The sequence below is a fragment of the Pleurodeles waltl genome, chromosome 7, assembly GCF_031143425.1.
Source record: "Pleurodeles waltl isolate 20211129_DDA chromosome 7, aPleWal1.hap1.20221129, whole genome shotgun sequence".
NCBI classification, from domain to species: domain Eukaryota; kingdom Metazoa; phylum Chordata; class Amphibia; order Caudata; family Salamandridae; genus Pleurodeles; species Pleurodeles waltl.
In genome coordinates, this window is record NC_090446.1 from 594,487,773 (window position 1) to 594,631,951 (window position 144,179).

The window sequence follows — 144,179 nt, forward strand, 5'->3', positions numbered from 1 at the left end:
AGTGCCTGTTCGGAACACAAATGTATGTTCCTGATCTAGATGGTCCTGGTGTGGAGGCGGCAGAAACGCCCTTTGACATAAATGATTGTGTCACTGTTTTGCAGGATTTACAACAATTCCGTGAAGATAACTCTTCTGCAAGTGCTGCCTCCTCTGGAATTAAGGATGAGCCAGTAACACCTACTGGTTGGATACCCAGGATTGGGGATCTAGTCCGTGAAAAGGTCGCAGTAAAGAAAGAATTTGGTCCTTCTTATCGAGCACCTGTCCCGGTGTTGGGGGTGAGCGGCACGAGAACTGTGATTTTGCCGCCGCTGCAAGGGGCCAAAGGAAATCGTTTTGTTTCCATTGATAATGTCAAGTTACAACATGTGGCCGATTCTGCACAGCAGACCAAGAGGGACACCCAGTAGTTCCGGCATCCCTCTCACTACTGGGGAAGAAGTCCCGCTGCAGGTGATCAGCACCGACCATGTTTCCTCTCCGAGCTTGGGGAGGGTGGAAGATGATCTTGCGATTGTTCCACAGTCGACGATTGATATCGATTCTTTTTCTCAAGTTGCTGTACGTTCTACTGATGTTTCTGAACATGTGATTTATAGCGTACCTAGGAGAGAACCTCCATCAGCTTCCTTGTTCACTGTTGCACCTTTTGCGAGAACTGCCTCTGGCTGCTTCAATGACGCGGATGCAGCTGTATCCAGGTCTTCGTCTTCGCTGTCTTCAATCCGAGGTCCACGTAAGCTACTAAGTTGGCTTAAACGTACATATTTTGTTGTTCCTTGGAACTATTTGTGGCTTTTTATGGCTGTACTGACTATTTTTTTATGGTTGGGATTTGTGGTTACCTTTTTTCTGGTAATACATGGTCATTTTCTTCCTGATCGATCAGACATTGAGCACGTGGAGACTGTGTTGAGACCACATTTTTCGTCTCATATGGTTCGAAGAGACATATCCAATGTGAACATTTCTGCGATACCAATTCCGGATGGAATTGTGTGGGATAAAGTAATGTTTGAAATATATGGTCCCACTGAATTGATTCAAATACCGTATGTTCTTAAGTTATCAATGAATGATATTGTTATTCCAGGCATTGTTTCTGATGACTGGGATGTGAAGACAGTAGATGCTATGCTAAAAGATTTGCAATGTTATACTGTCTATGACGATGAAGATGCTTACCAATTTAAAGATAATCATGGTGATATGTTTTGCTACACCTATTATGGACACCACTTTATTCACAAAGCGAGTAGCCCTAAGTCCATCTTTCATTATGTACAATGGGAACATTGCTCGACTCCTCCACAAGGGAGTTCGAAAACGTATAATGATATATTTGCATATTTTTCTGGGCATGATCAGCGAAACGCTAAGTCTTACTATTTTAAAGTGACACCGTATTCTAATAAGCAAATTTTGTTGACCGATACTAAATTACTGTATTCTAATTCGTTTGTATCTAAACTTTCGGTCGAAGGATATGAATACTGGTTGAAGACTGTTGACTTGAAAAGTGTTTGGGGTACGAAAAATTGGCAGATGCAAGGCAGAGATACATTATTTCGAGTATGCATTATCCCTGTGCAAATGATTTTCCTCAATGACACAGTACAACAGACTAGTTGTTTGGGCTTGGCGTCGATTAGAGAATTGACTTTGCCTAGAATACCTGTCCCTTCTAAATTAAATAACTGGCAGCACTATGTGAATGCTACTTTTAGTGAATTTACGCATTGGGTCCAGAATGGTACGCTTAACGCTTCATCGTTACATCCGGGCGGGTGGTTATTGTGGCCTGTAGACACTAATCAGTGTCATCAACGTTTTGTTACCTCTTCTGGGGGGTTCAGGACTAGTAGGGCAGACCCTCGTTACATTTCACCAGAACATGCAGATATAACAACTACATACAGTGTGGGGAAACTTTGTCAACAATGGTTGAAGTACTCCACGCTGGGTGCAGTTAAGTCACACCTCAAGTTACTGTCTAATGGTACTGATTTACAAGATTTCTTGTCAGGTCCCAAGGTGCCCCGGAGAAAAAGGTTCTTATACGAAGTGTATAATGAGTTTTGGAAACTTTCCCAGCAGGAGGCTGCAGCCCGGTTAAGACAGATTGATCGAGAAAATCTGCTGCAGACTTTGTCTGTTGTTGATAATGGCATGCATACCCTTTCTGACCGTGTTTACACGATTGACAGCATTGTCTCTTCTGCTATTGACATTATAAAATCAGACATGTCTTCTTTATATCATGGGCAGAGTCAGACACGATCTATCATGCAGCTGGGTTGGACTCTTCAGACCTTGAAGGCGGGTCGCGTTCCATGGCAGCACATTCGTGCCAGAGAGATCTTTATCTCCTTTAATTTAACTCGTCAACAACAATTGATGGCTAAGAAGGAAGCGACGTATGTTATGTTAAATATTGAAAAGTTGGAGAAACTGCATTTTACGGTGGCTGAGATTCCGTCAGCTAAGTGGTTGATTCATGGGGTTATTAATTTGCCTATCTCCACTCTGGAATTTACTTCTTGTTTGAAGCACATTCCGGTGGGTAGATATGAACTATTGGGTGACAGTTACATACACGAGGTGTGGGAGCTTCCTTTTCAGTACAGATGTGTTAATGGTTTGCGGGAAGTTTTTCTTAGCGGTAGCGACTGCGAAACTTCTGTTAGCCATTCCATGGTTTGTAAACAGCTGTCCTTGCACGGAGCGTGTAATGCTTCGATTGCTAACTTAGCTTGTTATCTGAAGGGAGTTCCGGTCCCGGTAATTAAAAACACTTTCCAGGTGCTTTCTAACGGCAGTTACATTGTTCTTAACAGCGAACGCTGCTGTGGCATGCGTGCCGGAATAGTTTACATCGTCGTTGTCAACAAGGCCGTTACATGCTGCGGGAATGTGTTGTTTCCCCCTACTGAATTTAGGGAGGTAGCGGACATCTGGCCTCATATTGCTACTTCCAAGGTTGATTTCGACAAGTTGAGTCGGCTGAAAGCTTTATTGTTTCAAAAGCATGTGGCCCTTACATCTGCTAGCGAGACCTACGCACTTCAAGTGGCAAGGTCATCGGCGGAGATACAGTCCCTTTTGAATACTAACTTTCTGAGTCACTTCGGTGAACTTGTGGGACGTATATTTAATGCATCTAGCACTGCTGGTATTGCTCATTTTTTCAAAGCCGTTGGTGTTGGTTTCGTTCACACCTTCTCTTCCGTATTCGGTTTGATACCTTCGGCTATACACTCTATTTTCAGAAGCATTTTTGGGGGTTTCCCAATTACTTTGGCTTTATTTGCTGGAGTTTTGCTATTGTTGCTATTTTTTCGCAATGGCTGTCCCGCCGCAACGAGATCCTGTATTGCTGCTCCCGTCAGCGCAGCTGTGTCGTGAACGCATGATGCAGCGTTTTGGAGCAACACTCCTGGCTCATTTGGAGTGTGACTGGTCTTTGTCGTTCCGACCGGTTTTGGATTGTGTGCAACCCGTGTTTCGGTGCCTTTGGTGCTCGTTTGAACATGCACTGGCTTTCTGTCTCTCACTGCAGCGCTCTGCAGTGGTTGATCTTGATCTGTTGATGTTCCCGATTAGGGCTCATTCCCAGACTTGTGCACTGCGGTTGCGTTTGCTTCGTGAAGCGGATTATGAGATTCCCTTCCTGGAGGAAGATGGTTTTGTCTCTTTCCGTGGCACTACACGGGGTGCCGCCCTAAATGGTTTTGGGGCTTTGGAACACACCTGCTCCATGGTACTTTGTGGCGTGGATCTTCCGATATTGACATATCTCGAAGTGGAGGAGCTTCTACGTTCTGTTGCTTCTGTTTGACAATTGGATTTTTTTTTCTCTCTCTCCCGACTAAATTGACACTATATTGCAATTCGCTCTATTGTCACATGTTTCCTAAATTTATGACTTTGTTGTCTTCTCATCTTGTCGAAATGTTGGGTTTAAATTTAGGTCATGTTTTTTTTTTTATGTTGTTGGAACCACTTGCTACCGACAAGGGGAGGGTGTAGTGTGGTCAGTTTTACGTATATTTTGCGCATTAGCTTCAGGCCTTAGGCCTCTGTGCACTTTGCCCTAAATATATTTTATTCATTTGCTAACAGCTTAGAGCCTCTGTGCACTTTGCTCTAAATGCTTTCTATTAGGCTTCGTACTGTTATTTTACAGAATAGCCAGTTCTACGGTGTTGTTTTTTATTCATATCACACTGTTTTGCCTACTTCAGCACTGGAGTTCTTCATAACATATTCACTCTGTGCTTTAGTCAAGGATACAGTCTGGTACATTGCCGATAGATGTGGTAGGAGTCTAGACTTGCCATTCCTGCGTAGGAACATTTTGTGATCACGATGACATGTTAGTTATAAAATCACTTCCTTGTCCCAATACATGCAAGAGGGAGATTCCGACCAGGGAACCACAACTAGACACTGACTGCCTCGTTGCAGATGCTGAACCAGATCACAGGCCTTTGCTCAGGTATGAGTGTGTCCGTCTCCCTAGTGATACAGAAAGGCAAGCTGAAAGCTTAACATGCTGTGCTCTAAATAGAACAAGCAGAGGGAGAGTAGAAACGGTTAGGAATTATGATAGCTTTATTTCTATGTTTTACTCTCCTGGTTACTATATCAATCCTACTATGTTGTATTGTTCTGGTTATTGCGGCTCACGCCTTAATATCTAAAATACAGTTGTTTTATTAAAACATTATATAAAACTTATACTGTCTTTGTCATTTGTATATGAGACCATATTGTGAATGAGAGAGTTGGTTTGGATCTGAGTGACCACGACTTCCCTGACAAGTTCCAAAGATGTCATGCGCTCGGCTGCCCAATCATTTCTTCCCCGTGGGAGAAATGAGGCACTGCTAGTTAGCCGGAGCAACAACCGGATTTAGGGTGACAGAGTTCCTTACACGTGGGTCAGACTCAGTCCCCCACACCGTTATTGATCCTGCTGCCTAGAAATCCAGTAGTCTCATTTAGGATAATGAGAGCCCATGCGACACGGCCATCGGCTTACTAAACCAGTGACCCATAATGAATCTTGTTTGGTCACCTGTGAAACGCCAGAAACACATGCTAAGTCTGGAGGGTTCAGAAAAACAATCCCTCCAGAGATGCCAATCTCCTTATTTCATTGGGAGAATCCAATCTCTCCACCTGAGACATAAAAAAGAGAAAAAAAACATCTGAATCTAACCACTCATAAGGGGACTGTCTCAAAAACAGTTCTTTAAAATAGAGCACAATCACTAACCTGTGTTTGGGTCAGGCAGCAGGTACCCCACAAATGTCTCTGGGAAACAAGTCCCTCATTGAGTGTGCTCACTGAGATTTGTAGAGGTCGTTGTCTGTCCCCCTTCACCATGGTCCAAACACCAATTGTAGTGCCAGTGGCCTGTCTCAGCAGTGCCTCCAGGTGTTAACTCCAAATATTATATTGCACTACCATGCAATAAGACAAGATCAGTCATGAGGGGTCTTCGGCATTCTTTATTCAGTTCTACCGCAGCAGAGACCCTCAACTCTGGAGTCAAAGGAGCTAACACACAATACTCACACAGCTCTTATATACATTTCTGATTACACAGAGATACGTGTGAAATTCTGAATCAATGAGTGGATGAGACTTCATACAAATCAGGTATTAACCAAAAGCAGGTGTCAAATAAGAGAAACAATTCCCTATTTGTTTTGTTACCCACACCCTCCTCTGTACTATAGATAAACCAAAACTTGTGAAAAGAACATAAGGTGAGTGGCTCATTTGTCCTTGTCTTGTGGAAAGATCCCTTTTGTATAGTTGAAACAAAGTGTTAAACTTAAACATTTGCACTCTTTCAATATGGTGTTGAAAACCTACCTCCAGCCCATCAAAGGAATGCTGGTTCAGGTTCTCACAGACCAGACCACGACCATATGTTCCACGAAAGCCAGGTGGGGTCCTGCGCAAAGAAGCACTTCATTTCTGGAGCTGTTTGGGATGTTGGGGTATTTTCCTGGTCGTGAGTTAAGTAGTGAGATCTTTGAATGCTTGGGTGGACGAACTCATCCGGTAGCGCCTGGCAGATCATAAATTGCTGTTAATCCCAAGGTTTCACAAGCCATTTTCCAACAATGGGGAGTACTGTGGCTAGATCTTTTCACACTATTGAACATGCAGTGTCAATATGTAAGTGTGCTGGAATTTCCAAGAAGGCTCTCTATCAGAGATGCATTCCAGAAAGATAGGAGAACAGGACTCCTGTCTACTTTTCCACTGGTGCTTCTCCTGCCCTGAATTCTCAAGATGATCAGGAATGTCTGGGCACAAGTCATCTCAATGACTCCGGATTGTGAAGGAGAGTGTGGTACCTGGAACTTCTGGGCATGAGTATTGGTTCAACAATCAGACGACTGCTTTGGGTGAATCTCATGTTGCATCAGTAGGGTACCATCCTGCATCTGAACCTGCGCAATCTGCCCTTCTATGTCTGAATTTTGAGCAGTTGCAGTTGCCTGCATTTGATCTTTCTCCAGAGGTTGTGGATGCCATTGTTGCTGGCAGGCATCCCTCTACAAAGTCTGTCTACACCAAGTGCTGGTTCAACTTTGTCATACGATGTGGCATACGCAATATGGGCCCTTTATGGGCTGAACTATTGGATGTCATGTTTGTTTTATCTCTGGCCCAGCAAGAACTTGCAGTGGGCACCACTGAAAGTTATTTCTCAGACGTTCCAGTGTTGGTACATTGGTTGGACTAACTGTTCTTGTTTAAATCGCTTCTTGTGATGATGTTTCTTAAAGATTTGACTCATTAGTTTCCTCACAAATCATTTGTGATGCCACAGTGGGCTCTCAATCTGTTCCTTGCTTTCTTCATGTGGACTCCTGTTGAAGCAAAGCTCAGCTGTCCTTTGTGCCTCTTGCCTCCGAAGATTGTGTTCCTGGTTGCAGTAACTTCAGCTCGTCAAGAAGGTGAACCTCAAGCTCTCGCACTGCAGCTGTCTTATGCTACCTTTTTCCTAGTGAAATTGGTGTTTAAGACCCGGGCAGCCTTTCTGCCAAAGGTTGTGACCGCTTTTCATGTTGGCTAGTCCATCACTATCCCAACATTATCCGACCCCTCTCACCCCTCAGGGAGGAGAGACTCCATCAGGTGGACGTCAAAAGAGCTCTCAGCTTCAACATCCATTGCACCAGACTGTCCCATGGACAATTAGCTCTTTGTGAGGGCTTTTTGGGACAAAGAAAGGCAGGGAAATGAGGTACAGAAAACAACTCTGTCAAGGCGATAGTCCTCTGCATTGAGATCTGCCACGCACTGGCCAAAAACAACTTCCATCAGGACTGAGGGCCCATTCTACCATATTCAAAGCTACTACCACTGTGTTGGCATGTAGCATGCATGCCCTTAACATCTGTCAGGCTGTGACATGGGCGTTCGTGCACATATTCAGAAAGCATTGCTGCTTTGATAGCCATGTTAGATCGCAAGGGCATTTCACCAGTTTGAGCCTGCATGTTTTTATGCTCTGAGCTGTGCCAAAAAAACACTACCTTGGTAGATATTGCTTTGGTATCGATTCTGATGGTGAGGAATCTGAAATTAGAAGTATCCATCAGAAGAACAAGTTACTTATTTTTGGTAATGATCTTTCTGGTGGATACTCTATCTAACCACAGACTACCTTACTGCCCTCCCACCTCCCTCTGCGGAATGGATTCTTTCTATCTAAAACTATCCCAATCCCGATCTAGAGCGCTGCACACAGGTTACTCTAATTATTATTGTGTTCTGTCCCTGAGGGCGTAGACGCAGTAAAGAAACTGACTTTGGCCCTCAGGAGGTGGCACTTCAATACGGCAGAACAAAGTCAATGCGGAGCTGCACAGTGCCATCTATTGGCCCACGGGCGCAATGGTTTTAAATCTTCTGGATCCAGGATATTTTAGGAGTAAGGATTCTGCAGTTAGAGTATTCATCAGAAAAATCGTTTCTGGAGTAATTTTTTTTAATATGGTTATGTGCAGCAGGGTTTTTTTTCCATACTACTCACATTACATAGAGCCAGCTCATTGTGAGCACTAATTCTTTGCAGGTGTGACAAGATTAGGGATTCGAAAACTAATATTCTGAAGAGTGCTAACAGCCTTGTGAGGCATCGACCTGTTGTTTTCAGACAATATTTTCAGAGCTGTAAGTTGTTAGTGGAGCTAACAAAACAAGACATTGTGCTGTCTGGAAACTGCAGGGCTACGTCCGGTGATATGAGCTAGAAGACAATTCTGCCTCGTACAAGTCAGACTTTTGTAGGAAATTGTTACATTTGCCTGCCTTGCGTGTTCTTTAGCAGGGGCATTTCTAGTGTCCCGGAACATGATATGAGAAGCTGATAACCAGTTACTTCTCCTCTCTCAAAAGAGAATAATCGGAGAAGGTATAAAGAGATGGGAGCATTTGGGAGAGGCAGACACAGAAACTGAAGGTAACATGCCGAACTGCAAATATCCGACTGCACACCAAATGGCTTTGGTGTTCGGGGATGCTTACACGGCTTAGTGTATAAATAATTAGGCGTTGTGATACTTGTTCAGCCAATATAGCAGTCACGAGGCTGAGAAGACACATGTATCTGTTAGGTGGAGACTAGACTCATAGGGACTATAGGGACGTGATGAAATATACTTGGGGTTTTCCTAATGTTTATTTTGTTTTATATTATGAGTGCTGAGATTACTGTAATAATTACCATCATTCTGAGAAAGAAGAGTTATGGTACAAGTAGCTGTTGTTGTAACTACCAACAACTACATCTTTAGGTCCATATTTATACTTTTTTAGCACTGCATTTGCGTCACTTTTTGACGCAAAAGCGGCGCAAACTTACAAAACACTTATATTTTGTAAGATTGCACCACTTTTGCGTCAAAAAGTGACACAAATGAGGTGCAAAAAAAAGTATAAATATGGGCCTTATTGTTTCTAGGGGCTCCTGTGGGGATCCGTATCTTTATGCAATACTCCCTCTGACGATAAGAGCTGCTCCAATAGGGTTATCTGACTCCTAACTCCTTATTTGAATGAGCAAAATTTGTTGTAGTGATGAGTGAGGAACGCCTGCCAGTTCTCCTTTTCTCCAAAGAGGGAACGCTACATATCATTCCTCTTGGGATTTAAGAGATCTACTTAGGTTTGCCACCACCCACCACAAGAAACTAGGATCACAGCAGTACCGGATCTCTAATTATCTTATGGTGGAATATCTACCGCCCCTGCTGTGCTGAGGTCCTGAAATAGTATGAGTTCCAATGGGGCATATGACTATATTATCAGCTGTAAAGGTGCTAGGGAGTTCCTCCCACTCAGTAGTATATAATTTATCCTTCAATATTTCGATATGTTTGTAGTTGTGAAAAGAATGTATAATCTTTCTGTTAAAGTCTTCAACTCTACTTTGGTAACACTCTTTCTATTAGGGATTATCTAGAGATTATCTAGGCACAGAATCCTCACCTTTTCACTATTCCCCAGGCATCAGACTGGATCCAGAAACTTTTCAGCAGTATCTCTGCACAGGAAGGTGGCTCCTTGCAGTGCTGCATGGATGCAGTTGTTCTCTGGAAATCATGCACGGGGCCTATATAGGCACCACTCCTTCGTGCTGATGTCAGTTTCTTTCTGTCCGTGCGCTCAGATGCAGATCTGGAGATCCCTCTCTCTCTCAGAGACATGTACCTCGATTTTCATCTAAATTTATACGATATGCAAGGGATGTCACCCCTCAAAATGGAAGGTTCCAAGGCCTGTAGGGATTGTCGCAAACAGATGTCTGTGACATGCTCCAAGTCCTCAGGTAAGAGTAAAAAACAAAAAAAAGTCAAAGCGGGATTCCTCTCCTTTGTTCCACTTGCATTTGCCTGAATAGGCACGGGGCGACATCACCCTTATTGATCTAGCTTCTGAAGTCGGCAAATTGGTTGTGGAGTTCCAGGGAGTTGGTGAGTTGCTGGTTGATTGCCTTCGCTAGCACCTTAGCTAGATATGGTAGTAGGGAGATAGAGAAGAATTTGCTAAGTTTATTGGGGTCTGCTGATGGTTTCTTGACAAGAGCTGTGACTGCAGCATGCTTCTAGCCCTTAGGGAACGTTGCAGACTTGATGAAGGAGTTGCTGATGTCAGTGAGGAATTTCCAAATCACAGGTCCTCCTAGGTCGTGGATATGGGTTTGTGGGGGCCTCTGGAGTAGATGGTTTTCATGATAGTAGTGTCTTCCTCTGTGAGTGTTATCCAGTTGGCTAACTGTCCAACTAAGTCGTCGGTGTTCAGCTTGCTGATGATGTCCTCAGGGTTTGGTTGTTTTTTTTAAGTTATTAGAGATTTGCTTCAATTTTGCTACTGAGTTGTCTAGATAGGCTGTTTTAGAGTTCCCCAGAGGGGGTGATGGAGTTGGCTCAGGCTTTTGGTTTGGTGAATTTCTTGATAATGGAAAAAAAATCTCTTTGCTGTTGTTGGAGCTGGCTTTAATCTGATTTGTGAGGGATCTCCTGTTGGCGTCTCCTATGAGGTGGTGGTAGTGCCTGAGGGCGATTATGTAGGTTGCTCTTGTCTCAGTGTCGTGATTAGCTATCCATTCCTTTTCCTGCAAACTATGTTTATTATCGTTTTGTTTGAAAGGGGGAGGGGCAATGGGGGTTACGTGCACTGGGGGGGGGGGGGGGAGTGCTCAGCACTCGCCGTAAGAGCCCATGTGTGTTTGGCTTGCCGTCTGGGGCTGGCCAAACACACATGCGCTGTAGGCGTGAGAGAGCCTGCACAGGCTCCCAGCCTGTCTGGGAGCGCCCCGACAGGGTGCTCCCAGCCAATCCTGACGCTGCTTTGGGCAGTGTCAGGATTGGCCGCAGGGCTTTGTGCAGCATCATGATTGGCTGCAGGGCAGGCTGGGAGCCTGTTCCTGTGCAGCCAGAAAGGAAGAGGAGCGGAGTGGAGCATGTTTTAAAAAAAAATAATAATAATTTTAGGTGTTCCCCCCCCCCCCCCCGCACCTCCTCCCTGCCCCGCCCCTTTTGCTGCCCGCGAGACACTACTGGGAGAAAGTACATGTTGACGTTTTCTATTTTGTCTGCCAGTTCATAACGGACTAGATTGACTGATTTGTGACTGAAGTACTGTGGTAAAAAAAACAGGAGGTCTTAAAATGCAAGATGTGTGGTCTCCATCATAGGAGTCTACCTTGTGAACATCTAGAAGTTGAGGGCAGTGTATCTGAAGTGGTAGTCATTCTTCCTGTGATTAAGCCAGGTCCCATACTACTGGAGATGGACCACCCATCCACTCTATATGATCCAAACCAAAAGGGTGGGGCACAATGCAGAGTCCTCTCTCAATCTCAGGATGCACAGAACATATGGCATTAAATCCTGGTGAGGGCCATTCGTATCATGGCAGTTCCAGATGCACCAAACACCAAAGCAGATGAGTTAAGATGTCATTAAGCGACTAGGTAATTACCGACCACTTGTTAGAAGACATCTTAGACTGGGGAAAGCCGAACATAATTCTCTTAGCATCAGGAAACAAAATAAATAAAAGGTTTGCTTATGCCTCCAGATTTCCAAGACCCTGTATCTCAGAAATTCCCTTACAATTACTTGCTTCAAATAATTTTTTTTTGCTTTTCTGCTAGTTCCTCTCTTCCCCAAAGTTATTGTCTGTATCAGCTGGGCAACTCCAAATTATATTTATTGCTAGTGGTGGTATCCAGACCTTCTTCAAATGCCTCTGGTTCAACACAAGATACTTTCTAACAGATTTCCTTGCCAGGGTGTCGGACAGAATTCTTGACCCCAGCTTTCAATCGCTGGACGGACTGCTTTGCTCCAGAGGTTGTGCCAGGTAAACACCTGAAGCTACCTAATAGGTGCATGGCTATCCTGCCAAAGACAAGATGTCCTTCCATGAGATCTTCATATGGATTGAAATGGAAGAGGTTCTGATTATGGTGTGGCAACAAGAAAGTAGACCCGCAGAACATGACAGGAAGAAATGGTACCACCTCACCTTCTTTATCTAGCTAAGTCTGGTATACAGTTTTTCCCTCTGTCAGAGAGCATTTGGCTGCTTCCACGCCTCACCTAAGTCTCCTCATACATCTTTATTCACCATTTGCGCGAGAAAGCGTTATTTAAACAATATGAGGAAGGTATTTTCCCCCAGTTATGAAGGCATCACCTCCTTGGGAATTAAATATTGCTCTTTCAAAACAAATTGGCCCTCCATTTGAATGAATGAACTAGACTGAGTTAAAGCACTTTCTTTCCTTTTACTTCTGCTAGAAGAGTGAGCGAGCTTCAAGCTTTTTAATTACAGAACCTTAGATGTTTTTTTCATTGAAATAAGGTTTTGTTACATATGCATCAATTTTATCTTCCTATGGTGGTTTCAGATTTCAGTATCAACCAAACCATTTCTTTACCGAGCTTTGTGACTGCCACAACTCAAGAGGAGCGGCCTTTGCATGCTCTAGTTGTTATCCAGAGAGCTTTGTTATTTTATCTAGATGAAATGTAAGATATTAGTAAAGCTTAATATGTCTTTGTACATTATGGTGTTAGGATATGTCTGGCTTCTTCTAATCTAACTATTATTAGATGGAGTCTCTTTTACGATTACTTGCTATGGGAAGGCTGATAGAACTCTGGTAAACCTAAAACGCACTGTACAAGGGGTAAGGCAGTCACTGTTCTAAAAAAAATAAGAAATGTCCCCATTTCTGACACTTGTAGCAGAGCTGCAACTTGGCAGTCTGTTCTTACCTTTGCCATTATCGCTTGAAGTCAAATAGCTCAGACTCCTCTTTTTCACTTGTTTGCTTAGGTGTTCAATCTGTGTCCTTAATCATACTTGGCGTTGGGTTAGTATGATATTCTTATCTACACTTTATGAATATTGGATACTACTTCGTGGTAAAGAAGGAACATTTACGTACTTGTAATCCTGGTTGGTCACAAAGGGTATTTTCCCCAAATCCATAAAAGCCCCATCCTTCTCCCTGCATTTCAGTTTTGAACTTGGACTTATAGTTACAGTCTTCCCTGTGCTTCAGAAATAAACTACCTGCCTCCCTGCTGAGCATGATATTTGGAAAACAATAAATGAGCCTAATTTGACATGTTTTTGGATATCATAGTTTTTTAAATGTGCAATCTAACACAAGTGCAAAGATAGTCTACCTTTTATGAATTCAGATAAACTAACCACGGAGACGAACTCAGGTGTAAGTAACTTTCCTTTACAGGGGCTGTAAATCAAATTATTTTCAGATAGATTCCTGAGTGTTGGGTCTGAGTGGCTTGAAGAGCAAGGTTCCATTTCTGATAGATACTTCTACCCACAGTCTCATCTCCTTTTGACTTCCTCCAGGCAAGGTCCTGAATCTTTATAGCCAATTGCTTCCATGAGCTCACTGGCGTCCATATTTTTGGCAAAGAGGTTTATGTAAGTGCCACTCCTGCATGCTGTTGTTAGAACATTTTTTCCACGTCCTTTGCGGATCTGGAGCTTTACTGGCACAGGCATATTGTAGCGCAAAGGGTTACAAAGTGTCGCAATGCATGCATTGCACCACTTTGTAAATATGGCGTGGGCATTTTGGCCTCGTTGGGCTATATTAACGTAAAAAAATGACGCAAATGTAATGCCAGGAGGCGCTAGGGGCTCTTAAATATGCCCCAAATTCTAGAAGGGAGTCCTCTCCCCATTGCTCCCGCTCCGTGGAGACATACACAAAGCATTGGTCACCTGACTGAGCCATTTTAAACTCTGTAACAGGTAGAGGCCTTCAATGAGGTGACTCTGCTGCTTTTTCAGATTGTTCTGGGTTACTCTAGAGTACCTTCGGGCCTTATGGATCTGCTGGGGGCCCCAGCCAGACTTCCACACGCAAGGCCTCCCTGGTGCTGACTGACCCCCACCCCTCATAACTCCATCTTGACCCTGTCAGCACAGCCCAAACCTTCACTTCTTTGCTGCAAACCATCCAGGTTGTGCATGCTTTTGCACTGGCCACAACTCCCAAAGCATCAGTTCCAGATCTGACTCCCATCTTGAATCTAGAGCAGAATTTGGCTAGATCTTGACCCATGCCTCGTCATGAGATCACTTATGAAAAGTAAGGATTCTCCAGCAGTGACTAAGGCAGTCATTATGAACATGGCGGTCTGGGCCTCCATGGTGGCGGTCCAGACCGCCATCTAATGTTCATGGCATGACCGCCACTTTTGTAACTCTGCCACCGCCAGGCTTCCGCCACCAGGCAGCCTGGCGATGGTGGAGTTACATATCCGACAGGGCAGCGCTGCAAGCAGCGCTGGCCAGCGGATAATGAGGCAATTTCTACCAGCCTTTCCCTGGCGGTTTACCCCGCCAGGGAAAGCCTGGTGGAATGTGTGCCTCGGGTCCCTGCACTGCCCATGCACTCGGCAAATTGCCTGTTGTGATGTCTTTTTTGAAAGGGCTTACTTACACTTTCCCTTTAATACGAAGCAGTGGGCCTTAATTTGGTGCTCAACTTTCTGATATTGATGTATCTTGAGCTAATGCAAAAGTATTTGAGACTGCTGAGCTTTTAGACTATATTCTTCATAGCAATCACTTTGACCTTGGCATGGTGTGTTGGTGAACTGCAGACATGGCTAGTACATATGTTGTGTACCACCTTTTATCCAAACAAGGTGGTGCCCTGGACTCTAGCATAGAACGACTCTTGGTGGCCCACCACCCTCGGACCAACCCAACACCCACCACCCACGCACGGAACTTTGGCATCATACTGGACTCGTCTCTTTCCATGACCAAGCAAATGAACGCCATATCATCCTCCTGCTTCAACACCCTTCGCATGCTATGCAAAACTTTCAAACGGATTCCTTTAGAAACAAGAATAACAGTCACCCACGCCCTCATAAGCAGCAGAATGGACTACGGCAACGCCCTCTACGCAGGGACCACAGACAAGCTTAAAAGAAAACTCCAGTGAATCCAGAATGCAGCCGCACGTCTCATCCTCAGCCTTCCTCGCCACGAACACATATCCACCCACCTCAGATCCCTACACTGGCTGCCCATCAACAAAAGGATCATTTTCAAAATCCTTGTCCACGCTCACAAAGCCCTCCACGACACTGGACCGGCCTACCTCAACAAACGAGTCAACTTCCACATACCAACTCGACAGCTCCGCTCCTCCGACCTCATCCTCGCTATAGTCCCCCGCACCCAACGCCCCACCGCTGGCGGCAGATCCTTCTCCTGTAGTGAATCCTAGTTTGTTTTAATGGGATAACAGGAGTTAGCTTAGCCTTTGGCTTGCAGACTTGTGCCCCTGTCACCTAGTTACTTTTAACCTAATTAGCTTGCTCTGTCTTAGCCATTTAATTATTTAATTCTTCTAAGATGGCTGCCTTGTTTACAGTTAGGCCACTTATTATGATTTCCATTTTCAGTGCCGAGTTAAGGCGTCAAAATCAAGTGACAAAGACAAACAAACAGTAGGTGTTCACACTTAGGGACGTTCCCTCACAATGCTTTCGAGGGAATTGTTTATATTAATTGCCACCCCAAGCATGCCTGTTATCTATTGTTTGGGAACACACCTACGTCAGGGGTCCAAGTAGATCTGTATAAATACATCACACTTTAGACAGATAATCAGAGGGATTCCGACCAGAGGACATCACCACCATTGCTGATATCGATGCTGCACGTCGTCTTGACGCTGACCCAGTCTTCGGGTCCCTATGGAGTCTGAGATCGAGACCTCATTCAAAGGTAACTAGGGTTGGGGGCTCCTCTCATGGACATGGCATTGGCAGATTAGGTTTAACATACCCAGCTCTCCTTTAGGTAGGAGGTTAGGCCTATCATGATAGGGTATTAGGACATATTATACACTTCATGTTATTACAGGATGGTGGGTGTTTTTGTAATAATGGCTCTTGTCTTTACAATTCTGATTCTTGCACTGTTCATTATCCTAATCATTGCAGCCCATGCAACTTATCGCAGATTGCAGTTGTTTTAAATAAAAACCATTGAAACTTTACTGCATCTTTGTTATTGCCTGTGTTTGGATGAGACATGATATATCTGTGAGAAAGGGGGTAATCTCTGTTTAACCATGACACTCCCTGAAATGTCATACTCTTGAGTCCATGTGTAAAGGCTGCCACAAATCACCTTTTACTATTTGGGTTTTTGGTGAGGTGCTGCTAGTGAGCCAGAAGGGTTGGGACGACAGCTGGGACTTGTTGTAGGACAGGCATAGTCGCCTACAAACATAAGTACGGTCATCCTTAAACCAGTCTTGCCTAGAGCACGAGTCCAAACTACGACACTCCCACCTCGCCGCCAAGACCTAGAACTCCCTCCCCACTAACCTACACAAGACCCAGGACCTCCTAACCTTCAGAAATCACTTAAAAACATGGCTTTTCGAGCATTAATCGCCCCCCTCCCAGTGCCTTGAGACCCTACCGGGTGAGTAGCATTTAAGAAATTTATTTGGTTGATTGATGGTTTCTTCTGAAAGTGGTGTTGTGTTTCTGTGTGGGGCAGTGCATCACACATTCTGCTTCTTCATTCCACCACATCCCTCTAAAGCAGAACAGAGGCTTCACCAGACCCCCATGAGAACCCTTGTGGGTGGGCAGCCAACTCTTTGTTGGGTTCACTAGTGCAAAGAAGGCTGGGTGAACTTTCACTTCTTGGTTGGTGCGGGTGTCTTTTGGGTGTCCCACATGCCAGAAACACATCTGGGCTTCTCCTGGACATTCTTGTGCAGGTCCAGGTACTCACCTTCCCCATCTGAGCAGGGAGGCCAGTTTCTAGGTGATAGACACGCAGCTTCTCCAGGAAGTTACACAGACTTCAGGGTGATGTTCCCTTATCTCGGGGAGGGGGAACTGGCTGTCCAGCCCCGGTCTTAAACCAGCAAAGAGGCTCTCAATGGACCACTCCATTCCTTGGGCAGTGATGTAGCTTAGAAAAGGAACACAGTAGAATGGTTTGGGGCCCACTTTATACTGATTTTCGAGACAGTGCATGTGGGTCCAAGGACCTGGAACCTGTTTGAAGTGGTTTCCTTTCAAATATCAATTTTGGACGCTACTGCAGGCACAGGTTTTTTGAAGGGGGTGTTGCTGGATCAAAGCAGAAATATGCACAACATAGGTAAGTGAAGTCTTTGAACCTGGCTGTTAATGGTCTTCCTGAAGTAGCAATGAAGGAAAGACATAAAAGCAGACCCTGTCTAGAAACTGCTCCGCCATTAATAACAGAATCTGCTGGATAAAAGGTTCCCATATACATTTTTAAGGGCAGAACTGTCTACAGCCTGTCTCACTTCAGTGGTTGGGTCGCCACTCTCCAGCAACAGTAATGTAGGCAATACACTTCCACTGTCTACGAAAGCTATAACCACACTCCATCTTGTGCCATGCTAACTCATACCACTGATCTCAGCAATCATTCACATTGCACACACAGTTAATCTATTATACAAGTTCTAAGCATCCACCCTGCATCAATGGTTGCAACACAGATAATGTCAGCTCAAGGGTCTGGGTGTTACATATCAGCTAACATTTAGCTGAATGGGGCCAGTAACCCACACTCTTCCCCTAGAACAGAAAAGGGTCTGCTAGGACTATTAATCTACAGAAATCGGTACTTTGCCATCAACTCACTATGACAACAACCCAAGACATGGATAGTAGTCCCATTTCCTCAAGAATGGTATGCATTTTGATTCTCTCCCCCCACCCCCACCCCCCGTCCTCCAAGATCATAGAACTGGTTCTGGACCTTGGCTGTAACTTATAATGTAGAGACCTAGGGTTCAGCACACCTTCTAGACAGGCATGCTAGCAAGGATAAGAACACGCATTAGATATTGCCTGTGCAAGAGCATTTGGCTTTGGCAATGTGTTTTAACCATGTTGTACACCAGTGTGCCTCTGCTGTTCAACATGGCTAAAGTTTAGTGGGATGGGCTAGCTTGGAGTAGAGTGCAGTGAGGGTAGAGTGGGGTAGATCAGAGTGTGGGAGTTGGGTAGATTAGCATGGTAGATTGGAGTGGGGTAGGGTGGGACAGATTGGAGGGGAGTAGATTGTGGTACATGAGAGTGGGGTAGATGGGGTGGAGTTGGATATATTGGGGTAGATTGAAGTGGAGTGGGGCAGACTGGAGTGGATGGGTAGATTGGAGTGGAGTTGGGTAGATTGGGTGTATTAGGGTAGGTAGAATGGAATGGTGTGGGGTAGTTTGGAGTGGGTTAGATTGGGGTTGAGTGGAGTGTGGTAGATTTGAGTATTGTGGGTTTAGACTGGGGTGGGGTAGATTGGAGTGGGGAAGGCTGGGGTAGAATGGTGTACATTGGAGTGGAATAGACTGGGGTAGATTTTAGTGGGGTAAATTGGAGTGGGAGAGAGTGAGTGATAGATTAAATTGGGGTAAATTGGAGTGGGGTAGATCGAGGAAGAATGAAGAGCAATGGAGTCGGGTAGAGTGGGGAAGAGTGGAGCAGAGTGGGTGGATTGTGGTAGGGTAGACTGGAGTGAGGTAGGATAGATTGGAGTGGAATGGGGTAGACTGGTGTGAGATAGATAGCATTAGGGTAGTTTGGAGTGGGGAAGACTGGAATGGAGTGAGGTAGATTGGAGTTGGATAGAGCGGTGTGGGGTAGATTGGGTTAAGGTGCGGTAGGTTGAGGAAGAGTGGAATAGATTGGAGAGGAATAGATTGGGGTAGATTGGAGTTGGGTAGTTTGATGTGGTGTGGGGTAGGGTAGGTTGGAATAGGGTGGATTCGGGTGTAGTGGCTTAGATTGGACTTGAGCAGGTAGATTTGAGTGGCATGTGGTAGGATGGAGAGAAGTTGAGTGGGGTAGATTGAGTAAAGTAGATTGGAGTGGAGTTGGATAGGTTAGAGTGGAATTGAGACTGGAGTGCAGCGAGATAGATTGGGGTAGATTGGAGTGTAGTATGGTGGGGAAGATTAGGGTGGAGAGGGTAGATTGGGTGAATTAGAGTAGGGTAGATTGGAATGGAGGGGTAGATTGAAGAAGGACTATGGGTTAGGGTAGTTTGGAGTATGGTGTATTGGAGTCGGGTAGGGTGGGGTGGGGTGAAGTGGTGTAGATTAGACTACAGTGGGTCAGATTAGAGTGGAGTAGATAGGGGTGGGTTGGGCAGATTGGGGAGGGGTAGATTGGAATCAGATAGACTGGGGTGAAGTTGGGTGGGGTAGATTGAGTGGGTTGGATTGGAGTGGAGTGGGGTAGATTGGAGTGGGTTTGCTTGGAGTGAAGTAGAGTGGGGTAGATTTGTGTGGAGTGTGGGGTAGATTGGTAGAGTGGGGGAGATTGGAGTGGGGTGAAGTGGGGCAGATTGGAGTGGGGTGAAGTGGGGCAGATTGGGGTAGATCAGAGTAGAGTGGGGTAGACTGGAGTGGAGATTGGTGTGAAGTAGATTGAGGTAGATTGGAGTGGGTAGATTGAAGTGGGGAAGAGTGGGGTGAGGTAGTTCAGAGTGGAGTGGGATATATCAGGGTAGACTGGAGTGAAGTGGGGTGGTAGATGGGGAAGACTGGAGTGCAGTGTAATGTGGTAGGGTGGAATGGGGTGGATTGGAATGGAATGTGGTAGATTGGAGAGAGGTAGATTTGAGTGAGGTAGATTGGAGTGGGGCAGACTGGATTGGGGTAGTTTGGAGTGGATAGATTAGGGTACAATAGGCTCACTGCTGTCCAGATGGCTGTGATTAAAGAAAGACCTCTTGCCCAGGGCCAACGCATCATTGTTGTTTCCCCGTTTCCAGCCTTAGAGGCTGTTACTAAAGCGAGTGTTCCTAATGCGAAAAAGCTACACCCGCGATGGATACAATGGGCTACGTCTTTGACAGCCACGGATGTAGATTACATTTTTGACCCAAAACTACAGACTCAGGAATTTCTTCAATATGAAATGGAGTACCCAGTTCCCGCTGGCACATTGCCTATTGATCAATACCAAGTGGTCATGTACACCGATGGCTCTGCGTAACCTGCGGTTGGGACTAAACAACAGTATTCTGCTGCATGTGCGGTAGTGAGCGGCTATATGGAGGGGGAGAAGTTCTGCCCCCAACATACTTATACACAAACCTTGGGAGATTGTACGGCACAGCTGGCTGAGCTAAAAGCTCTATTGTTAGCATTGGAACATGCGGATCCGGCACAATTCACACTGCTGGTTTGTGATTCCTATTACTGTGTTTAGTCATTCAATGAATATTTACATTACTGGAGATTGAATGGGTTCAGAGATTCCAAGGGTAACACCATAAAACACAGATTGCTGTGGGGGAAGGTTGCGGATCTGAAGGAGACGCTTCCTGAAGTCCAGGTTGTGCATACACTTGGACACCAGCGTTGGAATACACGTTGCTGGAAACACATTGGCTGATGAAGCCGCAAAATCGGCAGTGGCAGTTGCTACTGTGGCCGCAGTAACTCGTTCGAGTTCCAAACCAGACACAGATATTTTGGCTGCCATAAAGGCTACGGCTGATGGCACGCCTTATCCTAAAGGATTCCCTTCTAAGTATCATTACTCCATGGGTGGTATGCTGAACGCTGCAGTTGAGATACCAGGCGTTGGTGTACACGAAGTGCCCAATAAAATTGTGCGACCTCAATTGATTACTGCAGCTCATGAAGGGGCGGCGTCTGCACATGCTGGCGTGGCTGCCACAATTTCACTCTTACAGGCCAAGTTACTGGTGGCCTGGTCTCTATAAGGAGACAAAGCAGTATGTCCTTTGTTGTGACATCTGTCAACAAATTAAAGTTTCCACGGCTAGAGGCCCGCAGCAGACGCCTCTTCTAATATCGAATAAACCTTTACAGTGTGTGTACTTGGACCATTGTGGTCCGCTGACACCAGATAGTGCATACAAATATATATTGGTAGCTGTAGATTCGTGCTCCAGATTTGTGTGGGTCTGGCCACAGCGCTCGGCTGACGCTCGAACTGTTATTAAAGATTTGCGCATCTTTGTCGATATATATGCAGTTGCGGCTTTTCATTCGGACCAGGGCCCTGCTTTCGCCTCTAAGGCATTCAGGGACACCATGGCTTCGTTGGGGGTCCAGCTCCAGTTCTCGTCTCCATTTCATCCAGAGGGAAATTCTGTTGTGGAGCGTTTAAATTGCGATTTAAAGCAATCCTTAACGGCCCGAGTTATAGGTACGGGTCGTAGTTGGCTAGCCCACCTGTATGGAGTACAGAGAGCACTGAATAACTTGCCTAGAAGGTCCCTGGGGGGGGGTCGTACTTCATATAAGTGCCTGTTTGGAACACAAATGTATGTTCCTGATCTAGATGGTCCTGGTGTGGAGGCGGCAGATACGCCTTTTGACACAAATGATCGTGTCACTGTTTTGCAGGATTTACAACAATTCCGTGAAGATAATTCTTCTGCCAGTGCTGCCTCCACAGGAATTAAGGATGAACCAGTAACGCCTACTGGTTGGATTCCCAGAGTTGGGGACCTTGTGCGTGAAAAGGTCGCAGTGAAAAAAGAATTTGGCCCTTCGTATCGAACGCCAGTCCCTGTACTAGGGATCCACAGCACAAGAACTGTGATTTTGCCGCCGTTGCAAGGGGCCAAAGAAAATCGCTTTGTATCGATCCACAATGTCAAGTTACAACATGTGGCCGATTCTGCACAGCAGACAAAGAGAAACACCCAGTAGTTCCCGAATCCCTCTCACTACTGGGGACGATGTTCCGCTGCAGGTGATTTGCACCAAAGCTGTTTCCTCTCCGAGCTTGGGGAGGGTGGAAGCTGATGTTGCGATTGTTCCACTAACGGTGAATAATTTGGAATCTTTTGATCAAGTTGCTGTGACTACTGATGTTGCTGAAGGTGTTATCTACAGTGTACCACGGCGAGAGACACAATCTGCTCCTTTGTTTACGGTTGCACCTTTTGCGAGAACTGCCTCCGGCTGCTTTAATAACAATGATGATACCGTGTTGGACTCGTCGTCCTCTTCAACACCAGCCCTGGGTCCACGTAAGCTGCTGTATCGGCTCAAACATACGTATTTTGTTGTTCCTTGGAACTATCTGTGGCTTTTCATGACTGTGATGGCTTTTTTCCTATGGCTGGGGTTTGTTGTTACCTTTTTTCTGGTGATACATGGTCATTTTCTTCCTGAACGATCTGAGATTGAGCAGGTGGAGAAGGTGTTGAAACCGCATTTTTCATCACATATGGTTCGAAGAGACCTGTTCTTTGTGAACATTTCTGCCGTACCGATTCCGGATGGGATTGTGTGGGATAGAGTAATGTTTGATATATATGGTCCCACTGAAATAATTCAAATACCGTATGTTCTCAAATTATCAATGAATTATATTGTTATACCAGACATTGTATCTGATGATTGGGATGTGAAGACAGTTGATTCTATGTTGACAGAATTGCAATATTATACTGTCTATGAAAATGAAGATGCTTACCAGTTTAGAGATAATTATGGTGACATGTTTTGTTACAATTATTATGGACACCACTTTATTCATAAAGTCAGTAGCCCTAAATCAATATTTGAGTATATGCAATGGGAACATTGCCCAACTCCTCCACAGGGGAGTTCTAAAACTTATTCTGATAAATTTGCACATTTTTCTGGGCATCATCAACAGAATGCTAAGTCATACTATTTTAAGGTTACTCCGCATGCTAATAAGCAAATGTTGTTGACTGATACTAAATTACTGTATTCAAATTTGTTTGTATCCAAACTATCAGTTGAGGGGTATGAATACTGGTCCAAAACTGTTGATTTGACAAGTGTTTGGGGTACGTAAAATTGGCAAATGCGGGGTAGGGACACATTGTTTAGGGCATGTATTATTCCTGTCCAAATGATTTTCTTAAATGACACAGTACAACAGACTAGCTGTTTGGGCTTAGCAACAATTAGAGAATTGAATTTGCCTGGCATACCTGTCCCTTCCAAATTGAAAAATTGGCAGCAATATATTAATGCCACGTTTAGTGAGCTTACAGAATGGGTCCAGAATGGAACGCTTAACACTTCATTGACACGTCCAGGTGGGTGGTTATTGTGGCCCATAGACACTAATAGGTGTCATCAGCGTTTTGTCAGGGGGGGGGGGGGGTTCAGGACTAGTAGGGCAGACCCTCGCTACATATCACCAGAACATGCTGATATCATTACTACATATAGCGTGGGGAAACTTTGTCAACAATGGTTAATGTCATCCACGCTGGATGCAGTTAAAACTCATCTCACGTTACTGTCTAATTATACTGACTTGCAAGATTTTTTTGTCAGGTCCAAGAGTGCCCCGGAAAAAACGTGTATGAAGTATATAATGAGATATGGAAACTTTCACAACAGGAGGCGGCGGACCGGTTGAGGCAGATAGATCAGGAGGATTTGAAACGAGCATGGTCTGTTGTCGATAATGGAATGCATACCCTGTCCGACCGTGTATATACGATTGATAACATTGTTTCCTCTGCTATAGACATTATTAGATCAGATATGTCTTCTTTATATCATGGGCAGAGTCAAACGCGGTCCATTATGCAGTTGGGTTGGACTCTACAGACATTGAAGGCAGGTCGCGTTGCGTGGCAGCACATCCGAGCCAGGGAGATATTTTTTTACTTTAATTTGACACGCCAGCAACAGCTGATGGCTAAAAAAGGAAGCGACCTATGTTATGTTAAATATTGAAAAGTTGGAGAAGTTGCCTTTTACTGTGGCTGAGATACCGTCAGCTGAGTGGTTGATACACGGGGTTATAAATTTGCCTATTTCCACTCTGCATTTCACTTCATGTTTGAAGCATATTCCGGTGGGCAGATATGAGAAATTGGGGGACAGTTACATACATGAGGTGTGGGAGCTTCCCTTTTTATACAGATGTCTTAATGGTATGGGGGAGGTTTTTCTTAGCGGTAGTGAATGCAAAACGTCTGTCAGCCATTCGATGGTTTGTAAGCAGCTGTCCTTGCATGGGGCGTGTAATGCCTTGGTTGCGAACTTGGCTTGCTATCTAAGGGGAGTTCCAGTCCCCGTGATTAAAAACACATTCCAAGTGCTTTCAAACGGCAGCTACGTCCTTCTTAACAGTGAAGCCTGTCGTGGCATGCGGGCTGGAATAGTTTACGTGGTCGTTGTCACCAAGGCCGTTACGTGCTGCGGGAATGTGTTGTTTTCCCCCACTCAATTTAGGGAGGTAGCGGACATCTGGCCTCACATTGCTACTTCCAAGGTGAATTTCGACAAGTTGAGTCGACTAAAGGCTCTCTTGTTTCAAAAGCATGTGGCCCTTACATCTGCACGCGAGTCCTACGCACTTCAGGTGGCGAGGTCATCAGCAGAAATACAGTCCCTGTTAAATACTAACTTTCCGAGCCACTTTGGTGAACTCGTGAGACGTATATTTAATGTGTCCAGCACTGCTGGAATTGCACATTTTTTCAAAGCCGTTGGTGTTGGTTTTGCTCATTCCTTCTCTTCCATATTCGGTTTGATACCTTCGGCTATTCATTCTATTTTCGGAAGCATTTTGGGGGGGATTTCCGATCACTTTGGCTTTATTGGCTGGTGTTTTGCTGTTGCTGTTCTTCCGCAATGGCTGTCCCACCGCAACGAGATCCAATGTGGGCGCTCCCATCAGCGCAGCTGTGTCGTGAACGCATGATGCAGCATTTTGGAGCAACACTCTTGGGACATTTGGAGTGTGACTGGTCTCTGTCATTCCGACCAGTTTTGAATTGTGTGCAACCCGTGTTTCGGTGCCTTTGGTGCTCGTTTGAACATGCACTGGCTCTCTGTCTCTCACTGCAGCGCCCCCCAGTGGTTGATGCTAATCTGTTGATGTTCCCGATTAGGGCTCATTCCCAGACGTGCACTACAGTTGCGTTTGCTTCGTGAGGCAGTTTACGAGATTCCCTTCCTGGAGGAAGATGGTAATGTCTCGTTTATAGGCCCTGCCTGGGGTGCCGCCTTGGATGGTCCTGGGGCTTTGGAACACACCTGCTCCATGATAGTAATTGGCGTGGATTTTCCAGTGTCGACGTCTGCCGAAGTGGAGGATCTCCTGCTTTCCGTGGCTTCCATTTGAGATTGGGTTTATTCTAAATTGACATTGTAACGATTTGGCTTTTTCGTCACATGCTTACAAATTTAAACTTGGTTTTGTGCTATGGTGTCCTCTGGACTTGTCGAAATATATTTTTTTGTATATTTTTATATCTGGGGCATATTTTTTGTTTTGATTAGAACCACTTGCTACCGACAAGGGGAGGGTGTAGTGTGGTCAATTTTATGTATCCTTTGCACGTTAGCTTCAGGCGTTAGGCCTTTGTGCACTTTGCCCTGGATGTATTTTATTCCTTTGTTCGCAGCAAAGAGCCTCTGTGCACTTTGCTCTAAATGCATTTTATTCAGCTTCGTACTGTTATTTTACAAATAGCCAGTTTCACGATCTTGTTTTATTTTTTATATCATACTGTTTAGCCTACTTCAGCACTGGAGTTTTAAACAACACATTCTGCGCACTCTGTGCTTCAGTCAAGGATACAGTCTGGTACATTGCCGATAGACGTGGTAGAAGTTTAGTCTTTGGATTGCAGATATACATTCTTGCGTAGGGACATTTTGTGATCACACTGACATGTTGGTTATAAAAACACTTCCTTGTCCTAATACACGCAAGAGGGAGATTCAGACCAGGGAACCACAACTAGACGCTGACTGCCTCGTTGCAGATGCTGAACCAGATCACAGGCCTTTGCTCAGGTATGAGGGTTGATGGCTTCCCGGGGAATCTGAAAGGCAAGTTAGAAGCTTAACATGCTGTGCTTGAAATATAACTAACAGAGAGAGAATAGAATTCATTAACACCATGATAGCGTTGTTTTTATGTTTCACTCTCATAGTAACAATTTCAATCCTACTGTGTTGTATGGTTCTGGTTATTGCGGCTCATGCCTTATTATCTAAAATGCAGTCGTTTTATTAAAGCAATATATAAAACTCAAAATGCCTTTGTCATTTGTATATGAGATCATACTGTAAATGAGAGAGCTGGTTTGGATCTGAGTGACCACGACTTCCCTGAGAAGTTCCAAAGATGTCATGCGCTCGGCTGCCTAATCATCTCTCCCCCTTGGGATGGATGAGGCACTGCTAGTTAGCCGGAGCAGAACCGGATTTAAGGTGACAGAGGTCCTTCCAAGTGGGTAAGACTTAGTCCCCCACACTAGGAGTAACCCTGCTACCAATAAATCCAGTAGTCTCATTTAGAATAATGAGAGCCCATGCAACAGAGCGGAGTGGGATAGATTGGGTGGATTATGGTAGGGCCGATTGAAGTGACTTGGGGTAGATTGGAGTGGAGTTGGGTAGATTGGAGTGAGATAGATAGAAGTTGGGTAGTTTGGAGTGGGGTATGTTGGAATGGAATTGATTAGATTGTTAGATTAGAGTACAGTAGACTGGGATAGGTTGGATGGGGGTACTTTGGGGTGGAGTGGGTTAGACTGGAGTGGCATGTGGTAGGTTGGAGTGAAGTGGAGTGGTGGAGATTGGGGGGATGGGAGTTTGGTAGATTGGGGCGAAGTGGTGTGAGAGATTGGGGAACAGTGCAGTAGATTGGAGTGGGGTAGATTAGGGTGAGTGGAGTGAGGTAGATTGGGTGGATTCAAGTAGGGCAGATTGTAATGGAAGGGAGTAGATTAGAGTGGAGTAGACTGAAGAGGGAGGATGGGAGTAGGGTAGTTTGGAGTTAGGTGGATTGGAGTGGGGTAGAGTGGGGGTGGAGTGAGGCGGAGTGAGGCAGATTATGGTAGAGTGGGGTAGATCGGAGTAGATTGGAGTGGAGGAGATTGGGGTAGACTGGAGTGGGGAAGATTGGATTGGGGGAGTAAGGTAGATTGATGTGGGGTAGACTGAAGTGAGATAGAACAGAAGTGGAGTGGGATATCTTGAGGTAGATTGGAGTGAAGTGGGTGAATGGGGAAGAGTGGAGTGCAGTGGAATGGGGCAGACTGTGGTGGAATGGGGTAGGTTTGAGTGAAGTGGGGCAAGTAAGAGTTGGGTAGATTGGATTGGAGTGGGGTAAATTAGGGTAGATTAAGGTAGGATGGGGTAGAGTGGAGTGGGATAGATAGGGTGAATTACGGTATGGTACATTGGAGTGAAGTGGGGTAGACTGGAGTTAGATAGATAGGAGTGGGATAGTTTGGAGTGGAACAGGTTGGAGTAGAGTAGGCGTAGATTGGAGTGGAATAGGTTGGAATTAAATTGGAAAGAGTGGTGAGTGGTAGATTAGAGTAGAGTAGCGTGGGATAGGTTGGAGTAGGGTAGTTTGGGGTGGATTGGGGTAGGGCAGATTGGAGCGGGGTGGACTGGGGTTGATAGGGTGGTGTCGGTTAGAGTGGACTGAGTGGGTTAGATTGGACTAGAGTGGGCTAGATTTGAGTAGCATATGGTAACCTGGAGTGAAGTGGAGGGGTGTAGATTGGATGGATGGGAGTTGGGTAGATTGTGGCGGAGTGAGGTTGATTGGAGTGAAGTGAGGTGAGGTGAAGTGGAGTTGGGTAGATTGGAGTGGAGTCGAGATTGCATTGGAGTGAGATAGATTGCAAAACAGTGGAGTAGATTGGAGTGGAGTGTAGTGGGGTAGATTAGAGTGGAATGAAGTGAAGAAGAATGGGTGGTTTAGTGTGGGGTAGACTGGAGTGGGGTCGATTGAAGAGGGACGATTAGAGGGAATATTTTAGAGGGGTAGAGTGTAGTGGGGTTCATTGGAGTGTAGTGGGTCGATTGGAGTGGGTTAGAGTTGGGTGCAGTAGATTGCATTGTGATGGGTTGAAGTGGGGTAGAGTGGGGTACATTGAAGTGGAGTAGATTGGACTGGAGTTAATGGGGTGGATTGGAGAGGACTGGGTGGGGTAGATTGGGGAGGAGTAGAAAGAAGTAGGTTAGATTGGGGTGGGGTGGGTTAAATTGGAGTATAGTGTAGTGGGTTGGATTAGAGTGGAGTGGGGTAGAGTGGAGTGGGGTAGATTGGGTGGATTGGAGTGGGGTACATTGTAGTGGAGTGAGGTAGATTGTGGTAGACTGGAGTGGGATAGATTGTGGTAGATTGGAGTGGGTTAGATTGTGGAAAAGTGGGGTAGATTGCACTGGGGTGTGGAGTGGGGTAAATTGGAATGGAGTCGGGTAAACTGGATTGGGGTAGACTAGAGTGGAGTAGAGTGGAATGGGGTACACTGGGGTGGAGTTGGGTAGATTGGAATGGGTTGGATGGGGGTACATTGGAGTCTGGTGTATTTGGGTCGGTTGGAGTGGGGTAGACTGGTGTAGATTGGGGTAGAATTGAGTAGAGTTCATTAGATTGGGTGGAGTGGGGTAGGGTTGATTGGGATAGATTGACTGTAGTTGGGTAGATTGGCGTGGAGTTGAGTAAAGTGGAGTGGTCTGGGATAGATTGGAGTGGGGTTAGATTGGAGTGGAGTGGGTAGATTTAACCGTAATTGAGTTGATTGGGGTAGACTGGAGTTGAAGGGGGTAGATTGGGTTGGGTGGATAAATTGGGGTGGGGTAGACTGGAGTGAGCTAGAGTGGGTTGAGTGGAGTAGATTGTAGCAAAGTGTAGTGAGGTGGGGTAGATTAGGGTACATTATAGTGGAGTGGGCTAGATTGGAGAGAAGGGGGTAGAGTGCAGCGGGGTAAGTGGTGTTGAGAGGAGGGGCGTGTTGTGTCATGGAGTGAGTGGCATAGATTGCAGTGGAGTGATGTGTCACAGAGTGTCAGAGTGGAGGAGCGGAGTGGTATATCGTAGAGTGGAGTTTCACAGAATGGAATGGTGTGGCATTGAGAGGAAGAGTATAGAACAGAGTAGCTTAGTGTGGAGTATGCATGGTGTGGTGATACACTGCTATTACAGACTACACATTTTCAATTGAAATGACTATTACATTTGCACCGGAATGCGGTTTTACAAAAAATAATGTGGTTAAATGTCATCACCTAGTGTACTGACTATGACTTGTTTTGATCGTATTCAAAGTTTGTTTCCACCACTCCTCAGAATTACAAAATAATGTTGTTCATTTGTACTATTACTGAGATATACTGATATATTCCGAAGCATCATTATAATTAATTTTTTTGTTGTGTGCTACAAAACAAAAAAATCCTACACCTTCTTATCTTACGTGGGCACTCAACAGGTTTCTCAACACACAAAGTGCGTGGTACCCAAAGTTAGAACAGGTTCTTCACTTAAGATCTTGTACTGTCGCTATCCTCCTTAAGAAATCCTTGGCATCCAACCCTGGTAAGATAGTACTACTAGGGCGGAATCGACCTCAAGAGGGGCTCTCGAGGGAGTGCTTAGGTATTACTCTTGCTTGCTATTGAATTCAGATGATTGTCTAAAAATATCTCCGGTGTAGACCACAAGGGCCCATATTTATACTTGTTGACGCAAAACTGTGAAAATGCAGTTTTGCGTCAAAAAGTGTAGTGCCAGCTTGCGCCATTTCAGAGTGCCAGCCAGGTGCCAAATTTATGGAATGCTGCAAGCCAACGCAAAGGGTGGGCTAGCATAAAAAACAAATGACGTTTGCCGAGTAGGGGTGGCGGTATGGGAGAAAGGTGTTTTGCACCCAAAAATTACGTTTGTCTGGTTAGAGGCCCAAAAACTGCCTCTAAACAGCCTAGCATCATTTTCTGACGCAAAACCATCCATACCACATGACTCCTGTCTTAGAAAAAACAGGAGTCCTGGCCAGCACAGGGGACCAGTGTCCCCTGGGCATGGCCATTGCACCATGCAGGGGACCCCAACCCAAGTTGGGCCCGATGGTAATTTAATTAATAAAAAAAAATGAATACTTACCCTACTTAGCCGGGATGGGGCTCCCCCAGCCACCAGGGTCCCTCTGGTGTGGTCGGGGGTGTTCCTTGGGCTTGAGGAGGGCACCTGTGGACCAAGTCCATGGTGTTCAACCGTGGACACGGGTCCACAGTCCCTTAACGCCTGTTCTGACCGAGGCGTTAAATATTGGTGCAAAGCAAGCGTTGCACCATTATTTAGCCCCTCCTCCTGCCTGTGCGTCATTTTAGCACGGGGAGATAAATATGGGGCTATGGGGTTAGCACCATTTTTTTTAGATTGAAACGCCTACCTTGCATCTCATTGACACAAGGTAGGTTCCCACATCTAAAAAATGGTGCAAACTCCCAAATTTTGCTGTTAGATGGGTCTAACATCAAAATATGGAGTTAGTTTTGCGCTGAATTTGCGTAAAAAAATACGCACATTCAGCGCAAATAGAGTATAAATATGCCCCAAAATAACCTTTTATTCAGGTGGTACCCTGGACAAGGCTAAATTAATACCAAAAATGTATTCATCAGAGGACGTCAATAGGTATTTTGTCCCAAGCGTACCTCTAATTGTGCCATCATGTTTCTACCCTTCTCACAGCCTATAATGGTCTTGGTCATTCATCAGGGCAAGTCTATAGAACCTTCACCATGACTCAAGGAAAGAGAAAGAATAAAATGCAGTGTGGACCTACCTCTCTTTCTTTAATAGTCAAGCAGAACTTCCTGCTGGACATAAAATTTGTAAAATAGCAGATAATTTATTAAAAATGAAACTAACTATTTCTCTTTTTGCAACTCCTGATAACTCTGGATCCCATCATCCAGAGTTTAGAGCACCATTATCTATACATATAACTAAGATTGTGGCACACATGATGAGAAACACACAGATATGCAGGAAACACATTGACAAAGATGTGAAAAAGCACACATGTACACATGAAGATAGTTAGCAGCTACCTAGACTAGAGGACCCTTTGCCCATGGTCTCATGGTCTGTTTAGTGTGGGAGTCTCACATAGTCACACTCTGGGAACAAGGTAATAGTCAACTTAAATAGCAATGTATGTATAGACCCCTGCATCCAAATTGCTGGTGATTAGGTCGAGTGACATTTCTTCTAGTTGCTTGAGAGACATTTAAAGATCTTCCTCAGCATCTTCAGGGTCTGGAAGCAGGACACAGTGACAGCACTGTTTACTTGTTCGTTCATGTCTAGTTTGCTGTTGATTATTCTAAAGTCTGTGGCGTGGGTGCGTGGTGTGGTTCATGTTCGGCCGGCAACCAGTTGGATTCCCATGGTGAGGTGTTTTTGCCGAAGATGACTACTTCTGTCTTGTTCGTGTTGAGCTTAAGGCAGTGGCTTTCATCCAAGTAGCAACTTTGGCCATGCAGGCAGTGAACTTGCTTCTTGTGTTGGGGGTCTTCTCCAAGATGGAGAGTATGAGTTGCACATTGTCAGCTTAAGCTGTAATGCATTCTAATGCGGGGTCCAAGAGCTCACACCATCATCGTTGTTGATATAATGGATGGTGGTAATGTTGTCTGGCAGAAGTTGATTGGTACTTACTGAAATGGAAGGTAGAAAGGCTGTTAGATCAATAAAGATCACTTGAATCTCCAACACAGTTATATGCAGGAGCTGCTCCAATGCAGACAACAGGATGCTCATTGTAATGTCACTCATTTGGGGGCCCAAGTTAAAGAGATGGTGCCCATAACTATGGTATCCTGCAATTGCACAGGACTGACGGAATGAGGTACCGAAAGACTGGAGGGGCATATCCACCAGCAAAGCTCTGAAATGATGGAACCAAAGCACTCCTCAGGCATCACTGAAAGGCCTTCATTTACCATCTTGCATGCACCACAAACTGGAAGGACTTGCACAACCAGGGTTGGAGTGTGAGGTATAAAAATTGGAATTATATCACAAATAAATTAAATCCTCCTCGGAGGAGTAGGAAGTCTTTGTACTGGTTGTATCTAGGACTTTACCTATAAAAAGGTCAATCTCTTTTGGGAACAAGAGGGGGCTTCTGGGCACTGATTGTGAAGCCCTTCATAAGAGGGTCACAGTCTACAGATGTGTGACCAGCACAGTGAATACCCGCCTTCACCAGCCAGTCATCCAGTTACAGAAATACATTGACTCCGGACCTCCACAATTAACCCGCTAGCACCTTTTAAAAGACCTGCAGAGCAGTCAGTTCAAATCTCGGAACTGCAAACTGATAGTGCTGAGATCCACATGGTATACCTTGGGCAATGCATCTGAGCAGGAACGATTGACAAATGAAAGTAGGTGCCAGAAGATCCAGGGACACTAGTCAATCCCCCATTTCGAGGGCCAACAAAACCTGACTTAAAAAGCATTATGAACATTTCCTGTCAAATGAACAAATTTAAGAGGTGCAGGCCCATAATGGGCCTGAGACCTCCGTCCTTATGTGCCATGGATGGAGCCACCTATTGATTCTAGGCCTCACTTCACAATTTGTTTGGAGTACAGGGCCTTTATTGACCATTTCAGAGCAAGGGTTTTTCATGTGGTCAGGGAGACTGGCATATGGCCATTTTTGCCTTCTCGAACTAAGCAAAGGTATAGCTGTCCAGAAGGTTTTGTGTTTACAGGTTTGGCTTTGAGAAGCAAAAAAAACGTTTAGACCACAGATTAACTTTTTAGACTCTCAGGGACATATTTATTAGAGCTTTGCATCATGCTTGCACCACGCAATGTGGTATAAGCATGACACAAACCTTAGATTTTTAAGCCAAGCAAAGCTGCTTTGAATGACTTAAAAAATCTGAAGTAAGGCAACGCAGCGCACATCGCTACATTGCCTTACCCTGCACTAGGGAGGGGCTCCATGGGCATTGCATGGGTGTTCTCACATAACTCCGATGGACTCTGAGGTATTCGCAGATTTACAAGAACTTGTAAACCTGGGGACATGCCATAATTCTACGTCTCCTCAGGGGAGGCATAACGAGGAGAAGTATCTCTATTTCTCCTCGTTTCTTCCTCTTTCTATATGTGCTGCATTCTACAGCACACACCAAGAGGAATATGCCTCCCAGGATTGTTTTTGTACAGGAAGGTGCAGCATGGTGCAAGGATGCCTGCGTTGGCCCTAGGCAGCCCATTGTGCAGCAGCGCAGGGGGAAAGGACAGGAATGCTTCTTATTCCTTAAGTACGGGCATTCCTGCCCTTTCCCAGTGACGCAGTGCAGTGCAGCAAGGTGACTTGCTGAACTGAGCCATTTTGCCATAAATATGGCCCTCAGTCTGTAGGAGATGTAGAAAATGTATTTAGATTCAACTCAGTGAAAAGCTTGGATCACTAGACTTGAGGGAAAGATTCTAAGGATTGAGATCACAAGATGCTTAACCGTGACACTGAGCAATTTGTCCATGGGCTGCCCTGCCTGAGCCAGGTTTCTCCCAAACAGCCAAAATGGGTTTAAATAGTGCCCGTTTAAAGGTAGCAAAGGCACTAAAACTGCAGAGGAGGGTTTAAAAATTATGTTACAATGTTATACTTGGTTTTAGTGATGGATAGAGTCAATTCTAATGCCGCTGCTGCTTTAAAGTGAATGAAGATTCTTTGTCTGAAAGAGGGCTAAAGGTATGAGTGTCCCTGTCCGGAGACGTACCTAGACTACTTGTGTTTTGTAAACTTGGGTGAAGGCCAGCATTTATATTGTAAGATGGGGGAAGGTGATCAACCTCCACATCATCATACTTTGTGTGGCTATAGACTTTAGTCAGGCATGACTAGAGCATCAGATTCAGATTTAAAAAGAGCTTTCAACCAAGTAAATCTTTTGGTAGGAAGGAGGGCGTAGACCTATTCTTTCGTCACTCTGAAGCATCACCAAATTAGGCTCAGAGTGCATTGTCGAGGCCAGCTCTGAATGCACCGGGGCTCGTGCTCTGCAAAGGCATAGGCCTCCTCGGAAACTGCACCAAAGCCAGAGCTTGTGGAAGCAAGTCTGATAGAATGATGGTCTTGGCTGCCAAACCCGCATCAGCAGGTCCATCCTTGGAGCATAACACATAGGATAATGGGGGCATGGTGAAGACTTTATCAGAAGGCCACTCCCAGCGCCAGGTAGGCCAATGAAGTCATAAACACCAGTATTATGTTTTCCAAAAACAGAACTGGTTCCACTAACAAGAAGACCAGAGCTTGGGAACCACGTTGAGTCTTTAAACTGTAGCTTGAGCATTTCTTTGAGGAGGAAAAATACTACTTCTTATGGCATGTTTGCTTTTTTTTATTTTATGAAAAGAGATTTTGAGAGATCATTCTCTGTGAGGAGAACTGCTGTCGCCTTGGCCCCAAAAAAAACTGCTCTTGCATGACCTATAGGTCCATCACGTAAAAGGAATTATACGCTGAGCGGGTTATATTTGGATCCAATAAATCCACAAGTCCTGGCCCTTTTGGAGGAGACCTCACTCAGAGTCGCTGTCAAAGCTGAGGGATTTTCCTGTGAAACACCCAAGAGGAGCTTCAGGCCTGCACCAGAGGAACTGACTTCAGCAGTCACCCTAACTGCCCTGTTATCACAACCAGGAAGGGCGTGGTCATGGCTGGAGCTCCTGATGCCACTTGGCAAGGTGGGTAGCATGAGAGGGTGGGGGTCAGGTACAGTCTAGCATCTGGAAGATATTCATAAGGAGGAAGAAGTATCCATCTGAACTACAATTCTTTTTATCTGAAGAATAGCATAGCTACTTGCAACAGTAATCTGGATAATATCTAGACTTGTTCTAAAAGACAGGATTTCTTGAGAGTGGTGTTTCAGGTCATGCAAAGAATAACCCAGAACTCTTTATTTTGACAAGAGTCGCTCAGAGCTCTGTTCGTACTACTTGCTTCTATGCACATTCACTAAGAGCTTTTTATAAAAATCAAGACTTACTTATTTTACTCACACTACTAACAGCTCACGTTACCAATCAGATTCATTCACTCACAGCTATTGTTTAAAGTACCCAGATTAATTCACAGTGCTGCTCTTGGTGCCACAGGAAGTCCTTCAGATTCCTGTTACTGCTAAGAGCTTAGAATGATTTAAAGCCTTTATTTTAGCTCCTATACGCGTGGATTGGAAAGCATTATACTCCTGAGATCACTGTAATACAAACTGTGCGCTAAAGACCACAGTCCCAACGTGATCATAAGTATTAGCAGGAGAAGCCTTATGCCTACAGAGAGCGATATTGGCAACCACAATCCTGATCAGCAGAGGTTGCTGGTGTGCTACTTTCACAGCTAACATATTATTTACTTTACTGCTCTATACCTATGTAACCTATCCGCATCGTCTGCAGCATTGTGGACATTTTGGAGTTTTAGGGCATTTGTGAAATGCTCAAATTATATTGTTTTCTTTCTTCAAATGGAACGTATTTTTTCCCATGAAGATTTCTCTTCCCCTGCACCTCCAGAATCATTGGGTGGGGGTATTGTTTGTGCACTTTGTCATACGTGTGTGCATTTTTTTTTAAACTTACAGTAGAATGATCTATATGTCACAAGTAAACTAAGGGTGTGAACGTGCGCTGAAATTCACCCTTTTCATTGGTATTTAGGAAATATAGAATTTTTAACAAAATGAATTTGCCAAGGAAGATGTATTTGTACTTTTTTTGTATTTTTTTTTAATTTCCTACCCCTAAACTTCAGCTTGAAAATATTTGTAAAAATATATATTCTTTTATGGATAGATGAAACTTAAGTTTATTTGAACAGGTATTTGTTAAACAATACAGGTAATTTCAAGAAAGTGTAAGGTCTCGGGGGGGGGGGGGGGCATTAGTCGCTGCAGATTCACATGCTGTGCACAGTCCGCCATCTGGTGTTGGGCTCGGAGTGTTACAAGTTGTTTTTGTTCGAAGAAGTCTTTTCGAGTCACGAGACTGAGGGACTCCTCCCATTTCGATTCCATTGCGCATGGGCGTCGACTCCATCTTAGATTGTTTTCCCCGCAGAGGGTGAGGTAGGAGTTGTGTATGTTAGTAATAGTACCCATGCAATGGAATGAATACGTATGTACATAATAAAGGTTAAAGTAATATATTTACAAATGTACAAATGTTCAAGATCTACTTCTAAACGGCTACAGGCTCCCGGGGAGGCGGGTGGGCGCATGTGAATCTGCAGCGACTAATGCCACGAACAGATGTACACTGGGTAAGTGACATTTTCCGTTCAATGGCATGTGTAGCTGCAGATACACATGCTGTGCATAGACTAGTAAGCAGTTATCTCCCCAAAAGCGGTGGTTCAGCCTGTAGGAGTTGAAGTAGTTTGAAATAATGTTCTTAGTACAGCTTGACCTACTGTGGCTTGTTGTGCAGTTAACACATCTACACAGTAGTGCTTGGTAAATGTATGAGGCGTAGACCATGTTGCTGCCTTACATATTTCGTTCATTGGAATATTTCCTAGAAAGGCCATGGTAGCACCTTTCTTTCTGGTTGAGTGTGCCTTTGGTGTAATAGGCAGCTCTCTCTTTGCTTTAAGATAGCAGGTTTGAATACACTTAACTATCCACCTAGCAATGCCTTGTTTTGAAATTGGATTTCCTGTATGAGGTTTTTGAAAGGCAATAAATAGTTGTTTTGTTTTTCTAATTAGTTTTGTCCTGTCAATGTAGTACATTAGTGCTCTTTTGATGTTTAATGTATGTAGTGCTCTTTCAGCTACAGAATCTGGCTGTGGGAAGAACACTGGTAATTCTACTGTTTGATTTAAGTGGAACAGTGAGATAACCTTTGGTAAAAATTTTGGATTTGTCCTTAGAACTACTTTATTTTTATGTATTTGAATAAATGGTTCTTGTATGGTAAATGCTTGAATCTCACTCACTCTTCTTAGAGATGTGATGGCAATCAAAAATGCAACTTTCCACATTAAGTATTGCATTTCACAAGAATGCATGGGCTCGAAAGGTGGACCCATGAGTCTTGTTAAGACAATGTTGAGGTTCCATGAAGGAACAGGTGGTGTTCTTGGTGGTATGATTCTCTTTAGGCCTTCCATAAACGCTTTAATGACTGGTATTCTAAATAGTGAAGTTGAATGAGTAATTTGCAGGTAAGCGGATATTGCGGTGAGATGTATCTTTATGGAAGAGAAAGCTAGATTTGATTTTTGCAAATGTAGTAAATATCCTACTATATCTTTTGAAGATGCGTGTAATGGCTGAATTTGATTATTCTGGCAGTAATACACAAATCTTTTCCACTTATTTGCATAGCAGTGTCTAGTGGTAGGTTTCCTAGCTTGTCTTATGACCTCCATACATTCTTGTGCGAGGTCTAAGTGTCCGAATTCTAGGATTTCAGGAGCCAAATTGCTAGATTCAAAGATGCTGGATTTGGATGTCTGATCTGTTGTTTGTGTTGTGTTAACAGATCTGGTCTGTTGGGTAGTTTGACATGAGGTACTACTGAAAGGTCTAGTAGTGTTGTGTACCAAGGTTGCCTTGCCCATGTTGGTGCTATTAGTATGAGTTTGAGTTTGTTTTGACTCAACCTGTTTACTAGATATGGAAGGAGAGGGAGAGGGGGAAAAGCGTACGCAAATATCCCTGACCAGTTCATCCATAGAGCATTGCCTTGGGATTGATCTTGTGGGTACCTGGATGCGAAGTTTTGGCATTTTGAGTTTTCCTTTGTTGCAAATAGATCTATTTGAGGTGTCCCCCAAATTTGAAAGTAATTGTTTAGTATTTGGGGGTGAATATCCCATTCGTGGGTTTGTTGGTGATCTCGAGAGAGATTGTCTGCCAACTGGTTCTGAATCCCTGGAATAAATTGTGCTATTAGGCGAATGTGGTTGTGAATCGCCCAATGCCATATTTTTTGTGTTAGGAGGCACAACTGTGTCGAGTGTGTCCCTCCTTGTTTGTTTAGATAATACATTGTTGTCATGTTGTCTGTTTTGACAAGAATGTATTTTTGTTTTTTTATGGGTTGAAATGCTTTCAGCGCCAGAAATACTGCTAACAGTTCTAAGTGATTTATGTGAAACTGCCTCTGATGTATGTCCCATTGTCCTTGGATGCTGTGTTGATTGAGGTGTGCTCCCCACCCTGTCATGGAAGCATCTGTCGTTATGACGTATTGTGGCACTGGGTCTTGGAAAGGCCGCCCTTGGTTTAAATTTGTACTGTTCCACCATAGAAGCGAGATGTATGTTTGGCGGTCTATCAAAACCAGATCTAGAAGTTGACCCTGTGCTTGTGACCATTGTGATGCTAGGCACTGTTGTAAGGGCCGCATGTGCAATCTTGCGTTTGGGACAATGGCTATGCATGAAGACATCATGCCTAGGAGTTTCATTATCATTCTGACTTGTATCTTTTGTGTTGGATACATGGCCTGTATTATCTTGTGAAATGTTTGAACCCTTTGTGGACTTGGAGTGGCAATCCCTTTTGCTGTGTTGATTGTCGCTCCTACGTATTGCTGTGTTTGACACGGCAAAAGGTGTGACTTCGCGTAGTTGATGGAGAAACCTAGCTTGTGAAGGGTCTGTATGACATATTTTGTGTGCTGTGAACACTGTTTTAGCGTGGTGGCTTTGATTAACCAGTCGTCTAAGTATGGGAACACATGTATTTGCTGCCTTCTGATATGTGCAGCTACTACTGCCAGGCATTTTGTAAAAACTCTTGGCGCAGTTGTTATTCCGAATGGCAACAATTTGAATTGGTAATGTATTCCTTGGAATACAAACCTTAGGTATTTCCTGTGTGAAGGATGTATTGGTATATGGAAATACGCATCTTTTAGATCTAATGTTGTCATGTAGTCTTGCTGTTTGAGCAGTGGGATTACATCTTGTAACGTGACCATGTGAAAGTGGTCTGATTTGATGTAGGTATTTAGTGTTCTGAGATCTAGTATTGGTCTCAGAGTTTTGTCCTTTTTGGGTATTAGAAAGTACAGTGAGTAAACTCCTGTGTTTTTTTGTAGATTTGGTACTAATTCTATTGCGTCCTTTTATAGCAATGCTTGAACTTCTAGTCCTAGAAGATCTATATGTTGTTTTGACATATTGTGTGTTTTCGGTGGGACGTTTGGAGGGAATTGGAGAAATTCTATGCAATAACCATGCTGGATAATTGCTAAGACCCAAGTGTCTGTTGTTATTTCCTCCCAAAGTTTGTAAAATTGGCTTAGTCTTCCCCCCACAGGTGTTATGTGATGGGGTTGTGTGACTTGTGAGTCACTGTTTATTTTGAGGAGTTTTGGGGCCTTGGAATTTTCCCTCGATTTCTTGGGAATTGGCCCCCTCTATATTGCCCCCAAAAACCTCCCCTCTGATATTGACCCTGGTAAGTAGGCCTTGTTTGTGAGGTTGTGGTTTCTGTGGGTTGACCTCGAAACCCTCCCCGAAAAGGTGTTTTTCGAAATGTGCCTCTGCTCTGCGGGGAGTAGAGTGCGCCCATGGCTTTGGCTGTATCGGTGTCTTTTTTGAGTTTCTCAATGGCAGTGTCTACCTCCGGCCCAAACAATTGCTGTTCATTAAATGGCATATTGAGCACAGCTTGTTGGATTTCCGGCTTGAACCCTGAAGTGCGCAGCCATGCGTGCCTTCGTATTGTGATTGCAGTGTTTATTGTCCTTGCAGCTGTATCTGCTGCATCCATGGAAGACCGTATCTGATTATTTGAGATACTTTGTCCCTCTTCCACCACCTGTTGCGCTCTTTTTTGGAACTCCTTGGGTAAGTGTTCGATGAAATGTTGCATTTCATCCCAATGAGCTCTGTCGTATCTTGCCAAAAGTGCTTGTGAATTGGCAATACGCCATTGATTTGCTGCAACCCTTTTTCCCGCAGCATCAAATTTGCGGCTCTCCTTGTCTGGAGGTGGTGCGTCGCCTGAGGTATGAGAGTTGGCTCTCTTACGAGCTGCCCCGACAACTACTGAGTCTGGTGTTAGTTGTGTTGTAATATAGATTGGATCTGTTGGCGGTGGCTTGTACTTTTTCTCCACCCTTGGAGTTATGGCTCTGCCTTTAACTGGATCCTGAAATATTTGTTTTGAATGTCTTAGCATTCCTGGGAGCATGGGAAGGCTTTGGTACTGGCTATGGGTGGAGGATAGGGTGTTAAAGAGAAAGTCATCCTCAATTGGTTCAGAATGTAAGGTGACGTTGTGAAATTCGGCTGCCCTTGCGACCACCTGTGTGTAGGATGTACTGTCCTCAGGTGGTGACGGTTTTGTAGGATAGGAGTCTGGGCTGTTGTCAGACACTGGAGCATCGTAAAGGTCCCATGCATCGGGATCATCCTGACTCATTGTGGTATGAGCTGGTGAGTGCATCAGTGGTGGAGTTGTTGCTGGTGATGCATGTGTTGATGGTGGTGGAGAAGGTGGTGGGGTTGTTTTCCTTGCCACCTTTGCCTGTGGTTGCTTGTCCCCTTGTTGAAAGGCAAGTTTCTTTTTTATCTTGATTGGGGGAAGAGTGGTTATCTTCCCTGTGTCCTCATGATTATGAAGCCTTCTTTGCGTGTAGTCAGGCTCTACAGCTTGAAGCTCCTCTCCAAATCTATGTAATTGGGAGGTTAATCCTTGTTCCTCTGTATAGGAACTAGTTTTCGGCTCCGAGGCTGGATGTTTCGGAACCGAAACATTTTCGGAAGTCTTTTTAGGCTCCGAAGAAACCTTCTTTGTTTTCGGCGTGGTGTCTCGGTGCCGAAATTCTTCGGTGCTGCTGTCTCTGTGCCGAAGTTTCTCGGAGCCGCTGTCTCGCCTCCGAGGTTGCTGTGTGGCGGTATCTCGACCGGAGTCGGATGACTTCGACACCAGCATGCCCTTTTTCGGTGCCTTGGATCGGTCACCTAGTTTTCGGGTTAAGCCATGGCCTGTTGGCGGTGGCGTCCCCTGGGCTTTTGTGGACTTCTCGTGAGTCTTGATTTTCAACGTCTTACTCACGGTTTTGGTTGTTTCTTCGGCGTCGAGTTCTTCAGAATCCGACTCGTGGATGGAGAAAGCTTCTTCTTCCTCCTCGAAACGTTCTTGACCTGTCGGCGTGGACGCCATTTGTAGTCTCCTGGCTCTTCGGTCTCTCAGCGTCTTCCTCGACCGAAACGCTCGACAGGCTTCACAAGTATTCTCCTTGTGCTCGGGGGACAAGCACAAGTTACAGACCAGATGCTGATCCGTATACGGATACTTGTTATGGCATTTTGGGCAGAAGCGGAATGGGGTCCGTTCCATCAGCCTTGAAGTCGCACGTGGCCGGGCCGACCAGGCCCCGACGGGAGATCGAAAAAACCCCGAAGGGCCACCGGAGCTCTTCCAAATTCGGTGTCGATTTGTTCTAACTAACCCGATACCGAACGCAAACAATACCGATGTTTTTTCCCGAGATTCTAACTAACTTTCCGACCCGAAACACGGAGCGAAAAGGAACACGTCCGAACCCGATGGCGGAAAAAAAACAATCTAAGATGGAGTCGACGCCCATGCGCAATGGAATCGAAATGGGAGGAGTCCCTCGGTCTCGTGACTCGAAAAGACTTCTTCGAACAAAAACAACTTGTTACACTCCGAGCCCAACACCAGATGGCGGACTGTGCACAGCATGTGTATCTGCAGCTACACATGCCATCGAACATATATATATATATATATATATATATATATATATATATATATATATTTGTAAGATGGTGCAGAAGGTCACAAAATGTCCACATAGTTTGAGGAGTGATGAATGGATTATAAATCAATTCTTAACATGCAGTACCATATATGTGGTTTATATATTGGAATGTCCATGTAAACTAAGTTACACTGGCAGCACTACACTTATGGTGAAAAAGAGAGTGATGGAACATATGCGGGCAATTAATAATGTTGACCCGCATTATCCGGTAGCTAGACACTTTCTGGATAAGCATGGGAGTAAGAATGCACTCCTATCTTTTTATGCTATTCAACATATACTGCTGAGTACAAGAGGTGGCAACTTAGATTGAGACAATAAGAATCTAGGCAGATATTAGATTTTGAAGCAAAGACCCCTATAGGTCTTAATCAGGATGAGGAATTGGGAATTCATCTGCATGTAGAATGACAGACCTATATTAGGGGACATAGCATATATAATGAGTTCAAGTAGCAATATTTTTAGAGAAAAGGGTTTTAGATGATTGTTTTTTTTAGATATGGGGGATTATCACATTATAGGATTTTGTGGATTGGACAACCTTATAAGTGATTATATAAGAACATTCAAGTTGCCACATAGAGTGTTGTACAAGTAGAGGTTGAATACCAATAGGAAGATGTCAGACATTGAAGAGGAAGTATTTACAAATTTTACATTATGCTTTGATTTCAAACAATGTACCTAAGAACGTATGGGGAAAATGTCTGACAACAATGAAATTAAGTAGATTAGCAACGTTATGGGGTATGTTACTTTGTATTGACAATAAATTATAACATGATGACATGTAAGTGGGAATATACCAAAGTGATGTGCATTGTTACATTAGAGTTGTATATTTCGATTTAGGGAAATGGCAATTGAGTGTTAAGGACACCTCCCTTAAGTATGTGACATTTAAATGATTGGTATGTGATATGTGGTAGCTTTGTCTCTTATTTGGATAAGTTCCTGATAGTCCGTCTATTGAATAGTTTGATGTTTGAATGTCTGCTGGCATGTTTTTCTAATGAGCTTTGGCCATTTAAATAAACTATTCCTAGTGAACTCATCAAGTTACACATCACAGATAACAGGTTAGAAGAGGTGCTTGAAGGGATTTGATCAGAATCAATAACAGATAAATTAACAGTAGGTACATTTTAATTTAGATTAATTTCACGAGCAGCAATAAAGTACTTTGGAACTGAGTACAATACGGTAGATGTCCTTTTCAAGAACCAAAAACTCAGCAGAAGTGTGATCCCCAAGATTAACTATAATATGTGGATTTGTAGACCACGAACAATCACCGAGAAGGGTATCCTGGTACTCTAGAAGGATAATAAGCTAATGCTGCAGAAGGCTCAATTAAATATCAGCATCCAAAATCCAGGTTTTGAGAGCTTTATGGAATGCAAGATAGACATCTGACAGGCGGATATGGGTATGAAAGTGAATTCCAGAGTCCAGCAGTGAGGGCCAAAAATTATCATCCAGCAGAACAAGAAAAAGATAAGGTGGGGACCGTTCTGAGTCAAGCACTGGAGGATCATGAAGGGGGATTAATGCCTACATTTAACAAAAACACAAGCCAAATGTAGGAACGTGCCCTCTTTCTTGCCATGGTTATCCCCATTTTTCTACCTTTTGTCAGTATGTTTGACTGTGTTCACTGGGATCCTGCTAACCAGGACCCCAGTGATTATGCTTTCTCCATTCTTACTTTGTGACTGTACCTTTTTCTTCCGACAATTGGCATACTGGTCCCCCCCATGCCAGTCCCTAGGATATGGTACCCTGGGCACTGGGGTACCAGGGGATCCCTATGGGCTGCAGCAGTTATTTTGCCACCCATAGGGAGCCCATGCAAAAGGTTCTGCGGGCCTGCCATTGCAGCCTGCGTGAAATGGGTGCATGCACCTGTTTTCACTACAGGTCACTATATGACACCCCTGTGATAGGCCCTCTCAGCCCAGAGGGCAGGGTGCAGGTACCCGTGTGTGAGAGCACCCCTGCACTAGGGGAGATGCCCCCACAAACTCCAGGCTCATTTTCCTGGACTTTGTGAATGCGGGGATACCATTTTACGCATGTACTGGACATAGGTCCAGCTACACAATGGTAACTCCGAACCTGGGCATGTTTGGTATCAAACATGTCAGAATCATACCCCAATACTGTTGCAAGTATTGGAAGTATGATTCCATGCACTCTGGGGGATACTTAGAGGACCCCCAGCATTGCTACCACCAGGGTTTTCTGGCCAGCCCAAGCTGCTGCCATCCCTCAGACAGGTTTCTGCTCTCCTGCTGCTTGATCTGATCAAGCACAGGAAGACAGAACAAAGGATTCCCTTTGGGAGAGGGAGGTAACACCCTCTCCCTTTGGAAATAGGTAGCCTCCCCAAGCCACTGGTATGCTTTGAAGGGAACATTTGGTGCCCTCCGTCCATAAACCAGTCCACACCGGTTCAGCGATCCCTAGCCCCTGCTCTGGCGCGAAACTGGACAGTGGAAAGTGGAGTGACCACTCTCCTGTCAATCACCACCCCAGGGTTAGTGCTCAGAACTCGTCCAGGGGGTCCCTGGGTTCTGCCATCTTGTTTTCAAGATTGGCAGGGAACTCTAGGAGCATCTGAGTGGTCAGGCCAGGCAGGTGACTTCAGAGCCCCCTTCTGATAGGTGCTTACCTGGCTAGGTGACCAACCCCCCTTTCAGGACTATTTAGGGTCTCTCTCCTGGGTGGGTCCTTAGATTCCAGCATGATTCTTCTGCAACCTCGACTTCGACTTCTGGCCAATAGAACTGTGACTGGACTCTCCAGGAACTGACAATGCTGCAATCCACGAGGAAGATTCTTCTGCATCGTTCTTTCCACTGCTCCTGCCAAATTTGCAACATTTCTCCGGCTGTGCATCCCCAGAAGACAGCAACTCTTCAGCCTGCACAAGAAGGAGGAGGAGGAATCTCCCTTGGAGTGAAGGAGTCACTCCCCTGCATACTTAGGCACCTGCTGCAACGATGACCGGCTGCGTGGATCTCCTCTCATCCTGAGCTGCGTGGATCCCCTCTCATCCTGAGCTGCGTGGATCCTGAATCACGGGTGGTGGTCCGGAGTAGTCCTCTTTGTCCTCTCTGCCAGATATCCAACTTTGGTGGAGGTACGCCTTTGCCTTTCCACGCAGGACAGTACCCCGTTCACTGCATCTTTTGCAGCAGCCAAGGCTTGTTTGCATCTCCTCCAAGGGATGTTCAGGCGACGTGTAGCTCCAGTCCCCAGCACTCCTTCCTGCGACACACTGCCCTCTGCGTGGTTCTCCTGCGGCGTGGGATCCCTTTCTGTAGTGCTGCATGGGCTCCTTGTGCAACTTGTGTGCCCGTCCTGTGGGTGCTGCCGCTGATCCTGTGGGTCCTTTGTGTCGCTGAGGGTTCCCTGTGGCTCCTCCTCTTGGGCTGAGTCTTCCTGGGCCTTGCAGGTCCCCGGCAGCACCACTTTTCGACTAACCACGAATTTGCCTTTGCCAAGGCTTGTTGGTGGAATTCCTGCACCGACACCCACCTGCAATCTTCAGTCCAGTGTGGGACATCTTCCGCATCCATCAGAACTCTTCTCCAGTTCCAGGGCTGCAGTGCTGACCTGTTCTTCCTCACCATCGACTAATTCCTTCAAGTACAGCTGGGTGGGTAGTAGCTCCTACTCCTCCTGGACTCCACTGTGACTTTTGGATTTGGTCCCCTCTCTCCACAGGTCTTCTTCTCCAAGAAGACACCGCTGGTTTCTTGCAGTCTTGTCTGAGTGCCTTATTTTCTTATTTTTTCTCCTTTTGGGTGGTTTAGGGAAATTCCAGTGTTTTACTCCTGCTTTCCTGGTCGCTGGGGGGTACTGTGTTATTTACCTTTTCTAGTACTCCCAGCTCCCCTCCACAAATTCCACTTACCTAGGTGGGGGTCCTGTGTTCTATGCCTATTACTGTTTACTAGTGTACATAATTAGTGTATTACTTACCTTCTATTGGAGAGTAGCCCTTCTAGTACTTTGTGGTATTGTGTTCCAAAAATAAAGTACCTTTATTTTTGTACAACTGTGTCTCCGTTCTGTGACTACATTGGGTTTGATGAGCTTTGAATGTCTCCTATATAAGCTTTGGCTGCTCATCCACAGCTACCTCTGGAGAGCCTGGCTTCTCGGCACTGCCTACACTTCAATAAGAGGATACCTGGACCTGGTATGAGGATACACGAGTCACTATCCAGGGGCTTCTTTTGTTGCGGTAGACCCGCTGGCATCTTGGAAATTGAAAGAAAACCCGTTGCCAAACTTTTTTTTCCAAGGCAAGCATAGCCCTTAAGTAGCCACATCCGTAGGCTAGGCTAAGGAAACCCACAAAAAGAAAGGAAGAGTCTGCCTATGTTGGGAGGGGGCAAAACAGTGCTTTCTCTGAGATTTTTATGCTAGCGATTCCCCCCCTGCCACAAACCTGAAGGTGGCATTAAAAGTCTCACTCATGGTACAGAATCCTCAGATCACTACTAGACTGAAAGAAGACAGAAGGGGGACTGCCCTTCTGCTCCTTGGACCCAGCAATGAGAGGCTGCACCAAAGACTGGACTTCACCTCCTGCACCCATAAAGAGGATTGTGCTTGCCTTGCCCATGCGTGCAAAGGAGCTCGACTTGTGCAAGGACAGAAGAAGGGATTCCTAAGGCTTTTCGGCTAGTCTCTTGTTAAGCTTCAGGATCACCAAAAGCTAAGGAAATCTGCACCTCTCCCAGGAATGTTGCTGGAGGCCCAAGAGCCTGCTGGGCGACGGTCCCAACCTTCCTGAGTGGTTCCCAAAGCTGTGGGACCGAAGTGGACCGTGGTCTCCAGAAAGAAAAGAATTGCTTACCTGTAAGCAACAACTGGACCTGCTGCAACTGGAAGACCAGTTGACCAGTGGCGCCTGGACTCCATGAGGACATTGTAGGAGACAGAGAGCACAGTCAATCCCTGAAGTTCGTGGATGGCAAGATGCCCTACGAAACTTCACCGCCATCTCTTCCGTCTCTTTTTGCATCTTAGCACCTTGTATCCCCAGCATTAGGGCAACTTCTCGGCTGGACTCAAAGACTGCTGGCGGTGACGAGTAACTGTCCCCCTGGACGAGTGACCCCTCTGACTGCAGTCAATCCATTTTTGTGCCTCCAAGCTGAGAGAACTAGCCACACTAGCTAGATGGGTAAGCATTGCTCAACCGATTACAATGATTAATTGCATCTTTTCAAAAAGAAATTACTTACCTTACAAAAAACAATTACATGGTGAGGTCTGACAACCACATAATGATCCACTTTTCTAGAGTAGGCATTAACACCATAGGGGAGGGGTCATCCCCCTTTTGGCCTGCTGTTTTACAATATTTGCCCAACTTCAAAGGCTTTTTTTTCAATTTTGGAAAAATAAGGTATCCTAGGCCAGTCTGATACAAGTTAGACAGTTTATATTGGTTTAAAGAAAATATTTGTATTTAAAACCATTTCACCAAAACGGCTAGTTCATTTAATGTCACTGTTTGAAAGGTGGATGCAGGTGGCTTGTGTTATGCCATGTAATAAAGAAAGAGGAAAAAAACATTTCTTTAAAGTCAAGGGCACTTCCCAGGGTTCGTTTATGTATCAAAAGAACTCCGAACTAGGATCATAACCGCCAGCCAAAGCAGAGCTCACAGAAATCCTTGAACACCCTTCAGGATATCACTAGCAGCAAAGAAAGAAAGGGCTTTAAAAGTGTTATTTCATTCCAGACACCACACACCTAGAGCTAGTGCCTTGCCACACAGAGTGGATTCCCACACATTGGTGGGTTTAGGGGCTGCAAACTACACCAAACGCTGCACAACAGAGCTCAACACCAGAGCCTGATCCCCACAACTTCCAAGTTTCAGAAATTCCATACTCAGGCTAACCAGTCTTCTCATGCTAGTGAGCTCAGCAGGCTTTTTACAGAGGAACACAAAGGAGGCTAGACCACTAGGGATACCAAGGGCTTCTCAGTGAAAGGAGCTGAGAATGTGCTGCTGTGCTGGGAGCACGGGCACGTTAGCCGTTTTCACAGAATGCTGAAATCTCAGGTTTGGTATATGTAAGGAAAGTTGGTAGAAGAATGAGCGATTGCTGGGGATTTGTTAAATGTTTATGAAAATACATCTTCTCCCAAGCACACTGAAAAAAATAACACCTTTGGTTATGTCTCCATAGTTGATAAGTCAGCCAATATGGACTCATTGTTATGCAAGTTCAGAATGAAGATCAGTGAAGGAGATATTAAAATTGTTGTGACTACACAGAAAATGGTGTCTTTGGGTATTCACCGTATTAGTTTAGGCCTACACAATGGGAGTTGCTTATGGCTGTGGGATGTCAATGCACCTAGTGGAAATTTCCCAGGGCGATCACCATTTCCTACAATTCTGCAGATCCCAGTTTTGGCAGTCAGGAAGTTATGCGTGCAGATTTACTTTTACCAAGGTGTTCAAAATAATTTAACATGTAAAATGCCTTGTGAATCTTGGGCTTTAAGGACAAAATCTGTATAGCTGGTTTGTCTGAAATATACAAAGGAACTTAAAGGAAAAATTGTCAATTTTTGGCAGTGTCTGGGTGGCCTCTGATGCCAAAGTAGACCTTCACCAATTAAAGTTTCTCATAAGGAATCCCTAACAAAGCGAACTGGCAGAATGTTGCATTTACCAAGGATAAGCAGGCAAGTTGACAGGGCGATCCACTATCTTGTATGGCCATGCAAATGTCATCCCTAATGGATACGTTACACTCAAATAGATACACAGGGAAGCACAAATGTCTCACACAAGGATGGGCTAAAGACCCTACAAAAAGCAACATAATAAAATATTGAAGGTGAAAACCAGTAGACAGTCTCCCTGATAAACAAGTAGGTACTTGCGGGTTAGAATCCACGTCCTGCCACCTACCTTTCATAGTCTGTTTTTTGGGTTTCTGGCTACCCTCAATCAGTTTAGCAGATACTCTAAAATGTGCCTCCTTTCAACAAGGCTATGATTTGCTATAGAAGACATAAAAGAGAAACACCTTCAACGCAGAGCAGGTCAGAGGAAAGACAAGCATGGCGCAGCGTCACAGGTTTGTAAAACTATGCAAAGACTGCAGTCGCAGCTCAGACCACCCCAGAGTTACTCTTGGCCAGGAGAACCTGTCTTGGCATGAGCATTTACTTCCTGGACACACTGGTGGACTTGAAGGCAACATGTAATTTTTGAATTAAAGTCTATAAAGTGCAAAATAACCTTAACTACAGTGATGTGCTAATAACGTATTTCAAACTGTGGTATGCAATTATAATGCGTATAGTTTTGTGTGAGTAGTTTAATGGCTGTCGGGTGTTTATACTGGCTCTCTCTTCTATTCAGCTATACACAAGAATATACACTAGAGGAGAGTTCCGCCCTGACATTTAATATGCCCAACTTTAACTTTTTTCCTTTAAGCACGAATGGCAAGAACATGGAGGACAAGAAAGACCTTTTAGACCCCACAGAACCTGCAGTGTAGACGTATATTTGTTTCTTAAAGTGTGAGAGAGGGTACCGAGTGGGTTGTCCTTCCAGAAGCCCTAAGAAAGTACAAACTTTTAGAGCCTTCCCCCCAAAACAAAAGTGGCTGCTGTAACTACAATGACTATTAATAGCTGTAGCCTACGAGAGACAGGACAAACAAATGGGTAAGAGACAAGATTTAATAAGCTCTCTCTTGTGGGAAAACAATGTACATTTACCAGTCCACTCCAAGGCTAGGAACTTCTCAGATGCAATTTCCAGCCAAAATGGTCAGCACTTGCCTCGTCACCAGAATACTTGCACAGGTTCAGTTAGGCATGCCTTTATTTTCCATATAAAAAATAGTGTGGATCTTGTGACTGTCTTTTAGTCAACATTACCATTCCATGAAGAACGGTCTTCTTTTCTTCTCATTGTGGTTGTGAAGGTGTCCACACCAACCCAATTTCCAAGTACAGGATCTTACCGCCGCACATGTCCAAATCATCGCCGAAAGGCATCAAAGTTTCCTTTGTTCACTACAATTGCGGTTCCGTTCAATCTCCTCATAAGTCTGCCCTGTTCATTTGTCGTAACTGCACAGGAGGGATCTCAAGCAAGGTTACCTATCCATACAAGTCATAAAAAGCTTCACTGCCCAAACGGAGGTGATGTACGACCACCACATGGACAAAAAACGTCCACAAAACTTCAGTGTGCTGTCTGAGAGAAAAGGAGTATACACAGTGAAGGCACTCCACAATGTCTCTGCATCATGAGGTGTGCTGCACTGCATGTGTTCAGAAACTGAAGTGAGCAGGACCAGCCTGACCCAAGGACAGCACTAACACCTCTCTATCCCAGTCTATATTGGAAGGTGTCCATGGGAGAAGGGGTTAGGGCGTGACAGAAGACAGGTTGAGTGGAGACACCCTGCGTGTGGGAGTGTTGCTCGCAGACAGGGGCTGTGGCAGGAAGAAGGGTGCTGCACTGGATGGCTCTGTGGAACCACCATCTCCCTGGTTACGCAGTTGAAGGATCTGTCGAAGAAGTGCTTTGCCCTCCTCTCGCGTCTGGAAAAAAAAGAAAAAAAAAAACACAGAGGGAAAAGTTACTAGTAAAGCAAGTATTTTAGCTGAGAACTAATACCACAAAGAAATGGTGCTACTGACATTTTTAGATGAGGAAAATATGCTGGGCTTCTTTAAAGAGTTTATATGCTCCTTTACATAAAGAGTTAACGACTTTATTTTTAGAGACCAGAGTGATCAAGGACTTCTTCTATAACGATAAAACAAAGTGAAAGGTTTTTGAGTGCAAAGACCAGATCCAAAAGGAAGAATGAGGTTTACAAGTAAACATCTTTTCCTTCTCCTTCATCAGCTTTTCTTGTATGTTCATAAACCGTGGGAAACAATAGCAAGACAATTTCTAAGAACAAGGGCGGAAATCCAGTAAAATAGAGGACTTTTACAAGAGTGTTTTAGCAACAGATTTTTGTTTTACATTTGTTTTAACAGCACAAGTAGAAACACACTGACAGTCCCTCAATAACACCACAAATAAAAGCAAGTGATAAGCTTTATAAGAAAAGAAATGCAAACAAACTTACAAACAGCAAAGTGACTTGTGCAAATCCAATCAGGTATTTTAGCTTCAGTATCGTGATTGGTAGTACATTTAGATTTTATGCAAGTTGAGTGCTATGTAGAAGACAGAGTTTGCCTAAACAGCACTTTACATCTACTGATATGGCTGACAACTGGAATGTGAAATAGTTCTAGATATTACTAAGCTAAGGGTAGCATTAAGTCACCATTAAGAAGTAATTTTTTATTTTTAAAAAAAGCCAAAATGCAACATACTAAAGTAGAAAGACACTAGGGGCGGCTCCTCAACCTAGGCAGAGGAGCTTCGCAATAATGGACTGTAGAAAAAGAAAAACAAAAATTCGAATAACGCTATGTTATTATCATTTTATTTTTCCTGGGAGTAAGGGGGTGGGGCTGGGCTGGAGCGGGCCGTAGGAGGGCTGGAGGACGGGTCTGTGCACCACAAAGTGCACATGTCTGTTTGGCCGGCCAAACAGACACTCGCACTTTGCTTGTTCTCTACCAGGCTGTATTGCACAGTCGAGGGGAGAACAGGCACAGGCTCCCACTCAGAGTGGCGAAGCAGGCCGCTCAGACCAATCACAAACCTGCTGTCATGCTAGTGACAACAGCGTTGTGACTGGCTGGGAGCCTGTGTGCAGCTGGGAAAACTATTGAGGAGGGAAGTGTTTCTTTTATTTTATTTTTTAATCCCCACCCCCACCCATCCCGCCCCGCCACCCCCGTTCAGTGGCAGCCACCACTAAAAGACACCCTCCCTTAGCCCCCTCCTCCAAAACTTTGCATCAAGCTAGAATGATGTGCGTTTTTTATTGTGTGCTTTTTTCTCAATTATGATGGACAAGGTGTACCATTTGTATCTTGAGCGTGAGGGGCCAAAATGCAGCGTTTTGTACAGGAACGGCTATGTTAGGTCTATCAACTATTTGGGGGCTAGTGGTTGAACGCTGCAATGTGAAGCTTAACTCATTTTGCTATGCTAGCAGGTATGCAAACAGCTGCTGTGCATTACTTATGTCAAAGATTTACGTTTAAGAGTTTGCTATTATGCCTATGGTGTCCGCATTAAAGGAGAGCATTATTTCATCCCACTGGTTCGCAATTGAAGACTTTAGTCTCCCAGGCCTAGCTATCCACCCTAAGCAGCAAGATCGTGTATCAACTAGATTCCCAGTAGCGGCTGCTGACTTTCTAAATTGGTGGGGCACAAATTCATACACCGAACTGCCGTTCCCTTTTTGAGAGGGATCCAGCTTTATGGAGGAGGGCTTTTCACAGAGAAAAAAACGGAACAGGTAGAACACAATAGACGGTGGCAGGAAAGAGGTGAGAATGGCACATGGATAAAGAACGAGGAAAATTGCTCAGTTTGTTACTTTTCCCCAAAACACTATTATTTGCAGTGCTATCAATGCTACAAGGAGCAGACCGAACACTGCCGCCTATACTTAGATCTCTGGCCTAAAAATGTCACTGCGCCACCATACGAGGGTACTCAACAAACAATCTGCACTGACTGGAGATCATAGATGGTACATGGCACATACCCAATGGCAGAGGCACTCGGACAGCGCTACCACTGCCCCTTCTAGTGCAGGGGAGATGAGGCACTGTGTATATCACACCCGAAGGGCCAAAATGGGGTGGTCGCTAAGTAAGCTGGCCACCCCAATCCAAGCCGGCCCTTGCTCGGAGTACTCACCTCAGTGTAAAATCCACGGCCAAGGTGTGCTGCATGTATTATATAAAGTTTGATGTGTGCTATCTGCCTTACATGCACTGCATTTTAAGTGAGCATTGTGAGAACTACTGCGCACGTGACCATGTTACGCTGTTCATTAGACATGCACTACTATGTGAATTGTGTACTGCATGGTTTTGCGTTGTGTAAAAGTCCGGCTGTACTGAATGCAGTGTGATATGTCCGTACTGATCACCATGTGTTGTGATCTAACTAGACAGGAAGTTGTGGGCACCACGCGTGTACTTTGAGCGTGCAGCTTACAGTGCCCATTGTGCACAGTGTAGAAGCTAATTGTTGCTTAGCGCACTATACACCATGATCTGCAGGCTGTGTGCACAATATTAAAAGGCACCATCTTCACAGTGATTGTTGTCTCAATGATTTCACTATGCTTTGTGCAGTGCATGCTCTGCGCAGAATGCAGTATTCCTCGTACCCAATGTACTACACAATCAGCGGGTGCAGCGTCCTGTGTGTGCAACAAGTCATGGGCACACTGCCTGCTCATACTCTGGTTGCTGCTGTTCCTATGCACGGCCTAGCAGCCGGCCACTGCCTAGGGTCGACTCCTGAGCTTGCCCTGCTGTCAAACTTTAGCCAGCGATTTGCTATACATGTGCTAATACACAATCACGTCTACAAACATACATGCACACACAGTCCCAGGGACGCATACAAAGTCAGTTACACAAACACACGTACACTCCCCGGCACACAAACACACACTCGTACGAAGTTGGAGGCTGCCAAACAACACATACCTGTTCCTCTTCGACATGAGGGCGCACTCAATCTGCAGGGCAGGCCCGCTAATCTAGTCCTAACGCATCAAATGTTGGCTTTCACTGGCGCTTCAAGTTGCTCCTCTACTGGAAGTGCTTAGAAACCTAATTAACGGTATGCTGTTTAAACACGCAAATATTAACTCGCATGTACATCCGTGATTTGGGCAGCATATACCGAGTGGTTATTCCTCCACTGAGGGAAAATGACAATAACATTAAAACATTTTTTCATTTCTATAACTTAAATGGTCTCACCTCATCTTTACATTAGCACTGAATCCATCACAGTGGATACCGCGACTTTGGACAAACGGGCAGCTCTCTGTACCAGTACTTTCACTTGTATTCCCTCAAGCACAGTGTTGTTATTCCTTCACGCACAGTGTCCTCAGCTGTGCAGCCCAAATCAGTCCAGCTTTCAGAACCAATCAAGACACTGCTCTCATGTTTTTTTATAAAAGCAAAAAACATGAGTGGTACCGACATGAATGGGAGCGGGCAAATCCTCCGCTCCACGGCAGGCTGGGAGGCCTGCGTCTTCGCTCTCTCTGGCTCCTTCTACAGCGATGATTAGGGAGGCCTCCAGTGCATGTCAGGCTGGACATGGCACATGGCCCTGCAAAGTCCATTGCTCTCACTTTTACCAGGATTGGTTCCGCCTTCGAAGACTCCAGACCCGGAACAATATAAAGAGCACCATGGTCAGGCAAGGCATTGAGGACAAAACACTTCAGTGAAAACTGGTAAGATTCCTATAACGCTGATGTGGCAGTACACTGAAGGGGTGGGGCAATGCCCTCACGCCCCAAGAGAGAAACCGCCCCGTGCATCCCCCCTTGCGTAGGGAAGGCATTCCATTGGGCTACATATAGCAACCACAACCTAGCCTGCAGCTCTTTAGCAGTACCAATAAGGATCATCTTTTTACCACTTCTAGGACGTCTGCCACTCCAGAATTTGAGCTAAATCTACATACATAGTGTAATCTCCGTGAGAACTATATACAGTAGTCTGAACTTAGTGTTCAGAGAATCCTGTCCCCTATTTTGATTCTTTTGGAGAAGCAAGTAAAAAATTAGTTCATATTTTAGACTCTCTTCTGACCATATTAAAAGTCCCTAACCCACGATAGAAGGGTATTCTTGGAATAAATAATTAAATAACCTTGACTCCTGCATCCCTAAATAGAGAATGTGGGAGGGGATTGTCTGCTGTTGCTCCACAACTGGTTGTGCAACATATGGAATTAAGTAAGGAACACTCCATCTAACTCGCTACTCAGGGACTTGGGGCACAAGGCGGTTCTCTGCACTGTTGGAAAAGGAACAAAAGAGCCCGCCAGCTTGATGGAGAGATAAGCAGACTTTTTACCTAAAAAATTTCTGAGTCTTTGTTAACAGAACCATTAACTTTATCACCTCCCCCCAGTAGGAGTAAAAATGAGTAATCTCTTTCCAATTTTTAAGAATAAAGAAGTCCCTGCGCCTCCAAAACCAGGGTTAAGAAAAATATTAAGAGTAATGAGGGCAATAAACAAAAAGATAGAAATTGTTCCAATGGTAGAAAAAAAAAAAAGGGGGAAGTTGCCGCCCTAAAATAGGCTTCAGTTCAATCATCATGCCTACAAACTGGGGATATCCTGGCCTTTCCAAATATAGATCCTCTATGCCCCTGAATCCTCAGGATATGACACTGTCCTCCAGTTTGGGGGGCAACGTAACCTAGTTCGGAAAAAAGGGAGGGGATGGGAGGCTAACACTTCATGTAATGTATTGAATGTGCGGATTTATTGCTTTCTTTGACTAAGAAATCTTTTTGAATTGGGCATGTTTATTAGGTTGCTTTGCTGACAGATGAATTGCTGAGGGTTCAAAGTAGTGATATTTCAAATCAAGAAATCATGGCCAAATAGCAGGGCTAGTGTCATTTTCAATTCAAAGGTGGTATCAGATCTAATCCTATTTAACAGTGACAAGCTAGTCAATCAAGACATTGACGTAATTCCTCACCAGGAGGAGAAAGACAGCAGTCACGTCTCCAAAAACCCTGGGTGATGCGACTTTGTCAAATGAGAATCGGTGGGCATCTCCGATAATGGGGTGGGGCTTGGTGGGTAGGAGGGTATTCCTGCTTGGAAATAAGGGGATAGGAAATGCTCCAGGTACAGAAGATGTGGCTGGGAGTTGGCGCTGGGTAGCAGGTGTTCTCAGTTCTAAGAGTGCAATGGGGTTCAATAGCAACAGCAGTACCTAGTAATGGCCTAGTAACAGCCTAAAAGTGATTTCATGGAATGCAGCAAGATTGACTGATAGTAATGAAATGGTGTTTCTGAACTGTCTGGCTGCCAATATAATAAACATCAAGGAAACCTGGTTGACTAACAATTCTGAAGGGTAGGTCGAAGAGTAATTTGTATTCATTTGTGTGGCTATTCCATCTAGGAGGGGGCATGCAAAAGGTGGTGTTGCAATTCTTTAAAATGAAAATTACAGCTGTACTTATATTTTTAAGGCAAGAATTACATTTTAATTATGGACGAGCTGACTATATCTAAAGGGAGGTCAAGCCACTAACAAATCATTTTTGATGGTGAACACAAACTCCCCCAGACTCTGTCCATGGGCAGTTGGTAACATATTTTCTCTTCTATCTCTGGTATCAGGGAGCAAGAGAAGGAAAATGTCACTTACCCAGTGTAAATCTGTTCGTGGCATGAGACGCTGCAGATTCACATGCTGTGCATTATCCTGCCATCTAGTGCTGGGCTCGGAGTGTTACAAGTTGTTTTTCTTCGAAGAAGTCTTTTCGAGTCACGAGACCGAGGGACTCCTCCCTTTCGGCTCCATTGCGCATGGGCATCCATCTTAGATTGTTTTCCCCGCAGAGGGTGAGATAGGAGTTGTGTATATAGTAAGGGTGCCCATGCAATGGAGTGAGTATGTATGTACATAATGTGTATAAAAATAGTATATATTTACAAATGTACAAGTTTCATCAACTTATAACGGCAACAGGCTCCCGGGGAGGCGGGAGGGTGCATGTGAATCTGCAGCGTCTCATGCCACGAACAGATGTACACTGGGTAAGTGACATTTTCCGTTCGATGGCATGTGTAGCTGCAGATACACATGCTGTGTATAGACTAGTAAGCAGTTATCTCCCCAAAAGCGGTGGCTTAGCCTGTAGGATTTGAAGTTGTCTGAAATAATGTTTGTAATACAGCCTTTCCTACTGTGGCTTGTTGTGTTGTTAACAAATCTACACAGTAATGTTTTGTGAATGTATGAGGCATAGACCATGTGGCTGCCTTACAGATTTCAGTCATAGGTATATTTCCTAGAAAGGCCATTGTGGCGCCTTTCTTCCTAGTGGAGTGCGCCTTTGGCGTAATAGGTAGATCTCTTTTTGCTTTAATATAGCAGGCCTGAATACATTTCACTATCTATCTGGCAATGCCTTGTTTGGATATTGGATTTCCTGCATGAGGTTTTTGGAAGGCTACAAACAATTGTTTTGTTTTGCGAAATTTTGTTCTATCAATGTAATACATTAATGCTCTTTTAATGTCTAACGTATGTAAGGCTCTTTCGGCTACTGAGTCTGGTTGTGGAAAAAAGACTGGGAGTTCCACTGTTTGGTTTAGGTGGAACAGTGATATAACTTTTGGTAAGAATTTGGGATCTGTACGGAGAACCACTTTATGTATTTGTTTAAAGGGTTCTTGTATAGTAAATGCTTGTATTTCACTTACTCTTCTAAGAGATGTGATAGCTATTAGGAAGGCTACTTTCCAGGTTAAGTACTGCATCTCACAGGAGTGCATGGGTTCAAATGGTGGACCCATGAGTCGTGTCAATACAATATTGAGGTTCCACGAGGGGACTGGTGGTGTTCTTGGGGGTATGATTCTTTTTAAACCCTCCATAAATGCTTTGATGACTGGGATTCTAAAGAGTGATGTTGAATGTGTAATCTGCAGATAGGCAGATATTGCTGTGAGATGTATTTTGATAGAAGAAAATGCTAGTATAGATTTTTGTAAGTGTAATAAATAGCTTACAATGTTTTTTGCGGAAGCATGTAGTGGTTGAATTTGATTATTATGGCAGTAATAAACAAATCTTTTCCATTTGTTTGCGTAACAATGTCTTGTAGTAGGTTTTCTAGCTTGCTTAATGACCTCCATACATTCTTGTGTTAGGTCTAAATGTCCAAATTCTAAGACTTCAGGAGCCAGATTGCTAGATTGAGCGATGCTGGATTCGGGTGTCTGATCTGCTGTTTGTGTTGAGTTAACAGATCTGGTCTGTTTGGTAGTTTGATATGAGGTACTACTGACAGGTCCAGTAGTGTTGTGTACCACGGTTGGCAAGCCCAGGTTGGTGCTATTAATATTAGTTTGAGTTTGTTTTGCCTCAATTTGTTTACCAGATAAGGAAGGAGTGGGAGAGGGGGAAAAGTGTAAGCAAATATCCCTGACCAACTCATCCATAACGCATTGCCCTTGGACTGAGGGTGTGGATACCTGGACGCAAAGTCTTGGCATTTTGCGTTTTCTTTTGTTGCGAATAGGTCTATTTCTGGTGTTCCCCAGCGTAGAAAGTAAATTTGTAGTACCTGGGGATGAATCTCCCATGTGTGTGTTTGTTGGTCAACTGGTTTTGAATCCCTGGGATATCATGTGCTATTAGGCGAATGTGATTGTGAATCGCCCCATGCCAAATCTTTTGTGCTAAGAGACACAGTTGTGATGAGTGTGTCCCTCCTTGTTTGTTTAGGTAATACATTGTTGTCATGTTGTCTGTTTTGACAAGAATGTGTTTGTGGGCTATTAGTGGTTGAAATGCTTTCAATGCTAGAAACACTGCTAACAGTTCTAAATGATTTATGTGCAGTTGTTTTTGGTGAACGTCCCATTGTCCCTGTATACTGTGCTGGTTGAGGTGTGCTCCCCACCCCATCATGGAAGCATCTGTTGTGATCACGGCTTGAGGCACTGGGTCTTGGAATGGCTGCCCTTGGTTTAAATTGATAGGATTCCACCATTGAAGCGAGAAGTGTGTCTGGCGGTCTATCAACACTAGAACTTGAAGTTGACCCTGTGCTTGTGTCCATTGTGTTGCTAGGCACTGTTGTAAGGACCGCATGTGTAGTCTTGCGTTTGGGACAATGGCTATGCATGAAGACATCATGCCTAGGAGTTTCATTACAAACCTCACTTGATAGTGTTGGTTTGGGTACATGTTTAATATTACATTTTGGAAGGCTTGTACCCTTTGTGGACTTGGAGTGGCAATCCCCTTTTGTGTGTTGATTGTTGCTCCTAAGTATTGTTGTATTTGGCACGGTTGTAGATGTGATTTTTGGTAGTTTAGGGAGAACCCTAGTTTGTGTAGTTTTTCTATGACGTATTGTGTGTGTAGAAGACACTGTTGCTGAGTGCTGGTTTTTATTAACCAGTCGTCTAAGTAAGGGAATATGTGCATATGCTGTCTCCTGATGTGAGCAGCTACTACTGCAAGGCATTTTGTGAATACCCTTGGGGCTGTTGTTATGCCGAATGGTAATACTTTGAATTGGTAATGCACGCCTTGGATTACAAACCTTAAGTATTTCCTGTGTGAAGGATGTATGGGTATGTGGAAATAAGCATCCTTGAGATCTAATGTTGCCATGTAGTCTTGGTGTTTCAGCAAGGGAATCACGTCTTGAAGTGTCACCAAGTGAAAGTGATCTGATTTGATGTAAAGATTCAGTGTTCTGAGGTCTAATATGGGTCTCAGTGTTTTGTCCTTTTTTGGAATTAGGAAATACAGGGAGTAAACCCCTGTTCCTTTTTGATGGTTGGGTACTAGTTCTATTGCTTCTTTTTGTAACAGTGCTTGGACTTCTATTTGTAACAGGTCTAAGTGTTGTTTGGACATATTGTGTGCTCTTGGAGGCACATCTGGTGGCAAATGTAGGAATTCTATGCAATAACCATGTTGGATAATGGCTAGGACCCATGCGTTTGTAGTTATGTGTTCCCAGTTGTGGTAAAAATCTGTCAGTCTCCCTCCCACTGGTGTTGTGTGGTGGGGGGTTGAGACATTGAAGTCACTGTTTAGTCTGTGGGGTTTCTGGGCTCTGGAATTTCCCTCTTGGTTTACGGAACTGTCCACCCCTATATTGTCCTCGAAAGCCTCCTCTTTGATATTGACCCTGATATGTGGGTCTGACTTATGAGGTGGAAGGCTCTGTGGTCTAGGCCCGAAACCCCCCTCTAAACTGCGGCTTCCTAAAAGTGCCTCTGCTATGTGGGGAGTAGAGCGCGCCCATGGCTTTGGCCGTGTCCGTGTCTTTTAGTTTTTCTACCGCTGTATCCACCTCCAGCCCAAATAGTTGTTGTTCATTGAATGGCATATTTAGCACTGCCTGCTGAATTTTGGGCTTAAATCGGAGGTTCGTAGCCATGCGTGTCTCCGAATGGTTACTGCCGTGTTTACTGTTCTGGCCGCCGTGTCTGCAGAGTCCATAGCCGACCTTATTTGGTTGTTGGAGATAGTTTGGCCCTCCTCGATAACCTGTTGGGAACGTTTCTTGAACTCTTTGGGAAGGTGTTAAATGAGAGGTTGCATTTCATCCCAATGTGCCCTGTCGTATCTTGCTAGAAGAGCTTGTGTATTGGCAATTCGCCATTGATTGGCTGCCTGTGCTGCCACCCTTTTGCCTGCTGCATCGAATTTCCGACTTTCTTTGTTGGACGGTGGTGCGTCTCCAGAAGTTTGTGAGTTCGCCCTCTTCCGGGCTGCTCCTACTACCACCGAATCTGGAGTTAACTGTTGTATGATGTACACAAGGTCAGTAGGGGGAGGTTTATATTTCTTCTTCACCCTAGGCGTGATGGCTCTGTCTTTGACTGGGTCTTGAAACACCTGTTTAGCGTGTTTTAACATGCCTGGCAGCATTGGCAAGCTTTAGTATTGGCTGTGCGTAGATGACAGGGTGTTGAACAAGGAGTCATCTTCTATGGGCTCTGCATGCAATGCTACATTATGAAATGTAGCTGCCCTGGAAACCACTTGCATGTAAGCAGTACTGTCCTCAGGTGGTGAAGGTCTTGCCGGGTACCATTCGAGACTATTGTCAGAGACCGGTGCATCATACAAATCCCATGCATCCGGGTCATTTTGACTCATCCCTGTGTGCGTTGGTGACTGCATCATTGGGGGTGTTGCTACCGGCGACTGTATTGGCGATTGTTGTGGCGAAAATTGTGGTGGTGTTTTCTCTTTTGCCACTTTCGCCTTTGGCTGCATTTCTACCTCTTGGAATGCGAGCTTCCGCTTCATTTTGATTGGAGGAAGAGTTCTGATTTTCCCGTGTCCTTTTGGATATGAAGCCTCCTTTGGGTATGGTCAGGCTCTCCCATGCCCAGCTCTTGTTCAAATCTGTGGCCTTGTAAGTGTGTGGAAAGGCCTTGATCCTCTGTATAGGAGCTTTGTTTCGGCTCCGAGGATGCATGTTTCGGCACCAAAATCTTTGACTGTCTTTTTCGGCTCCGAGGAAACCTTTTTGACTTTCGGTGTGCCGAACTCTCGGTGTCGAGTCTGTTCGGAGCCGGTATCTCGACCGGAGTCGGATGTTTTCAGCTGCTGGGAGGCCTTTTTCAGTGCCGATGTTTGGTCACCATGTTTTCGGGTAAAGCCATGGCCTGTTGGCGGTGGCGTCCCCTTGGCCTTCATGATTTTTGAGTGAGTTTTTGCCGGGGATGGTTTACTCACGGTTTGCTGCGTCTTCAGCTGCTCACTCTGGGACTCGTCCGAGTCTGAATCTCGAATGGAGAATGTCTCCTCTTCTTCGACGTCGGTGTGTCTGGCCGGAGTCGACGCCATCTGAAGTCTTCGAGCTCTACAATCCTGCTGTGTCTTCTTGGATCGAAATGCCCGACAGGCCTCGCAAGTCTCCTCTTTGTGTTTGGGGGACAAACACAGATTACAGACCAAGTGTTGGTCTGTATAAGGATACTTTGCGTGGCAGTTGGGGCAGAAGGGGGTCCGGTCCATGAGCGTTGAAGAGTGACGCGGTCGGGCCGACCAGGCCCCGCCGAGGAGTGGAAGCCCCGAAGGGCTGCCGGAACTCTTCTTTCTTCAGTGTCGATGTGCTAGCACTAACCCGGTACCGAGCACAAACAATACCATCGAATTTTCTGATGGATAACTATCTTTTCCGAACTGAAACACGGAGCAAAGAGGAACACGTCCGAACCCGATAGCGGAAAGAAAACAATCTGAGATGGAGTCGACGCCCATGCGCAATGGAGCCGAAAGGGAGGAGTCCCACGGTCTCGTGACTCGAAAAGACTTCTTCGAAGAAAAACAACTTGTAACACTCCGAGCCCAACACTAGATGGCAGGATAATGCACAGCATGTGTATCTGCAGCTACACATGCGATTGAACATATAAATATAGTATATTGGTAGACCATTTTAATGCAAACACATCCAACCATGTTCTTAGATTATTTGCAAACGAGGACAAAGTAGCAAAAAAAGGAAACAAATCACCCCTTCAATCTTACCTCCCAATAGTAAAGCAGATAAGAGGTCTCCTTCTAGATGTTTAAGTAATAAGCTATTCCTAATAGTTAAAGGAAGAATGGAGAATGATACTTCTGCAAAGTTTACACATAATTCTTCTGCTTGCTGTTCAATCATTGATAATGTGATTGTTCCTTTAACACCTTTTGGTATTATCTCCAATATGAATGTCAATGATGATTTCTTTAGTGATCCAAAGCACTTTTGATCGATTTAGTTCAAAAGAAGTATTGTCTTGGAACCTCAAAGAAACAACAGTACTCATTGGAATACCAAGCTAACTGCGAAATGTAAAGAATCCATGACTAGATTAATTGTGGAACCTTCTTTCTTCTACCCAGAGCCACAATTTAAGTATGAAAGTTATACAGGGAGTGCAGAATTATTAGGCAAATGAGTATTTTGACCACATCATCCTCTTTATGCATGTTGTCTTACTCCAAGCTGTATAGGCTCGAAAGCCTACTACCAATTAAGCATATTAGGTGATGTGCATCTCTGTAATGAGAAGGGGTGTGGTCTAATGACATCAACACCCTATAACAGGTGTGCATAATTATTAGGCAACTTCCTTTCCTTTGGCAAAATGGGTCAAAAGAAGGACTTGACAGGCTCAGAAAAGTCAAAAATAGTGAGATATCTTGCAGAGGGATGCAGCACTCTTAAAATTGCAAAGCTTCTGAAGCGTGATCATCGAACAATCAAGCGTTTCATTCAAAATAGTCAACAGGGTCGCAAGAAGCGTGTGGAAAAACCAAGGCGCAAAATAACTGCCCATGAACTGAGAAAAGTCAAGCGTGCAGCTGCCACGATGCCACTTGCCACCAGTTTGGCCATATTTCAGAGCTGCAACATCACTGGAGTGCCCAAAAGCACAAGGTGTGCAATACTCAGAGACATGGCCAAGGTAAGAAAGGCTGAAAGACGACCACCACTGAACAAGACACACAAGCTGAAACGTCAAGACTGGGCCAAGAAATATCTCAAGACTGATTTTTATAAGGTTTTATGGACTGATGAAATGAGTGAGTCTTGATGGGCCAGATGGATGGGCCCGTGGCTGGATTGGTAAAGGGCAGAGAGCTCCAGTCCGACTCAGACGCCAGCAAGGTGGAGGTGGAGTACTGGTTTGGGCTGGTATCATCAAAGATGAGCTTGTGGGGCCTTTTCGGGTTGAGGATGGAGTCAAGCTCAACTCCCAGTCCTACTGCCAGTTCCTGGAAGACACCTTCTTCAAGCAGTGGTACAGGAAGAAGTCTGCATCCTTCAAGAAAAACATGATTTTCATGCAGGACAATGCTCCATCACACGCGTCCAAGTACTCCACAGCGTGGCTGGCAAGAAAGGGTATAAAAGAAGGAAATCTAATGACATGGCCTCCTTGTTCACCTGATCTGAACCCCATTGAGAACCTGTGGTCCATCATCAAATGTGAGATTTACAAGGAGGGAAAACAGTACACCTCTCTGAACAGTGTCTGGGAGGCTGTGGTTGCTGCTGCACGCAATGTTGATGGTGAACAGATCAAAACACTGACAGAATCCATGGATGGCAGGCTTTTGAGTGTCCTTGCAAAGAAAGGTGGCTATATTGGTCACTGATTTGTTTTTGTTTTGTTTTTGAATGTCAGAAATGTATATTTGTGAATGTTGAGATGTTATATTGGTTTCACTGGTAATAATAAATAATTTAAATGGGTATATTTTTTTTTTTGTTAAGTTGCCTAATAATTATGCACAGTAATAGTCACCTGCACACACAGATATCCCCCTAACATAGCTAAAACTAAAAACAAACTAAAAACTACTTCCAAAAATATTCAGCTTTGATATTAATGAGTTTTTTTGGGTTCATTGAGAACATGGTTGTTGTTCAATAATAAAATTAATCCTCAAAAATACAACTTGCCTAATAATTCTGCACTCCCTGTATGATGTCCCTGGTGGCTAAATCAAAATTAAACAACCTGGTCTCTTCAAGGGGACCGTATTATAATCATGTTGTCTACTTAAACGGGGAGATAAATAGACTAGTAAGAAGTTCATTTGATTCTTTTCCTGTGGAAAAAGGCAAACTAAAAATTGCTGAGAAGTCGGAGGAGTATGATCATAAATGGTTTGAGCTAAATGAATTTGCCTCCCGAAAAGACAAAGATTTTGGGAGATTATTTCTAAAAGCCGTGGTTGTAGAATAACATCTCTTCCAATTAAGGAAGATGAATTGAACAATTACTTTTGGGAGATTATTTCTAATAGCCGTGGTTGTAGAATAAAATCTCTTCCAATTAAGGAAGATGAATTGAGCAAATACATTAGTGATCTTTATTCACATAATGTTGGTGTAGAGTTGTCAAAGCCCCCCCTATTTTCTTTCCTTTCTCTGCCATCAGTAATTGGACTTCCATCCACGAAAGAGATTGAGGCTACTTTTCAGGAAACAACAGCCTCTGGGGCAATGGGATCCAATGAGATTCCCATTGCTGTAACCAAGAGAGAGGGCTCACTATCAGCTATTTTTTCACACCTGTTTTTGTACACTGTTACCAACATGGTGTACTTTCCCTTCCTGGTCTGGGAGTATTTTTGCTCCTTTACATGAGAGGCCATCGAAACCTCCACACTAGTTACCATCAATCTGCCCTACTTGATACAGTAGAAAAAAATATTTGCCAAAAGTGAACTTGATCACTTTTCAGAATGGGTTGAGGAGGAAAAGATTCTCTCTATAGAACAATCAGGTTTTAGGAAGGATCACAGCATGCTAGACAACATTTTTATGCTGAATCTAATTGTGGAAAAGTAAGTGTCTATTCGTGGACTCTATGTACATATTACCATTATAGATTTTGTGATAGCATTCAATAGGGTGGATAGTGCAACCTTATAGAAAAAAAAATTCAAGAAGCTTGGCATTGCAGAAATCCTTCTCATATTAATCATTGCCCTCCACTTACGGTCTGGTGTTACTAGGTGAAGACCAGGGCCTCTTATATAATTTCTACTAAGAATGGTTTGAAACGAGGTGGCCTGTTGGCCCCTATTCTTTTCTCACTTTAAGTTTACCCATTCTGTATCTATGGGAAAATGTGTTTGTACATATGGCCCTTAGCTCCCAACGGTTTGAATGATTGACTGGCCTCATTACAGAAGTTAGTCACTCCTCATTTTTTGAAAGTCAATGTTTCAAAAAGCAATGTCTTGGTTTTTAAAGGTAGCAAAGTTAAACGTTTTGTAACTACAGTTGGTTCCTGGGTTCGAAGAAGTTAGAGGTAGTAAAAGCATACCCTTATCTAGGGAAAAATATTTTTGGCAGAATGAACAAAAGGGATCTCATCAACCATTGCTCGTCTAAGGCCTCGTCGCATGCTAATGGTTTAGGAGTATTTTATAATGCATTGAGTCGTAGACATTCCTTACATATGTTATCAGCATGTCAGATAAAAATTACTCCGAGTTTACTGTATGTCATAAAAATCAATCAACATGTTAAAGTGAGGCTTCTTAAAGAACAAGGAAGGTTGAATCTTGAGTAAGCTATGTAACCTTAATTCATCTGTTCTACGATAAGGATTTAGCTTTAGAAGTTGTCATGCACAAGGCTTGACTAGTGCGATCTGGTGGGGATCACAGCTCATGAAGGGTAATGAAAATTTCCTGAAGAGATTTTTGCGCTTAGAATTCTTTGAAACAACAATAGGAAGATTTACTTTTTACAGGGATTTTAACTATGCGCTAAATAAATTTGTCCTAAAGCAGGGATTACTGGACTCTTTCTCCTATATTCAACTTAAGAGGTTTTTAAAAAATAATTGCTCAGTATTACAAGTCAACAGTTAGATGTAAAATTCTGCAAATTAAAGAGAAAAGATGAGGTGAGAGCCACCTCCTATTGGTAAAGGGGAGCTCAGCAGCATCTGTCTTGGAACCAAGAGCATGGAATCAGTCAATTTTGGACATTATTGTGCATTAACCTAATTCTTCTAAATGAGTAAAAAGAGAATTCGTCTAATTCCAAAGATAAGGATAAACTATGTAATATGGGTACTCAGGATCTTAATCATGTATTATTTGTCCTTCACTGCACTTCCTTTGCTGTTATATTTTAAGGTAGATGTTTTTAAAATGCAAGACCGCAGTGGAGGTTTAGCAGGTTCTATTTTATCTTACCAGTGAAGTAATCTGCCAAAAACCTTTTCAAAGTTTTTAATGCGTTTTAAATGTTATGTAATTTGCTGTATTCTTCTATTTTTATGTGGCCCTCATTTGAATTCCAAGTCATGAATAAAATTTAATTGAACTGACTTGCAATCGTCTTTTTAAATAAGGCTCTGGGTTCTTCTCTGTTACTCTATATCTGCCCACATTGAAATGTATCTTTCCCATAATGGTATTGTGGGTGCAAATGTTAATCTTCAGTTAATTACCCTTACCAGTCCCCTCATATTTAATGTTATATTTCTCCCGGCTATAAATCAATTGTGATCCAGGTGTATAAGTTAAGGCAGCCATGGTTGTATTCTACTGGCCAGTACTCTACTAAGAATTATTTTATAATCAGTATTCAACAGACAGGGGTCTATAAGTGGCTGTGCTAGTGGGGTCACCTCTGGGTTTTGGTAGTGAGGCTACTAAGGCTTCATTTGTTGATGTGGGATGGGAACCATATTCTAGTGCGGAGGTGAATATGTGATATGTGCCAGTGGCGTGGCACTTCTACATTTGCCTGAGAGAATTCGATGGCCAACCTATCTGAGCCCAGGACTTTGCTAGCTCAAGCACAGCAGCTTAGATTTCACTTTCAGTTATAGAGGTACCCAGTGCTTCCATCTGCTCATGGGACAACTGAGCCATTTGTAAGACATGTAGGTTACCAGTTAAAGCTATTGAGTGGTTGCTTGCAGAAATATTATATACCGCTGAGTAATATGTTAAAAACGCCCTGTTGATACTTTCAGTTGTTTAAATTCAGCGTCCAGTGGTGCTTTGTAGTTCTCTTCTTGGTGTGCCATGGAGCTCTGGTTTTGTTAGCTAGGCTAGTAACCTACCCGTGCTGTCACATTCGGTGTACACCTGCCTGAGGTATTCTTTGAAGTCAAGGCAGCAAAGTTTTATCCATATACTTTTCCTAGGTCTCCAGCACTTGCTTCTGTCCATCAGGGATTGTGTATGATAGCCTTAAGTGTAATGTCCAGTTGTGTAATTTCACTCATTAGTGCCTTCCTAACATCCACTGTTGTCTTACAAAAGTGGCCTCTAATGACAGCCTTAAATGCCTCCCAGTGTATTAGTCCGTCAGAGGCAGTACCATCATTTTGATTAAGTAATTGTGTATAGTTTCACTTAGTTATTCGCGATATAAGCAATCTCAATATTTTATCCTATTGTCTCTGTGACAGGATAGTTGTGCATGCCGCCGTTCGGGGGTGATTAGAATTAACAGGTTGTGGCTGGACAAAGTTCTGCTTATGTATTCAGAATGGGTGACTGTAAGGAAATGCCTCCTTGGCCTGGTTACCCCCTGACTTTTTGCCTTTGCTGATGCTATGTTTTGAATTGAAAGTGTGCTGAGGCCTGCTAACCAGGCCCCAGCACCAGTGTTCTTTCCCTAACCTGTACTTTTGTATCCACAATTGGCACACCCTGGCATCCAGATAAGTCCCTTGTAACTGGTACCCCTGGTACCAAGGGCCCTGATGCCAGGGAAGGTCTCTAAGGGCTGCAGCATGTCTTATGCCACCCTGGCGACCCCTCACTCAGCACAGACACACTGCTTGCCAGCTTGTGTGTGCTGGTGAGAACAAAATGAGTAAATCGACATGGCACTCCCCTCAGGGTGCCATGCCAGCCTCTCACTGCCTATGCAGTATAGATAAGTCACCCCTCTAGCAGGCCTTACAGCCCTAAGGCAGGGTGCACTATACCATAGGTGAGGGCACCAGTGCACGAGCACTGTGCCCCTACAGTGTCTAAGTCAAACCTTAGACATTGTAAGTGCAGGGTAGCCATAAGAGTATATGGTCTGGGAGTCTGTCAAGCACGAACTCCACAGCACCATAATGGCTACACTGAAAACTGGGAAGTTTGGTATAAAACTTCTCAGCACAATAAATGCACACTGATGCCAGTGTACATTTTATTGTGAAATACACCCCAGAGGGCACCTTAGAGGTGCCCCCTGAAACTGTATCCAACTACCTGTGTAGGCTGACTGGTTCCAGCAGCCTGCCACCCCCGAGACATGTTGCTGGCCACATGGGGAGAGTGCCTTTGTCACTCTGTGGCCAGTAACAAAGCCTGCACTGGGTGGAGATGCTATCACCTCCCCCAGGCAGGAGCTGTAACACCTGGCGGTGAGCCTCAAAGCCTCACCCCCTTTGTTCCAGCACCGCAGGACACTCCAGCTAGTGGAGTTGCCCGCCCCCTCCGGCCACAGCCCCACTTTTGGCGGCAAGGCCGAAGGAAATAATGAGAATAACAAGGAGGAGTCACTGGCCAGTCAGGACAGCCCCTAAGGTGTCTTGAGCTGAGGTGACTAACTTTTAGAAATCCTCCATCTTGCAGATGGAGGATTCCCCCAATAGGGATAGGAATGCGACCCCCTCCCCTTGGGAGGAGGCACAAAGAGGGTGTACCCACCCTCAGGGCTAGTAGCCATTGGCTACTAACCCCCCAGACCTAAACACACCCTTAAATTTAGTATTTAAGGGCTCCCCTGAACCTAAGAATTTAGATTCCTGCAACTTAAAGAAGAAGAGGACTGCTGAGCTGAAAAACCCTGCAGAGAAGAAGAAGAAGACACCAACTGCTTTGGCCCCAGTCCTACCGGCCTGTCTCCCTCCTTCAGAAGAAAACTGCTCCAGCGACGCTTTCCCCAGGACCAGCGACCTCTGAATCCTCAGAGGACTGCCCTGCTTCCAAAAGACCAAGAAACTCCCGAGAACAGCGGCCCTGTTCAACAAAGACTGCAACTTTGTTTCCAGAGGAGCAGATTTAAAGACCCCTGCAATCCCCGCAAGAAGCATGAGACTTGCAACACTGCACCCGGCGACCCCGACTCGACTGGTGAAGAAACAACGCTACAGGGTGGACCCCCCGGCGACTCCAAGACTGTGAGTAACCAAAGTTGTCCCCCCTGAGCCCCCACAGCGACGCCTGCAGAGGGAATCCCGGGGCTCCCCCTGACCGCGAGTGCCTGACTCTGAAATCCCGACACCTGGAAAAGACCCTGCACCCGCAGCCCCCAGGACCTGAAGGATCGGAACTCCAGTGCAGGAGTGACCCCCAGGAGGCCCTCTTCCTTGCACAGGTGGTGGCTACCCCGAGGAGCCCCCCCCCCCTTGCCTGCCTGCATCGCTAAAGAGACCCCTTGGTCTCTCATTGAAACCTATTGAAAACCTGACGCGTGTTTGCACACTGCTCCCGGCCGCCCCGCGCTGCTGAGGGTGTACTTTTTGTGCTGACTTGTGTCCCCCCCAGTGCCCTACAAAACCCCCCTGGTCTGCCCTCCGAAGACGCGGGTACTTACCTGCTGGCAGACTGGAACCGGGGCACCCCCTTCTCCATTGAAGCCTATGTGTTTTGGGCACCTCTTTGACCTCTGCACCTGACCGGCCCTGAGCTGCTGGTGTGGTGACTTTGGGGTTGCTCTGAACCCCCAACGGTGGGCTACCTTGGACCCCAATTTGAACCCCGTAGGTGGTTTACTTACCTACAAGAACTAACAAATACTTACCTCCCCTAGGAACTGTGAAAATTGCACTGTCTAGTTTTAAAATAGCTATATGTGATTTATTTGAAAAGTATATATGCAATTGTGATTATTCAAAGTTCCTAAAGTACTTACCTGCAATACCTTTCAAATGAGATATTACATGTAGAATTTGGATCTGTGGTTCTTAAAATAAACTAAGAAAATATATTTTTCTATACAAAAACCTATTGGCCTGGAATTGTCTCTGAGTGTGTGTTCCTCATTTATTGTCTGTGTGTATGTACAACAAATGCTTAACACTACTCCTTTGATAAGCCTACTGCTCGACCACACTACCACAAAATAGAGCATTAGTATTATCTCTTTGTGCCACTATCTTACCTCTAAGGGGAACCCTTGGACTCTGTGCATGCTATTCCTTACTTTGAAATAGCACATACAGAGCCAACTTCCTACAGTGACTGTTCACAGTATGTTGTTCAATCACAGATTACGGTCTAGCCTAACGTGAAGCTTATGCATTGGGGAATAAAACACGTACTCTCTCAATGATGTGTAGGTGTTTCCATGCATCTGTTAGATACCATTCTATTGCCAGATGCTGTACACTTTAGATACTCTAACCACTTAAGTGCCTGGTAGTAGTGGGGGGACCTGTCCATGTCATGGTTAGCTACAAAGTTGAAATCCCACCAAGTAGCAGAAGTGTCTGTAACCACATCAAAGTCTTTGAGGACGTATTCAAACAAAGTTGAGTTGATTCTACATTCGGAGCGTAAATTGCCCCAGTACTTTTTCTTGCAAGTCAAGCCTTCCATGAACTAGGACATATCCGCCATTGGTATCAATATATGTGTTTAGTGCATTAAACAATGTGCCAGTCAGACCTATATTACTGCCCTCTTAGCATATCAAGAATAAGTCACTGCCATTATCTGTCCCCCTACATGTACACTAATTTAAATCAAATCAAATCAAATCATTAACATTTATACAGCGCGCTACTCACCCGTGCGGGTCTCAAGGCGCTAGGGGGGGGGGGATTACTGCTGCTCGAAAAGCCAGGTCTTGAGGAGCCTCCGGAATGCGGAGTGGTCCTGGGTGGTCCTGAGGCTGGTGGGGAGGGTGTTCCAGGTCTTGGCTGCCAGGAAGGAGAAGGACCTACCACCCTCCGTGGAGCGGCGGATGCGAGGGACGGCAGCGAGCGCGAAGCCAGAGGAACGGAGGAGACGGGTGGGGGCGTAGAAGCTGAGGCGACGGTTGAGGTATTCCGGTCCCTTGTTGTGGAGGGCTTTGTGTGCGTGGGTGAGAAGTCGGAAGGTGATCCTTTTGCTGACTGGGAGCCAATGCAGGTGTCTCAGGTGTGCGGAGATGTGGCTGTAGCGGGGTACGTCGAGGATGAGGCGGGCCGAGGCGTTTTGAATACGTTGCAGGCGTTTTTGGAGTTTAGCGGTGGTCCCAGCATAGAGGGTGTTGCCGTAGTCCAGGCGGCTCGTGACGAGGGCGTGGGTCACGGTTTTTCTAGTGTTGGCGGGGATCCAGCGGAAGATCTTGCGGAGCATGCAGAGGGTGAGGAAGCAGGCGGAGGACACGGCGTTGACTTGCTTGGTCATGGTGAGAAGAGGGTCCAAGATGAAGCCGAGGTTGCGGGCGTGGTCTGAGGGGGTCGGTGCGGTGCCAAGGGCCGTGGGCCACCAGGAGTCGTCCCAAGCGGACGGGGTGTTGCCGAGGATGAGGACTTCCATTTTGTCAGAGTTCAGCTTTAGGCGGCTGAGCCTCATCCAATCTGCGACGTCCTTCATGCCCTCTTGTAGGTTGGTCTTGGCGCTGGCGGGGTCCTTAGTGAGGGAGAGTATAAGTTGGGTGTCGTCGGCGTAGGAGGTGATGATGATGTCGTGCTTGCGTACGATGTCGGCGAGGGGGCTCATGTAGACATTGAAGAGTGTCGGGCTGAGCGATGAGCCTTGAGGTACGCCGCAGATGATCTCGGTGGGGTCTGAGCGAAACGGTGGGAGGTAAACTCTTTGAGAGCGGGTTGAGAGGAAGGAGGCAATCCAGTCCAGGGCCTGGCCTTGGATCCCGGTGAAGCGGAGGCGGGTTATTAGGGTGCGGTGACAGACGGTGTCGAAGGCAGCCGAGAGGTCGAGGAGGATGAGGGCGACTGTTTCACCGTTGTCCATCAGGGTTCTGATGTCGTCTGTGACTGAGATGAGGGCGGTTTCAGTGCTGTGGTTGGTTCGGAATCCGGTTTGTGAAGGGTCGAGCAGGTTGTTGTCTTCCAGGAAGGAGGTAAGCTGTTTGTTGACGGTCTTCTCTATTACCTTGGCAGGGAAGGGGATGAGCGAGATGGGGCGGAAGTTCTTCAGGTCGCTTGGGTCAGCCGTAGGTTTCTTTAGTAGGGCGTTGACTTCGCCGTGTTTCCAGCTTTCGGGGAAGGTAGCAGAAGAAAATGAAGAGTTGATGACGGCCTGGAGGTGCGGGGCGATGATGTCGTCGGCTTTATTGAAGATGAAGTGAGGGCAGGGGTCCGATGGGGCGCCGGAGTGGATCGAGTTCATGGTGGTTTTGGTTTCTTCAGTGTTAATGTGGGTCCAGGCTTTGAGGGTGATGGCCGGGGGTGTGGGTTCGGTGATGCTTGGTAGGGTCTGGTGTCCGAAGCTGTCGTGGAGGTCGCTGATCTTGCCATGGAAGAAGGTGGCGAGGGAGTTGCACAAGTCTTGTGAGGGTGTGACGCGTTGGAAAACTCTTTGACGATGCTGAAAAGTTCTCTGCTGTTGTGGCTGTTTTTGTCCAGTCTGTTAGTGAAAAAGTTCCTTTTGGCTGCACGGATCAGGTGGTGGTGTTCGCGGGTTGCGTTTTTGAGGGCGGTCATGTTGTCGGCGGTGTGGTCCTTGCGCCAGGTCTTCTTGAGGGCGCGACATGTTTTCTTAGATTCTTTGAGGGTGTCAGAGAACCAGAGAGGTTTTTTGGTGATGGCCTGTTGATGCGTGCGTCTGAGGGGAGCAAGATTGTCTGCGCAGTTGGAGATCCAGTTCTAGAGGCTGAGGGCTGCGTCGTTGGGGTCGGTGGTGAGGGTAGGTTGGTTGACGGCGAGTGCGGAGAAGAGTTGCTCTTCTGGGATTTTGTTCCATTGTCGACGAGGGATGGGCCAAGTGCAGAGGTGGCGGGTCTCGCGTCGGAATGTGAAATGGACACAGCTGTGGTCGGTCCAGTGTAGAGCGGAGGTGTGGCTGAAGGAGACGTGTTTGCTAGCGGAGAAGATAGGGTCAAGCGTGTGTCCGGCAATGTGGGTGGCGGTGTTCACCAGTTGCTTGAGGCCGAGGTTGGCGAGGTTGTCGAGCAGGGCGGTGGTGTTGGGGTCGTTGTTTTGTTCCAGATGGAAGTTGAGGTCGCCTAGGAGGATGTAGTCCGGCGAGGCGAGGGCGTGCGGGGAGACGAAGTCGGTGATGGAGTCGCTGAAAGGGGCGCTCGGTCCGGGGGGGGGGGGGGGGGGGGCAGGGGGGACGGTAGACGAGGGATCCTCTGAGGGTGGTCCTGGGGTCGGTGCGCATCTGAAAATGCAGATGTTCAGCGGCGAGAGGGGTGTCTTCGGTGGAGGTGGTGACGCTGATGGAGTCTTTGAAGACGATGGCGATACCTCCTCCTACTTGGTTGGTGTGGTCTTTTCTGGAAATCTTGTAGCCTTCGGGGATGGCGGTGGCGATGTCTGGGGCCAGGTCTCCGTGATGAAGGCGACGTCCGGTGCTGTGGAGTCCAGGAGGTCCCAGAGTTCAACGGCGTGCTTGTGGACAGATCGAGCGTTGACCAGGATGCACTTGAGGTGGTTGATGGCGTGTGGGCTGGTGGTCGTGGTAGTTGCGTGGTGGAAGATGCGTTTGCAGGAGTTGCAGGCGAAGAGTCCATGGGTGCGTTTGGGGTGAGCTTGAAATCAGGTGTTGGAGCGCCCTGGGTTGAGGGCGTGGAGGGTGGTGGGGTCGTAGCGGAGCAGCGGGGTTTGGGAGAGCTGGGGACCAGGGGTCGCCATAAGAGGGAGGAGGGGGTGGGGAGGGGTCAGCTGGCGGCGAATGGGAGCTGGGGGGTGGGGGCGTGCAGGAGGTCGCGGCGGGAAAGCGGGAGGGGGGGGGACAGGTAGAGTGAGAAGAGCTGGTGGAGGGGGGTTTAAGGGTGGAGGGGGTGAGTGTTAGGAAGTTTAGGAGATTAGGGAGAGAGATAGGAGTAGGGTTGGGAAGATAGGGGAGGGGGGTTGCAGAGGTGGGTGAGAGGTAGAGTGAGAGGATAGGAAGATAGGTAACAGAGGGGGTGGCGGGAGGGGGGAGAGGTAGAGAAATAGGTGGAGAGATAGAGAAATAGGTAGATAGGAGGAGGTGGTGAGTGAGGGAGATAGATAGTGAGATTGAGAGATAGGTAGATTGGTAGATAGGAGGAGTGAGGGAGGCAGATAGCGAACGGGGTAGATAGGGGTGATAGAGAGAGGGAGGCGAGTGAGGGAGAGAGATGAGACAGGAGCAGGAGGACAGGCGCGGGAAGAACAGAAGACGGAGGACGAAGAAAACAGACGACAGAAGACAGAAGACAGAAGACAGACGAACAGAAGACAGACGAACAGAAGACAGACGAACAGAAGACAGACGAACAGAAGACAGACGAACAGACGAACAGACGAACAGACGAACAGAAGAACAGAAGAACAGAAGAAGAGGAAGCAGAAGACAGAAGACAGAAGACCACAGAAGAAGATACAGAAGACGAAGAGCAGAAGGCAGAAGACCACAGAAGAAGATGAAGAAGAAGAGAGGCGACAGGAGAGGCTGAGAAGCATACAGATGAAGAGAGAAGACGGGGAAAAGAAGAGTACAGAAGAAGATTACAGAAGAGGAGCGAGGAGGAAGAAACAGAGGAAGAAAAGAAGCAGGAGCAGGAGAGAGGGTGAGTAGCGCGGGGCAGGGCGAGGGGCTGGGAGGTGGGGGGGTACTTACTGCGAGGTAGCTGGGCGGTCTCAGGAACCTGGAGGAGCTGCAGCGTCAGGGGGAGCGACCTACCCTTGGGTCAAGGGTCGCTACCACTGTCGCGCAGCGGCCGCCATAAGAGGGAGGGAGGGAGGGGGGGGGGGGGAGGGGTCAGCTGGGGGCGAATGGGAGCTGGGTGGCGGGGCGTGCAGGAGGTCGCGGCGGGGAAAGCGGGAGGGAGGGGGGACAGGTAGAGTGAGAAGAGCTGGGGGAGGGGGGGTTTAAGGGTGGAGGGGGGTGAGTGTTAGGAAGTTTAGGAGATTAGGGAGAGAGATAGGAGTAGGGTTGGGAAGATGGGGGAGGGGGGGTTGTAGAGGTGGGTGAGAGGTAGAGTGAGAGGATAGGAAGATAGGTAACAGAGGGGGTGGCGGGAGGGGGGAGAGGTAGAGAAATAGGTGGAGAGATAGAGAAATAGGTAGATAGGAGGAGGTGGTGAGTGAGGGAGATAGATAGTGAGATAGGTAGATTGGTAGATAGGAGGAGTGAGGGAGGCAGATAGTGAACGGGGTAGATAGGGGTGATAGAGAGGGGGAGGCGAGTGAGGGAGAGAGATGAGACGGGAGCAGGAGGGCAGGCGTTGGAAGAACAGAAGACGGAGGACGAAGAAAACAGAAGAACAGAAGAAAAGAAGACAGAAGAACAGACTGTGAGAAAGTAGCCTCTTTCTAGCCTTGTTACCCCCACTTTTGGCCTGTTTGTGAGTGTATGTCAGGGTGTTTTCACTGTCTCACTGGGATCCTGCTAGCCAGGGCCCAGTGCTCATAGTGAAAACCCTATGTTTTCAGTATGTTTGTTATGTGTCACTGGGACCCTGCTAGTCAGGACCCCAGTGCTCATAAGTTTGTGGCCTATATGTGTGTGTTCCCTGTGTAGTGCCTAACTGTCTCACTGAGGCTCTGCTAATCAGAACCTCAGTGGTTATGCTCTCTCATTTCTTTCAAAATTGTCACTAACAGGCTAGTGACCAATTTTACCAATTTACATTGGCTTACTGGAACACCCTTAGAATTCCCTAGTATATGGTACTGAGGTACCCAGGGTATTGGGGTTCCAGGAGATCCCTATGGGCTGCAGCATTTCTTTTGCCACCCATAGGGAGCTCTGACAATTCTTACACAGGCCTGCCACTGCAGCCTGAGTGAAATAACGTCCACGTTATTTCACAGCCATTTTACACTGCACTTAAGTAACTTATAAGTCACCTATATGTCTAACCTTTACCTGGTAAAGGTTAGGTGCAAAGTTACTTAGTGTGAGGGCACCCTGGCACTAGCCAAGGTGCCCCCACATTGTTCAGGGCCAATTCCCCAGACTTTGTGAGTGCGGGGACACCATTACACGCGTGCACTACATATAGGTCACTACCTATATGTAGCTTCACAATGGTAACTCCGAATATGGCCATGTAACATGTCTATGATCATGGAATTGCCCCCTCTATGCCATCCTGGCATAGTTGGCACAATCCCATGATCCCAGTGGTCTGTAGCACAGACCCTGGTACTGCCAAACTGCCTTTCCTGGGGTTTCACTGCAGCTGCTGCTGCTGCCAACCCCTCAGACAGGTTTCTGCCCTCCTGGGGTCAAGCCAGGCTTGTCCCAGGATGGCAGAACAAAGGACTTCCTCTGAGAGAGGGTGTTACACCCTCTCCCTTTGGAAAATGGTGTGAAGGCAGGGGAGGAGTAGCCTCCCCCAGCCTCTGGAAATGCTTTCATGGGCACTTTTGGTGCCCATTTCTGCATAAGCCAGTCTACACCGGTTCAGGGACCCCTTAGCCCTGCTCTGGCGCGAAACTGGACAAAGGAAAGGGGAGTGACCACTCCCCTGACCTGCACCTCCCCTGGGAGGTGTCCAGAGCTCCTCCAGTGTGCTCCAGACCTCTGCCATCTTGGAAACAGAGGTGCTGCTGGCACACTGGACTGCTCTGAGTGGCCAGTGCCACCAGGTGACGTCAGAGACTCCTTCTGATAGGCTCCTTCAGGTGTTAGTAGCCTATCCTCTCTCCTAGGTAGCCAAACCCTCTTTTCTGGCTATTTAGGGTCTCTGTCTCTGGGGAAACTTTAGATAACGAATGCAAGAGCTCATCCGAGTTCCTCTGCATCTCTCTCTTCACCTTCTGCCAAGGAATCGACTGCTGACCGCGCTGGAAGCCTGCAAACCTGCAACATAGTAGCAAAGACGACTACTGCAACTCTGTAACGCTGATCCTGCCGCCTTCTCGACTGTTTTCCTGCTTGTGCATGCTGTGGGGGTAGTCTGCCTCCTCTCTGCACCAGAAGCTCCGAAGAAATCTCCTGTGGGTCGACGGAATCTTCCCCCTGCAACCGCAGGCACCAAAAAGCTGCATTACCGGTCCCTTGGGTCTCTCCTCTCAGCACGACGAGCGAGGTCCCTCGAATCCAGCGACTCTGTCCAAGTGACCCCCACAGTCCAGTGACTCTTCAGTCCAAGTTTGGTGGAGGTAAGTCCTTGCCTCACCTCGCTGGGCTGCATTGCTGGGAACCGCGACTTTTGCAGCTACTCCGGCCCCTGTGCACTTCCGGCGGAAATCCTTTGTGCACAGCCAAGCCTGGGTCCACGGCACTCTAACCTGCATTGCACGACTTTCTAAGTTGGTCTCCGGCGACGTGGGACTCCTTTGTGTAACTTCGGGTGAGCACCGTTTCACGCATCCTCGTAGTGCCTGTTTCTGGCACTTCTCCGGGTGCTACCTGCTGCTGAGAGGGCTCCTTGTCTTGCTCGACGTCCCCTCTCTCTCCTGGTCCAATTTGCGACCTCCTGGTCCCTCCAGGGCCACAGCAGCGTCCAAAAACGCTAACCGCACGATTTGCAGCTAGCAAGGCTTGTTGGCGTTCTTTCGGCGGGAAAACACTTCTGCACGACTCTCCACGGCGAGAGGGATCCGTCCACTAAAGGGGAAGTCTCTAGCCCTTTTCGTTCCTGCAGAAACCTCTGCTTCTTCTGACCAGTAGAAGCTTCTTTGCATCCACAGCTGGCATTTCCTGGGTATATGCCCATCTCCGACTTGCTTGTGACTTTTGGACTTGGTCCCCTTGTTCCACAGGTACCCCAGATTGGAAATCCAGCGTTGTTGCATTGTTGGTTTGTGTCTTTCCTGCATTATTCCTCTAACACGACTTCTTTGTCCTTAGGGGAACTTTAGTGCACTTTGCACTCACTTTTCAGGGTCTTGGGGAGGGTTATTTTTCAAACTCTCACTATTTTCTAATAGTCCCAGCGACCCTCTACAAGGTCACATAGGTTTGGGGTCCATTTGTGGTTCGCATTCCACTTTTGGAGTATATGGTTTGTGTTGCCCCTATCCCTATGTGTCCCCATTGCATCCTATTGTAACTATACATTGTTTGCACTGTTTTCTAAGACTATACTGCATATTTTTGGTATTGTGTACATATATCTTGTGTATATTTTCTATCCTCTCACTGAGGGTACACTCTAAGATACTTTGGCATATTGTCATAAAAATAAAGTACCTTTATTTTTAGTATAACTGTGTATTGTGTTTTCTTATGATATTGTGTATATGACACTAAGTGGTACTGTAGTAGCTTCACACGTCTCCTAGTTCAGCCTAAGCTGCTCTGCTAAGCTACCATTATCTATCAGCCTATGCTGCTAGACACCCTATACACTAATAAGGGATAACTGGGCCTGGTGCAAGGTGCAAGTACCCCTTGGTACTCACTACAAGCCAGTCCAGCCTCCTACACAGACGAACAGAAGACAGAGGACGAGGAAGCAGAAGACAGAAGATCACAGAAGAAGATACAGAAGACGAAGAGCAGAAGGCAGAAGACCACAGAAGAAGATGAAGAAGAAGAAGAGAGGCGACAGGAGAGGCTGAGAAGCACACAGATGAAGAGAGAAGACGGGGAAAAGAAGAGGAGCGAGGAGGAAGAAACAGAGAGGAAGAAAAGAAGCAGGAGAGAGGGTGAGTAGCGCGGGGCAGGGTGAGGGGCTGGGAGGTACTTACTGCAAGGTAGCTGGGCGGTCTCAGGAACCTGGAGGAGCTGGAGGAGCTGCAGCGGCAGGGGGAGCGACCTACCCTTGGCATTTTTTGGCTTGTGAAAGGAGTTTCCTTCATTATTACAATGTTATCACCTCTCAGCATTCCAAGTTAGTACTTTATAGGTTGTTCCTGTAGCCATTTGTAAGGCATTTTGAGAATCATGCAGCTAACAGGTACACATTGGCTTAACCACTCCCATATTCCATCTGGGTTCGTGAAAAACTTTGACTTATGATTTATTAACTTTACCAGGCAAAGCAGAATATATTTAATGGACACTCCAACTTCTTTTGACTGCCATGAAGGAGGCATGTTGTTGCACTGCGACAGTATAGTCAGGGGAAATGTGTATTGTATTGCTTTGTAGTTTGAAAGGGCCTGCAACAGGATGGCATCTATGTTCCTGCAATGCAAAATACAAGCATTCTCTAATCTGGGCAGAGAACCAGGGGGCAGTCTCTGCACGGAACTCTGTGTGCACGCTTTATTGTATAAAACTTGCTCAGTTTCTGGGGCGAGATTTTCTCTATCCATTTTTCTAGTTAACTCAGCATGTCTTGACTTCTGATTCCTGTAGTGATCCTCTGCGTCCTCTGCCATCAAGCATTCATATTCTATCCGAGTTCACATACCTCAGTTTTGCGTTTTGCTGAATTAGGTTGTAAATGTGCTAATGCAACTTCAGTCTGACTGTCTGCAGGCTCGATGTGGTCATTATGCCGCAGCCCGACGTCAAGAAAGAAGTATCAATTTTTAGTGCTAGCACCTTCCTGGAGGATGCCATTGATTCCAAGATAATGTCTAATTTATTGGAATAGAGTTGCACTGTGTAGCTGCTGCCCTTATCTTTGCCATAAACCAATCAACACGCTTGCTGGTGTGTCTTAGAGGGGCTCTATTACCCTACATTGGTCCTTCATTGCACGAACGCCCCATTGCCAGAAGAGATCTCGGGCAGTATGACAGCGCAGCTCGTCAGAACAGTATTCATCAGCTATGAGTTGCACTGATGCCGAATGAACTGGAGAGGCATGGTTAATCAGAATGTCGTGAGGTGCAACATAAGGCTAGCCACTGATCGCCAGTGCAGTGTGTCAGCATGCAGGCAGCAGACCTCAGTGGCAGACCCCTGTGGACGAGTTACCACCAACATTTTGGTACACATTTGTTTTGCCTCAATAACTGTTCTTTCCCCCTATCACCTGCAAGTGAGTGATTCACCTGCCGCCTTTCTCCAGATCAAGCCTAAGGCCTTGTTATCGCATTATGGGAGGAGGAGTACATGACTGACTAGTTGCTTATGAAGTGTAATCCTGCTACACGTAATACTCAATATGTTGTTTCAGATCATAAAGGCTGCCCTGAATGTTCCTTGTGTTGTGCCATTGTTGTTCAGGGGAAAAAGGGGCTGGGGTGGTCCTATGCTGCATGAAACCAGTCTTCTGTGTCCCCTCCTGCAGCGTTCACCTCTGGCCCTGCAGGGTTTCCCAATGACTGCACAACACTGCTGATTGTTTCTTTGTGGAACTCAGTCTTTTACTCAGTGGAGGGCTGTATCGTCTGCGGTGGGACCATACTGTGCTTGTTAGGACTCCACTCCATGAACTGAGGCCCTTGTGACTAGCCAAGCTGGAGCAGATCAGGCCGTGCACCCCCATGCCTCATAATGAGATGCTGAAGCACTTCGGGTCGTGTTGCCGCATATTTCACGTGCTCCAGTATTCCGGTGTCCTCGCTGCATAGCAGCAGCCGGACTCGGATTAACTAAACTGCCATCGTCATCTCGCCTAGGTGCTGTAGGAGACCATTCCCCCAAACAGATCCAGTGCAATCCTTCAAGTATTTGGTGTCTGAAATGAGTGTGTTGCTGTTTTGCAGCTTCTGAATGTAGGATTAATGCCGGCAACGGGCGCAGGCCAGTGAGCACCAAGAGTAGTCTACTTGTGTCATGCTCCGCCTGGCCATACCCCCTGTGCTTTACCAAACAGTATGCAGAGGATTGTGCTGCCATGGAATTGGTTCTCATGCTACTTTATACAGTGTACAGTTATCTTGTCTGCTAGGTTGCTAGAAGTAACTGTGGGCTTTTTTCCCCTAGCAGTGTGCACCCTGGGCTCCCCAGGAAGAGACGCCTGTCGGAAGCATATACTAATGGAGAATATTCCTACTTGCAGTGGAATGTTTTGAAGATGCTAAGTCTGTTTGAATGGACCAAAAATGTACTAAGAGGTTCTTCAATTTCTGCATCTTCTTTGTTCTACCATACTCCACTTAAGATTCCATTTTACATTCAAGAGAACTCTTGTGGCTGTACGATGTGGAAAACATGCCAGAAGTCAGATTTGTATTTGAATGTGAAATGGCTAAAAAGAAGAAAGGAAGCAAGTGGAAATTATGAGGATACAGTGTGCAATTCATGAATGGATAGCCTGTACCATGCTCGCTCTCCTAGCTGATCTCATGACAACGAAGTAGGATATCTCCCAAAATATATATATTGCAGCTTTGCCTGATATAGAGAGGTTCCACTGATTTTGGTAATACAAAGTTCAACTTCCAAGAAGAAAATGGACACGTCACTGGATGAAAACTCTGTTGGGGTCTTTTGAGCTCGTAACTGAGATTAAAAAAAAAATAAAAAAACACCACACTCAGGATAAACTTGTGAAATGATTGCAGCAAACAATATTTTAGAGGGAAATTGTAAGCCAGATAACGCAGAACAATCTCTTCTTGAGATGTTCTTGGGGCACTATGCTTCTCCACACAAAACTCCACTTTAAGGTGAACAAATATCTTGTGGAGGGGAACTGCGGCACCCTTGGATATCATGCAGTTTGGAGACGAATTTGGTGACCATATTGCATGTAAACAGGAGCTGGGAAGTTTAGTTAATAAATTAAGGGCTTCATTGGAGGTTGTCTAAAAGGTATAAAACATTTTCATCTCATGATGTTTTAGCAGCATCCTGCAGAGAAACCGAATCAGCAGAAAACTACAGGTATTTCCTGAGTCAGTCAGTCAATCAACAAGGCATTTCTCTTGGACTTGAAATTTGGAAATCTATAGAGGCAACATTTCACAATTCTTGTCATGGTGAAAGAATTGTTTTCCGGTGTTCCCCATAAGGAGAATATTTATATAAGCAACTCATTTAATGGCACAAAAGCCACACCGCCTACACCCCTTCAATAGGATTTTGATTGCGTTCCTTCCAGTTTGTTCTGATAAGATACTGTTGTGATGTTACCCGCCTTTATTAGTACAGAGTTAGGCTTGATGGATGAAGCACAGGCTTACAAGCCAAGTGGACTGCTTGAAGTTCCAACCTTTTAGGTTAGGACTTGAAAAAAATAATTAATTTTTTTTTTTTTTTAATGGGGTGGGGTCCTGGGAGGCATTCCACTTGCCAGTTCTCCTGGACAGTCCAGGCTTCCCATTGACTAGTCTGTGATAAAAAAAAACGAGGACAAAATTCTGAAACTGACCTGCTGCGAGAATGTAGTTTCTCTGGCATAACCAATAAGGAACAGAGGATACAGACATGAATAGTCAGTTTATTGTCTTTTGCCCTGTTACCTCTACTCCTCCATGCACACCTACAACGGTCTTATGTGGAGTCTGGCATTCAGCACAAGCCAATGCAAAGGTATTGAACTCTGATGATAAGACACTAGTTTGACTATTGGATGTTGAGTTCTGACGGGCACTAGGTATTTAAGGACTAGGGATGATGGTCTATCCACCAGAGTAAACCCTTTAGAATTCAGAACAACTCAGGTTTAAGAAAAAGGTTACGCAAATTGTTCTTAAAAACAAAAAATCCAAAGGATTCGTCCAACAGGCCTTTTACATCAGATAAATCAGGTGCACAAACTGTTGTAGGTGTAGTATCACAGGCTCTCATTGCTATGTTATTCATATAGTGGCTTAAGCTATATGGATAAGTTGTAAGATCTGAAAGAAACAGTTGATTTTCTTCCTGCACCACCGAGTATCTCAACATCTAGCAGCCTGTAAGTGAAGGTGTGGATGTTGAACTTCATTCACGATCATTGTGTACCTAGATTTCGAATGTGAGTAGGCACAGTGGCAATGAAATGCATTTCTGAAGGACCTCTGCGCTGTCAGAGAAGGGGGCCCACACCGGTTCAAAAGCAGAGTAATTACTTCCGGCACGTGAGCTGAGCTAGGACCCCGAAGTAGAGGAATTTAAACACTTTGTATGACGGCCTATCAGGCTGCCTCCCTCTGTCGGGTAATATGGCATTTCCTGACATATACCAAGACCATCAATAGTCGTGGAAAAAAAACTGTGTGTTTGTCTTTCCACAACTCTTTCCTGCTTCAGGGAGATCACTTGTCATAGGGCTGGGAGAGGGGCTGAAAGACAGGTAATCATCTATGCAGGGAGTAAAGGAAAAGATCCTACCTTCACGAAAAAAAGATGGATGTTCAAAAGTGATGCATATTATGTTAAGCCTAAAATTGCGTCTGTATTTCACAGATCCTTTTTCTCTGAGAGAAAGAATTAATCACCTAACTGATAAGTGGGATTATAAAGTGATGTTTCTGGAATCCTTAAAGGATCGAGGTCCACATGTTATCATCAAGTAATAAAACAAAAAGGCGGAAGAGCTTTAAAAAACTGTTTTCTTAGCGCAGCCCGAGCACAGTGCTGCTTTGCAAACCAATCTATCGTAATTAAGTGGAAAAAACACAAACATTGTGTCCTGTAGGTACATACCAACATGGTAACTATACAACAATTTATAAAATGTAATTGGCTTCAACTTCATGATGGGGACACAGACACACCCACAAAGCATTCTTAAGAAACCAAATAAACACTCAGAGCGCCACTACACAAATAATTAAAAATCACACCCACAGACCAACAAAAACATTCATGCAATGAGCACCAGTGCACCAAAATCACATCTGTAGAATATCCCAGCAGAGAAATGAATTATATTCATGTCACTGCTGAATTAACATCTGTAAGGAAATGCCTCCTTGGCACGGTTACCCCCTAACTGATTGCCTTTGCTAATGCGAAGTTATGATTTGAAAGTATGCTAGGACCCTGCTAACCAAGCCCCAGCACCAGTGTTCTTTCCCTAAACTGTACTTTTGTCTCCACAATTGGCACAACCCTGGCACTCAGGTAAGTCCCCTGTAACTGGTACCCCTGGTATCAAGGGCCCTGATGCCAGGGAAGGTCTCTCAGGGCTGCAGCATGTCTTATGCCACCCGAGGGACCCCTCACTCAGCACATGCACACTGCCTCACAGCTTGTGTGTGCTGGTGGGGAGAAAATGACTAAGTCGACATGGCACTCCCCTCAGAGTGCCATGCCAACCTTACACTGCCTGTGTCATAGGCAAGTCACCCCTCTAGCAGGCCTTACAGCCCTAAGGCAGGGGGCACTATACCACAGCGTCTAAGCAAAACCTTAGACATTGTAAGTGCAGGGTAGCCATAAGAGTATATGGTCTGGGAGTTTGTCAAACGCGAACTCCACAGTTCCATAATGGCTACACTGAAAACTGGGAAGTTTGGTATCAAACTTCTCAGCACAATAAATGCACATTGATGCCAGTGTGCAATTTATTGTAAGATAGACCCAGAGGGCATCTTAGAGATGCCCCCTGAATACCTACCCGACTTCTAGTGTAGGCTGAACAGTTCCTGCCAGCCTGCTACACACCAGACATATTGCTGGCCACAAAGGGAGAGTGCCTTTGTCACTCTGTGGCCAGGAACAAAGCCTGTACTGGGTGGAGGCGCTTCTCACCTCCCCCTGCAGGAACTGTAACACCTGGCGGTGAACCTCAAAGGCTCACCCCTTTTGTTACAGCGCCCCAGGGCATCCCACCTAGTGGAGATGCCCGCCCCTCCGGCCACTGCCCCCACTTTTGGCAGCAAGGCTGGATGAGATAATGAGAAAAACAAGGAGGAGTCACCCACCAGTCAGGACAGCCCCTAAGGTGTCCTGAGCTGAGGTGACCCCTGCCTTGAGAAATCCTCCATCTTGAGTTTGGAGGATTCCCCCAATAGGATTAGGGATGTGCCCCCCTCCCCACAGGGAGGAGGCACAAAGAGGGTGTAGCCACCATCAAAGACAGTAGCCATTGGCTACTGCCCTCCCAGACCTAAACACACCCCTAAATTCAGTATTTAGGGGCTCCCCAGATCCCAGGAAATCAGATTCCTGCAACCTGAAGAAAGAAGAACTGCTGACATACAAGCCTGCAGAGAAGGAGGAAGACAACAACTGATTTGGCCCCAGCCCTACCGGCCTGTATCCAACTTCGAAAACCTGCTCCAGCGACGCATCAGACAGGAACCAGTGACCTCTGAAGCCCCAGGAGGACTGCCCTGGACTACAGGACCAAGAAACTCCTGTGAACAGCGGCCCTGTTCAAAACCTGCAACTTTTTTGCAACAAAGAAGCAACTTCCAAAGACTTCACGTTTCCCGCCGGAAGCGTGAGACTTCACACTCGGCACCCGACACCCCCGGCTCAACCTGCAGAAAACCAACACCTCCGGGAGGACTCCCCGACGACTGCGAGCCCGTGAGTATCCAGAGATGACCCCCCTGAGCCTCCACAGCGACGCCTGCAGAGAGAATCCAGAGGCTCCCCCTGACCGCTACTGCCTGTAACAAGGGACCCGAGGCCTGGAACCAACACTGCACCCGCAGCCCCCAGGACCTGAAGGAACTGAACTTCAGTGCAAGAGCGACCCCCAGACGACCCTCTGCCTAGCCCAGGTGGTGGCTGTCCCGAGAAGCCCCCGTGCCTGCCTGCAATGCTAGAGTGACCCCTGGGTCCCTCCATTGTTTTCAATCTAAAACCCGACACCTGCTTTGCTCACTGCACCCGGCCGCCCCTGTGCCGCTGAGGGTGTACTTTGTGTGCCATCTCGTGTGTCCCCCAGTGCTCTACAAAACCCCACTGGTCTGCCCCCCGAGGACGCAAGTACTTACCTGCTGGCAGACTGGAACCAGAGCACCCGTGTTCCCCATAGGCGCCTATGTGTTTTGGGCACCTCTTTGACCTCTGCACCTGACCGGCCCTGAGCTGCTGGTGTGGTAACTTTGGGGTTGCCTTGAACCCCCAACGGTGGGCTGCCTATGCCCCAAACTTTAGACTTGTAAGTGTTTTACTTACCTTCAAAATTAACCTTTACTTACCTCCCCCAGGAACTGTTGATTTTTGCATATCCACTTTGAAAATAGCTTATTGCCATTTTTACAAAGACTGTATGTGATATTGCTTTCATTCAAAGTTCCTAAAGTATCTAAGTGAAGTACCTTACATTTAAAGTATTAACTGTAAATCTTGAACCTGTGGTTCTTAAAAAAAAACTAAGAAAATATATTTTTCAATATAAAAACCTATCGGCCTGGAGTAAGTCTGAGTGTGCTAGTCATTTATTGCCTGTGTGTGTACAACAAATGCTTAACACTACCCTAAGCCTACTGCTCGACCACACTACCACAAAATAGAGCATTAGAATTATCTGCTTTTGCCTTCTATCTTACCTCTAAGGGGAACCCTTGGACTCTGTGCACACTAGTTCTTACTTTGAAATAGTATATACGGAGCCAACATCCTACAACATCCATAGCTTAAAATGACATGACGGCAATTACTCAAAAATATCACTAGATCTATGCCTGCCTTACCCAGATAGGCCTGGGCCCTATTATGTGCAGTTTTGATTACATCACAACTTCAAACCTGAAAATCAGGTGACATGAGACCTCCCCCAAAGACTTTGATCACAGGATGGGGATATGGAATCAACATAAATCGTCTACAGTAGATGTAGCGATGCAAAGTGACAGTTTGTCACAAGCAGTCTTTTTACAAACCAAATCAATATAAATACAAGCTTTCGTTCCTTGAAATTCGCAAGAAAACACCACGTTTAAAATCAGTAAATATGATGTCTGCAGTTCTCAAGGTTCCTGGTCAAACATTCATACAGAGAAAAAGAACACACTAAAAATTGTATATGAGTATTTGCAGGTAAAGAAGGTGCCCTCAGTCACCAACTAGGATGCTTGTGTGTCAATCCAGTACAGTCACCTGAACTGACCCATCCAAACGTCGCTGCCCAATTGCTTCTTCATTCAGCCTGTGCACTGCACTCATGCAATAAGACATTAACCTGTATTAAGCTCACATTACACACAATGTGAAAACTATATGCAATCATTAATAAGTACACGCTGCTTTGAGGACTTACACCAATGCAGTAAACAAGCTACAAGACTCGGAGGCTTTACACATGGACTGGTTTCTTGCAAATGTCAACCTACTGTTTGTGAGACATACTCCTACCTTAAATGACAAAACTGCAGTTGACCATAACCAGCACATGAATAAAAGTCAGTGAACTCACGTCATTGAAATTGAAGCATTTCTGAGCACAGGCCGATGCCTCATCCCACAGCTTACACTTGAAGTAATACTGAGCGAGGTATCGGAAGGCTGTGCTGACCTCCTGGTGCTCAACAATCTCCTGAGGAAGAGAAGACGCACAATGTGTTCAGCATCCCACATCAATGCCTCCCTCCAAACACACAGACCTTCCCTCCAAGTAAAACCTATTTAAATAAAATTATATAAAGCACAGTTCAGTTTTAGTACAATACCATTATAATTACCCAGACCATAAAACATGTATCTTCCTTACCCCGCATGAGTAGATATCCTGGACATACTTGATGTAACACTGAGCCGCCTGCTCTGACTCGTTCAGCTGCTCGTGAAGTCTAGTAAGATCATAAACAGGCTGGGTCAGTGAGGAAGCACCACAGAAAGCAGGCGGTGAGTATTACCAGAATAAAAACAGACCCTTACTTGGCTAGTTTGACCAGAGCCATCTTCTCCACATCTCCCACAGCATATGCTCTCCAGTAACACTACCCACAAGAGAAACGCAGTATTAGAAACACAGACAAGTCATCAATTAATCTATCTATATCACAGTTAACAACAGCAGAGGCTGTGTCTGACCACACACACCAAGGCATAAACGAGGGAAAGGGAGATCAGACAAGTCAAGGGATTCACATCGGTTACTGGCCAGGATGAAAAGCAAGTATCCTCTGAATTATAGAAGAAATTAAATAAACCATAGAACGTGCAGTACGAATAAATAAACAGTGTCCTAACAAGTTAACAAAATTGAAATACATGTATATTGCTTAATGGTAGTCGTGTGATGAATTGATAGTGGTGGTTTTGGAAGGCAGCCGCCAGATAATGGCCCAAAAATAATCACAAGTACATCTACAGTGGAGCCGTAACCACCACTCATTTCACACACTACTCTGACCAACCTCTACATTCAGAATTCAAACCTCTATAGGGCAGTTAGATGCTTGTAAGAGGTGTAGGAGGCTGGCCTGGCTTGTAGTGGGTACCAAGGGGTACTTACACCTTGCACCAGGTCCAGGTATCCCTTATTAGTGTAGAGGGGTGTCTAGCAGCTTAGGCTGATAGAAAAAGGGTAGCTTAGCAGAGCAGCTTAGGCTGAACTAGGAGACGAGTGAAGCTCCTACAGTACCACTAGTGTCATATGCACAATATCATAAAAAAACACAATACACAGATATACTAAAAATAAAAGTACTTTATTTTTATGACAATATGCCAAAGTATCTCAGTGAGTATCCTCAGTATGAGGATAGCAAATATACACAAGATATATGTACACAATACCAAAATATGCAGTAATAGCAATAGAAAACAGTGCAAACAATGTATAGTCACAATAGAATGCAATGGGGGCACATAGGGATAGGGGCAACACAAACCATATACTCTAGAAGTGGAATGCAAACCACGAATGGACCCCAAACCTATGTGACCTTGTAGAGGGTTGCTGGGACTGTAAGGAAACAGTGAGGGTTAGAAAAATAGCCCACCCCAAGACCCTGAAAAGTGGGTGCAAAGTGCACCTAAGTTCCCCAAAGAGCACAGAAGTCGTGATAGGGGAATTCTGCAAGGAAGACCAACACCAGCAATGCAACAACGATGGATTTCCTGACGAGAGTACCTGTGGGTCAAGGGGACCAAGTCAAAGAGTCACGATCAAGTCGGGAGTGGGCAGATGCCCAGGAAATGCCAGCTGTGGGTGCAAAGAAGCTGCCACCGGATGGTAGAAGCTGTGGATTCTGCAAGAACGACAAGGGCTAGAAACTTCCCCTTTGGAAGACGGATGTCCCATGTCGTGAAGAGCCGTGCAGAGGTGTTTCCGTGCAGAAAGACTTCAAACAAGCCTTGCTAGCTGCACGGGTCACGGTTAGGGTTTTTGGATGCTGCTGTGGCCCAGGAGGGACCAGGATGTCGCCACTTGCGTGAGGAGACAGAGGGGGCGTCCAGCAAGACAAAGAGCCCACTCAGAAGCAAGCAGCACCCGCAGAAGTGCTGGAACAGGCACTACGAAGTGGAGTGAACCGGAGCTCACCCGAAGTCACAAAGGAGGGTCCCACGACGCCGGAGGACAACTCAGGAGGTCGTGCACTGCAGGTTAGAGTGCCGGGGACCCAGGCTTGGCTGTGCACAAAGGAAATCCTGGAAGAGTGCACAGGAGCCGGAGTAGCTGCAAAACACGCGGTTCCCAGCAATGCAGTCTAGCGTGGGGAGGCAAGGACTTACGTCCACCCAACTTGGACTGAAGAGTCACTGGACTGTGGGAGTCACTTGGACAGAGTTGCTGAGTTCAACTGACCTCGCTCGTCGTGCTGAGAGGAGACCCAGAGGACCGGTGATGCAGTTCTTTAGTGCCTGCGGTTGCAGGGGGAAGATTCCATCGACCCACAGGAGATTTCTTCGGAGCTTCTAGTGCAGAGAGGAGGCAGACTACCCCCACAGCATGCACCACCAGGAAAACAGTCGAGAAGGCGGCAGGATCAGCGTTACAAGGTCGCAGTAGTCGTCTTTGCTACTTTGTTGCAGTTTTGCAGGCTTCCAGCGCGGTCAGCAGTCGATTCCTTGGCAGAAGGTGAAGAGAGAGATACAGAGGAACTCTGATGAGCTCTTGCATTCGTTATCTAAAGAATTCCCCAAAGCAGAGACCCTAAATAGCCAGAAAAGGAGGTTTGGCTACTTAGGAGAGAGGATAGGCTAGTAACACCTGAAGGAGCCTATCAGGAGGAGTCTCTGACGTCACCTGCACCTCTGTTTCCAAGATGGCAGAGGTCTGGAGCAACTGGAGGAGCTCTGGGCACCTCCCAGGGGAGGTGCAGGTCAGGGGAGTGGTCACTCCCCTTTCCTTTGTCCAGTTTCGCGCCAGGGCTGGGGTATCCCTGAACCGGTGTAGACTGGCTTATGCAGAGATGGGCACCATCTGTGCCCATCAAAGCATTTCCAGAGGCTGGGGGAGGCTACTCCTCCCCAGCCCGGACACCTTTTTCCAAAGGGAGAGGGTGTAACACCCTCTCTCTGAGGAAGTCCTTTGTTCTGCCTTCCTGGGCCAAGCCTGGCTGGACCCCAGGAGGGCAGAAACCTGTCTGAGGGGTTGGCAGCAGCTGCAGTGAAACCCCGGGAAAGGTAGTTTGGCAGTACCTGGGTCTGAGCTAGAGACTCAGGGGATCATGGAATTGTCTCCCCAATGCCAGAATGGCATTGGGGTGACAATTCCATGATCTTAGACATGTTACATGGCCATGTTCGGAGTTACCATTGTGACGCTATACATATGTCGTGACATATGTATAGTGCACGCGTGTAATGGTGTCCCCGCACTCACAAAGTCCGGGGAATTTGCCCTGAACCATGTGGGAGCACCTTGGCTAGTGTCAGGGTACCCACACACTAAGTAACTTAGCACCCAACCTTTACCAGGTAAAGGTTAGACATATAGGTGACTTATAAGTTATTTAAGTGCAGTGGTAAATGGCTGTGAAATAACGTGGACGTTATTTCACTCAGGCTGCAATGGCAGGCCTGTGTAAGAATTGTCAGAGCTCCCTATGGGTGGCAAAAAATGCTGCAGCCCATAGGGATCTCCTGGAACCCCAATACCCTGGGTACCTCAGTACCATATACTAGGGAATTATAAGGGTGTTCCAGTATGCCAATGTAAATTGGTGAAATTGGTCACTAGCCTGTTAGTGACAATTTGGAAAGAAATGAGAGAGCATAACCACTGAGGTTCTGGATAGCAGAGCCTCAGTGAGACAGTTAGTCATAACACAGGTAACACATACAGGGCACACTTATGAGCACTGGGGCCCTGGCTGGCAGGGTCCCAGTGACACATACAACTAAGACAACATATATACAGTGAAATATGGGGGTAACATGCCAGGCAAGATGGTACTTTCCTACACAACCCCCCCCCCCACACACAACGAAGAACAATAAGACTAGCCATGACCTGATGAGTCTTCATTGTCTAAGTGGAAATATCTGGAGAGTCCATCTGCATTGGAGTGGGTACTCCCAGGTCTATGTTCCACTGTATAGTCCATTCCCTGTAGGGATATGGACCACCTCAACAATTTAGGGTTTTCACTTTCATTTGTTTTAGCCAAAGTAGAGGTTTGTGGTCTGTCTGAACAATGAAGTGAGTGCCAAACAGGTATGGCCTCAACTTCTTCAGTGCCCAGACCACAGCAAAGGCCTCCCTCTCTATGGCAGACCAACGCTTTTCTCTAGGGGTCAACCTCCTGCTGATAAAAGCAACAGGTTGATCCTGGCCCTCAGAATTAAGTTGTGATAAGACTGCCCCTACCCCTAATTCAGATGCATCAGTTTGGACAATGAATTTTTTGGAGTAGCAGGGGCTTTTCAGGACAGATGCAGAGCACATGGCCTGCTTCAGCTCCTCAAAAGCTTTCTGACAGTTTGCTGTCCAGAATACCTTTTTAGGCATTTTCTTAGATGTGAGGTCATTAAGAGGGGCTGCAATGGAGCCATAGTTCTTTATGAACCTCCTGTAGTACCCAGTGAGGCCTAAGAAGGCTCTCACCTGAGTCTGAGTTGTAGGGGGAACCCAATCTATAATAGTTTGGATTTTCCCCTGTAGTGGTGCAATCTGTTCTCCACCTACCAGTTGTCCCAGATAAACCACTTTCCCCTGCCCTATCTGGCACTTTGAAGCCTTGATAGTGAGGCCTGCCTTTTGCAGGGCCTCCAAAACTTTCCACAGGTGGACCAGGTGATCATCCCAGGTGGAGCTAAAGACAGCTATATCATCTAGATATGCTGCACTAAAAGCTTCCAACCCTTGCAGGACTGTATTCACCAACCTCTGAAAAGTGGCAGGTGCATTCTTCAACCCAAAAGGCATTACTGTGAATTGGTAGTGCCCTCCAATGGTTGAGAATGCAGTTTTTGCTTTAGCATCCTCTGATAACTTGATCTGCCAATACCCTGCGGTCAAATCAAAGGTGCTTAGATACTTGGCAGATGCCAGTGTATCTATTAGCTCATCTGCCCTGGGTATAGGGTGAGCATCAGTTTTAGTTACCTGGTTGAGACCTCTGTAGTCAACACAAAATCTCATTTCCTTCTTTCCATCTTTGGAATGAGGTTTTGGTACAAGTACCACAGGAGAGGCCCATGGACTTTCAGAGTGCTCAACCACTCCCAGTTCAAGCATTTTCTGAACCTGACATGGTCAGGCTGCCTATAGATCTTACTTTTGACAGGCAAGCTGTCTCCAGTATCTATAGTGTGTTCACACCAAGAAGTGGTGCCTGGCACAGTAGAAATGAGTTCAGAAAACTGACCCAGGAGATTTATGCAGTGGTCTTTCTGCTCAGCAGTAAGACAATCTGCCAAAACGACACCTTCCACTAGAGCATCTTGTTCTGTGGAAGAGAAGAGATCAGGGAGAGGGTCACTCTCTTCTTCCTGTCCTTCATCTGTTGCCATGAGCAGGGTGAGATCAGCCCTGTCATAGTAGGGTTTCAGGCGATTGACATGGAGCACCCTAAGGTGACTCCTGGCAGTGCCTAAGTCAACTAAGTAGGTGACTTCTCCCTTTTTCTCAACAATAATGTGGGGTCCACTCCATTTGTCTTGGAGTGCTCTTGGGGCCACAGGCTCCAAGACCCATACTGTCTGCCCTGGTTGGTACTGAATCAGAACAGCCTTTTGGTCATGCCATTGCTTTTGGAGCTCTTGGCTGGCCTGAAGGTTTTTACTGGCCTTTTTCATGTACTCAGCCATCCTAGATCTTAGGCCAAGTACATAGTCCACTATGTCTTGCTTAGGAGCTTTTAAAGGTTGTTCCCAACCCTCCTTCACAAGTGTTAGAGGACCTCTTACAGGGTGTCCAAATAGGAGTTCAAAGGAGCTGAAGCCCACTCCTTTTTGGGGTACCTCCCTGTAATCAAAAAGGAGGCAAGGTAACAGGATATCCCATCTCCTGCGGAGTTTTTCAGGGAGTCCCATCATCATTCCTTTGAGAGTTTTGTTAAACCTCTCAACCAGTCCATTTGTTTGTGGATGATAGGGTGTAGTGAACTTGTATGTCACACCACATTCCTTCCACATGGCCTTTAAGTAAGCAGACATGAAATTGCTTCCCCTGTCTGATACCACCTCTTTTGGGAAGCCCACCCTGGAAGAGATTCCCTGGAGGGCCTTTGCCACTGCAGGAGCTGTAGTGGTCCTTAGAGGAATTGCTTCAGGATATCTGGTGGCATGGTCCACTACCACCAAGATAAACCTATTGCCTGAAGCAGTAGGACGGTCAAGGGGGCCAACTATGTCAACCCCTACCATTTCAAAGGGAACCCCAACCACAGGCAGTGGAATAAGGGGTGCCTTTGGAGTGCCACCTGTCTTGCCACTGGCTTGACAGGTTTCACAGGACTTACAAAATTCCTTTGTGTCCTCTGACATTCTAGGCCAATGAAACAAGGGGACAAGCCTGTCCCAAGTTTTCATTTGCCCCAAATGTCCAGCTAAGGGAATGTCATGGGCTAGAGTTAGGAGGAACTTTCTGTATTGCTGAGGAATCACCAATCTCCTGGCAGCTCCAGGTTTTGGATCCCTTGCCTCAGTATACAAGAGGTTGTCCTCCCAGTAAACTATGTGGGAGTCACTGACATCCCCATTTGCTTGTTTGACAGCTTGCTGCCTTAGACCCTCTAGTGTGGGACAGGTATGCTGTGCCACACTCAGCTCCTCCCTGGCAGGCCCCCCTTCACCCAAAAGCTCAGCAGTGTCTGCTTCCAGCTCCTCTGGTGTAAGTTCTGCACAGGGTGGAAATTCTTCCTCAGAAGTTGAATCCACTGTAGAGGGAGGGATAGTAGGTAGTGTTTTACCTTTACTAACCCTAGATTTAGGGAGCACTTGGTCCATTCTTCCAGGATCCAAATCACCCTGTCCTTTTTGCTTTTTGGCCTGAGCCCTTGTCAAAGCAAAACTATGCCCTGGAATGCCCAGCATTGCTGCATGAGCCTCCAACTCCACTTCTGCCTAAGCTGATGTCTCTAAATCGTTCCCTAGTAGACAGTCTACAGGTAAATCTGAGGCAACCACAACTTTCTTTGGACCAGAAACCCCCCCCAGTTGAGATTCACAACAGCCATGGGGTGGCTAAGAGTGTTGTTATGAGCATCAGTCACTTGGTACTGGTGACCAAGTAGGTGTTGTTCAGGGTGGACCAGTTTCTCTATTACCATGGTAACACTGGCACCTGTGTCCCTGTAGGCATGAACCTCAACACCATTTATTAGGGGAAGTTGCTTGTACTTATCCATATTAAGGAGACAAGCAACCAAGGTGGCCAAATCAATGGCCCCCTCAGAGACTAACACAGCCTCTGTGGTCTCCCTAACAAGACCAACCCCAACTAAGTTACCAAAAGTGAGCCCAGCTACTCCCTTGGATTGGCTATTAGTAGGTTTGCTCCCACCCCCACTGCTATTACTAGGGGCACTAGGTGTAGCAGCAGGGGTTGTAGTGGTAGGAGGCTTGGTGCTTTTCTTTGGGCAACTGGGATCAGTTGTCAATATTTTACATAAACAGCACCATGGTTTATTTTCTTTGTTTTGATTTGAAGAGGATTTGGGCCCACCACCCCCACCAGAGTGTTTTTGTGGGCCTGATGAAGACTCATTTTTAGATTTGTCCCCACCCTTGTCAGACTTACCATCCTTCTTCTTGCCATCCTTGTCACCCCCTGTATGAACTTTTCTATTCACCCTTGTTCTGACCCATTTGTCTGCCTTCTTTCCCAATTCTTGGGGAGAGGTCAGATCAGAGTCTACCAGGTACTGGTGTAACAAATCAGACACACAATTATTGAGAATATGCTCTCTCAGGATTAAGTTATACAGGCTTTCATAGTCAGAAACTTTACTGCCATGTAACCACCCCTCCAAGGCCTTCACTGAATGGTCAACAAAGTCTACCCAGTCTTGTGAAGACTCCTTTTTGGTTTCTCGGAACCTGATCCTGTACTGTTCAGTGGTTAAGCCATAACCATCTAGGAGTGCATTCTTAAGAACTGTAAAATTATTGGCATCACTTTCTTTAACAGTAATGAGCCTATCCCTACCCTTTCCACTGAAAGATAGCCATAGGATAGCAGCCCACTGCCTTTGATGGACCTCCTGTACAACACAGGCCCTCTCAAGTGCAGCAAACCACTTGTTAATGTCATCCCCCTCCTTGTAAGGAGGAACTATCTTGTGCAGATTCCTAGAATCATGCTCTTTTGCAGGATGACTATTTGGAATACTGCTGCTGCCACCATGGGGTCCAAACCCCAACCTCTGCCTTTCTTTTTCTAAGTCAAATGCTTCCCTGTCTAGATCCAGCTGTTGCTTTTTAAGCTTCAGCTTTGACTCTTCCACTCTCAATCTATTGAGTTCCCTTTCTAACATTCTGTCTTCAGGGAGGGTGGGTTGGGCATGCCTTGACACAGAAGAATGGTGTGAATGAACAGAGGGAGACCTGTCCCTAACAGATGGCACTCTAACATTCTGCCCTACAGAAGTAACACTCCTACTGTGATGGGAACTCACATTAGTACCAGCCATGCTATGTGGCTTGCTAGGGGGCAGGCTGGGAAGGTTCCCGTCTAATACTTTTACTGGGGCTACCCCAGAGTCAGAGTGTGAACCATCAGCTAATTTCTCACCAGATGTGCCACCTAAGGACTTATCATGTTCAATGAGCATATTAACCAACAGTCCTCTAGAAGGATTCTTCCCTACCCCTAAACCTCTATCAATGCAGAGACTCCTTGCTTCTTTCCAGCTAAGGTTGTCATAAGCTATGCTGGCCAGATCAAGAGTTTGGCCTGTACCAGACATGATAGACAAGAGTTTAAGGGACAGAAAAAGAAAGAAAAAGTTTTCAGAACTTTTTAAGGAACAGAAAAGAAACTTTTTAAACTTTAAGAACTTTTTGAAAGTTTTAGAGGTACTTTTCAGCACTTAGCAAGAAGAGTAAGAGAAGAAAAGTAAAACTTTTTGGTTAGGTGTTCATACACTGAACTTGTTTTGTATATTTTTCTCTTATGAAAAGTACAAAATGACAAAGTGGTAAGTAGTTGCAAGTACTTATCCCACCGCTGCACAACCAATGTAGGAGGCTGGCCTGGCTTGTAGTGGGTACCAAGGGGTACTTACACCTTGCACCAGGTCCAGGTATCCCTTATTAGTGTAGAGGGGTGTCTAGCAGCTTAGGCTGATAGAAAAGGTAGTTTAGCAGAGCAGCTTAGGCTGAACTAGGAGACGAGTGAAGCTCCTACAGTACCACTAGTGTCATATGCACAATATCATAAGAAAACACAATACAGAGATATACTAAAATAAAGGTACTTTATTTTTATGACAATATGCCAAAGTATCTCAGTGAGTACCTTCAGTATGAGGATAGCAAATATACACAAGATATATGTACACAATACCACAATATGCAGTAATAGCAATAGAAAACAGTGCACACAATGTATAGTCACAATAGAATGCAATGGGGGCACATAGGGATAGGGGCAACACAAACCATATACTCCAAAAGTGGAATGCGAACCACGAATGGACCCCAAACCCATGTGACCTTGTAGAGGGTCGCTGGGACTGTAAGGAAACAGTGAGGGTTAGAAAAATATCCCACCCCAAGACCCTGAAAAGTGGGTGCAAAGTGCACCTGAGTTCCCCAAAGAGCACAGAAGTCGTGATAGGGTAATTCTGCAAGGAAGACCAACACCAGCAATGCAACAACGATGGATTTCCTGACGAGAGTACCTGTGGAACAAGGGGACCAAGTCCAAGAGTCACGATCAAGTCGGGAGTGGGCAGATGCCCAGGAAATGCCAGCTGTGGGTGCAAAGAAGCTGCCACCGGATGGTAGAAGCTGTGGATTCTGCAAGAACGACAAGGGCTAGAAACTTCCCCTTTGGAGGATGGATGTCCCACGTCGTGAAGAGCCGTGCAGAGGTGTTTCCGTGCAGAAAGACCGCAAACAAGCCTTGCGAGCTGCAAGGGTCGCGGTTAGGGTTTTTGGATGCTGCTGTGGCCCAGGAGGGACCAGGATGTCGCCAATTGCGTGAGGAGACAGAGGGGGCGTCCAGCAAGACAAAGAGCCCACTCAGAAGCAAGCAGCACCCGCAGAAGTGCCGGAACAGGCACTACGAAGTGGAGTGAACCGAAGCTCACCCGAAGTCACAAAGGAGGGTCCCACGACGCCGGAGGACAACTCAGGAGGTCGTGCACTGCAGGTTAGAGTGCTGGGGACCCAGGCTTGGCTGTGCACAAAGGAAATCCTGGAAGAGTGCACAGGAGCCGGAGTAGCTGCAAAATACACGGTTCCCAGCAATGCAGTCTAGCGTGGGGAGGCAAGGACTTACCTCCACCCAACTTGGACTGAAGAGTCACTGGACTGTGGGAGTCACTTGGACAGAGTTGCTGAGTTCAAGGGACCTCGCTCGTCGTGCTGAGAGGAGACCCAGAGGACCGGTGATGCAGTTCTTTGGTGCCTGCGGTTGCAGGGGGAAGATTCCGTTGACCCACGGGAGATTTCTTCGGAGCTTCTAGTGCAGAGAGGAGGCAGACTACCCCCACAGCATGCACCACCAGGAAAACAGTCGAGAAGGCGGCAGGATCAGCGTTACAAGGTCGCAGTAGTCGTCTTTGCCACTTTGTTGCAGTTTTGCAGGCTTCCAGCGCGGTCAGCAGTCGATTCCTTGGCAGAAGGTGAAGAGAGAGATGCAGAGGAACTCTGATGAGCTCTTGCATTCGTTATCTAAAGAATTCCCCAAAGTAGAGACCCTAAATAGCCAGAAAAGGAGGTTTGGCTACCTAGGAGAGAGGATAGGCTAGTAACACCTGAAGGAGCCTATCAGAAGGAGTCTCTGATGTCACCTGCTGGCACTGGCCACTCAGAGCAGTCCAGTGTGCCAGCAGCACCTCTGTTTCCAAGATGGCAGAGGTCTGGAGCACACTGGAGGAGCTCTGAGCACCTCCCAGGGGAGGTGCAGGTCAGGGGAGTGGTCACTCCCCTTTCCTTTGTCCAGTTTCGCGCCAGAGCAGGGCTGGGGGATCCCTGAACCGGTGTAGACTGGCTTATGCAGAGATGGGCACCATCTGTGCCCATCAAAGCATTTCCAGAGGCTGGGGGAGGCTACTCCTCCCCAGCCCTGACACCTTTTTCCAAAGGGAGAGGGTGTAACACCCTCTCTCTGAGGAAGTCCTTTGTTCTGCCTTCCTGGGCCAAGCCTGGCTGGACCCCAGGAGGGCAGAAACCTGTCTGAGGGGTTGGCAGCAGCTGCAGTGAAACCCCGGGAAAGGTAGTTTGGCAGTACCTGGGTCTGAGCTAGAGACTCAGGGGATCATGGAATTGTCTCCCCAATGCCAGAATGGCATTGGGGTGACAATTCCATGATCTTAGACATGTTACATGGCCATGTTCGGAGTTACCATTGTGACGCTATACATATGTTGTGACATATGTATAGTGCACGCGTGTAATGGTGTCCCCGCACTCACAAAGTCCGGGGAATTTGCCCTGAACCATGTGGGAGCACCTTGGCTAGTGTCAGGGTGCCCACACACTAAGTAACTTAGCACCCAACCTTTACCAGGTAAAGGTTAGACATATAGGTGACTTATAAGTTATTTAAGTGCAGTGGTAAATGGCTGTGAAATAACGTGGACGTTATTTCACTCAGGCTGCAATGGCAGGCCTGTGTAAGAATTGTCAGAGCTCCCTATGGGTGGCAAAAAATGCTGCAGCCCATAGGGATCTCCTGGAACCCCAATACCCTGGGTACCTCAGTACCATATACTAGGGAATTATAAGGGTGTTCCAGTATGCCAATGTAAATTGGTGAAATTGGTCACTAGCCTGTTAGTGACAATTTGGAAAGAAATGAGAGAGCATAACCACTGAGGTTCTGGATAGCAGAGCCTCAGTGAGACAGTTAGTCATAACACAGGTAACACATACAGGGCACACTTATGAGCACTGGGGCCCTGGCTGGCAGGGTCCCAGTGACACATACAACTAAAACAACATATATACAATGAAATATGGGGGTAACATGCCAGGCAAGATGGTACTTTCCTACAAGAGGGCAAACTATTGTCGAGCCATTGCAAGATCACTTCTGTTCATTTGCTACAGCCCTTGTGATTGCTAGTATAAGAATTCAAATCGACTATTAAGGTCAGAGAGTACTGTTTTCTGCAGCTGAGCACAGTGTCTATTAAATGTTATGTTTATTTGCTGTTTAGTCTTTTTCAGATTTTAATCTGCTGAATACCTGTGGGTCTCAGACTGTTACTGCGGGGGCAAGATGCAGTCAAAAATGTGACACTTGGCTAACCTACCTTTCAAGCTTCTGTAGTTATGTGCTTCACAAAGTCAGCTCTGGTATTTGGTCAGTAATATATTGTGTCTTGAATAGTGATAGGTCCAGAGTCTTGATTATCCAGACATGTGACCTCTGAACTCATTCGGCTCTCTGTGGAATGAGCCTGTGTCAACCCCAAATGTCTATCAATGAGGCTAAACACAGAAGTAAGGCCTGCTAACTGGAACTTAGGTTCGCACTTGACATGAAGGGACGTGGCCCTTCTTTTTGGATGCTCTCTCTAAATTGGGTTTAGCCCCTTTCGCTATATCAGGCGATGCTCCAGAGCTCTTTCCTAATGCCAGAGTCAAAGCCCAGAGACCTTTCATTGTGCCCAAGGCCATGCACCAAAGTTCGTACACTGCCCCAGAGCTTTGCCCCAGAGTCCTTTCACAGAGCAATGTCCCAGAGGTGCTCCCTACAACCATGTGTCAGTCCCATAAAAGGGGCCCAAAAAGTCCTAGAAGCTTTTTGCGCCAATACCATACAAACCTGTGTTCTAGGCTTTCAAGCCATGTTCAGAATTCATTTCCCTGCGCTCCCAAACAATGGTGCAGATCCACTTTGGGACACTTTAGAGTTACAGCGACGCTAGAGATCCATTTCCCTAGAACCATTGCCCTCATTGCCATTAAATGCCAAAGCATCAGTTACCTTTTTTGCTTCCACTAGCTGATTGAGTTTCTCGTAGCACTCTCCTAGAGCCACTAGCATTCGAGAATCATTGGGCCTATAAGAAAAGAAGGTTTATTAACAGTTTAATTCTATTGCATGAACCAAAGAGTCAGAATGGCAGAAAATAGCCAATCATGGCCAATAGCATTTAAGCTCTTTTTCATCACTCAGCAATCCCAAACACAGTACATAGAACTCAGGCAAGCTTTTCACCTGTCATGCACGCGTGCATAAGTCATGCAAATTTGCACTCTGCTGCAAACTGTAGGTTACCTGAGCTGATGAGCGCGCCTGTAGTAATATAGGCAGTAAAAGGGCATTTTGAGGATCTCGTAGGTTTGCCCCAACCCATACCAAGCTCTGTAATCTCTCTTGTTCACCTCAATCGCATGTCTGTAAAAAGCATGAAAAACATATAAGCTGGAAAATCTAAAACTGCGGGGCTAGGACAGTTTAGCATCATTCGATGGATGTGGGAGGTAGGTGCCAAGATGGGAGAAAGGCGATACTCCTGCGTGGTCATAATACATGATCTGTGTTCTGATCTAGGTAGCCACTGTAACTCAAGACACATCAGAAATGTAACCATTCTATGCTTACTTTACACATATTCCTAGTATGCAACACTGGGAGCAGAGCATATAGAAATAATGGTGATGGAAACTCCATCCAACCTCCTAAAACTATAATTTAATTTTTTTTTAAAAACAACATCTAGGGCTAGTCACCAGCCACAAATATGGTTCTGGGGAATTTAAAGAGCAAGGCCACTCAACCTCAGCCTGGTTACTTCTACATTACTACTTAAAACACCCCACCCCGACATATTCACTATCCATACATCAGATACTTATTTGGCAAATAACAGTGTGCACATAACACTTCCCCCGTGATGCGTATGTTCAGACACCCCGCTCTCACTTTACTGCCTGAAAAAGCCTCCTAAGGCTTCAATACTGGTGGCACATACCTCACTATCCAAAACCGTGGTGTAGATGGCTCGTTTCCCCTCATTACCTGTATGCTTGGATTGCTGCTGACGTGTTCTTCATTTCCATGTACTCATGGCCCATGAGTGTCCAAGCTCCAAGGTAGCGCGGATTTAGCTTCAAAGCTCGCTGGAAATACAGGGCTGCCTTCTCGTGTTGAGAACGCAAACTGTAGTAATTACCTACAAAAGAAAGTGGGGCAGGAAAGGCTAAGGGAGATTGACAGAGCATCAACACTATCAGTTGCCATGAGAGATAGAGTGGCATTAAGAGCGATCACAAGAGGCAACCCCTTTGGAACTTAAGACTAGAACTGCTCTCACCAATAACACAGCATGTCTCCACGCGATACTTGTCGATCTCGCACAAATCGTGAGCCAGATAACTTAGCTCTGGCTTCATGCTCTAGAGGAAAAAAACCAAGACAATCAATAGATGAACCCTGCACAGAAAATGCACTGAGGAAGACTTCTGGCTAACTCAAGTACTAGAGTGAACGCTCTGACCACTTGTTCCAGGATGACTGGTATTAATGTACGACCTCTGGGCCAGTGGTTCCCAATCTCTGGGTCCGCGAAGCCTACTCGGGGTCTGCGATTGCTTAGAAAATTAAGTAATATTAACAGATTAATAAAGGGTATATAATTTTAAAAAAGCAAAATGTAAATCTGAAAATTTTCAAATGTTCTATAAATTTGAAGGAATTTAAAATTGGAGACTAAAAATTAAGTTAGTGTTATCATTTTTATGAGTGGAAGCAGAGCAAGTGCATCAAAAAGAACGCAGTATGGACTAAAGGCCTCAAATTAAGAAATGGTCTAAAATGCTCATTAAAATTTTATTTTTTAAATATTTTTTAGTAAATTAAATAAATGATTACATCTTTTGTGCATTTGATAAATGCTTGATCCTGTATTTTTTGTGTAGTGTTTTGCGGTTCAAATCATTGATGAAAATGCTTAGGCTGGGTTCTCCCGCTTCAAGTAATGACTCAGTGGAGGTCCCCGGATTCCAATAGTGATTCAATGGGGTCCCTGGGTTCAAGTAATGATTAAGTAGGGGTCCACAGGAGTCAAACGACCGAGAACCCTTGCTCTAGGCAGTCCTCTGCCTACTTTACAATGTTCTACAAGGAGGTATTTGTGTACCTCTTCCTCGCAGTAGTCTGTGCCACTGAAAACAGCACTAGGAGCTTCTTTTCATTGTGATGCAAGGTGTGAGGTGGGCAGAGGCAAAAGAGTGGGGGGGAGCAGCTTCTACTGATGTCTCACCCAGATCATCTGTGGTACTGTTTTCTCTGGTTGGGGATGTGGGGCTGTTTACACCACCCTCAGCCCCTTTACCTGAATACTACTGTGCTCCTGCAAGTTGTGCAGGGAGTTCCCTTTTCAACCGTGGAGCCTATAGGACTGCAGTGTTGCAGGAAGTTCCCTTTAACCCTTCATCCCATAAAGTCAGCTACACTGCATTCAGCAGGGAACGTCTCTGGCCATCCATGCCAGTATGACAGGAGAATATTTATCACCAGTTAACTGAAAGTAAGGGGTGGATGATGGACAGACCTACTCACCCGGACATACAGCAGGTTGGAGAAAGTGTCCATGTTTTCAATTCTATAGGGATCTTGCTTCCGCAATTTATTGAAAATTGAAAGCGCTTTGTCAATATCTGCAAAGAGGAGTCCCAGTTAAAGAAAGGCACAAAGGCACACAGGACTGCTATGAGTGATAAATGATGTGGTGCATTCTTACCTCGAATGTTGTGGTATGCCACTGCAATCTGGGAGATGATGTAACTGCTCTGTGAGAAGCCCACATCAATGAGGCTCTGGTACTTCTGCAATGCCTCTTCGATGAGCTGCAGCTCTGTGTAAATGTGAGCCAGGAAGAATTCCTTCACCCAGGACTCCGGCAATGACAGCTGCTTGAGCTGAGGCAAAAGCACATGTGAAGAAGGGACACAGCCACAGGTCCCCATATTATGTATAAAAACACACACACACAAACACACACACACACACACACACACACACACGTGTTGCTTCACTACCTGCTGCAACAATGCCCAATATTCAATGGGACAAAGGTTTACCTACAAGTAGCACTTTTAAAGCCCATTTCACGCATACGTGCGCTATCCTCCTGACACCCCACACCCCAAAAAAGTCTACATTGAGATGGGCAAGCTACTATCAATGTCAATGGTAGGTGGACAGCTTGGGTGGTGTCCTCACTCGGCTCAGGCTCATTGTTCTTCCGTCATGCTGTCACCTTATAAGCCCATTCACCCCAACACATGCACTCCACTGAAAGTGCCAATGACCTATCAAGTATATGCACCCACACACACACACACACACACACACACACACACACACTTACTTACCATTTCTTTGTCTGTGATGAGGTTACACAGCTCTAGCCAAGCCCCCCAGTGTAAGGGCAGTGCATGCGTCGCTTCCACAAATACTTCAATGGCCTCCTTCACCAAGTCCAACTTGCGCAGCACCACTCCATACCTGCGGTTAGAGGGGTGCATATTTCAGTGTGCGGCCTCTGACAGGGGTCATCCTTATGCAAGAAGTACCCTGGAGCTGCGCTGGACTCACTAACCCTTTGCCCTGTAGCTCCAGAGCACTTAATGTGCTCTCACCAGTAGTTACTCAAGCTACATAAGATTCAATTGTTACATTCTTTCGGCAAAGACTCCACAAACCGTACAGATAAAGCCCGAATCCATCAAGCTCCTGGGCCTTGTGCTTCTTGCTCAGTTCCACACGCAGCTCTCGCAGCGCCTCGTTTTTCACCTGTCCTTTCTCCAGAGGACCTGAAATACACGCAAACATGAAAGATTTCCATGGGACTGCTGCCTGGGTACAGATACAAAGCACCAGACAATACCTACTCTCGGCTGGTTTCCCAAAACCGAACCACGCACAGCTTAATATATTATTAGTAAAAAAACGGGCTCTTCCGCCATTTTGGTTCTGAAATTGCAACTCCATAATAACAAGCAACATCCAATCTGCTAATACTAGGATTCCACACAGCTCTGTCACAGGACCGCTCGTGTTACCTGAAGCAATCCCCAGCGTAAGAGCGCTGAGAGCAACACACTGTTCTAATGCGCCTTAACCCGCTAACCCTTTCATTGCAACTCACGCCCCTCTGCAAGTGTACCTCATTCTGACAAGGCGACCATCTACTACTGCAGCAAGCGGCCCTCCGCACAGCCATGCACACTTCCAGCGGAAAGGGAGAAGTCAGGGAGGCCGGCATACAAAGAAAGCAGGCGAAAAGGTGACAAATAGGCACCTACCAAGACTGTCCACGGTCTCGTCGTCTTTCTTCTTCTCTCCTGACTGAAGGGGGTAGAAGAAACAAACATTACATGGAGCCTGGCAGGGATATGTCCAAAAGCTCACACTGGCTACTGCAGTGCAACTTATTTTACTGTTGTTCTTGATGCCTCCCTCTCACTCTAGACTGTCACCCGGATCTGTGCAGTATTTGTGACTGAAATGCCTCCTAATGAATCAAATCTGAGAATACCACTTCATGTAATGTATTTCACCTGCTCATAAACCTATGCTGGTAGCTCTTCACAGCACATCCTTTTTCACGTTACCTGCAAGGCTGCAAACATCAGCAAAGATTCATCCATGCTGCAAACATTATATGGTGCCCGTCATTTTCAAAGAGTTATTCCTAGGCTGGACAAAACATTTGACTTGTCTAATTCTGAGGTCACAGCGTCCACAAACAGCTCTCGTGCACCATGCCTCCTCTTCCAGGTTATGAAGGGTAACAATGCTTGCAAACAGGGAGCCAAAACAGGTTAAAGTGTGTGAGACTTCATGTGCACATGCTCCTGTGTTTCAGCTATCTCACGATGCTTGGTCTTCAAAGAGGAAAACAGGGCCTTGATGCGTGATTTTTTGTTGGAATCTGTTTATTGCATTTTTAATTATACTGCTTTCCAATGCTTACATACTGACAAGATGGGGAAGTACATACATTGGTACATAGAAAGTGCTAATATTCCACAAATCACAGCATGAGACCGAAACATAACATCTGTAGGCGGTATGACATGCTATTAGGAGCAGAGTATACGTCCTAAAAGCAATGACGTCAGATCATGGACTATACAAGGGCCTTGATCTATGATGAGTTAGTTGGGTGAGAGGAGACTGGCTAGCACTTCAGCGAGGTCTCATTCTAGGAGGTTAGCGTAGTAACTGCACTCCATTTGGTATTTTAGCAAAAGAGAAAGGGCTTGCCAAGCATCTATTCTACACCAGGTATTGAAAATGTCACTTACCCAGTGTACATCTGTTCGTGGCATCAGTCGCTGAGATTCACATGGGCTGCATTAGCTCGCCATCTGGTGTTGGGTCGGAGTGTTACAAGTTGTTTTTCTTCGAAGAAGTGTTTTCGAGTCACTGGACCGAGTGGCTCCTCCTTCTGTGCTCATTGCGCATGGGCGTCGACTCCATCTTCGATTGTTTTCCCCACAGAGGGTGAGGTAGGAGTTGTACTATAGTAATAGTGCCCGCGCAATGAAATGTGTAAGTATGTACCTATTAAAGGTTTAAATAATATATATACAAACGTACAAAATTGAAGGTAACTTCTGAACTGCTACAGGCTTCCGGGGAGGTGGGTGGGCCCATGTGAATCTCAGCGACTGATGCCACGAACAGATGTACACTGGGTAAGTGACATTTTCAGTTCGATGGCATCTGTCGCTGTAGATACACATGGTCTGCATAGACTAGTAAGCAGTTATTTCCCCATAAGTGGTGGATTAGCCTGTAGGAGTAGAAGTTGTCTGAAATAGAGTTCTTAATACAGCTTGACCTACTGCGGCTTGTTGTGCGGATAGCACATCTATACAGTAGTGTTTGGTGAATGTGTGAGGCGTAGACCATGTGGCTGCCTTACATATTTCATGCATTGGGATGTTTCCTAAAAAGGCCATTGAAGCACCTTTTTTCCTGGTTGAATGTGCCCTGGGAGTAATGGGCAGTTGTCTTTTTGCTTTAAGGTAGCAGATTTGGATGCATTTAACAATCCATCTGGCTATACCTTGTTTTGATATTGGGTTACCTGCATGAGGTTTTTGGAATGCAATAAATAGCTGTTTAGTCTTTCTGATGTTCTTTGTTCTGTCAATGTAGTACATTAATGCTCTTTTGACATCTAATGTATGTAGTGCTCTTTCAGCCACAGAATCTGGCTGTGGGAAAAAAACAGGTAGTTCCACCGTTTGATTTAGATGAAACGGTGAAATAACTTTTGGTAAAAATTTTGGATTAGGTCGTAGGACGACCTTATTTTTATGTATTTGTATAAAAGGTTCCTGTGTTGTGAACGCTTGAATTTCACTTACTCTTCTCAGAGATGTAATGGCGATGAGAAAGGCAACTTTCCAGGTTAGGAATTGTATTCCGCAAGAGTGCATGGGTTCGAAAGGTGGGCCCATGAGTCTTGTTAGGACCACGTTTAGGTTCCATGAAGGAACAGGTGGTGTTCTTGGTGGTATAATTCTTTTAAGACCTTCTATGAATGCTTTGATGACTGGTATCCTATACAAGGAAGTTGAATAGGTAGTCTGCAGGTATGCAGATATTGCTGCAAGGTGTATTTTAATAGAAGAGAAGGCTAGCCTTGCTTTTTGTAAATGGAGCAAGTAATTTATTATATGTTTTGGAGTTGCGTCTAGTGGTTGTATCTGATTATGATGGCAGTAACAAACAAATCTTTTCCACTTACTTGCGTAGCAGTGTCTAGTGGATGGCCTTCTGGCCTGCTTTATGACCTCCATACACTCTTGGCTAAGTTGTAAGTGTCCGAATTCTAGGATTTCAGGAGCCAGATTGCTAGATTCAGCGATGCTGGATCTGGGTGTCTGATCTGTTGGTTGTGTTGCGTTGCGTTAACAGATCTGGTTTGTTCGGCAGTTTGATGTGGGGTACTACAGAAAGATCTAGCAGTGTTGTGTACCAGGGTTGTCTTGCCCACGTTGGTGCTATTAAAATGAGTTTGAGTTTGTTTTGACTCAATTTGTTCACTAGATAAGGGAGGAGAGGGAGAGGAGGAAAAGCGTAAGCAAATATTCCTGACCAGTTCATCCATAGGGCATTGCCTTGGGATTGCTTGTGTGGGTATCTGGACGCGAAGTTTTGGCATTTTGCGTTCTCTTTTGTTGCAAATAAGTCTATCTGAGGTGTTCCCCAGAGTGTGAAGTAGGTGTTCAGAATTTGTGGGTGGATTTCCCATTCGTGGACTTGTTGGTGATCTCGAGAGAGATTGTCTGCCAGTTGATTCTGGATCCCTGGAATAAACTGTGCTATGAGGCGAATTTGATGGTGGATTGCCCACTTCCATATGTTTTGAGCTAATAAGCTTAACTGCTTTGAATGTGTCCCTCCTTGTTTGTTTAGATAATACATCGTTGTCATGTTGTCTGTTTTGACAAGGATGTATTTGTGGGTTATGATTGGTTGGAAAGCTTTTAGTGCTTGAAAAACTGCTAATAATTCTAGATGATTTATATGCAGTTTTGTTTGATGTATGTTCCATTGTCCTCTTATGGTGTGTTGATTGAGATGTGCTCCCCACCCTGTCATGGAAGCATCTGTTGTTATTACGTACTGTGGCACTGGGTCTTGGAAAGGCCGCCCTTTGTTTAAATTTATACTGTTCCACCATAGAAGCGAGAGGTAAGTTTGGCGGTCTATTAACACCAGATCTAGAAGGTGACCCTGTGCTTGAGACCACTGTGAGGCTAGGCATTGTTGTAAGGGCCTCATGTGCAGTCTTGCGTTTGGGACAATGGCTATGCATGAGGACATCATGCCTAGGAGCTGTAGTATTGTTCTTGCTTGTATTGTTTGATTTGGAGACATGTGTTGAATGACTCTGTTGAAATTGTGAATTCTTTGTGGAGTTGGCGTTGCTACTCCTTTTGTCGTGTCTATTATGGCTCCTAGATATTGCTGTACTTTGCTTGGCTGAATGTTGGATTTTGCAAAGTTGACGGTGAACCCTAGTTTGTAGAGGGTTTGTATGACTTGATTTGTGTGGTTTGAGCATTGTGTGAGAGAACTGGTTTTGATTAGCCAGTCGTCTAGATACGGGAATACATGTATTTGCTGCCTTCTGATGTGTGCAGCGACTACTGCTAGGCATTTTGTGAATACCCTTGGAGCGGTTGTTAAACCGAAAGGCAATACTTTGAATTGGTAATGTATTCCTTTGAATACAAACCTTAGATATTTTCTGTGTGATTGATGTATTGGTATATGGAAATATGCGTCTTTGAGGTCTAGGGTTGTCATGTAGTTGTGTTTTTTGAGCAATGGTAACACTTCTTGTAGTGTGACCATGTGAAAGTGGTCTGATTTGATGAATGTGTTTACTACTCTGAGGTCCAGAATTGGTCTCAGTGTTTTGTCCTTTTTTGGTATCAAGAAGTACAGTGAATAAACTCCTGTGTTTATTTGTGTGCTTGGTACTAATTCTATTGCATTTTTTTTGCAGTAGTGCTTGAACTTCTATCTCTAGAAGCTGTGAATGGTGTTTTGATAAATTTTGTGATTTTGGTGGTATGTCTGGAGGGAATTGCAGGAATTCTATGCAATAACCATGTTGGATAATTGCTAGGACCCATGTGTCTGTAGTTATTTCCTCCCATGCTTCGTAATATTGACCTATCCTTCCCCCCACTGGTGTTGTGTGGGGGGGGTGAGTGACGTGTGAGTCACTGCTTGTTGGTAGTGGTTTTGGGGCTTTGAAATCTTCCTCTATTCCTAGGGAATTGCCCTCCTCTATACTGGCCCCGAAAGCCTCCCCTGTACTGTCCCTGGTAGGTGGACGGTGTGGACTGTGAGGTACTGGCTTGTGTGGCCTGACCCCGAAACCCTCCTCTAAAAGGTGTTTTGCGGAAGGTGGTATAAGATCCTCTGCTCTGCGGGGAGTAGAGTGCGCCCATGGCCTTGGCAGTGTCAGTGTCCTTTTTGAGCTTTTCTATGGCTGTGTCGACCTCCGGACCGAACAGCATTTTTTCGTTTACTGGCATGTTAAGTACTGCCTGCTGAATTTCCGGCTTGAATCCAGACGTTCTGAGCCATGCGTGCCTACGGATGGTAACCGACGTATTAATGGTCCTTGCGGCTGTGTCTGCTGCATCCATAGAGGAGCGTATTTGATTGTTGGAAATGTTTTGACCTTCTTCAACAACCTGTTTTGCTCTTTTTTGTAGATCTTTTGGGAGATGTTCAATGAGATGCTGCATCTCATCCCAGTGGGCTCTGTCGTATCGCGCTAGCAGCGCTTGTGAGTTTGCGATGCGCCACTGGTTTGCTGCCTGGACAGCGACCCTCTTCCCGGCTGCATCAAACTTTCTGCTTTCTTTATCTGGGGGAGGTGCATCCCCAGAAGTGTGTGAATTTGCCCGTTTTCTGGCAGCCCCTACCACCACAGAATCTGGTGGCAGCTGAGAGGTGATGAATACAGGGTCCGTAGGAGGCGCCTTATACTTTTTGTCCACTCTAGGCGTTACTGCCCTGCTTTTGACTGGCTCTTTGAAGATCTCCTTTGCATGGCGAAGCATGCCTGGGAGCATAGGCAGGCTTTGGTAGGAGCTGTGGGTGGAGGAGAGGGTGTTAAATAAAAAGTCATCCTCTACTTGTTCAGAGTGTAGTTCCACATTATGGAACTGAGCTGCTCTAGCCACCACTTGTGAATAGGCTGTGCTGTCCTCAGGTGGTGATGGCCTAGTTGGGTATGTGTCTGGGCTATTATCAGACACTGGTGCATCGTACAAGTCCCACGCGTCTTCATCTTGGTCGTCGTGGCTCATGGCGGTGTGAGCTGGCGAATGTGACGGGGTGTAAGTTGGTGAAGCCGGAGTTACAGGTGGAGGCGAGGGAGGAGGTGTTACCGTCTTTGCTGTTTGTTGCTGAGGAGCCTCTCGTGCTACAAACTGAAGTGTTCTCTTTCTTTTGACAGGTGGAAGGGTACTGATCTTCCCTGTCCCCTGCTGAATAAAGATACGCTTCTGCGTGTGATCCACTTCAGTGGATTGCAGTTCCTGTTCGAATCTGTGTCTTTTCATTTGTGAAGACATAGAAAGTTCTTCAGTATAGGAGCCTGAAACTGGGTCTGTTGGTGCTTTTTTCGGCTCCGAAAACCCTGTTGTTTGTTTTTTCGGCTCCGAGGTAACCTTCCTCTTCTTTTGTGCCGAAAAATCTTGGCCTCTATGATCTTCGGCGCCACTGTCTCGGCGTCGATCCGTGTCGACACCGAACTCTTGGTGTTGATGCTTGTCTTTAGCACTCTCTCGGTCCTGAGGAGGCTGAGTGCCGGTGTCTCGACCGGAGTCGGACGATCTCGACACTGAATGGGCCTTTTTCGGTGCCGATTGTTGGTCACCGTGAATTTGGGTTGAGCCATGGCCGGTTGGCAGTGGCGTCCCCTGGGCCTTTTTGCCTTTTTTAATTTCTGATCTCGACGTCTTACTCACTGTTTTTGTATGGTCGTCGGAGTCTGAATCCTGGATGGAAAAGGATTCCTCCTGTTCCTCTTCTGTCTCGAACTGTCGATGCTCTTTTGGCGTGGACGCCATCTGCAGTCTTCTCGCTCGACGGTCGCGCAGAGTTTTTCGGGACCGGAACGCCCGACAGGCCTCACAGGATTCTTCGCTGTGCTCGGGTGACAGGCACAGGTTACAGACCGAGTGTTGGTCCGTATAAGGATATTTGTTGTGGCATTCAGGGCAGAATCGAAACTGGGTCCGTTCCATCGGCGTTGTTCTCCACGCGGTCGGGCCGACTAGGCCCCGACGGTGTGCCGAAATCTACCCCGAAGGGCACCGAAGCGCTTCGATGTTCAATGCGTTGTCGTATGTGTTTATCTCGAACCGGATCGCAACGATACCGTCGAAAATCTTCCGTTTTCAGCTATCTTTCCGTTCCGAAACTTGGAGCGACAGGAACACGTCCGAACCCGATGGCGGAAAGAAAACAATCGAAGATGGAGTCGACGCCCATGCGCAATGAGCACAGAAGGAGGAGCCACTCGGTCCAGTGACTCGAAAACACTTCTTCGAAGAAAAACAACTTGTAACACTCCGACCTAACACCAGATGGCGAGCTAATGCAGACCATGTGTATCTACAGCGACAGATGCCATCAAACCTAATGTTCCGGAAAATACACCAACAGGCATCTTTAATAAAGGAAGTGATCTGACAAAGCATGTATTATTCACAAACGATAATAAGAATAAACTTACCAAGTACCTAGAGTACATGTACAGGAAGTACGCTTTCTGGCTGTGGCAGTTGTACAAGAAATATGCAGCCCGGTCATATTCCTTCAGGTCAAAGTAGGACTTTGCTAACGTGAAGGCATCAAGATCATGAGCGTCGTCCTGGGAGAAAAGAAATACAACGCATGAGAAAACAGTATCAGGCACTTTTAGTTTCTGTAAGCATTCAACTTAAAATGTAATCTTACAATTTAACGTTAAAACATTTGTCGATTAACAAATTATTTAAAACACACACATAATTGGACATTTGCACCTCCTTTAGTCACCAGAGTAATGATAGTTGAATGTCTGCATTTGTTTTCCAAAGTCTCTGCCCTTCTCGTTGAGGTAGAGGGAGGGAGTGCTTGTTTTTAGCCCTAAAACTTTAACAATTTGTTTAGAATTTGGAGACCTGACCATCCTTTCAAGTCTGCTGTGATTGTTCCTCCACATCAGCGGTTTCCAACCTTACGTCCCGATATCTTGACCTGGGACTTCTTTTGGCTATGGGCTCATTACCTGCAAGTGGAAGGCATCGGATCCACAAGGTTATCAAGGCTGGCTGCAGTCCATGACGGTCTGGCCGGACACAATCATGGGGGCCTACACACAGCCATACCGGACACTTCTGAGCATCTCGACACATTGTCGCCGGGAAACACGGCGCGGGCTGTAGAACCGCCACTGCCACCCATGCCACCGGGAGCGACACACAACCCACTGCACCTTCCCTCCGCACACTCCAAACCAGGATCCACCTAAATACTGCCCGTACTCACCACACCCCCCATGCGACTGTCACAGAATAGTTGTTACTATGTTTAGCTGCAGGAAACGGAGCCCTAGTCTCATGGTCCATCTGCCTACTTCTTCAGCCATGGGGTTTCTTTTTTTTCTATTTTCACAGTTTTGTCGACATTGTTGTTTTTTCTTTCTACTGTACAATTTGTCTCTGTTAACATGGATTGCCTGAATTCCTTGTGGAGACATCACAAATGCGAACCTACTTACCCTGGGACAGATCTTTTCCACATTTCACAATCTGGTGTTATTGTTTTTAAACCTTAATGTACTCTGTTCCTAACAACTCGTAACACCATGCTGAGGATGTTATGTTTTTGTCGTCCACGCTATGAATTGTGGTAATGTCAATATTATCTAAACACTATTATATGTACTTCTTCATTTTGTTGGAATGTAAGCAGTGGGAAGCAATATAACTCAAAATGCAATAAAACAGATTCAAACAAAAAAGGGAGGTGTGTGTTTTTTTAGACCTCTGTCGACTTTAACTGAAATATCTCATACCTCACATGGGCCCCTGTATTGGTAGCGCATTGTTCTGCAAGGTTCCTTGTTGAAGCTTTTGTTATTATATATTGTTGGTTTTTTTGCATTCAAATTAGAATTGGCAAAGGCTTAATCATTGCCGCCCCGCACCCCATTCCCTCAATGAACTGGGCTGAAAGATGAAAAGTGAAACGTGGAAAAAGATTCAGAGAGTCTGGTTACAAGAATGATATCTAGAATGCAAACCCTGCACGCACTAGGCTCCAATAAGAGCTCCGTTATAGCTGAAAGTCTGTACACAGAGGCAGATGATGGGGAGGTGCGGAAAGAAGTGCTTTTTGGAGCTTTGGAATGAGGATACACAGGGTCGCAGTCACCAACAAAACAATAGACTGGCGGTGGGCGAAGGGAGGGGGGGAGTGAGCCACAAATCTCCCAGGGAACAACTGGGAGGATTAATGTAATTTATTTCCTCCTCAACGTATATTGGACATAACTCTGATGTACTAGACTTTATGAAGTAACAAATACCTGTTTTCTTATTCTTTGTTTCACTGCTATGAATGTTAGTTTTTATATAGAAACTAAAACAAAAACATTAAAAATAAAGTACCAAAAAAATCCATTTTGAAAAAATAAGTACCTTTCACAGGGCCAAAGTTGTCTCCACTGTAGACATCCTCTCAAGAAGGCCAAAAGTGCACAAAACAAGTCAGAGTTCGGGAATGGCCCTATATCATCAGGAGTACTATTATCAGTTGCAATGAAAATGCTGAGACATGTAGACCAATATTTGTTTTTTAACTTCATCAGTTTTACAACGTACATAACCACAGTACATTGGCTCACACAAGAGGAATGGATAGTCAACAAAGTAAAGAACTACTTCAAAGCACATAGGCTCGGAAGAAAGACCCTGTCACGTCATTTACATAATGGATTCACTCCACCTTCACAATAGTGCTTATGGTATTTCAGTAATAGCACCTTAAAATGTACACCACCATGCATTTCCCCATCTAGCGGGGGAGGAGGAGGCGGCGGCGGGCTGGGTGTGTGGCGAAGCCACTGTGGTTTAGTCAACTTCTCTGGATCCCAGCCACATCAGGTTGAGTAGGGACGCAGGAGGTCGCATTTTGACAAATATTTCGCTCTTGGTGTTGCAGTAGGAAATGCTTTTGAGCCAGTCTGGGGTTAGTGGGAGCACAGCGGCTGCCCTAGTGTAAAACTATTTCTTGCTTTGCAGGCAATAGCGCCACTGCAGTAAATCTACAGACCCCCTGTGACCCCAAAAGAGCGGCGAGAGGGTCAGACTCCAGTTCAGTGGCTATCATGCAAGAGAGCAAAGAAAAAAAATCATTCCAGAAACCCCCCACTTGGGTGCAAGTCCAGGCCAGATGAGCAAAATCATCGTCCTCAATGCAGCATTTTGGGCATCGCAAGGACCTGGGGGGGTCAATTCTAGCCAATGCACTATGTGTTGTGTTTGTACAGTGTAAAAATTTGAAGTGTATACGTTTGTGTCGTTGATTCAGGAAGTTGAACTTTGTTTGCTTACAGCAGTAATACCAATTCTTGTCAGTAAGCAGGAGTTGTGGTTCTCGTTGCCATGTCTCCCTGAGCTTCCCATCTCATGTCAGTAGTAATGTCAAACAGAAATGATATAGCTTTATTACCATGCACCTACCATCTTTATCTGTTATCAGTGCCATTAGCAGCATAAACTCCTCGGGGGGTATGTGAGCATGCAAACCGCTGTGCAGACGTCGCAGCATGAAGTGGTCCACATTGGTGGCATCTGCGAACGGAGTGTCATTTGCATGCACCAGCACGTGTCCATTGGGGAAAAGGTATTTGAATGTGTGCAGCATGTGATGGGGCAGCGTTCGCTGGACCAGCATTTCGCTAGCAGGTGGCAACCATAGGTTATCCACGATGCGTAGGGAGGGGGACTATAGCACTTCTCTGAGAATAAGTCAATGGAGTTTGCACCAGGCCCAGCTAGCCATGGAGAGGGTCTGGATATCAGTCGGGTCTAAGGGCAGATCCTGCAGAATCAGCTTCCCCACCTGGTCCACTCAGGTTTGTCATATGGTAGCTGCATCTCTTTGCGATACCAGTGGTAAGCAAATTGACACTGCGCTGCCAAAAAATATAGTTGAAAATGCAGTTCACCAAAACCACCTCATTCATACGGAAGTACACATATGCCCTTGGTGACTCTGGATTTGTGGCCAGATCAAGCCCAGAAGCATGGATTGTGCAAGAAAATGCGTTAGTGAGGGGGGACTGGTATGTTTATAAAGAAATATAAAAAGTGGGGTAGAACTACCATCTTAACAATGGCGGTCCAGCCAGTCATAGAAAGTGGTAACTGGATCCACTGCTCAATCTGTGCCCATAGGTAATGTAGACCAATACTTGGAATGGGAAAAGTGAAACTCCAATCCATAAAGGAAAACTATCAGGAAAAAAAAAAAAATCACGAAAGGCCTGATTAAGGGTGCTCTTTAAAAGACAGCGTGAGCGACCAAATGAAGTAGAATGGCCCGAGTTAAGAAGGTGGCAGGAAGTGAAGGTATGCGAAAAATGAAGGTATGGTGTCATGCTTCTGAAAATCAAAAGGAGATGAAAGATCTCTCCCGTATTTATTTATTTTTGGCCCACAGTACCATGTATTCCTCCCTCCACCTCTGAAACTCTTACGGAGTTGTGGCTTTCCATAAAGTCGGACCCATTTCATTTCTTCCTTACCTCTGTGAACTCAGGAGGAGGGGGCAACTCAGCTACAGGAAGTGGTTCCAGAGCAAATGCCAATTCAGCAGCCCTGAAAACACAAGAACATTAATTTAGGCCAAAGTGATCGTGAGCCAGCTCTCATTCACGTTAAACAATGCACACAAACTAAAAGAGGAATTATGAAATCGTAGATAATCCTACACAACCGTTGTTTGATCTACTACTACAGCCATCACCTTATTCTTGTGCAGCAACTATGGGTTCCAGCACTACACTGTATACACCAAACATTCCACTTAGCCCTAGTACACTGAACTCTGTACGTACTCAGCCCTCATGGTTTCCAACAGGCGTTATTTTTACTCACTCAGTCTCAAGACAGCAAAGGAGCAGCTTTGAGTGTTAAACTAAGTGTGGAGACCTGATAAAGATAAATTACCGTAGCTTTGAGGGAAATTAACATTACCGAAATAATTAAGAATACTCATCTCCACGGTCGCAGGGCCAAAGTGTATACAAGCTTTTGAAAAAGTGGACTCCTAAAGAAATGTATAGTGCATCAAAAACTATAAAATAAATGTTGGCACAGACAGTGTTAACTGGTCACTATCCTATGTGGATGTTATTGTTTACAAAAGGTATTCTCGAGTCAGAATACTAGTGCAGTCCATTTGGCAATTGACTCTCCATGTGTAGAGAGAGCGAGCAGTGAGGCCTACCCCCCCCCCCCAAAAAAGAGGTGCAGGAGGTTGGTAACCCACACTTAATTTTTTTATCAACCTTGCATTACTAACATCAATGTCCAGTCAGTGCTTTACTTTGCAAAAGGGCTTTATGAACAGGTAACTCAACTGTTCAGTTAAAGATAAGATATACACAAAAAGAAGATGTTGTTACCATCTGGTCCCCAATATATGAGCCTAACTGTCATGTTTTGGTGCCAATCTTCTTGACCCCTTGGGTGCCCAGGGCGTAACCGTTATGTATAGCACCCGGACCTGAGGGGAAGCGCGAGTGCTCCTCCGTGGGCTTCCCGCCCCCTCCCCTGGGCAGGGATGGAAGGGGAATCGCTTCCCCTTTCCTCTTACACCCCCCTCCCCCAGTGATGTCTCATGACATCAGTGCACCTCATCAGAGGTCGCTACCATAACGCTGGAAGCTCAGCTTCAAGCGCAATTGAAAGGGGGTCAGAAAGCCTATTAGATGCCAAGGAATAAAAAACAATTGTGGGGTGGTGGCTACCAACCAGTATGGGCATGGTTATGCCCCCACCCCAACTGAAGGGGGTAACATTATTTCAGTTCTCCCCACGCACACTAAAAGATCTTATCCCGAACGGCAAGCAGGAAGACATTTGATTATTTTGGGTTTTGGTTTTACATTTGGGCCATGAGAGCTTGTCTAACTCAAAATCATCCCACTTGGAATGGTGAGGGCTGCACTTTGGGACGCTGCCATGTAAAAAAATCTATGAGACCTAGACAAATCTGAAAACTAAACATCTGGGTGAGTTCAGGGTGGTGTGCTTCACATGCACCCTACACCATTTTCTTACCAACAATGCTCTGCAAACCTCCAACTTTGATTGAAATCACACATTTTTGTAATGGAACCTTCCGGACTCTGCAGGAATCCACAAAATTCCGACCACCCAGCAGTGTCACAGCTATACCGATAAAAATTCTGCCCCACTTGTCAGCCTAAAAATGTTTTTTTTTTTTAAACTGCCCTTTTGGACCCGCTTTGATTCCCCCTCAATTTCAACATGTTTTTGGCTCTTCCCTGTTACCGGCACTTGGCCCACCTACACAAGTGAGGTATCATTTTTATCAGGAGACTGAGGGTCACATTGGGTGGTAGGAAATTTGTGCCGGTGCGGTGATCCCACACAGAAATGTGGGGAAAATGTGATTTTTTGGGCTAAATTTGAGGCTTGCTGAGGATTCTGGTTAAGAAAACACTGGGGGATCCACGCAAGTCACACCTCCCTGGACTCCCTCAGGTGTCTAGTTTTCAGAAATGTCTGGGTTTGGTAGGTTTCCCTAGATGGCTGCTCAGCCCAGGGCCAAAATTGCAGGTGCCCCCCCGCCCCCAACACAAAAACAGGTAGTTTTGTATTTGATAATTTTGATGTGTCCAGTGAGCGTTTTGGGGTATTTCCTGTCGCGGGGACTAGGCCTACCCACAAGAATGAGGTACCATTTTTAATCAGGAGATGTGGGGGAATGCGGGGTAGAAGGAAGTTTGTGGCTCCCCTCAGATTCCATAACTTTGCAGCACCGAAATGAGAGGGAAAAGTGTTTTTTTGCCAAATTTTGAGGTTTGCTAAGGATTCTGGGTAACAGAACCTGGTGAGAGCGCCACAAGTTACCCATATCTGGGGTTCCCCTAGGTGTCTAGTTTTGAAAAATGCACAGGTTTGGTAGGTTTTCCTAGGTGCCGGCTGAGCTAGAGACCAAAATCTACAGCTAGGCTCTTTCCAAAAAACACGTCAGTTGTCAATGTAAAAATTTGATATGTCCATGTTGCGTTTTGGGGCATTTCATGTCACTAGCATTAGGCCTAACCATACAAGTGGGGTACCATTTTTTATCGGAAGACTTGGGGGAACAAAGAATAGAAAAAGAAAGTGTTATTGCCCCTTGTCTTTCTCTACATTTTTTCCTTCCAAATGTAAGACAGTGTGTAAAAAAGACGTCTATTTGAGAAATGCCCTGTAATTCACATGCTAGTATGGGGACCCCGGAATTCAGAGATGTGCAAATAACCACTGCTTCTCAACACCTTATGTTGTGCCCATTTTGAAAATACAAAGGATTCCTTGATCCCTATTTTTCACTCTTTATATTTCACCAAATAATTTGCTGTAAACCCGGTATACAATGAAAACCCATTGCTAGGTGCAGCTCCTTTATTGGCTCTGGATACCTAGGGTTCTTGATGAACCTACAAGCCCTATATATCCCCCAACTAGAAGAGTCCAGCATATTGCTGGTATATTGCTTTCAAAAAATTGCCAAACTTGAAAAAGTTATAGAAGAAACGTGGACAGAAATGGCTCTTTTTTTCACCTCAATTTCAATATTTTTTTCATTTTAGCAGTTACTTTCTGTAGGAAAACGTTGAAGGATCTACACAAATGACCCCTTGCTGAATTCAGAATGTTGTCTACTTTTTAGAAATATCAAGCTGTCTGGGATCCAGCATTGTTTTCACACCCATTTCTTCACTAACTGGAAGGAGGCTGAAAGCACAAAAATTAGTAAAAATGGGGTATGTCCCAGTAAAATGCCAAAATTGTGTTGAAAAATGTGGTTCTGATTCAAGTCTACCTCTTCCTGAAAGCTGTGAATATGGTGATTTTAGCACCGCAAACTTTGTTGGTGCCATTTTCAGGGGAAAACCCCACAAGCTTTCTTCTGCAGACCCCCTTTTCACCATTAAAAAAAAAAAAAAAAACTTTCAGCTATATTTTGCCTAATTTCTTGGTCTCCTCCAGGGAAACCCACAAACTCTGGGTACCTCTAGAATCATAGGATGTTGGGAAAAAAGGACACAAATTTGGTGTGGGTAGCTTATGTGGAGAAAACGTTATGTGGGCCTAAGTACGAACTGCCCCAAATTGCCAAAAAATGGCTTGGCCCCGAGGGGAAAAGGGCTGGCAGCGAAGGGGTTAAACAATTGCCATTGTTATTTTTGGCTTCGGTCAACTCTTTGATCATAGGGAGTGCTGAAGTCCTGGGGTTTTAGCACTAGTTCAAATCTTGAAAGAAGGATCTGAAAGGATGCTAAGACAAACCAAAACTTTGCATCTAACTGATCCTGGAACATTCTTGGGCACCATGCTGATTTCTAAGAAGAGAATAAAACATGTTACCTGCAAAAAAACACACACTACCCAAACCAGGAAACCTTGGACAACTCACCCAGAATGTTCTAGGAGCTCCCTGCTCCTACCCGATATTTCGTTGACCTAGTATTAAGTCACTGAGGTTCAGTTAGGGGCACTGCTCACAAAGACTCAATACCAACAACCATTTCAAGGCCTGGTTGGCTTTGCAAAAACTTGTTGGACAAGCCATAAATTGATTTATGATGCCTTTTTCTTGCAAAAGCTTGAATCTCAAACTATTAAGGTCACGTTTTCTATGACAGAAAAAAGGGTGAATGGACCAACCAGGATCTGGTGTCCTACGGCTACGTCCAAAGACTTCAATTTCTCCAGAACACCAAGAGCTAGCAAGATATTTGAAATTGATCCATAATAGGGGTGATATCTAGCCAGTAGAACAGGATCCCATTCAGAGAAAGGGTGGGGGTGGGATACAAGAGCTGAAGGAAGACTGTCTGGTGGTCCTTCTGTAGCTAAAAAAGGGGTGGAGTACCTGAATCTTACACAATATGGGTCAGAGACGGCTTTCTACAGGGTAAAATACTCAATTGGCCTGAATGTAGTCTCATCAAACAACACCCATAGAAACTAACAGATGGAGAAAAATGGAGAGGCTGGAGAAGGTGACATCGCTAACAAACCTCAAATTAAATTGGTGGTAAGCAATAGGAACATGTAAAAAGAGGAAAGTATGCAGTGATATGATTGCAGGACATGAGAATCACTATCCACTACTCATCATGCATAGCACCAAAACACTCCTCCACAGGCTACTCTCACACAATGCCCTTTGAGCCAAACAGTGACCTAAAGTTCAAGCATTCTATCCCTTATTTCACTTCGCCTCCCTATATGTGGAAGCATGACAACATATCCAAAGGTAAGGGCACTGCTCTGGTCATTACAAACTACCTCAAAACACTTCCCACATATTCCCTAAAACCAATAGCTTTCCAGCCAAGCACCATATATAGTATAGCGTGCTTCTCTCCACTGAGTGGACTTTAGCACCTAATAAGGCATTTGAACCTAAATATAAATTAACTATAATACAACAGTGATATGTTTTTAATTGTGGTCTTGAACTCATTGTTGCTGCTGAATTGTAATTCTAGTTTATCTGTGGTCTATCTGTTTTCACTTTTGTAAATCTGCTAGCCACAAGAAGGGCTCTTAGGCACTTAAGATAGCTACACTACCTATCAGTTAATACTGAAAGGCTCTTATGGCAAGGGTGTGAGCTGATGGGAAATGTAGTTTGTTTTTTTATTGGCTGCTGTGTGTTGACAGTAAAGAAAGAGATGGCATAATCTTCACCTCCGAGTCCTTAATAGAATTGAAAATTATTGTCGCGCAAGCTAGACAATTTTTTACTTTATTACCATGCTTGACAACATCATCGGAGGAGGTGTCAGGGAAAATGACATCAATGACAACGCAGTAACTGGAATCGTTTAAATGGCACAAGAATCAGAATACGCTTAAATTTATATAATATCAGGAATGCATGACAAAAGTTTTGAAGCAACACTCTAATGTGCCAAAAGACAAAAAGTCTTCTCATCAGCTTAGGAAAATCTGTAGGAGGGCTCTCCAGAACGTATTATTGCTGCCTAGAGCTTCCCCCAACTCCCCCAAACCCTCTCTACACAAAGCAGAGCTGTCAAAAGAGGTGCATTGCACTCTCCCCTCCCCCAAGGGTGTGACATTAAGGCTTCTATGAGTTGAGCTCAACCAGATTCTCAACGAGTGAGACAAGTCGTCTCTGGGATTGCGAACGGGATTTATGCAACTACACGTTGCTGTCTCCAAAGCTGTTTGTTCAGACATTAAAATACACACTACAAATGTGAAATGCCGTAGAAAACAAACTACAATTTTTGATGGGCAAGTCTCAGATCAACAGGCGTGAATAAAACCCGCCATTCACTGCAAAGATTGCTTCCCCTATCCGCACCTCTCCCCTCCCAAATGCGTCTTTCTTTCTGCATTCCTTGGTTCCTGCGATCCCTATACCCCCTCCGGTGCACACCGCTCACCACTTGCCCCCGTGCAGCAGCCCTCGCTCCCGGCAGGCGGCGCTAGCGGTTAGTAGCTCCCTCTTGATCGCTCGTAGATCACTGAACAACTCACTCGCAACCGCCATGATTGCAGAATGCCGGCTCCGCAAATCAGCATTCCCGATACTCACATCGCCCACTCTCCAACTTTGTGCCCCCTCATTGGACAGAATCAGACTACGAGAACCATTCGCCAATCACAGCTCAGTACCTTGCGAGGGGCACCTTCGATGCGGTGACTCTGATTGGCCAGGAATAAAAACGAGGCGGGAAATTCGAATAGCCTATTATGAGTGGTGGGCGGGTCTAAGCGATCTGTCAGAGAAAGTTCAGAGTAAGGTCTCCTAAGACTTGTTAACACCAGACGAATTACGTGCAGAGCAAAGCTAGGTTTGTCCATACTCAACTTCTAAAGCAGTATCATAAAATAATGCTTATTTCGCATATTCCTAAAACGTAGTTGCTTTATTATTTTGTTTTTAGAATTGGGTTTAGAAAACTAGCATTTACACAAATCTATTGCTTACGGTATACATTGAATGGATTTTGGATCTTCCCCTTTCAACCTTTGAGTTTCTGTGACCAGCATTTTTCATCCATTGGCTTGGGACTTCCTCACTCATCTCTTGGCTCGACTAGGCTTGTATTCCTTTTTTAGGTCAAAGACTAGTAAAGCAATTACATACCTGGGACATAGTAAAACCTACAACACATACCAATAGACTCGATTCAGGCTGGAGACTCGCGATTTGTTAAGCCAAAAATGGCTTAATTTTGTCTGCCTTCTGCCTGAAATTGCCTCTACTTCAATAGCAGGCAATGGGTGAAACATATTCTCCCGAAATGTTGGCTAGTATGGCTTACCTAGGAATGCATTCCACCTATTGCTTACCATTGGCTTTATGTTTTGTTACTCACATTTGCTTGCTTTATATTTGCTGTTTTAATTTGTTTTAGCCAGTCCCTGTCTTTGTCCATCCCGTGGAGCAAAGCTTCTTGAGCACGTCTCTGATTAGCTCCTTTTACACTTCCACCAGTGTCTGCTTTTCCAGAACGTCTTTTTTCTTTTTTATGAAATAGTCCATAAGAGTGCATGTGTTTTACAGATGTATCCCTTGTATGCTTCTCCCACCTCTCTGCTATCCCGCTCTGTTTGCTGCCCAGCATTGTGTATTTATGTGCCCCCCATGATCCATCTTACTAATTATTTCTATAGCAATGACACAAGCCCACAAAACAGGACTGTAATTAGTAATGATAATGGCAGCATTTGATGCAGATTAGGTTCAATGTGTATTAGTAAAAAAAAAGGAAGCATCTGAGGGAACACTATAGTCCCAACTAGTTCACATACGTTTGGGTCAACTGATGCTTTGTCTGAATCCTTTCCTAGGTTGGAGTCATGGCTTGCATACTGTGCAGGATCCATAATTCCCCATCCCCTATTAGTTTCCTTCACATCAATGCCTAGAATATAAGATCTCATCTTATCAAGCCCACAAGGCAGATGTTGCCCTTTATGGTGCCTGCTTTACAATCCTGTTTTCTGCACCATGTGAAGACACAAATTTAAGTGCCACTCATGTGAAAGCTGAATTGATTGCTTATGATTTCATTAATTAATAAATAAGAATTTGCATGAAATTAGGCTAACATAGAAAATAATGTGTGACTTGGAAAATGTGCCCACTTGAGTGGCCGTCATAAACTACCAAAATGTTTTCATGAATGCATATTATTATTAGTTATTGTGCACGGGTAGAGAAAAAATGTATTAGCATGTCATTAATGGTTTCATGTTATGTATTTGATTTATTAAGTTTAGGCCATAAGTTGGCGAGGTTTGGGCCTAGTTTGTAGAACCTCAAGTCAAGCTCAAATGTTTAATAAAAGATGGGAAAATGTATTGTACAACTAGAAAATGAATGCCTCATTGTTCACGGTGTGCTGGCCAAACATATCACAGATGTCTTTAACTTTCTCATGAGAACCGCTTCTAGAATCATGTTGTACTACAAAAGATACAAATGTTAACTTGATGCGTGAGACAGCGATGTTCCCAGGAATTAACAATGGATACACTGACTAGAGTACAGATTGCAACAAAGGAGATACCTGACAAGCCTAACTATGGGAACAGGAGGAGAAGAGCCAATAATTGACGTGTGAACGACAGTTTAGTTATATCTTAGATTTGGGTTTTAGTTTCCATTGGATCAACAGTAAACATATGATTTTCTGACCAAAGACGATGTGGGAAGATGCTCTAGAAAATTCTAACTTAGCCTGACTGTAGAGAGAGTGCTAGGCATTATCTTTCCTACTCTTCTTGTTAGCGCACTGTCTTATTCCGTTCGAGGGAGCTGAACAGTTCCTGATAGGCTTCCCTTTACAACCATCCTCATGGAGTAGATTAGTGCAAATGCTGATGCTTTAGCTTGCAAGATTTATGTGGCTCAGATAGTTTAGAGTTCACTGTGTCTGAGCCATTCCTTTTTCACTGCCCTTTACTGAAGCTGACCCAACGGATGTCAAACTGACGAAGAGACACGCAGCTTCCTTATCCCATTGAGGAGAGGTATAACAAATGTTATTGTTTGTTGTAGATTTGTTTTTTAGATTTCTAGATACAACCGCTAATTTGATAGAGCCATAGCTAGATGCTTTTCTAAATTAACTTTTGACTAAATTGTTTTTGCACGAAGTCCAAACATGCCATTCTAATCAAAAGGTTAGTGAGAAATCCTACTGCTGATGAAGGTTATTAACTAAGAATTGATCTTGTTCACCTGCTGAAATCAGATGTATGTTGTAGGAAGTTGGCTCTGTATACACTATTTCAAAGTAAGGAATAGTATGCACAGAGTCCAAGGGTTCCCCTTAGAGGTAAGATAGTTGCAAAAAGAGATAATACTAATGCTCTATTTTGTGGTAGTGTGGTCGAGCAGTAGGCTTCTCAAAGGAGTAGTGTTAAGCATTTGTTGTACACACACAGGCAATAAATGAGGAACACACACTCAAAGACAATTCCAGGCCAATAGGTTTTTGTATAGAAAAATATATTTTCTTAGTTTATTTTAAGAACCACAGGTTCAAATTTTACATGTAATACTTCAAATGAAAGGTATTGCAGGTAAGTACTTTAGGAACTTTGAATAATCACAATTGCATATATACTTTTCAAATAAATCACATATAGCTATTTTAAAACTAGACAGTGCAATTTTCACAGTTCCTAGGGGAGGTAAGTATTTGTTAGTTCTTGCAGGTAAGTAAACCACCTACGGGGTTCAAGTTTGGGTCCAAAGTAGCCCACCGTTGGGGGTTCAGAGCAACCCCAAAGTTACCACACCAGCAGCTCAGGGCCGGTCAGGTGCAGAGCTCAAAGTGGTGCCCAAAACGTATAGGCTTCAATGGAGAAGGGGGTGCCCCGGTTCCAGTCTGCCAGCAGGTAAGTACCCGCGTCTTCGGAGGGCAGACCAGGGGGGTTTTGTAGGGCACCGGGGGGGGGGACACAAGTCAGCACAGAAAGTACACCCTCAGCAGCACAGGGCGGCCGGGTGCAGTGTGCAAACACACGTCGGGTTTCCAATGTAAATCAATAGGAGACCAAGGGGTCTCTTCAGCGATGCAGGCAGGCAAAGGGGGGGGCTCCTCGGGGGAGCCACCACCTGGGCAAGGGAGAGGGCCTCTTGGGGGTCACTCCTGCACTGGAGTTCCGATCTTTCAGGTCCTGGGGGCTGCGGGTGCAGGGTCTTTTCCAGGCGTCGGGATCTGGGAGTCAGGCAGTCGCGGTCAGGGGAAGCCTCGGGATTCCCTCTGCAGGCGTCGCTGTGGGGGCTTAGGGGGGACAACTCTGGCTACTCACGGTCTCGCAGTCGCCGGGTAGTCCTCCCTGAAGTGTTGTTTCTCCACAAGTCGAGCCGGGGGCGTCGGGTGCAGAGTAGCAAGTCTCACTCTTCCGGCGGGAAACGCAGTTGTCTTGAAGTTGCTTCTTTGGAAACAAAGTTGCAGTCTTGGATGAACAGGGCCGCTGTTCTCGGGAGTTTCTTGGTCCTTCTAGAGAAGGGCAGTCCTCTGAGGATTCAGAGGTCGCTGGTCCCTGGGGAGAGCGTCGCTGGAGCAGTTTCTTCAGAAGGGGGGAGACAGGCCGGTAGAGCTGGGGCCAAAGCAGTTGGTGTCTCCGTCTTCTCTGCAGGGTTTTTCAGCTTAGCAGTCCTCTTCTTCTTAGGTTGCAGGAATCTGAGTTCCTAGGTTCAGGGGAGCCCCTAAATACAGAATTTAGGGTGTGTTTAGGTCAGGGAGGGCAGTAGCCAATGGCTACTAGCCCTGAGGGTGGCTACACCCTCTTTGTGCCTCCTCCCAAGGGGAGGGGGTCACATTCCTATCCCTATTGGGGGGATCCTCTATCTGCAAGATGGAGGATTCCTAAAAGTCAGAGTCACTTCAGCTCAGGTTGCCTTAGGGGCTGTCCTGACTGGTCAGTGACTCCTCCTTGTTTTTCTCATTATCTCCTCCGGCCTTGCCGCCAAAAGTGGGGCCGTGGCCGGAGGGGGCGGGCAACTTCACTAGCTGGAATGCCCTGTGGTGCTGTAACAAAGGGGGTGAGCCTTTGAGGCTCACCGCCAGGTGTTACAGCTCCTGCAAGGGGGAGGTGATGAGCATCTCCACCCAGTGCAGGCTTTGTTACTAGTCACAGAGTGACAAAGGCACTCTCCCCATGTGGCCAGCAACATGTCTCGAGTGTGGCAGGCTGCTAAAACCAGTCAGCCTACACGGGTAGTTGGTTAAGGTTTCAGGGGGCACCTCTAAGGTGCCCTCTGGGGTGTATGTTACAATAAAATGTACACTGGCATCAGTGTGCATTTATTGTGCTGAGAAGTTTGATACCAAACTTCCCAGTTTTCAGTGTAGCCATTATGGTGCTGTGGAGTTCGTGTATGACAGACTCCCAGACCATATACTCTTATGGCTACCCTGCACTTACAATGTCTAAGGTTTTGCTTAGACACTGTAAGGGCACAGTGCTCATGCACTGGTGCCCTCACCTATGGTATAGTGCACCCTGCCTTAGGGCTGTAAGGCCTGCTAGAGGGGTGACTTATCTATACTGCATAGGCAGTGTGAGGTTGGCATGGCACCCTGAGGGGAGTGCCATGTTGACTTACTTGTTTCGTCCTCACCAGCACACACAAGCTGGCAAGCAGTGTGTCTGTGCTGAGCGAGGGATCCCCAGGGTGGCATAAGACATGCTGCAGCCCTTAGAGACCTTCCCTGGCATCAGGGCCCTTGGTACCAGGGGTACCAGTTACAAGGGACTTACCTGGATGCCAGGGTGTGCCAATTGTGTAAACAAAAGTACAGGTTAGGGAAAGAACACTGGTGCTGGGGCCTGGTTAGCAGGCCTCAGCACACTTTCAAATCAAAACATAGCATCAGCAAAGGCAAAACGTCAGGGGGTAACCATGCCAAGGAGGCATTTCCTTACATATGTCATTTCTATTGCCCAGTTATTGTTACTATTGATTTGTAGTGTAACTTTCAAATGCTTAATCGTGAATACTTGATGGTGAGATTCCTCTAAGCATAGTCAAAAGGTCTATCGAACCTCTAATGTGTCCCCTTATAAATAAATTATAAAAGAACAAAGAAGGCCAGATGCGCTCACACTCATCATACAGGATTTTTTTTTTACAGTAAACTTAATTTCTACAAAATGTACAAAAAAATAATTTTCTTTCACTGGGATTGAGGTGCCATAGATCTGTGTAAATGTCCCATTGATCATGGGTGTTGCCTACCCTTTGTCATGCAAGCCTGTGAACGTTTGTATGCTTTCACACTAAGTCCTACCATTTTTAAACTTCACCTTCATAATCAGTGCATTTCCAAACTTAAAGTTCCTTTTAGTAGTTTATGAAAAATGTAAAATGTTCTGGGAAGTTTCTCAAGATGCCCAATACACTGTTTGCTCTTTGTTACGTCCTTATTGAAAAGCAGGTTAAATTGTTGCTCATTTTAAATGTGTACTATAGAAATATAGGATTTTAAGTCTGATAAAGACAGACAAAGTCACACAGTCTACGCATTTCCTATCACAGTCTGTATGGTCTCTAACATGATTGCTGTTAGCTCAGTATTTAATATTACCTTTTTCACCATCTTGTTAAATGCCTGTCAGAAAATGTGCGTGACTTTGATACATATCCCAGGTTTCAACTTTTAGATCCACAGATTACCTAAACTGTGTTTGAGTAATTTTCTATGGCAGTAGTAGCAGAATTAAGATGCTTTGCAAGGGACAGTTAGTATGCCTAACAGAAGATTAATTTTGATAGACTGGTGGAAATCTGGGCTTAATCTTTCTAGAAACATAGAAACAAACTCAAAAAATGACATAGATTTCAGGGAGATGCATTGTTCTTGTTTGTTAGCAGCTTGACAATATTTACTTTTGCTTGCTAGCACAGGCTGTCTAGCTGCAAAGGCCGTATTGGGGAATAAGGGTGTCGGCACAGACCACTGACCCCGTGTTGTGTGAAAAAGGCCCCTTTATTGAAATAGGTGCACATCACAATATTTACCTGACCTCAAGTCTTACAAAAGTAAACTTCACTATACACTTGATTATCTAATTCCCCCGCTCCCCCCTCCCCTACAAATGTCCCTCTCCCTGCAATGTAAACTGCAAAACTGTACCCCCTGCTTTGAGTTAATGTCCCTCCTTTGAGGCTTTCATCCTCCCATCCCGTTTAACTGTATCAATTAGACCTGTACCTAATTAAACTTGTTACTGAACCTTAAACTGTCTGCCTCGCACAGACGTGCTCCTGCCTACCCGTTCCCTTTCCGTCTGTATCGCCGATGCCAAAATAAACTTGGCTAACCCATGCAAAATTCTCAGCGAAACCGCCGCCCAGAAAAAGTAAAGCTTTGCGACCCCTTTTTCTGCCCCATCCCCACCCCCCCAACTGTCCTGAAGGAGATAAAGAGCCTGTAGCTATCCTCATCTACGTGGCGCCTCCAAGGGTATGTTTAACGTCTGTTTCACCACATCCTGAATGTGCAGGAGGTACAAGTCCACTCCCATGAATGAAAGGTGTACCCCATCCCCTCGAAAAAACTCCACTGCCTCATAAGACAAATCCCTGTGTTCAATTCTGCCTACCTTATTCCTCCTGCAGAAAGGCCTCATCTCTTTACTTATCTTCCGCCTAGTTTATCCTATTGCTGCCGGTTTTGCAGAACCTCTCCATTCATTGCGCGCAATACACTCTGCCCAAATGACATGTGTTCCTGACCTCTGTTTTTGGATTTCCAAAAGGTCGTCCTTCATTTTCCTTATCAGTGCTACTCCCTTCTCAACCACTAGATCGTTCTCCCCAAGGTGAATTAACAAAAAATCAGGAAATAGCCCCCAAATTAAAAGTCAGTTTAAACAGTGCAAACGTTCCTTCCACCTCATGCCTCCTTTTCCATGCCATCGAAATTTCAACAATGCTGAGTCAAATCCTTGGTTGACACCGTGGGTACACCCCTTCGCCTGCCTTTCTGCCCATTTTACAAATAAATGGCCCACGATTCAGACTGAGAGAGCTGGCACATCCAGGCCTGGCACAGCACCTGAAAAACACAATCACAAATGTAAGCCAACCCTCCTTATTGACATTCCTCATCTCCCCGAACATAACGCTGAAAGCAGTTGGGTATCCACTTCCCTAACTTCAGAATGCTCCCACTCCTCCACCCCCTCCGAGCTGCTTCTGTTGCTACCCCGATCCTAAAAAATGCGTGCCATAACATGTAGCCTTATCCCCGATGTTCGTCAGCCCTTTCCTTAAAATGACTAACAGTTGATATGCTGAGACTGTGTTACCAGACAGATGCAAGAAAACCTCACCCTCCATTCTGTCCTCCTTGCTCTGAGCCAGTGGGCCCACCTTAACAGGCACACTGCTTCTGGCGGGTACGAATGCAATACTGCTTCTTTGCCCCGTCCCCTCTGATCACTCTAGGACCTACACAACTATACCCCCACCTCTTCTGTGCTCCAAGATACCTCATCCCACCTTATTCCTTTGTTCGTCTTATTGCCCAACAATTCTGACACCCGGAGAGCACCAAAAAACATCCACACCATCAATGTGGAGCTCATCTTCCCCTTGACACGTCACAGGTAAACATCTCAGCACTAAACAAATTAACCTCCACATCAATGGTTTTCATCTAGGACCTTGACCCCCCCGCCATCGAGCCTACCCTTCCAATATGCATGCTCTAAGCTCACCTGCTGATGGAGCATATCCCCAAATTAGCTCGCCCATAGATGTAATACTAGCCAATTTCCCAGCAATGGTCACCTGAGACTGCTCCTTTTCAATTAATGTAAAAGTCCTCATTAACTTCAACACCTGTGGATCCCTGGGAGATCATCTATTGACCACTTGTACAACTGCCATGTTGTCAATAGGAAACAATACCCTCTTATGTGCCAGCCGATGTCCCCATAATGTCACCGCTACGACCAGAGGAAAGAATTACAAAAAGGCAATGCTCATTCCCCCTTGCTTCCATGCTGCAGGCCAGTCTTCTGCAGACCATTCATCCTGCCGATAGAGACCAAAACCACTTCCCCATCAGCATCAGAGTACACTTGTGCATCCCAGGTAAGCTCCGTTAAAGACAATAGTGGTATTCTATTGAAAGATTCCAAAAATATCCCCCAACATTCGTAAATCTTCCAGAGTTCCTGCTGACAGTCGAAAATGGTGATGCAGCAAGGTCTTGCCTGACAGTGCCAAGCCCAGTCTCCTACAGAAAGTCCTCCCAGCTCAAAACACCCGGCATACAAAGTTGAGATACCCCAGTAATATTTGAACCTCTTTAATTGTCACCCTTGTCTTTGCTCAATATGGAGTCCAGTAACAACTGCATTTTCTCCTTCGGTAAACGAGCTTCCATGGCCCCTGAATCAATCTCAATGCCTAGGAAGCACAGCACCGTACTGGGTCTTACTATCTTCATCCCAGATTCCCCATGATATCTTGGAAGTTAACCAACCTTGGCCTTGCACTCTGTCGTTCCCAACTTCCCCACAAAGAAAAAGTAATCCAAATAGTGTGTCACCCGTGCCTTTCCTGTCGCCCATGTAAATACCCACTGCAGGAATGTGCTAAAACGCTCAAAGCACAAGATATTGAGCATCCCATTGTAAGAGCCTTATCCAATTACCACTGACCGTCAAATTGTATACCAAGTACATCATCAGGATGTACTGGCAAGAGTTGAAAGGCAGATTCAATGTCACTTTTAGCCATCAATGCTCCCAATCCCACTTTCTCCACCATGGTCAATGCCACATCAACCGAAGAATAGTTGACCGAAGATAGCTCCTCCGAAATATAATCATTGCCAGATTGCCCTTCTGGCCAAGAAAGATGCTGAATCAGGAGGAAGTTTTTTTCTCTTTTTTAGATACCACCCCGATAGGAGAAACAATCAAGTCTGACATGGGTCAAATGGGCCTGCCATCCTCCCTTCCCAGACCTCCTTCAATAGCTTGTCCCACACAACCGCCTTCAAGGGGGTCACTGACTTAAAATTATTAGCCCACCTCCTTGTTCTGGGCCCCTCATACTCCAAGCAAAAACCCCAAAGTGAACCCCTCCTCCAGAATTCTATTGTCCTCAGTCCTGTCATAATGAGCTAGACAGGCTTTCAATCTGTCCACTTTAATGGGAGTACCCGCTTTTCCTGCGGTCCCCTTTCGCCGTGGCCTCCCCTAAAGCCCAAATGTTGCTGAGGCTGCTGCTGAATGGCAGAACCCTGTGACGCGTGTCGGTGCCCAGTTTCCTGCTGCTGGGGAGGATTGACCCCAGTGCCATAGCAGTGCACCAAGGCATGCCTAACCACGCCCTTAGAGCATTTGTGCCTCAACTTGCAGTATTCCCTCATGCATAGACCTTTATTAAAATCCCAACAAGCCCCCCCTTGCCCTCCCTGCTCTTTTGTAGTGGTCCCCCCCTCCCTGAGTGGGGTGTCCCTGAAAGTTCCTGTATACAATGGGCAACCCGCTGGCCGTGAAAATGGTCTTCCCAAACTTAGCCAGCCCCATTGTGTGGTGCCACAAGCCTGAGTCAACCTCCTTACGGGGGTGGGCAGTACCTTGCCCTCCCTCCCTGTCCTCATACCCCTGCCAGGGTCTGTCGTGGTGTTCCTTGCCAGGAGCTGTACCGTGCTCCCTGGCTTTGTGCACTGCTGAGGTCATTTCTGGCCTTTGTGTGGCAGCGATATTGACGTCCCTCATCAGTGCCTGGCTGGCCGTGCGGGACCATCCCTTCTTTTCCTCTTGGGGTCTTGGGACCTTACCGGGCGCCCCCAAGTCACTATTGCCATAGCGGTCCGGAGTCTGAAAAACAAGGGTCAGATCCGGTTTATTGGCTGTCCAGTTGCGCCGTACCAGGCATGCCTCTTCCCTTATTCTCTCCCAGTGTATTACCCTACCCGCTGCATCAACCCCCTCTCCCAACTATTGCCCTGCTCCGCCTTTTTCCTACCGTACATTCTAAATGGTTTATTGCCCAGTCCCCTGTCCTCCACTCTGCCCTCACCTAATTCACCTCCCCTACACTGTTTCTGCCTGTCCTCTTCTTCCTCCACTCGCTCCAAATCCTATAATTGTCCCCTCACCAACCCTCTCGAATGTGTAACCCAGGGCATTTGTAGAATATTGGTAGCCAACTGCTCCTTTGCCTCCCCAGGCACCCTCTGTAAGCATTCCTCTCTCTGCAACATGCTTTCCCCTCACTGCTCTGTTACCTCCTACCTATCCCCTTGCAAGTCCTTCTCACCTGCACTTTCAACCTCCCTGCCCCTTAACTTATTACCCCCGCCTGCCTGCTCTCCAACCATGTCAGCCTGCAGGGTACCCTCCTCTCCCTCCCCCCTAACTATACATTTTTGCTGCCCTCCCCTGACCACCCTCGGGTGCCCTCGCCATTACTCTGCCCCTGGAGGTCCTATTCTTCACACTACCGGTGGCCCCGTTACCCTCCCAAGTCCTGCATTGACTAATGCTTTTTGGTAAATTTTGGGGGCCAGGAGCCATCCCGGACATACCTGCTTCATCAAGCCCCACCCCCAAGGCCTCTCGTTGCTCTCCTGAGCCTCCCTCAGGCCTATGGAGGCCTCACATGCATCGACCAACACTCCTGGTGGCCCCTCGCTCTCCTACCCGCCTTGTCGTCTGCATTGTCGAGACCACTCTACGTGCACGCGAGCGGCCTCGATTACTTACCTCCCTCCGTATGGCAAATGGGCGGCGCAGCGGTGCACATGCTTGCACAGCCATCCCTGCGGACACACTCTAGTCGGACGTCCTACCTCCCCGGCACTCCTGACCAGCAGATCAAGGCACCTGGCCTCCCTCAGCAACTCCACAGCCTGTGCTACCTGATATTGACTATTGAGGCCATCGTGGTAAGTACAGCGCCTCGTTTTCGTTATTCCCTGTCACCACAGAGCTAAATAAGCCTATTAAGGCAGTATTAAACTTCACTCTACACCTTAAATATTTTTAGAAAAAAACAGTTCTTACACTACAGCCTGCCACCGGAACACTTATTCTAAAATGGTGGCTGACCCAACAAAATAGCCAACTATATACCTGCCAGCTGAAATATAGCCCAGTGCAGCCCAAGAGCCAATGAGGCAGCGCTCGGCTGCTCCATTCCCCAAACAAACCCAGGGGCAGACCTCCTGGTGATCTGCTGTCCCCAAGTTCCCCCTGTGAGCTTACCAAGAATATACAGGGGTAAGCCCATTGCTTACCATTGGTTGGATTTATTATCACTCTTAATTGCTTGCTTTCTTTTGGATGGCTTTCCTTGTGTCAACCTTTCAATCTTCTGTTCATCCCTCCCTTGGTGCATAGCCTCTTTACTATGTATTTGATTGGCTGGCTTCTAAGCACCCTCTGCTCACTTTTAGGGAACTCATTTTTCTTTTTGTTATAGCACTTCATGAGACTGCATGTGTTTTCCAGCTGTCACTTGTATGCTTTTCTTCCCTCCAATCTGCTGTCTCCCATGTGTTTCTCTCGTGCCACCTGCACTTGTGTTACTCTCTCGTACCTGTCTGTTTGTCCCCCTTTGACATTGCTCACTTTAACCCTTGTTCTCTCCTTATTATTGCTTCTTACCCAGTCTGCCTAGTTGCTTCTTACCCCACCTGCATGTGTTACTTTACTATCATCCCCAAAATGCTCATCTATTTACAATTTTTTAGTATTACTTTTTGACATTACTGATCCATCTGGGATTGGTAAATAAACAAATCCTGTGTCTTTTTGTATACCCATGCATGGCATGCACGTCTACAAAATGATGTGACTGCCATATGACCCCATATTTTTTTTTAACAGCCATGCTGTGCAGCAGCTGTAATGTTATACAGCGTGGCTAAAAAGCATTGGCAATAGGTCTTATAGGCAAATGCTGGTCATCTAATACTAGTGGTTGTTTGGGTCTATCCTTTTACCGCCACTCTAGTGCTTGCAATAAACTGCATGACTGACTGTTTTACAACTGTCGCCTTTTATAATAGTACTCTCGACGACAAGTGTGCCTGCCAAGGGAGCCTTCAACATAGTCTTCCTTACATTTTTTCTGTCTGCTGTCCCGTCCAACAAATTGCTTAATAAAATAACTTAAAACATGGCACAGAAACTTCACCAGTCGTGAAACAAAGAACTCATTCAGGAGGTTGGTGAAGAAGCTGTGGTCACTGACTGAGGGCATGGGGAATTTATCTTGCTTGCATTAGGACCTACACCACCCTTGCTATGGCACTAAACCTTAACTGTCTGCATACCTTTAGAACGCAGCTGGTGTATGATAGTTATCTTCAACAAACACAATTCATTGATGCTGAAAAGTGGTTAATATGAATTTCTCTGCGGTACAGTAGTGCTGACGTATTTAGTTAACACATTATTGATGCCAAATAAAATCTGTTTGTTCATATCTAAGAGGAAGTATCGGATTCACTGAAGGGAGTACACTAAGATCCTGGCCCGTTATCTGTCCGTTCTTGTAATGTCCTACCATGACAGTGGACTGCATTGTGTTGTTCATCATCCCTCTGTGTTGCGGCTGCCCCTCCCTTATCTGTCACCCCGTGTGCCTGTGCGCGTGGCATGTGCCGCATTGCTTTTGGAAGGTTGGGGAGGGCGCGCAGCATGTGGATGGTTGAGGGGCATACTGTGAGGAGAAAGACGTTAATAAAGAAGCTTTATACTTAGCTGTGTGTGCCTCGTCATTACACACCTTGAATTGGCAGCGAGCGCGGCGAAACCAATGAAGTAATCATCGCTTCACTTCAAACTTCAATAGCTGGAAGCAGCGCTGTATTCACAGCTTCCCAAATACATCGTAATTCAGTTACTGGCTTGACAGGTGAGATGAGCATCTTATCTTAAAAATAACACCTATAAACATGCCCACTTAATCCTCAAAGGGTTCCTGCTGGCAAGAAAGATCCTGGCCCCACCTCGAGCAGCCCCTGGGAGGAGTACATCCACAGAGCTAAAGGAATTAACCAATTACATACATTGAACTTATTATTATGTTATACACTAAAAAAAACACTGGAGAGAGACAGAACCTTAAAGATACATTTACAAGCTCTAACTACTGAAAACTACAAGAATAAGAAGTACGTTTAAATGACTATTGAAAATAATATATTGTAAGAGTCATCCCAGTAAATTAGAACTAAAACGGCTGGCATAATGAATGCTATGGTGATACCTAGTTCATTTTTAGAAGTGCCTGGACCACCTACAGAAAGTTGGCCACAGTGGATCAAATGTTTTGAAAAACACTTTGAGGCTATAGATGGAACTAAATATGAGCCAGCCAGAAAGCAACCCATGATGTATGATTGTCTGGGAGTTGAAGGAAGAAGATTATTTGACCACATAAACCTAGCTGAGAAGAAGGAAAAGAAGACCAAGAATGGGATGTGTTCATTGAAGCAAAAACTAGAATGAAAAACTATGTTGATACAACAATGAGTGTCATTATGGAAAGATACAACTTTTACTACCGCTACCAAGCGCCTGGAGAACCTTCTGGTAGTATAAATACTTTATTCGGTCATCAGCAACCATCAAAGTATAAACAACATTTCATTACATTTAAAATGCAAATACAAATGCTGTACAAATCTATAAATGCACAATTCAACCAACCGACTAATTGTTATATTTAACTGACTTATAAGTCCCTAGTAAACGGTACAAAATGTACCCAAGGGCTGTAGGTTAAATGTCACTAGTGGGCTGAAGCAACTATTGTAAAACATATCTTCAAGCTTACCATTGTAACCGGAGTGTGGCAGTGTAAATACTACAATTTGACTGGCCAAAATAAACCCTTTCAACAAGTCAAAACTTCTCTCTTAAATAAGTAATGTAATCTATAGGTAGGCCTTGACATCAGCAAGGCAGTGATTGGTATTTAAAAGTAGGACATGTAACAATTTAACGTTAACATGTCTTTACATTGACTAGCACCCAAAGGCTATTTTTTACAGTGACAAAGCTACATGTCCTGTGTAGAAAACCAGAGTGCAGATTAAACATCCAAATACTGTAACTCAGGAATAGTACCAGCTACAACATAATGAAATCACTATTTTTAATAGTTATTACAAATTCAATTAAACCGTGAAGTCAGATTTGTAATAAATGTTGCCTGCCTGCAATTCCTGGAGGCTAAATTTGCATTTCATTTCCCACTTCTGCCAGGCAGTAATTAGCATTTTGATTCCCAGGAGAAAAAATAGGCTGACCAGAACAGGCAAATATCACTAGGCAGGGCGGAGGCTGTGAGTATCCGTTTTGACATTACAGTAGCAAAACCTCCTTCACAGGTCTGTGGTGTTTACCTATAATAATTTCGGACATGCATGAAAGGCAAAGAACAAGATGTGAGCTCATTGTGTTTCCACTGTCTACTTGTCTGAAGGACCTGCTTTGTCCCACCGGACTTCTATCTCTAGGTTTTACATATAACACCTGGGACACACTTGAAAGGAAGGCAAAACACATGCCAAAACAATTCTGGTGTATCTGTTGTCTGGTTGCTGGAAACCCCTACTTTTGTTCTACCAAACTTCTGTCTCTGGGTTTTACATAGAACACTGGGGGCACACTCGAAAGCAAGCGAAACAGGATACGAAAACAATTCTTGTGTATACACTGTTGCTGGAAAACCCTTCTTTTGTTCTACCAGATGTTTGCCAAACTATTTTTTTGTGTTAGATGTGCGAGGACACCTGAATGACACTTTTACACTCACCACACATACCCCCCTAGCCCTGAGAGCCAAAGCTTAGTGTCACAGAAGACTTTTGCCATCTTGAAAATGCCCAAAGTAGTTAGGGTTGTCCCCATGAACTTTTACCCAATTGGTTACGGAGTGCCTAAGTCATTCTTACCCACTAGCTTGTTCCAGGAATAAATGTGGTACCTTCAAGCACCTGATGAATATCAGAAGAGGCGTGAACCTGCTGCCTGTGACCTGAAGAGAGCCCAGAGGGATTGGACCTGCTCTCTCTAGTTCCCAGGACAAACAAGTGGACTCCAAGGCTCATAAAGTTGACCGCCTGTTCAAGCTGCAGGGAGAGGGGCTACAACAGGCCTTTCCTACAACTGCCCAACTAATCAGTGGCAACTAGACCGGGACTGCCCCCTCCTCTTCACCTCCGTCTAATACTCTGTGAGTTTCTAAGTGCCTCTCTTGTGGGGCTTTCGATATGTACTCCTGCAGTGGATTGAGACTAAAGAAACTAAAGTTGAAAGGTAAAATCTTTGACCGGGACAAACCTAGAGCTGATCTACCGCAACCATTGACTTGCATTGGCAGTTTATGCTTCTTGGAGCTATTCCTACTGAAAAACAAAAAAATCATATCTTTGGTTCCCCCTTTTGGACTTTTGTCATTTCACTGTCACTTTGTTTATTAGATTTTACTCTATTTTTCTAATTCAGTTTGAGATTGTTATTGTTTTGCATTTGGACTTTATTACTGTTTTGTTACTGCATAAATACTTTACACATTGCCCTAAATTAAGCCTGCCTGCTCTGTGCCATGGCTACCAGGAGGCTGAGCTCAGGTTAAGTTAGTGACTCTGAGGGTTCACCCAGACAGGGGATGTGATTATTCCTTGAGGTGGGTAGCCACTCCCGTCCCCTGGCCCTCAAACAATAATCCAATTTCTTACAACGGGTCTCTGTCAGAGACTAGAGTACTCTGATCTCCACCTCTCCCAGGTGACCTCCCCATCCCAGCATCGATGCATCATTCACCACTGTCCGCTCTGGTAAGGGCAGGGAAAAGGGTTTGCCATTGGTCCAATTGCCATCCAGCAGTCACCACTCCAGATCTTTAGCGGTCTTCTCTGAAACCTGGATGGAACTTACAGGTTCTCCTTCTTTTGGGCCACTGAGACTTCAGGTTCCACTCCGGAGCCCTCATATGCCACCTGGCATAGTAGGAAAGCAAAATATAGGAGACCAAGAGACTCCAAAGCCTCACAGCCTCTTCTCCCTAGGACTGAGGCTGAAACATTGGGACCATAGTCCGATTGCCCTGGACTCTTTGCGGTTAAGGGAAGGCCTAAATCTGGCACAATGACAGTGAACCCCAATTATGTCAAAAGGTTCGCCATCATCTGGAAGCGGTCAACATCTGACTGTGCCAAGCCTACCTTAAACAGCCAGAGGTCAAGGTATGGGAAAACTGGAATCCCCAACCTCCCAAAACTGTACTGCTACCACCACCACCTTCATTTTCATGAACATCTAAAGGGCACTGGTGAGCCTGACTGGGAGCACAGCAGATTGAAAATGTGCACCCTCTATATACAAAGCCACTATCCTGTCACCTGGATCCAGGGCAGACAGATCCTTGGTTCGTGTTAGCATCTTGAAGTTGTCCTTCTGCAAGACGGCGTTCAGATGGCAGAGAAATGGGACAAAGGCTTTGATCCTCCTTTGGCAGAAGGAAAATAGCAGGACTAACAGCCAGTGCCTATTTCTAAGGCTGGCACCCTCTCTATGGCTCCTTTAAACAGAAGAGCCTGCACGTCCTGAAGGACAATGGACAGATGCTCCCCTAAAAGATGCCTTGAAGTGTCTGGAAGTTGTGGCGGTTCTAAAAGGAATGGCAGGACATACCGCCTGAACAATCTGAGGGACCCACGAGTGGGATGTTATCTGTTGCCTCCCTTGGAAGGAATGTCACATCCTACCTCCCACAGGATGGTTGTATGTCACTCAGGGCAAACTAAAGCAGCCTGGAGGCTGATGCCAATGGGGTGGAGGACTGTGCAGTGCATTACCCCTGATTGCAGAGGCGTTGTCTACTTGAACCCTGACAGTACTGGGGTGCCTGTTGCTTGGGCGGTATGCCTTGCCATTCCTGGGGTGCTTACCCTCTTACATAGCCTTGAAAGGGGTGAAACTTTTGAGGATACTGCCTCGCAGTGGTGAAAAGCCTAAGGAATGTGCCATGACCCATCTTTCTTTAAAACATTCCAGTGCTGAATCAGCCTTCTCGCCAAACAGGTGAAATCCACCAAACAGTATGTCCATTAATGAAGCATACATGTTACCCATGAAGCCCAAGGATCTCATCCAAGCCTGTCTCTGCCCAGCAGTCATACTGTTCAGACCAGATTGGATGATATATTTGGAGGCCACCTGGATAGTTTGAACTAGGTTGGACCAAAATCCTTTGGGGAATGCAAGCAAGATCTCACCCACTATGTTCCATGAGGCATGGAAATATATCCCCAGCAAACAGCTGATATTGACTGATCAGAGGGCTAGAATGCTAGAAGAAAATATCCAATTTTGAAATGTGTCTATGCATTTTGATTATCTGTGGCAGTCAAGAGGGGAAAGAGTTAGGGTACACAGTACTGGTGGAAACCTAAACCACCAAATTCTCTGGTGTAGGAGGCTGCATTAAAATGTCAGACACTGGCCTGACACTCCTGGAATCCTGCCTGTTCACTGAAGAACAGCTGTGGTATATAATCAATTGTAAAATCAATGTAGATTGTTCTCTTTGCTCTGCTCTCAGGCTGATGTCATAGTCTGACATCATGTAGAATATGGAATGTTAGAAAGGTTTGAACAGAGCAGAGCTGAGAGGAGAAGAGTGTAGTTGGCTGTGGATGGGATGCTCCAATAAAGGACCAGATTTCATACTTCTTTGATCTATGTTTCATCTTTTCAACACTGGCGACGAGGATGGGATCCGGAGAGCGGGAGAGCGTGAAAGAGTTATTGATTTAAGTTTTTTTTTTTTAAGATCAGTAGAGCCTAATGTGTTGAACATTCATGTAGAAAGGAAAAGTAATACAAGCAGTGGGCAGAGGAAACATTTGTTTATTTACAGTCTTTTGCGTTCAGGAGAACGCGAGAGAGACTTCTGGTTTTAACGGCTTTTGCTTTACTTTCCATTCATGCCCGTGAAAGAGTAATTGACTTTGTTTTTTTTGTTCCTTTTTAAATGTTAAGCATGTGTAGGCATATTGGACTGAACGGTTTTATTTTGATTTGATTGCGCTCTATCTAGCGCGAGCAGGATTCCATTGAGAGCTGCTTGTGTTGAGCTGCATACAGCGCGAGGAGAACGGCGTTTCAGCTGATATTGTCTATTATAGTCTGACAAATTGTATTTTTTACAGCACGTCATTTAGAAATAGAATATTTAATTTTGCTGGATAATTGTTAGTAAAAAAAAAAAAAAAAAAAAGAAAACTCACCTGACATTTTTTTCAGATGCTACCAGATGAGAACTTATTTCATTAAGTAACAAGGGCTATTTTCCTTAGAAAATGTACTAATTGTTACTAGTTATAAAACGAAATCGTCTTTCCTACAAGTTTTACATATTGTACTGTTATTATATCTTTCCTATTATAGTTTTATTGTACTTTTATAGTCCGTTTGGGGTTTTAGTGTTGGCAGTATGCAAAGTGTGACACCGCCACCATTCTTTTTGACAACGCCTGGTGAACCTTTGATAAAATGGTCGAAATGGAAGAAGACTTTTTTGCACTATGCCAGGGTTTGTGGTTCTAACTTAACAAATGAGCGTAAAACTGCACTACTCATGCACTGTCTTGGGTGTGAGGGTCAAGAAATATTTGAGAGTCTTCCGGATCCGGGTGAGGAAGCTACAGATCTCAATGAATTTGAACTCTGTCTTAAAAAACTTGATTTACATTATCTACCCAAAGTGAGCACTATATTGGAACGCTATCATTTTGGGATGAGGAAACAGAGGCAAGGAGAGAGTATTGAAGAATATATCACAGCACTTAGAAAACTTGCGTCAACTTGTAAATTTGGCAGTACGGTTGAAGAAAGAATAAGAGATCAGTTTATGTTGAGGTGTATGAGTGATAAAATTAGGCAGGAATTATGGAGTAAGGATGACCCCACATTGCATGAAGTAATCATTTTGGCCAAAGGGGTTGAACATACACTGGCTTGTGTTGAGGAGTTGGAAAAACAAAGGAAAGTGGAAGTGAACAAAATTGTGATGAAAGGAGAATCTTCTAAGTGTGATATATCTCAACGTGAAAATGGGAATTTTGATCAAATTGTAGAAAACAGGTATAAGAATGCCAGATGTTTTCGTTGTGGGAATTTGGGACACTATGCTACTTACAAAAAATGTCCTGCTGTGAACTCCACCTGTAGATCCTGCAATAAGAAGGGACATTTTGCTAAGTGTTGTAAATCTGAAAAAAAACAAGTATCTGTGAAAACTGTTGAGGACTGCATTTTGTCTGTTTCACTGGGTACTGAGAAAAGAAAACATCCTAAGGATTTTGTATATATTTTAGGAAAATCTACTGAGATGTTATTTGACTCAGGGGCATGGTTAACTTTGATTTCTAATGAGTTTTTTTATCAAAATTTTAGTCACAAGGTTATTTTGAAGAGTCCTGATCTGGTTCCCGGGGGGTATGGTGGTCAGGTCATTGATTTGAGGGGATATTTTGAAGCGGAGATTATCTACAAGTCCAACACGATTTTTGGGAAAATTTATGTTCCAGTCAAGGGAGGAAGTGTATTGAGTTGGCCTCATCAGGCTGGTTTGGAAGTCATTTTGGATCCTAATTATCCTTCTCCAGTGATGGTTAAGGATGAATATGTAAAAGCTCTTGGTCAGGTATGTGAAATAAGTACAGGAATAGAGGAGTCTTTCCGAGAATTTGTTGATAAATTTAAAGATGTGTTCAGTTCAAAGTTGGGTTGTTTGAAGAGTTATGTTCATCAAATAAAATTAAGGAAAGGATCAGTTCCTGTTATAGCTAAAGTGCGACCTATTCCTATCTCGTTGAAGGATGATGTGGAAAAGGAAATTAAGAGACTGTGTGATGAAGGTATCATCGAACCTGTGGAGTCATCGGAGTGGATTTCGCCCATTGTGGTAGCAAGGAAACAATCTGGTGAGCTGAGGCTATGTGTGGATTTGAGGAATCTTAATAAATGTGTCATCAGTGATCAATTTCCGTTACCCAACATCACAGAAATAGTCACTTTACTATCTGGGTCTAGATTTTATACGAAATTTGATTTGACCTCAGCATATCACCAAGTCGTGTTACATCCTGATTCACGTGATCTTACTACGTTTATCACTCCGTTTGGTACTTACAGATTCCTAAGAATGCCTTTTGGATTAGTCTCTGCAGCTGCGGTTTTCCAAAGGTTAATGTATAATCTGTTTGGTTCCATGGCAGGTGTCAAGTGTTTCCAGGATGACATTTTGGTATACGGAAGTACAATGGTTGAGCATGACGAAAGGGTTAGGAAAGTTCTTACCATTCTTAGAGATCATGGTCTCACACTCAAATTGAGAAAATGTCATTTCAAGGAAACTGAGGTGGATTATTTAGGACACAAGATTTCTGCAACAGGTCTGCATCCAAAGAAGGAGTTAGTAGATAATATCTTGCATCTCCGTGCACCTGGGAAAAAAGATGAGTTGATGTCCTTTTTGGGAATGGTTGAGTTTCACGCAAAGTTTCTACCGGATCTTGCTTCAAAAACTGTGTGCATGCGTCAGCTCTTGAAAAAAAATGTTGAATTTGTTTGGGATGATGCGTGTTCAGAGGAGTTTAAGAACATCAAGGGTATTTTGTCTTCTTTAGGGTGTTTGGAATCATTTGACCCCAAGAAGAAAAGTGTAATCATGACTGATGCGAGTGGAAAAGGTTTAGGAGCTGTGTTGTTACAAGAGAATGAGGATTTGATTCGCAAACCCATAGTGTTTTGCTCTAGGACGTTACGTGGACCGGAGTTCAACTACTCAACAATTGAAAAAGAGGCTTTGTGTGTACATTGGGCAGTTAACAAACTTAGGAATTTTGTGTGGGGAAGAAAATTTGAAGTTTTTACTGACCACAAACCTTCAGTTGAGGTATTCATGAGGAAAGGGTTAGATTCTATTTCAGGAAGGGTGAGTAAATGGGTGATTAGTTTACAAGAGTATGATTACACTGTGCATTATGTTCCTGGTTCGTATAATAGAGTTGCGGATTGTCTCTCTAGATTGAGTTCAAATGTGGAGGAGAGTTCGAGTGAGTATGGTTTAAGGGATGTTTCTGTGTGCAGTGTGACAGGTGGTGTTGTAGAACAGAAGGAATGGGAGAAAGCGGTTGCAGAGGATGAGGTTTTGCAACGAGTGTGTGAAAAGATCAGAGGTGGTTGGACTCATGATGCCAAAAAGAATGTAGAATTGTGTGGCTATTGGAAGATAAAGGATGAATTATCTATTCAGGATGGTTTGTTGTTGCGAGGTCTGAGATTAGTGGTTCCTATGGTTTTGAGAGATAGAATTGTTAGTCTTGCGCATGTTGGTCATCAAGGTATGAGCAGAACAAAGGCTAGAATTCGTCAGGACTATTGGTGGCCGGGAATGGATTTGAGAGTGGAGAGAGTAGTGAGAGAATGTATTGAATATAGCAATAGTGACAAAGTTTATAAAACAAGAGTATCTCCAATGTGTGTAAGAGACATGCCACTAAAACCATGGCAAGAAATTGCGGTGGACATTGTGGGTCCGTTACATGGTAGGGGTGGTGTCACTTACTTGATAGTGCTTATTGATCATTTTTCTAGATGGGCTGAGATTGGTATATGTCACAGTACAGAAACTAAGAAAATAATTGAGTTTCTCAATTACATTTTTGGGCGTGAGGGTTTCCCTGATACCATGGTCACGGATAACGGACCGCAGTTTGTCTCAAGAGAAATGAGTGAGTTCCTTGGGAAGTCAGGTATAAGGCACAAAAGGTGTTCTCTTTACCATCCCGAAGGGAATGGAATAATTGAAAGATTCAACAGGTGTGTGAAAGAATGTATACAACTAGAGAATGCTTCAAATAGAGACTGGAAGGAAGGTTTAAAAGGGTTTCTTTATGCTTATAGGGTGACTCCTCATTCTACAACAGGAAAGGTCCCTTTCGATCTTTTCAGAGGTCGGAAGGCTAACACATCACTTGCACCTTCATGGGTGTATTGGAGGAAGGAAGTAATGGATCAGGACATAATGGATGAGAAGAA

The 144,179-nt window shown here is 45.4% G+C and overlaps 1 protein-coding gene across 2 annotated transcripts; it reads right to left on the reverse strand.

Moving 5' to 3' along the window:
* Positions 1 to 25,573: 25,573 nt before the first annotated feature.
* CDC23 (cell division cycle 23) lies at positions 25,574 to 121,651 on the reverse strand. 2 transcript variants are annotated; one of them, XR_011205566.1, is made up of 17 exons: positions 121,502 to 121,651; positions 115,586 to 115,658; positions 111,524 to 111,661; positions 104,541 to 104,583; positions 103,943 to 104,048; positions 103,608 to 103,740; positions 102,974 to 103,151; positions 102,793 to 102,890; positions 101,546 to 101,627; positions 101,251 to 101,404; positions 100,507 to 100,626; positions 100,213 to 100,288; positions 87,591 to 87,652; positions 87,424 to 87,502; positions 87,130 to 87,249; positions 49,645 to 50,316; positions 25,574 to 25,927 (listed from the first exon to the last, which is right to left on the reverse strand). XR_011205566.1 is itself a non-coding variant. In XM_069244456.1 (16 exons), exons 1-16 carry the CDS (start codon positions 121,606 to 121,608, stop codon positions 50,140 to 50,142), a joined length of 1,746 nt encoding a protein of 581 aa, XP_069100557.1. In that variant the 5' UTR covers positions 121,609 to 121,651; the 3' UTR covers positions 49,430 to 50,139. The 2 variants fall into 2 exon arrangements, 1 of the variants encoding a protein (XP_069100557.1); XM_069244456.1 differs by lacking the exon at positions 25,574 to 25,927 and having other exon boundaries at positions 49,430 to 50,316.
* Positions 121,652 to 144,179: the final 22,528 nt, after the last annotated feature.

Excerpts from the sequence above, each read along its gene's own strand:
- CDC23 (XM_069244456.1), bottom strand. The coding sequence starts at position 121,608 with ATGGCGGTTGCGAGTGAGTTGTTCAGTGATCTACGAGCGATCAAGAGG. Across the intron at positions 103,741-103,942 it reads GATGGATTCGGGCTTTATCT|GTATGGAGTGGTGCTGCGCA; the intron begins GTACGGTTTGTG and ends CTCTAACCGCAG. Across the intron at positions 100,289-100,506 it reads AGGCGCGCTCATCAGCTCAG|GCCCAATGATTCTCGAATGC; the intron begins GTAACCTACAGT and ends CTTTTCTTATAG.